Source organism: Anopheles marshallii, chromosome 2 (genome assembly GCF_943734725.1).
Source record: "Anopheles marshallii chromosome 2, idAnoMarsDA_429_01, whole genome shotgun sequence".
Classification (NCBI taxonomy): domain Eukaryota; kingdom Metazoa; phylum Arthropoda; class Insecta; order Diptera; family Culicidae; genus Anopheles; species Anopheles marshallii.
The window spans coordinates 28667967-28812145 of NC_071326.1; the positions used below are offsets into that span (position 1 = coordinate 28667967).

The 144179-nt window shown below is 44.5% G+C and overlaps 2 protein-coding genes across 2 annotated transcripts; one reads left to right on the top strand and one right to left on the bottom strand.

The window, feature by feature from the left end:
• Positions 1–33282: 33282 nt before the first annotated feature.
• Positions 33283–35707, bottom strand: LOC128719698 (mucin-5AC-like). Its single transcript, XM_053813326.1, has 3 exons — positions 35663–35707; positions 35333–35582; positions 33283–35270 (listed from the first exon to the last, which is right to left on the bottom strand). Exons 1-3 carry the CDS (start codon positions 35705–35707, stop codon positions 33283–33285), a joined length of 2283 nt encoding a protein of 760 aa, XP_053669301.1.
• A 10046-nt stretch (positions 35708–45753) lies between these two features.
• Positions 45754–101926, top strand: LOC128719092 (hemicentin-1-like). The gene is made up of 10 exons (XM_053812713.1): positions 45754–46072; positions 70528–70644; positions 77728–77928; positions 90686–90826; positions 90950–91081; positions 97704–97801; positions 98386–98763; positions 99638–99846; positions 101277–101335; positions 101796–101926. Exons 1-10 carry the CDS (start codon positions 45754–45756, stop codon positions 101924–101926), a joined length of 1785 nt encoding a protein of 594 aa, XP_053668688.1.
• The last annotated feature ends 42253 nt before the right edge of the window (positions 101927–144179 follow it).

Sequence of the window (144179 nt, forward strand, 5' to 3'; positions counted from 1 at the left end):
TGGTGAAAAAAGATGGCGAGTTTCTTAAAAAAAACCGCCTTTTTCACCGGAGAAAAATCAAGAAGGAAATCAAGCGCGGACCGACGACGTAACTAACGACGAACTATCGTCGCACTCTATCGGAGGACATTATAACGTGGCGCACACGGGGAAGAAATGGTGGAGTGCTAAAAAATATACATCCTATCGTTTCATCGAGAAGCTAGAGATTTTATCACCGTTCGCCCCTTTTTGCTAGCAATCCTCGCATCCACACAAGCGGGCTTTCTTCCAGGCGCCTTGCTTCTTGGAAATCTCATCGCTTTGGCAAAGAAACAGCTCGATGGAAAGTTCATTTTCGTAGCGATACAACGATCGGTGCCTTTGCCGACTGTACATTACAGTTTTCTGTACCTTGGGCATCTGTAACTCTCTTAACGCTTTTGCCTCCATTGCCCCACACACCGCTATCCCGGAAGCAGCATCAGCGCGTAGCTAGCAAAACTGCTGCAAGCGATTACGAGTAATTATCTTCCTGTTGTGAAAGGATTTCATTTTATGTTTGCATCCTACGGCAAAAGCATGAAGTGGAGTAGTACAAGCTAAAAAAAAAAATTAGCACGAACACGAATGTACTTTCAATCGACGTAAGTAAAACAACAACAAAAAAGGAATAGTGCATTTAACTGCGCTTCGGTAGCCATCGTGAGGTGGGGATTTGGTGCTCAACCAGCTGCTCAAACGAAGCATCTAATGGATCACACGCTTAGGGACGAAATCAATCATGCACGAGTGGATAAAATAGAGATTTACAGATGAGTGGAACAGAGAGGTAAACGAATCGTTCAATTAGAAGTAGCAATAAAACCGCCCCGTGTTGTGAGATCGCAATGTGCGACGGAATGCCTTAAACCATTAGATATTAGAATCCGTCGATGAAGATCAAACCATGCTATGATTGGAAGAATTCCGAGGTTCGCAGTTCAAATTATTCGGAATATATTTTATATTAAGCAAACATTTGAGTGAGCACTTTTATCAACATTTGTTTTGGCTGCTTGAAGTCTGCAACATTAAAGCTTAACAAAATATACTAACTCGCTGATTATTCCAATGCAGGATTATCTGTGCTAATGGGAACTTCTATTTCTAGAGGAGCTGTGACTATTAAAAGTACATCTCATGATGGAAAATTACGAAGACTTCAATAGTGATTGATTCAATATGTTCAAGGTCTAACAAAAGCACCGTTTTCGTTTGCGACAATCAATCGAATCGACAAAGTGAATGAGTTCCGTGCGCTTTTAACTGCTTTTTAGTTACCAAAATTTATAAATATTCAACAGATCTACTTACTATCCGCGTTTTCCGCTTATTCGGCAATAATTGAGTCTGGATAAGCACGAAGAAACGGCGTTTTCAAGATGCTTTTGGCAACTGCTTCAAGCAACGAATTGCATACTTTCAGGTGTTAAAGAGCGATATAAGCTCAGAATATTGAGAAGGGGCATTTTTGGGCATTTGAAACTCTATTTGGAGTAAAAGGCGTTTAAACTTTGAATGTGGACACCATGCGATTGTCGGTCTGAAATTGTTTTTGAAAGCTTGAACTTGCAAGAAAGAAAAAAATGCTGAAAAAAACAAAAAAATGCTGCAGAATTTTTTGTTATCGAGTATTTTCGATACACATTTTCGACTGTATATATTAAGAATTATTTCAAACTCGTACCATTCTAGCAGGAATTTAAAAAGTATGATAAACTCCCACAAACCCTATCTATTTATGTTCTTTTTAACATGATCTTTAATCTGCTTTTGCTCCGTTCTTCATGATACTTCTTTGAAGGATTATCCAACAACTAGGAACACTGTTGCTACCATGCTTCCAATTTTGTGCCGTTCCTCATCGTGGCGTGTTCAAAACCTTTTCCTTTGGCCACTCTGGACATGTTTGAATTTGTCCACCCGATGGATTTTCCTACTTGGAAGTCGGTTTTTTGCAAATGTTTTGTTAAGTAAGCTGCCTGCAAACGCGAACCGATTCGATCGGATGCAGATGCACCTAACTCAATCTCAACCAGACCCACGGCCTTCGGGTTGTCTTTACTACCATCCTTTTCATCACATTCGACAGATTCCGATCCGGTTCGGGGTGGTATGAACTGACGGTGGTCTCAGGTGTATTTCGGGACTTTTTGCGCACATCCGAACGAGCCACATCCATCGTGAGCATTTAGCCGTGCAACGGATGCTCATCCCATTGTTTCCATGAATTGAACCGATTTTCCAGGTCATTCGATTGGCATGTGAGAGCCGCTACTGGCCACGAAACCACGGTCCAGGATTAACATCAGATTATTTCCCTAGGTTTGCTTTATCGGTTCTATTTGTCTGGTTGATGTGTGTGTGTGTTTTTTTTGTAGCCGTTACCCGTTGCTGCATATCGCTTGTCTTGCACGATTCGTACGTACACCGGAAGGAGCATGTCAAAACTGCGAATGAATTGACGTAGAATCGTAAGGTATCGTGCTGTAGTTGCGAAACGGTGGAACATTCGTCTGAATCCGATTAGATGGTTAGGAAAAAAAGGAAATTTCTGCGTTACACTCATCATGATTGTACGTTGCCAATAACGGACTGGAGTGTTGCATCGTTTCCAGTAAGCTTGTCTTGTAAAACGCTTGTGATTGGGACTTATCTGACCGGAAACTGTTAGGCTGATATAGAGAGTCCATGGCAATCGGTTCATTGCAAGATATTACGTACGAAATAAACTGCAAAATTACCTCCTTATTAATAAAGAATTTGACTTTGTAACTTCAGCATTAAGTTCAAACTTACGGGCGTGGGCCACTAGGCTGCCACAATACACACGCCCAACCACTGAATAATGGGTACAGCTTAGCGTAACAATTCTTTCTGTGCGGGTTGCTGATACGATGGGAACAATTATGATTGAATTTTCGCTATGAAAAGACTCGCGACAACCGGCAGGATCGGGCGACGGACGGGACGGAAGTGCCTCCGAAAGCCCTTCGAGGTTCGGAGAATGGAAACTTCACAATTTAACTACAACCGAACGCGGCACATTGTGAAGCGTTGACAAAGCGCTCGATTTGATTGAGAAAATGCAACTGGAAAAATGGGACCAGCACCGTCTTCCAGCGACACGTGCCGTTTCCGTCGGTTTCGCCGGTTCACCCGGTTAGGAAGGAACCGGTTTGCCGAGCGCACCATGCCAGCTTTTCTTTCATAAGTTTCCGCAGCAAACGTGCTTCATCAGTTCCGAAAGGTGATGTTCAACAGCGAGGGACAAAGTTGTACATTTTAGCATAATACCTGTATTGTACTGTGCGCGGGCTGAAACTTTGCTTCAACAAACCCTCGGCGTCGTGGGTACAGCGATCGAATCGGGCGGAACCTCCCGAACCTCGACAGTCACAATGACGACGGTGAAAAAGTTTCAGCCGCATCGATGACCAACATGGCGAAACTGCCACGGTTTTGGGAAGGGGTTAAAATGTTAACTCCGCCAGTGCACGGCAAACATTTGCCATGCCGAGCTTTTCTTACGGGTGCTGGAGTGTCTTGCTGCGAGTTGGCCGTTGTTTTGGAGGTTTGGGCTTTGTCATTGCTTCGCTTCGCCTTTCATCGGAATCAAAGAGAAGCGAAAAGTTCGATTCCAATAGCTTTGCGGTGGGTAAAAGCGATAGGATGACTCGGCGCAAATGGCGTCCAACGGTGAACTGCAACAAGCGCTCTGCGTGGAAGCACCCACCAGCCTGCCTGTTCACTGAAATCCGTTTGTTTCTGGTGTGAAGTTTCCCGAACACAATTACACCGCATCAGCAACTTCCTGGCCACACTCCTTGACGCAGGTAGCACTTTTTTCCCTTCCAAAGGTTCAAAGAACATGTTTGAGTTTCGTTCTTGATGGAATCAATTGCAGGAGTAGAGTTTAAAGCACACCGCTTCAAATCAATCGCCGAGAGGCATCGTTTACACACCCCTTTTCAAGGAGTTGAAAAAAACTAGCACAAAAGAATCCGATGGGTGTCTTTCTAGCCCTTCGGCACTCGGCACGGTAAGGACGCGTATTTATGGTCTCCTAATTCGGCAGTGATTTTATAGCTGATTTATTCATGACTCTCACCCGTTCGGTGCTGCGCCTTACGCCCGCTACACCGATTTTCAACACAGCGCAGACGTAAGAGTGCACTTTTGTCCGCGGCGAAAGCGAGGCGAAACTCCATCACTTTTTGGCATCATAAAATATACACCATAAAGTGTCTCGGTAAAATAAATCTCCATTTGATGATTGGAGGGAATTTATGTGAATTTGGTTGGTTTGCGATTTGCAGCAATTTGTTCAGCGAATGGATGTAAAATTTTCAATCGTTCTGACAGTTTGTTTTCTGCCATTTTTTTTTTCTTCTCCTGTTCCGTCGTGGTAGATACTTTTATTTAATGCCGCTTCAGCACGCATTTGCTGTTCACATTTCGTGCCCGGTGAAGAACTTGACCTCAACCGAGCATAATTTTTAATCACAAAGACAAACAAACGATTCGATTAGCATAGACCCGTCCCGATGGCGCTGGATGAACGAAATGGCGAAACACAAATCAATAAACACGAATATCAATCAAAACGGAAGGATCGTCGGTTTCGGTTGGAGTCAAACATTTTGTGGTGACAAATTGTCGAAATGAATTCAAAACGAGGCGAACATAAAGTTCCATTACAAGTCCCCAAAAAACAGAAAAAAAACATCAGCAGTGAAATGGAAGCTTCTTTGGCAAAGGGCAACAACAAAAGTCAATCGTTTTTAAACACGCAATTAGATTGTGAAAATTTGAAAGCATTTATTTCAAGAATCAAATTGCAATAATTTAGCCTCTTTGCGCATTTGACCGTTAAAGTATTCGTGGAAAATTGACGTTCAAAACGTTACACTTGCCCTTTGAGTAGTTGCTCTTTTACGAATAATTGTACCAATTTGTGTGTTAGGCTTTTGAACAAAGCTTCATCCATTTTGATCTAACGCAAAAATGAACTTTATATCGTGCAATAACATTGGGAAAAGATACAAAAGGATGGATGCCGAACATTTGAGGACATAGTTTCCGCGTAATTGATCGATGAGAAATATTCTCCTGCACAAAAAAATTGCTGCAGCACCGTGATTCTTCCCTTCCAACCATTCAACTTTTTTTCATGCGAAACATGTTAAACGAACCGGCTTTGTTAAGTTAATTTCTCAATGGATGTTTGGCGTAATAATACTTCAAATACTACGAATTCCAACAATGTTGTGCATGTATACTAGTGGATCATGGATAGTTAATTTAATTAGTTTCTGGTTTTTTGTAGATGCCAAAAGAGTTTCTTTTTTGTGTCGGTGTTTATGTGTTATTACAAATATTTAGTGTAAATCAAATGTGTAGTTCAGCAATTGATTTACTTTTTTTAACAATTTTTTTTCAGTCTCGCTAAAGATTCTAAAATATTTTGTCGATCGTCTACATAGATTGCGACAGCGATTTCTGCAGAATAACAACACGTGAAGTGGTTTATGAAACATTGTTGAAAATGTTTACCGGGAATATTATAACATCTTCAACGCCAACATGCTCAACGAGATATAAACCGTTAACATGTTTTAGAAAAAAAAAACTATTATTGTTTTGCATTCTATCGAAGCTGAGGATGTCAAGAATTTCAATAACTCAAGTCAAAGAATTTAGTCAAAGAATGAACTCAAGTTCATCAACTTGCTTCCATGGATGTTTTGACGGTTTTAGTAGTCAATAGTGTTAGCAGTGTTCAACCTTTTTTAGATTTGTTTTGGGTCAATTTGGGTCAGTATAATAAATACTATGAAGATGTTCTTCAATTTTTTTTCTCAAGTGTCAAATTTTTTCCGTACTCAAAACTCCGTACTTACTCCCGGTTTTTCTTCCATTATATCAGGTTCAGGTATGAAATAAGTACTTTTAAAGATCTTATGTTCATGTGGAACAAGTTTTGTGACTTTTCATGCACATTGTATGGAAAAGAAAACCTTCCGTAGAAGATTTTTTTTCTAACAACGTGTGAAACACTGGAAAGGAATAAATTCGTTATAAGTGGGTTGATAAAATTTTCAAAGGAAATGTGCCTCAGAGTGCATATGTCCTCCTAAAGTGGTTAAGGGACAAGCACACTTTCTTCAGCTCATACGAGCTCAAGTTACAAGCACTAAATACTAATGCTTCTTGCATTTCACATTGCCTATTTATAGGCGTAAACACAGTACTAAAGTATCGTGAAAACATCACCGCAGCAATATTTACAGTTAAAAAAGAAAACTGATGTCAGATACAACGAACTGTAACGATTGATTCGATCCACTGATATTGTTTTTACGTGACGAGATTTTCATCTTTCCAAATTTGTCATTCGCTTCCTGCAACACCCAAACCACGCAAACCCCCAGTGACATTCGTGCGTCGTACCGGTTGGGCAGTAACAGGCACAGCCACTTACCTGTAACGACTATTGCTCCACGAATGTCACCGCATCATCGCATCGCTTCAAACCGGTACGAAACGGAAAGTTCGGTTGCCAACAACCGCGCCCGACCCGGTTAAGCGTGAAACAAGCCGATACGGTGTACGGCACCCCATTTTGGGGCACACGTCACCGGAGGCAGCCGGGGTGCGGTAGCAAAATATTGAAAATTCATGTACTAAACAACTTTACCGCACGGTTTATTGTCGTCACTTTCGAATGCAATAAAGAGCGATGGTACACCGGGCCGTGATCGGGCTGGTGGCGTGGTGGTGTGTTAGCATAATAATAACAATGATAATAAAATAACACCAACGTGCCCCATTCGGACGAATGCGAGCATACCGGTCGTTGATGGGGATGGGGGGGGAAAAAACAAAAAGGGAAGACAGGAGGAGCAGAAAATAATAGTAATAATACTAAAAAGTATGTACACTCACGTACGCTCTTGTGCGGTAAACGATTGCCACGCAAGGGCGCAAGAACATTCTCGAGGATGGTTTCAATTTTTATAGGTTATGTTTAAGCTCCATTTCCTTTGCGCTTGAGTTGTTTTTTTTTTCTTTCTTTCTTTTGAGTGGTTTTTCGGTACGACGCGTTTACTTATTTGGTAGTTGTTGTTGTTGTCGTTCCTCACACGATCAACTTCTTCTTCTCTCAGTTGTTTTTTTGCTCTACATTCCCAGTGAGTGATAAAATTGCACCGTGGGAGTTTTTCTTCACGGCTTAGCTGTTTTGTTCTGGTTTTAAGCACTTGTGTCTTTTGCTACTTCACCTTTTTCCGGATCGATACCTGTGCCGGCGGAGCCTGAGCCGGTTCCTTTAGTGCGAGAGCAAAACAGCCCAACGATAAAGCTCGCCAAAAAATCCATCCCACTCGAGGGGAGCGAGAGCCGCTTTTTTACGGTAGGTGAAACATTAATGGCTCATTTGCAATGACTTTATCATTATGGCGGGAAGTCGATTTAAACTTCGAGCGCACCGGGTAAAAAAGTTATTTGTTTACGCCTGTCCCGTTTCGGGTTTCGCCGACTAGCGACAAAATTGGCAAACATTGTTTAGATGCCTTTGTGCTATCCATAAGCGCGCGAGCACGGACATAAAAAAAGTTTGGTGTCGAAACTTCATTACCGTACGGCGGCTAAGCTGGATATGGAGCGTTGGGCAAAAGGTGTTGTGCGCTGTGTTTCAAATTTAAATTCACGATTTACTTGTTGCGTCATAAGTTAATCATCTCGGCACTGGCGGGTCGCATGACTTGTTGGCGAGACCGCCGTGGAAGCGTCAAATTCTTCTATTCGTCAGTCGTGGAATCGGAATCTGCGGAAAACCACTGCATCGCCATATCGAATCAAACGCTTGCTTGAGCGTAAGAACAAATTCATTAAACTTTCGTCCGCTTGTTTCTTCCACCACTAAACTCATGCCCATGGTAGGTTAAAGAAGGACCGTGTCGCACTCAAGACAAAGCAAGCGCCTAAAGCCCCAACAGCACTCAAATGCCTCATTGCATTGCGTCAGCGGAGACGCATCTCGCAGCTGGGAAGGAAAAAATAGGTAGGTGAGCGTATAATGTGTTTATTGCATCATAAAAATAAATTGGTAATTGCTGGGAAAATGGTCGAGAGGAAAAAATTGTATGAGATATGGTAGGGTGGCTAACGCGCATTGTCTTTCTGGTGGTGGTACACGGGCACGGATTCGGTTTTTCGCTCAACTCTCAGTTATTGTGGCTGCGAATTGCTGCTTCGCCTAACGAGCGATGAAAGGAAATATTTTCCACAATGCGGTGCGTAGGCGTTGTTTTGTTACCGCTCTGATTTCCTAGCTTGTCGCTTCAGCAAATCGATGGAAACAAAATTTTCCCTTCCCCCCAAAATCCGTCCGGGCCACCATTCCAGCCTTGTGTCCTTTCCTACCAACCATCCGAATTCTCAATCATTTCCGCGCACGCACTCTCGAAGAGTTATGCTTGGTAAAACATTTTATTGTTTTACTACCATACACCATCTACTAACTCTTGGAATCTTCGCTCCGTTTTTTTATGGATTAAGCGAAACATACCGAAATGCAAGGTGGTTAGGGAGGGAATTGGTGGAATCAAGGGGCAGTAAAAAATGAAATCGAAAGTTGCTTATGATTCATGTTGGACCCGTACCAAAACTGTACGCAAAAGAAAATGAACGATTTCAAGCAAACGGCCGGCCGGCCGGGGTGGTGTTGGGAAGGACAAGGAAAGAGGAAGAACACAACGTAACAACAACAACAAACGCGCAAAGACGCTAAGATCCGAATGTTTCGCATGTTTGGCTTTGTTTTGCGGGGCGTGATTTATCCCGCTTAGCCTTAACTTCCTTTCTCCGTCTTCCGTTTTTTTTTTCGCTTTTCTTTGCTTTCGGTAACATTTTTGAGGTGAAATCAAAGCTGAATCATTGACGCTTCCGAAAGCCAGTTTTAGCCATTTTATTTGTGTGTGCTTTTTTTTTTGTTTGCTCCGTTTGGTGCCCTAGCGGGTGGATCAAGCGGAGTTAGAAGCCGCCTAGCTATTAAACGATTTCGGATAGAAGCAAGAATTTATTGCCCCGGGTACTGGGTTTAGGATTCCGAAAGATATCCTTTGCTGGCCCCGGCTACGAATGGGTTTATTTCTTTGTTGCCTGCCTCGCGGGTGGACTGGGAAAGGAATTTAGAGAAGTTTTTCCCAAACCCCCTAAAAATTGCGCTGCACGGATGGAAACGCGAGTGGCGCGCGAGAGGATGGAATTGGTGCTTTCTTCGGGGCCAAGCCCTGGCAAATGGCTGGAGTCCCTTTTCCCTTCCATTCCCGGGTTGATAATGGTAACGCGTTTATTGTTGGTGAGCAAATCGGAGTGATAAACTCGCGCGCTTGTGTTTCGTTTTATCCGATTCCGAAGGGATAAGTTTTGATCTCACTTTGAAGGTTTAACGGGCAGGCATAACTGAAGTATGAATTGTTTGGATGGAACGTACAAAGCGGCAGATGATTTCATACACTTGCAACACAGCCGACAGCAGAGTGGGTTAATGGTGTTGTTTATTCAATTACTAACTAAACCAGGTGAACAATGTTGACATGGTTCATTTAACGTGCCTGTTCTCGCCACATTTGCTGATGACTTGTGTTGTGGCTTTTGCTTTACTAGAAACACCTCCCCAAACAAACACATTTCACTGTCGATAGGCTGCTAAATCGCTCAAAAATGTGTCTACATGTGAAATGGACTGTGGGAAATATTATTATTTACCCAACAACACAACCATCGGTGGTGTTTGATTTTGTCTGTAACTCGGCTCCATCCCGCGTATCAAACGTGTACTGCACCGAGTGTCGAAAATGTTCCAACGTTTGCAAAATGGAAACGAATCAAAAGTTCGTTTTTTTTTATCTAGAGAAACAGCGTGAGAGCGTGAAAAAATACAACGAATACGAATAAATAAACCCATTGCTTCGAATAACCCACATCCCATCGTGTGTCCCACTGCTGGCGCATCGTATCGTGTGCTACAGTCAACATTCTGTATACATTCCACTTCTTTTGGTTGGTGCTTTTATTTAACCAGCACACACCGCAGCTTACGATCATCACGGGTGTTATGCGCCAATACGCAGGCCGATTTATGCCAACGGGAAACACGGCGTGGTTGAGAAAATTTCGCGAACAATACGATTTGCGTAACCGGTTTTTGCGGTAGCCGCTAATACCACGGGGTGCGTTGCGTTGTCGGACAAAGCCAACTCATTTTCAAAACACACTCATTGATGTCGGGCATTGGTTTTTCAGGCCAGCGTATTATTCTATTAAACATCGCGAAATCTAGATAGCTTGTTGCTCGAGCAGCTGGACGGATGCCGGGTCGGTATGTGATCGATTGTGTGTGATGCAATGGTAAGCTTTCGACACGAAAGCGTATTGTTGTATTGGTCAAAATTATCCTTTTACAACACGCACCATACATCGACTGGTGCTTTTTCGAAAACAAAATAAGTTACTCTACAAACCACCATGCGTCTCCATTCAGTGTATCATTCACCGACCAGCAACAGCGATGCATTGCCAGGTCCAAGCCTTCTCGACGATCAAACAAAGCTTTATCGACATGCAAAATGCCAAATAAAAAACAAATGCCATCCAATCAGTACGCCCCCAAACCCGAAGACATACACGCTCCGAAATACACGATAATGATCAATGTGATCGGCGTCAACTCACCACACATCGGGTGTTAAGTACTGCCGACAAGAGAGCGATGCAAAGTGACGAGGGGAGCTGAACGCTTACACCAGGGCACGGATTTAAAGCTTATTTATTGAATTATAAAATATATGATGCACGCGGCGTTTGCCTGCAACGCCACGATGCAGGCAATCTACGCCATTCCACCCGGGCGCGTGTTTGTTTAAGGGTGTTTTATTACCGTTCGCGCTGACGATGAAACGGTGGGCTGGATTGGGGGAAAGAAGATTTGTTTGCTTTATCAGATTGCAAGCTGTGATTGAAATTATTTACTCGTGTTCGAACGACATAAAAAAGAGCTTATCGTTTAAAGCACCGGCCCAGGAGGGTGTATCGAGAATGGAAAAATGATATTTTTTTTGTTAAGGAAGAATTTTTCTCGACATTGCACGATAATGCGATGCATGTATGTTATCATAGAGCCTTTCTTTGGTGTCGTTAAGAATGCGTGAGGTGGTTGGTTTTGGGGCGTGGTAATTTCATTAATTAACTAATGGTAATTTTAAACCATAAATTTAAAAGGTTGAAATAATTTGGTCACCATTATTTTAATTCTATTAATTTCAATACTCATTAAATTAAAATATTAAGATTCTTTGGACTAGTATGCCTGGAATAAGGTAACTCTAGGCTAATTGCATGTTAAATTAATATTCCAATATTGTTTAGCGAAAGGTCTTATTTCTTCGATATAAAATAATAAAATAAAAAAATAATCAAAGAATAAATTCACCAGTTACCAATTTACAATTTAAAAAAAAAAACAAGTTTCGTTCCCTTTCTATACAGTGCGTACGACATTATGAAACAGTGCTTTTGCCTATGATTATAAAGAGAAAACAAACTCCCGAATTAATGCAATCTTGATTACATCTATGATTATATAACGTTGAATCATAATTATGATTTAATTCAAAAATTAAATACGTGTTTTAATGCACAGTATGTCATGTAAAATTAAGTAATATTACTATGAAATTATCATTATAAAAAAAAACTAAAATTTGATAAATTTGGCTAAGGTTAAACACGGAAAATACACTCCTGAAGATATGCAATATGTACTAAACTGTTAGCTTTATAACGTTGTATTTCATTAATAGATTTAGTAAATAAATTCCAAAGTTGTGTTGTACCTAATATAAATTCCTAATATATTCCTAATATATAATATCAAATTCCTAATAATTGCACATTAATTTGATAAACACGAAGATTTTTCGAAACTGTTCAACCCTTACCACGAAACGTTCACTTTCTCCTTTTCGAAAAGGCGCATGAACTCAGCAATGAACCACACGGCGAAATGTTTTCCTCGCGGTAAACCAAAACAAATGAACGAAAGAAAACGCTTCACGGCAAAACGAAAATGCGCAAAATCGGTCTAAATCGAAAGATTGCCGGTCGTGGAGTATAGATTGTCTCTCGCGAGTAGCTTCAAAATAAAACTCCCTCATTCTAAAGCGTTTCCCGCTCATCCGGTTTGGTCGTGAAAAACGCTTTTGCCTTCGTCTCACGCATTGGTTTCGCACCGCACACCAGGAGTGTTGGGTCGCGCTTCGGCTGCCGTTCGGCTCGTGGGTTCGGGGGGAAAAAATCCATCACACCGCAACCCGACGGTCACGAGCAACGAGTTGTTTTTCCCTTACGGCCAGCTGTCAGTTGACGTCGAAACATTCGCCGATACGGTCCCGTCCGGTTGGTTCTGTTCGAAAAGCGTACATTTTCTTGACAGCTGGTACCGTTCCGTCTGTTGGACACGGGCCAGTTCTACGGCGTATCCAAACACCCACCAACCAGTACAACCACCTGGCAGCCGATAAGCCGTTTTTCTCGCAAACGAACAGTGTGTGCGGGGGTAGCAAGTAAAAGTAAGCATAGTAAAAGTGAACACGACATGTAATGAAACATCCGTTCCGTTCGCTGTAATCGTAGAAAGGAGTTTATCTAGCAACCCCAAAGCAAGGTGATGTTGGCTGTGGGCGTACTGATTCGTACAGGAATAATAAGGATTAAGTGATTAAGCCAAGTGTGGCTCGTGTGGTTTCGGTGCACGGCGGAGTGATTGGTCCCACATCGGGAAAAACACAACTTTCGTGCGAATGTCTTTTCGGTAGCGCGCAATGTAGTGCGGATCACATACAGTCAGGCGCGCCCATCGTATTACGCTAAAGAACCTGAGATAGTCTTTCCCGCTAAGGCGAGCGGCATAACGGTGGAAAATTAAGGTCTTTTGAGGGAAAATGGTGAAAATACTTCGTTTACCGTTTGTTCGCATCTGATGTGCGGTTTGTCGTACGAGCGTGTATGTGTGTGTTTGCATCGTTCCCGCAACTCGCGAGTGCTTTCACGCGGCAGTTCATAATTCATCGTAACGCTTCCGAACGCAGCTGGCCGGGAAAAGCCGTGAGGAAAAACGTGGCAGTGAAAAGCGCGTTACGTCCATGCCACAGACCCCGTTTCGGCAGACACACTAAATCTGTCTGTGTGTTTTGCTGTGCTGTGTATGTGTGTTGATTTATGGTACGAACGTGTACTGTGGTCGATGTTAATGCGGGGGTAGGGAGCGGGTGGGTGTTGACGAATGGCGTGGGAACACCGTGTGGTGGAAGGTGAGTGAATAAGTGCAAACCATTTTCCTACGCACGTGTAAAATCTGTCAACACCCGCGTCGTGCGTGTCTGGTTTTCACCCGTGCCGTTCACTTGTCCCGCCTGATCGTGTACAGCAATATTCAAATAAATCAGTTCAGCGTCTTGTCTTAAGCTCTTCGCACAGCTTTCTACCGTGCGGGTAAACGATACGCGCGCGGTGGAGGTTGTACAGGATATTGTGATAAATTTCAACAACCGAGAGCATGAAGTGTATAAAACATGCATCGACCCGCAACAGAAAAAACCTTCTTCCACACCTACACACACAGCCCAAACACCGAAGGAAATGTGTTCTCGCCGTGCTACAATAACAGCCGCGCAGTGTCGCTGTAAACGAAGCGAACGGCATGGAAATCCGTTCTCGGTTAAGTGAAAGCAAATAACTGCAGAAAAAACCATTAGGCACTGTTTAAAAATGGCACACGGCGGTGCCGGAGTTCCTTGGTGGCCCGCATAGTCCACATGTAATGATTATAATAACCTCTGCCATAAGCGGTATCATTTCGGGACGGAATGTTTGAAGTGAAAAGTGGAGCTAAATTAAAAGAAAACAGCCAGCCTTAGATCCAGCGGGTCCGGCGTCTTGGGCCCGGAAGCGCCGTGCAATTCCAGCTCCAACCGGTTTTGCTTCATTTCCGTGTCCTGGGCGTAATAAAATAAGGGAAAAAATCACCCAAAAGATGGAAAACTGTAGCCGGTGGAGTGTAAAATTTGATTGCGACCGTGCCAGTTTTTGGAGCAACAACGGTTGTTGTTGTCGCTGTTAAGCTCTTCGAAGTACAATGAAACACGCACACACCTACACACTCCCACACACATATATCCACATTACACAGCCTAGCCCTGGAAGAGGGAGAGATTTTGCCAGCGCACCAATTGTTGCACGCCTGTGTTTGTGGCCAACGATGAAGCGACCGAGATCGTTAGCGTAAAGAAAATGCTACCGTTTAGTGCGTGTAGGGGTTGCGCCTACGCGCAATATTGTGACTGAATCTTGGCCCCGACAAAGAAACCGATAGCGCCGCACCGTTCAACACCCCCTCTCGAATACCACAACCACCCGCACACTTTTAATCAGGGAAAGGTGGAACCGACCTAAGGAGAGCGAACCCTTGTTTTTGCGGGGGATGGGTTAGAAAAAAAAAAAAAACCGTTCGTTAGTGAAGAGTTTGCCTGCCCGGGTGTTTGTGTTTCGGTTCGGTCCGTTGGGTTTTGTTTTAGTTCGGAGTTTTCTTTTGCCACCCTACTCCCTTCCCTTTGGTTTCTTCCCATGCCGATGGCGGCCCCGTAGTGTACTTATAAATTGTGCGTAACAGCCGTTTACTATGGCGTTCAGTACACAAGGAAAAGACGACGTGGAAAAGCTTTCAACGATCCACCCCGTCCCCCGATGTGGGAAATGATTGGAGGTGATTGTTTTCCTTCTTATCGCATCGCTGGAGATCGGTTTCGAGCCAGGGGGGCCAGAAAAAAGAACCCCGTCGACCAAAAGTCATCGTCTGTTCGGTTGATCCAACGTTCCTGCGCCATCGCGGAAAAAACGTCCAACAAGCGTCCGATGTGAAAGGTTAGTAACCAGGGAATGAGTTTTCCGTTTCCGTCGAACAGTTAAGAGTGATTTTGCCAGCCCACAATGGTCAAATATTTATGGAAAGATTTGCCGGTTATCGGGGGCGCAGGAAACGGAAATGATTTGCTTTTATATTGGAAACTTTTCGGTACATTTTGGGACAATTTTTGTGGAGTGTTTTGTTTTTGCAGTCGGATAGAGTTTATTTTACTGTCCAGTGTGGATGCGATAAAGTGGAATAAAAATACATTTTCCATGAAGTTCTAGCGGCGGTGGTTTTAAAATAGATTTGTTCGGTGCTGTTTTGACGCGTTAGATAAATATGTTTATAACCTCACCTGTTGACACGTTGGTTAGAGCACTGCCGGAATTTCGTTCTATTTTGGTACCTAACGCTTTTTTTCCGTGGCAATGCAGTTTCTTCACGTACGGTAAATGTAACTTCATTAGCAATTCGAACAGACAGATTGTAAGTCTCGTCCCCACTTCAACCACCTTTGATGACAGCTTTTTCCCCCACGTTGCCATGGTGATGCACGCGAAATGTTTCCATCTTTGCCACCATCGTAACGATCGGGCGTAGCGCAACGCGAAAAGTCAATTCGTTACAGGCATGTTCAATTCCGCACTAATCGCTCAATTTCACTTGCAAAGCTCCCGGGACAGCCCGAAATGGCAAACAAACAGCGAAGCACGCGTAAAAACTTTTACCATCGCGAGCACAGTTTCTGTAGCATCAAAGCGAAGCTGAAGAAAAGTTTAAACAGATTGCCTTTGCCACCCGCAGAATGGACGGTGGATGGATGGTGCGGGTTTTGGCAAGCGTAAAGTTCACCTGGAGAGAAGAAAAAGAAAGGACGGAATCGAAAAACTAAAAGCAAATCTCTCGCACACACACACACACACACACACAACTGGGGGCTCGTAAACATAGGGGCCGATTTGTTGAAAATCAAAAAGCCATCCTCACGGCCAAAGAGAGTGGGCCGTTTAAGACGATGATTGCCAACAACTTGTTGTTTGTTGCCTTACCCGATGGATTTGAACCAGCGTAGGCATCAAGTTTGGCCGTAAAATCAACAGAAAAGCCAACAGTGTTGTTTTCATTCACGATTGGATGGTTCGGAAATGCGTTCCCTTAACAGTGGCCGTAGATTTTCCTGCGTTCTGCTATTTTTTTTTTTATTATTATATGCGTGTCCTTCCACCCAAAGCCCGACATTGATTGTGATGATGGTTGGAATGTTGATTTGGTCTGTGTTTTTAAGCCCTTAAATATTCCCTTCATTTCGTTTGAAAATGTTTCTTAATGCTTTAGCTGTACAGGAATTTCTTATTGGGCGTAACATTGGTAGGAGATAAATTGCTGATGCTTTCTAAACGTCTTCCACGCTGCTGCGTTCGTGCGCTGGTGTTTAGTCAGCATTGGTAGCCTTTGCCTAACGAGAGAAAAAAAGATGCTGTTTTGCATAAAAAAGCACGCGTAGCGCTTCTCGAAACGAATTGAGCCATGGTTTTACACAACATTCTTAACGCATTCTCGCCCAACAGTGATGCAAAACTCACGCTATGGCATTTGCTTTCAAAGGTGAACAATAATTAAAGAAGACTTTAACCTCGACACGCTCCATTACCGCCAGTAGAGGATATGCTTCGACACCGATATCTATCAAGGCGATAGAACCAACCAAGACTCAGCGTGTTGCTGTAACAGCAGCGGGCCACGGTTTACCATCACTTGCCATTCATATCGTGTTATCTTGCGTAAACGTGAGGAAATGTGTTTTTCTTACAGTCCGTGCCAACCGTGGCACAACACTCAAGATCTTCCCAGTTACCCTGTCGGCACGTAATGCTCGCACTCGAGCGATGTGCGCGATGCCGTGGATACTAATTGAAAATTGACATTTAAAATCATCAGCCTTGGTGAATCAACAAATTCTAGCCAACACGCGGCAAGCATCCTGTTGAAGGCAAAAGTTTACCGACTGTGTAGCACCGGGTGATCGGGAGCACAGCGGCAAACGGAAGTGCCTGCGGGAAGAACGGGAGCCAGCCGTTCGGGAACACTGCCGCGACATGTTACGAATATATACTATCTACATTTGCCTGCACCAGGAATTGGGTTACGCTAGGAGGAAAAGTTGTTGCACGGTTGTTTCTGCTTCATCGTACATTTTGCTGAATGCCTTACGGCTTGAGGCAGGCTCTTGGCGAGTCACTACTTCGGCGAGGAAGCGAGTTCGAAGAAGCAACTATGAACCATCTTGAAGGGCACTAAGACGGGCGGCTGGTTTTTCCTGCCTTCCGGTTGGTGGTTTTTGCGCAACACAACTACGGAACGATGCCGTGTGAGGGTTGAACCATGAGTTCGCGCAACAAAAGCTTACTTGCGGTCGTTCTGATACTAGCTCCAATCAAGTATGAAGACGACGGAACAGCAACACTGTTGGATGAAGAATGGTAATGGTGTAATTTCGGTACAGATTCTAGTGGGAGTTGCGAATCTCAATCAAGGGCCAAGCAGGCAGCTGGGTGGAAAAACGCGCTGGGAGAAGATTTTTGGCAACATGACAACATTCCTCGCCTGTCAACGAGCCTGGCAAACCTGTCTGCGATATGAATATTATCTTGGTGTGGGAGTATGCGGGACGTACTGTTCATATTCTTGTACATGAGCACCCATCCAGAGGAATGTTACTAGTTTGCTACTTTGCTTGTCCTTTGTTTTCGGGGAAGTAATTGGAGATCTGGTTTGGCAGTTGGCTGTGTTCGAGCTTGGACGCGTGCAGCTCCCAGAAGCTGAAGACGTAATGCAGAAGTTTGGAGAGCCTGAAAATGAATTTCAGGTAAATATAGCTCTATTAAGTGTACACTTTTAGTCATTCTTGTAATTTTTGGAAAAGGTTGGAATTGGCTTTTTTACTTTCATCTTACTTTACATCTGGTAGTAATCAAAACAACACTGTTCATACTTTCATACATACTTTACTCGGGCGTCTGGTGTTCCAACCTTACAACAGTCAGCAGATGTTAAATCAGCTTTCTTTGGCAACGCCTAAAGCTATGCAATGGGCTGCTACTTCCATTTGTAAAATGGACAAGCATATGTTAGGCCTCCTGGACGATTTGTTTTGTATATTTGTATATTTAACGGTTCGTCATGCAAGTGATCAAATTTCTCTCAACTCCTAGAAAAATCAACAATTCATTTAGAGACAAATGAACTACTTCCATCAACAGTTGCGTCGGCCTCTGTACCATCAGGATTTTAAATATTTGACAAATGGCATCGCCTGTGTGTAAAATACAGCGCTGAATTTAAATGCCAAATTATACCCAAAGCTGCCATATTATACTGGAAGAATTACAGAAAAATAAGGGGTTGTGTTTTGTTCCATGAATTAGTATCGGATTTCCATAATGCAAGGTTAACGTTACATATGTATTTTATTTAGTCACACATTATAAAACCACACTTTTTTAACCAAAACCACAATTCTCGTTAATGTACAACGCAACAGTATTATCTGTTTAGAAAATGCGCAAAAAATGCAGTTTGCATACATTCAGGCGAATCAAAATTCTTTCGAACTAACTACCGTTTGCAAATGGAATCAAAAATAGCAAAATATTTTCATCATTTGAACGCTAGTTTTTTTCAAACCTATACATAATATTAAACATATTTTAATCATGTTTGAACACTAGCATTTCAAACATCCAGCTCTAAATTGTTCCGTACGAAATACTTCAACAAATGGTACTTCATAATTACGGAACTTTCATGCGCTTCATATCGGGCCCCAAGCAAATGCATTCTCTCCGGCACATAATGAGGGAAAGCGTACCCTGATGGGGAAAGAAAAAACAAACAGAAATATTTCACATTTAATCCTGTGCAAATGAAATCTCAATCACGCACACAACGAGCACCTAGCTAGTTCCACCAGCTGGTTCCGGATAAATAGCGACGTCCGGTACACTTAAATTCGCTTGTTCGAAATCCTCAACGCACCTTCAGCTGCGGTATCCCGCTTCCTAGTGGTGATATCCCTTTTTTTGTTGTTGTTGCCTCAGCGTGTATTTCATATCCTCGTCATACTGGTGCATTGCATATTTTCACACAAAACGCATTTGCCAGCGATTTCCCTTGGACCAGATTAAACACGAACCGGCATTACGATTCGGTGCTGTTTGTTCGCGAGATAATACCACGTGTGTACACGCCGCACGGATGGACGCTTGTAGATTGCGTTTCGTCGGTCAGCTCAGCAATGTCGGATGTAACCGAGCTTAACCAAACGCGCACGGGGAGAGTTATGCTCTCTGGTCCATCCTTCCCGTCCACTAGCTAGGCTTCTGCATCAACAGGCCATCATCAGGTGCTGCATGGAACCGAACCAACAACAACAAAAAACGTGGTTCATCCCACCGACCAGGCAACGCGCCGTGGCAACCCCACTCGCACGGGGAGAAATGTCATCGTATATCAAACATAAATATCACCCTTACCGGTGGTCCCCCTTTCCTGTGCGGTATGACGGGTGTGCGCTGTGAGGGGAAAAACATTCACGCTTGCCGCTTGAAGCATAAACGGTTCGCGTTTTTCTCCCTTTTCTCTAACGAACCGTAGCGCCCGTAGGAGGGCTTCCAACCCGCCCGGTGGTCGGTGGGATCCTTGTTTCTTTTTTCGCTCTTCCTCTCTCTTCATTTTCCTTCCAACTTCCAACATGCTCTCGGATGTGTTCAGATTGGACGAATGTTGTGATCGATAGCGTCCCGTCATCAGGGTGGTTTTTGCAACCTTCACCCACCAGATCAAGCACTGGTCAGGAGCAAAAAGAAGGGAAGTCACTACGAACACAAAGCCAAACAGAGGAAACATAAAACATCACACCCAGTGTGCGTTACGTTTCGGGGGTTGGACCGGACCTGACGAACCGGGGACAACCATGTGTCGACGAAGTTGCTATTTTCCCATCAACCATCAACAATCGGGCATCTTCCGTCGTCCGTCATTCGTGTTCCCACACACAGGCGTCGCACTGGTGTGTGTTTTCAATGTTTTTTCCCCAGTGGCAAATTTCGAGCTCGCGAAAATTGCGCTACCAGGGTAGTCAATTTTGCTACCCACATCGCTTTTCATTTTCTTTCACCCACCCTGTTTCTTTGCCACACTGATGGCCACCTTCCAGCGGTCCGCATACCCAAATAGCTGCCGGTGGTGTTTGATGTAATCAATCAATTTTAATTTTATATATAAATTTACAGCACCATACCTCATTAATCATTCGATGCCGCGCCGTACCCGTGATGCCGGTTAGGGACAAAGCGGAACAACACCGACCGAAGTGAAAAAGTGGAAAAACAACCGCGTAACGCGTGTTGTAGCGCGATGTTCGATATGTTCGGCGGCAATACATCGATTAGCGTGAAACTTTTTGTCAATTTTTTTTTACATTTTCAAGCAAACAATTTTTAACAATCTCCCTTTTTGTACCCAACGAGGTGCAAAAAAAAAATGGGAACGATATGAGCGGTAAAAGTTCATCACGGAAGCTTTTTGATTTGGATTTTGGGTGGGGTTTTTTTTTTTTGTTTGGAAAATGCCAATTTTTCCCTCATCCATTTTGTCGTGGCAGGGGTGGAAAAGTATATTCAATTAACACGCCCGGAAAGCACCCATTGTTGGGGGTGGCTGTGGCTGGTGGCTCATCAACATTGTTTCGCGCTAACGGGAGGGGAATCCCAAATTTACCCGGCCGGTTGTCGATTGGAAGTTGATTGGAAAGTACACCTGTAGCAACGCGAAGCGAATCAACAAGAGTGTTGTTTTTCCCGTGTTGTGGAACGCAATACACGTTGATTGATCGATTTCGATTTGATTCTATGCTTCTTTCCTTTTCGGATGCTTTTTTTTCCCTGGACCTAACAGCACATACCACCTGCGGTCGGTTTGGAAAGTTTTTCTTGGTCCATTCCGATTGGCCGAGCCGAAGTTAAAAAGATACACATCTTACAATGCCGGGTGAGCGGGAAGCCAAGCGCTTACTGTGAAGCGTTTCCCCAGAAGGACCCGGTCCAGCCGGACGCCCACAAGCTAATCGGCTGCTGGACGTTTCCTAAAGTTCGCTTTAAATTGCTCCCCAGATGGTCAGCAATCGGTCCGGGACGAGGTTGATCCAGTGCGGTTGATTGATCGCTTCTCACCGGAACCGGTACGTCTGGTGTGGGTCTGCAGATAAGGAATCGTTTCCAGCAACTTTGCTCCAGCATGCTTTCACACCAAGCGCAAGAGCAGTGAACTAGTTTCTTCTGTTCCACCCCCTGGCATGGTTGTGTGCTACTGCGAAAAGAAAATTCAAATTAATTTCTTCGTCCGTCTCACGGACTGAAGCGTGGGTAGCGTTATGGAGTGGAGCGTTACGAAACGAAAAGTTCACAAGACAAGCATGCAAACAACCGACTCGTTGACCAAGATTGCAAACAGCTTCAGAAGGAAGCGGTGGGACAAAAGTTTTTGCTGCGTCCAGTCCTGCGTGCTGGACTTTATTGAATCGTAACGAAATGAATTTCCCACCATATTGCTCCGTCGGGTTTGAGGCTGGTTGGTCGAAAGGATGCTCCGTTTTTTTGTCCCATATTTTACGCTCTCTCTCTTGCTCTTTCTCTTTCTCCCTCTTTCTCTCACATACACACACACAATCTCCTCGGTGAAACGAGCACGACAATTTCGGAGACCAACACCCGAACTAATAAGCAAGAATTTTAGTGAATGCTTAAGTTGGACCAGTTGTGCAACAAATTAGGAAAGTTTTAACCGATACCGGGACAAGAGCTGCCCGAAAAGGGGGATGGAAAAGTCTGGGCTCACGGCAAAATTCCGTGCCAAACGACAAACATAGAGCCGTTTTTTTCCTCTCAGCTTTCTGTGGTGAAATTGGAATTTCTACGCTGCATACATATTTCGCCGTTCGGTGCGAACCGGTATTGAACGTAAAGTGGTCAAGCATAGTTAGGAGGAAAGTTTCACCATGAATCGATCGATGCTGCGTACAAATGGCTCAAGAACGGTGAGCATAATTAGGTAGGGAGCTACGAACGGACGGCATTGTTTGGGTGAAAATGAAATTGTTTTTAGCGAAAGAATATATCAAATTTTGGTCCAAAAACAATTGGGGGATCGTGAAAGAAGAAATAACCAGCCATTTTGAACATTTTTAAGTAATCGGACGTACTATTTTCTGCCAAAAGGTTTTTTCATCTATCTGTCAAACTGAGTTCTGTTCCGGGCGTTGTACGGATAAAAGTCAATGCGGAAATTTGAATCCCAGCCCAGATTTTACAGCGACATTTGTGAGATTTATCATGAAGGTCTTTTTAAATTAGACAGCTCGAGATAATAATAGTGAATCAATCGTGTAGATATCGAGCAATGAATCAATAATGGATTACATCGAGCTGAAGGATATTGTTGGGTTCTACGAGGTATTTTTGATTCTTTCTGGCTTTCTTTAACTTCATCTACACCTAGCTGGAATGTAGGTCTTGCTCAAAGGGAAACTCTGTAGGGATCCGGACACTGGGGGTGTTATTTAAACTACTGCTTAAGTAATGTAATATAAACTACTTTTGGAACAAACAATTCTGAAAACTTGGCTTATCCAGGATCAAACCAGCAAGAAAAACGCCTTTGATTGGACATTGCTTGAGTTGTTATGTAGACGTACATTTAAGCTTCCATTCTCAGGCTTATTTGACAGTTTTCATCAAATGCATCACAGCATGGAGGTAATTAACATTTTCCCAGAACACGATTCGATCGGCTGCGTGAAAGTGCTTGCAGTCGGGTTTAAAAATTTAAGAGCTTTTTCCCGAACTTTTCCTTGATCTGTCTCATTTGCTTGCCGTAAGATCAACCTTTTACCAGCCCCATAATGTGGTTCCTTTTGGGGGGGCATGAAGGAAGCGAATGAATTCCCAACCACCCGCCCAGAAAAACCTGCAGAATGATAATTTATTTGCCTCGGGACGGCTTCTACATTATTAAAGCATCGTTACGAAAAAGCCAGCCGTCGGCTATCGTGCCATCGTGTGTTGATTTAGGAACCGGAGAGGAAATGAATCGTTCACGACGGTCCAAGGCAAAATGCCTAAATATATATATATATAAGTATGTATGTATCTCCCAAGCTTATAATATGGAGCGCAAGGTTTTTTTTATAAACATTTTTTGAGGGCTTATTCGCAGAGTGATTCATCTTATTTTTTCCAACTCGCAGAATTTTAGTGAGTGATTCAGTTTTTGTTCCTTCTTTTTTCGCTTGGTTTACGCTTCGTACAGGGAATTGTGTCGGTGGCAGCAAGCAGAAGGAAAAATAATAACGAACGAGATAAACGACAAAGCTCTCTGTTTCGCTTGGGTTATTAATTAATCTGAAGCAAAAGATGCAGCAGGCTGTAATGCTTTTCGGTCAGCGTGTATGTGTGTGTGTGTGCGTGCTGGGAAAGCATAAGCGGATCCAACAATGCGCTCGGTGGTTACATCACAGCAGGGCTTATGCTAGCACCGGGTGCACCCGAAACGGTGAACCCCCCAGCGCCGTGGACGGTGAAAGCCATTAGCCTGTAAGCCCTGTTTGCCAGCAAGCGGATGCAGTTGGGAAAGCTTAAGTCGGAAACATTTCCAACCAGAAGCCGGCCGGGTTTATGCGGTTCGGTGAGTTTCATGCTCATGCGGGGTTTTGTTTTTTTGTTTTTTTTTGGGTAATGTTCCATCAACGCCCCGGATTGTGGTGGAAATTCTTTTTTAGATTCTTGTTGAGAAAATTCCAGTGCGAGAAGCATTGTTTGCTCAAAAGCTGAGAACGAGAAGACCGAGAGGATAAAGAGCGTGGAGAGAAAATGTGAGCTTAATTCGTTGAGAAAGCCTTCACGCCTCCGCAACATGATGCCGATGATGATGATGATGATGATGATGATGATGATGGTGATGATGCAGATGGTTGCCGATACCGTTCCACTCCGTGTGACATCCGTTATCATCAAGATATCTTCGAACACGATGCCGCACACAGTAAATCAATCAAGCTCGGCTAATGAACGAACGATGAAGTGACAGACGCGTCGGGCTCGTCTGCTTTATGAAATATTAATTACCATCTCCATCGCTACCAGCCGGCTCCATTAGCCCCCGGGTGCGCATGATAGATGGACGCGTTTGCGATCGTGGCGCGTGGTCCGATAATGACTTCGCTTATCAAGGTGCGTTTCGGCGGTGCCAGACAATGGAAGGGCACACTTTTACATCGACCGTGCACAAAACCCTTCAGGCCGTTTCGTTCGAACCGGTTCGTAGGCATTAACGCGGCTTTATTGTTTGCCAATGCAGCATTCGGTCGAGTGTTCGCATGAAACGGCTCGGTTCGGTGCCGCTTTTAGGAGGCGATGCGTTTCGGTTGGATTACCGAAAACATCACCGTTCGAAATTATGTTTCCTAGGAACAGGCAGCAACAGGTTGGCCTCTGTACGTGCATGTCCTGCGGTGCTCTGGAAGCGCACCTTTTAGCAGAACAAAGCCGATAAGTATAGATTCCATTTATCCGAGCCCTTGTTTTAGTTTATCCTCGCTGCATTTGGAGAGAATCAAACACGCATCACGATTCGAAATGGGTTCTCTAGCTCTTAAGCAATCAGACAACAAGTGTTGAGTTCCCATTAGAAACGAAGTGTAGAGCTGGAAAATTTGACTCACTGAAAGCGGATCTGATTATCACGCTATTACGGGCGTTACGTTTAGCTTAATCTTTAAGCACCTTTCCACGCTGCTGGTTATTTTGGAGGCGATTTTTACTCCGATCCCGATACGCCTTCTGTGCAGAAATCGGATTTCTTTTCGGCTCGAATCGATCAGATTTGATGCTTTTTCCACCCCCTGCTTCTTTTTTGCCAAGAGCGTCAAAAGCGGATCTAACTCACCGCACACCGGGAAAGCTTATTTCTTTGTGCCCGGCCTGCCACTTAGTCGTAAAATGCCCACGCCGAAATCTAATTTCCTTCCATCGCGCTAGAACGTGCGCCGTCTTGCTGGTAGTGGAATCGAGAGTTATATAGGTGTGTCCATGTTGGTATGTGGTGCCGAATCGTACTCGCACGGCAACGTAACGGCCAACCGTAACCGGACGAAAATATTGCCACAAATGGGGATCGCGTTCGAGATGCGAACGGAAGGGTAAAATTCAATCAATAAAACCTCACCCCTGTTCGGGGGAAATTCTAGTGCGAAAATACCCGGCAATGCAGACCGGCTTTATAGTGGCCCATATAAAGTAATTCCATTTTATTTTATAGCAACACAGGCTACAGGCGGCCCATCGTTTCGACCATCGTCAGCTGACACTGGGGTTGAGGTGTCGGGTTTTTTGGGGCGATGAGGCAATGGACCGGAAGTCAGGAATATCTTTCCGTTCGGAAGGAAACGAATTCATAAAGTGAAAATGTGAATAAAATAAAGGACCCTTTTCTTTTGCCCTTGCTGGCAAGAAACCACCCCACAACAAAAATGGCAGCAGCAGAATAAAAACCACCCTCGCAAGCGAATGGTAAAGCCATCCCGTAATGCGTACAACATGCCGCTTGGCGAATGGAAGCAAAGCCGGCCGTATCGAACGGCATCTTGGGATGCTATTCCGGCGTGAAAATGAAGTTGAACCCCCGTAAAAAATGCTGATCCAGCGTGAATGTCTGCCCCAGACGAAGGCTATCGATGACTGCGACAACAACTGTCAACGACGAGGACGACGACGAGGACGGCGACTGCACAAGCCTTGCACCGGGCGAACGGTGGAATGGGCCAGAAAGCCTAGCCATCCTTCACCCGAAGTCTCGCTCCCTGCGGCATGTTCACCCCTCCAGACGGCATGTTGAATGTCGAAGTGCGAAAATCTAGACAGCAAATTTATGTTAATGCTCTCCTCGCCGTTAGTGTGTGCGCATGTGGGTTTGGACCGTGTGGACGAAACGAAGTGGATTACTCGTTCCATCCGCAGCAACCCGTTTAGTAACCGATACCGTTGTTTTATCTCGAGATTGCATCGTATTTCCGGGAAGTTTTTCCGCGCCACGATCGTTCGGTTTTACACCACGCGGCGATGGTTTTGCGTGCATCCATTTGGCTGATACGCACACCAGAAAAACAACAACAAAAACACCGAAAGTTTCGAGTCGCAGTTCATTTTATATCGTACTAACTCACCGACCCACTTCCCATCCCTTTTACCGCACACACACACCTTCCCGTGTTGACCTCAAAATCGGTGGACAGATTCATGTTGGCCAGCAGTGGGGAATAAAAGCCCGGGATTCCTCCCGAAATGTTCTCATCTCTTCCTCGCCACCCTCTCTCCCCCCCTCGGTCCATTCCGCCGGTCAGATGGAAAATCGTACGAAAATATTTACGAGCGTGTATATTGGCAACATAAACATATTTGCCGGTCTGCTTGTTTGCCGGTTAGGGCAGTGCGCTCAATGGTTGCTTTTAGCGGTGCCCGGTGGGTTCAGGGGTGTCACGCACACTCGCTCCACATTTCCACACCCATGTGGCCATTCGTTCACGTATGACCATTTCTCATCGTTTGCTGCAGCGGTCTTTCCGTGCGACCGGAATGGTAGAGGAAACGGTAACGAACCAGCACGTTCATTCCCGCTGTAATCCACCGTGGTAGCGTTACCCGTACAGTGAACCTTTCGGGTACCCTGCAGGAGGCCCAGCATGGCTACTACCGTGAAGGGAAATACAGTAAGGAACCTTTGCCCGGTACACGCAGTTTCCGCCCTGGCAACACTGTACCGCACTGTGCTTTCCCAAACGACCGATTGCTTCTTGCGAGCGGTCGAAGTGAAATTTACTCCGGCTCCGGAGAGGATATGCGGCCAAGGGTGTTACCAAATGCGAGGTCAAATTCCTGCAAGGACATGTCCAGCACCCAACAAAAAATATTCCAGTTTTGGGAACAGTCTTCAAAGCTGGTAGTAATTGCGTTCCCTCGGCTTTAATTTATGATGATTCCGGGATCGCTCGGTATAATTTGATTGATGGAAGCAATTTCGTTCCGATAAAATGATACGAGCGTGTCCTGTCCGTTTACTCCCACGGCTCGGGAAGAGAAAAAAGGAAAAACGGAATCGGTTCCTCGGCACGATACCGAACCGTTTAGCCCTGTTCCGGTCGACCTAGAACGGCCGCATCCGGTCGCCGCATGTCAAAACGTTTCGTTTAGCCTAATGACTGAAATTGAATAAGGTTGATGTTTTGCTGGTTAAGAGCGGTTTGAGCAGTTCCCTTCCGACTGATCTTTCACAAGCGTACGGATTCGTTCGGAATGTTTTGGAAATGGTTAACGGATGACCGGACAATATTGTGAACACGGACGCCAACCACATACAAAGTCGTTGGTTATAGAGGTGACATCTTTTATATGCTCGCTTGATAAATAGAAAGCTAACGTCATTTTTGGTGTGTTGGACGAAGTTTATTAAATTACTATAAAATAGAATGATAAATTGATTTATGGAATGAACAAGTACCAGATCTACAAACGCGAAATCGTTGTTTTTTTCTTAAATTTCAAACGCATTAATAACATGCCGATTAAATTGTTCTGACTAGGTCACAAAATAATAATTTGAAGTCACAATTTGTATTCATGGGCCATCGATGCAAATAAGCGTGGGTAAGCGGGGTGGAGGAGCAACTCTCGATTGAACGACTCCACTGATTCTTGGGGGTATTGGGCAGTTTGGCACAGCAAGTTGTTGCTGATAGTGTACACCGTCAAACGTTTCCGCTAGATTTTAACAGTCAGCACCGAATTATACCAAGTCGATAGCAGAAATTTTATGTTTTCAAGCTGGTGGCCGAACAGGATCTGCATTTCTAACATCAAAATCACCACTTCTGAATTTTCGAAAGCATTACCAGTAACGTGTGTTTAAAGTAAAGGCATGTCTGCCGTAAGCTTCCACAAGCATTCGAATTGCCTCAGCAAGGTTTTTCTAAAAAATAAAAACATAAAAAGCAGACAATCTAATGGGCAGATTTTGGCACGAAACCCGCCATGATGGAGTCCACGAAATATATTCTTGTTGTTCAAAACTTGACACATCATTAACGGACATTTATCGGTAGTTGACAAAAAACATAAGAAAAAATTTACAACACAAGTGCAATACGTATAACACTAATGTCATTTATCACCGTGCCAGTTTGGTTTCTGCAGACCTCATAAAGTATGCAATCTGCCTAACTTTAGTGGATTATAATCAAAAAACGGGTTTAATGCTTGCATACATTCAGGCGCGTGTAGATGCATAATTAAGCTATTGCTCATGGACAGTGATTTTCCTACCAACTCGCTGTATAAAAGGATTGTACAATCCAGCGAACACTAAAAGCATCATTTTGCTATTTAGCGGAATAAATTTCCACGCGCCAAAATATGAATAATTGAAAGCAGAACGCTCGGTTTTTGTACTATAAAATCTCGTTCGGATTCCTAGAAGCACACCATGTTGCAAAAACACAAATACACGCAAATGGGTTAGAATCACCATCGCCGCCGCACCATCGCACGATCATCGCCGGTCCGATGTTACAAGCAGCAACTTCCAGCAAGCCGGCGAAGGCAACTTTAGTTACCAGGAAGCATTAAGAACGCCAAATAAACGACACACCTTTGGCATCAAAACTTTTCACCGAAGTGGAGCCCCCGGTTCCAAAGCTCATCAAACTTCGGAGTCCATTCGGATGGGAAGTGTGCTGTATCTCATAAGCGCCGGTTCGGTCGAAACGTGGCAAATGTGACAAATTTTGCGGTTTCACCTCCCTCTTGCATAACAATCCTAAAAACAACCCGAAACCCCCATCCGCCCGATGTCCTGTCCGGGAAAACTCGTTCAGCTAGTAAGCCGTTTCCCAATCGGGCATGTGTGCGTGTGTGTGTGTGTGTGTGTGTGTGTGTGTGTGTGTGTGTGTGTGTGTGTGTGTGAGCGCCGAAAGGGGGAGGAAATAAAATTATATTTTCATACTCCCTGCCCATGCATTATTCAGCGTTCGGAAAAGCGGGTCACTTGGGCGGTCGGACCAGAGGGTAGTACCGGAAACTGAGTGGGCGTACGGAACAGGGCGGTCCTTCAACATAATCCAATTTCAGTTACACATCGCTGAATTTGAGAGGCACTCACAAAACAAACAATGAAGCACACAATGCCACACAATGCCGGTTTCCCACCCCACAGGGTACTTCACGACTCCTGGGGACGGTCCCGTGACATCCTTCCCACTTGTGGCGAGCGCCCTTGTTTGGGTGTATCAGTTTTGCTTGATTCTTTTATTTCTTTCCTTAAAAAGAATAAAAAAAACGACACCCCACAGGAAGATAGGTTTTCCGTTTATGTATCCGTTTCCGCTGCCGTACGATTCTGGTCGACTGGGCCGATGGATGATTGGCGTATCCCAGAAACGCGCCCAAGGAACACGAATGCGTTCCTAATCAAGCTTGCCGTCGCTAAGGTGGTGCCGGATGGTTGTGTCCTGCTTCCTGGAAAACACAGCCCCCAGGCAAGTTCAACGCACACCCTGCAAATATGATCTAGCGAGCGCGCGTGTGTGTGTGTGGAAAATCTAAAAGAGGATGTGAACAAAACAACTGGTAGAAAAGAAAAGCATTCAAGAAAATAAATACCCGCTCGCTGCGGTTCAAGCCGTGACCGCATTCGGAAGCGTCTTCAATCGTCGTTCGTGGGTTGCGCATTGTTGACTTCACCCGCGCCCGGGCGTGTGCGTGTGTGCTAAGCAAATCCGTCTATTTGTTGTTCCACTTTGCGCGATGGGCTGTCACTTCTTCTGTGCTCGTTTGGTGGCATATCCCCCAGCCACACCAGCCCAGCGCATGCTGTCGGCGGGGAGGTTTGTTTGCTTTGGCGAACAGCGAACAGCTTTTCCTGCGTCCTGCGGCCATCGATTCGTGCTTCGATGTTGGTGCGCCCGGCGACTTCCCACTGCCGATCCGGGAACGCTGAGCTGGCTTTTGCGATGATAAAATGGTATTGCTGACGCAAGCAATACGTATCCGTGCGTATCGATCGTAAAGCGCAAGGATCCATGTTTATTGTGAGAAAAGCATTCAAATATGATAAAATGTTCCGTGCAAAGGTCAAGCTGTTCTTGGCCGGTTGGAAAAAAGCAACTCGCTAGACGTCAGACATTAGAGACGTCATCGTATGAATTTTCAATGGAATAATGATACTCGCCGATGTGCCGCCAGTAGGAAGAGCCATATACTTAATTATTTTTCGGCACAGAGAAAACCCCGTTCAGAAAACAACCACAAGCACCGTGTTACGGGGCTTAAACGGTTCGCCTTGTAACATGAAGATTAGAGAGTGAATATTTCATCTCCTACGGTAGGGATTTCGGTTCGTTTTACCGTCGACTTTCAATTTGATTTTATGCTTTACCCTTGCCCGAATCTTGCCTGCTCTCGCTCTGTTAGCACAAGAAACCGCCGGAACGGACTCGTGTTCGGGCAAATCATATTTCTCCGTTATGGGATATGAAAACATAGAACGACGGTGCTGGTTGCTCCGGCGTAACTAGCATCATCCGGGGATTTCCTGCGGACTTTCGTTGAAAGAAAACATACCCTGCGGGGTCCGTTCTTCACTTCACATGCAAAGCGAGGTGCGTCCATTTCTAGGATGAAGGAACACAGAAAGAATTTTTCCTTGCCACCGTGCTAGCACTGCACAGTGCGGAAATGATGAGGTTTAGGACACTTTAAAAAAAAAATCTAAGTATAGCTGGAAATTTGTAAGTTGTTTATTTCGCTATTGAATTCAAAGATAATACTGTTTTTTATTATTTTCAACAAATATTTTGTTGAATTGCAGAATATTTGAACGTAAAAGGCCACCAAATTGCATACATTCAGGCTTCTTTTTAATAAACCCCCAAATGTATACAAATTGCATACACACTTTCTAAAATAGCTCTCATATGAGGGTTACATTTTGGCCTTGGATTTTGTTTGATTATTTTTCAAAATTATTTTCCAAATTTTTCAGTGTATTTATGAAACAGGACTTTTATTTAATTTACAAACGAATCAGACCATCCTTCTTCCAATCGTTTTAACCCACAGTGCGATACGATTACACCTCCATACGGGTGCTAGCATTCGTGCATGTGTGTGATTGTATCCCCGAGATGAATCGTAATTGAATTTTACCGTCGCTAAAGTTTGAATGATTTATTTAACATTTGTATTTCGCTTTGTTCCCTCGCTGGGTCGCCACAATCGTTGTCCCTTCGTTGATCCTTTTAAGCTCGGCCCCGGATGCATGAAGCCACCAACCACCATCCAAACACACGGCACGGATCGGTTTTTTGGTGGGTGTTTGTGTGTATGTGGCACGTGTAGCTCAACGCGATTTCTTTCTTTCAATCCTTCCTCTAAAGTTCATCAGAATTCCTACTCCTGTCCCGGGGGGGAGTAGATACGATTCGAAGCAAAAGTTCTTCCCATTCTTCCCTACCCAAAATGTGGGATTATAAATCCACAAGCCGTAACAACCCGGTTGCAGGAGAGGGTTGAAAGATGGTCTATTTTGGGGGAGCAGAAAAAAAAACAACAACCTCAATCTAGACACCCCGGAGATGGATTCGGCGGGGCGCGAATTATGATGTTTTGATTGGATTTTGTTTTTCCACCAAAGCACAGCCCGAAGCAACGGCACTGGACGGGCCCGGCAACCCTACACGAGTGCCGATGGGTGGTTGATTTGACGGCACACATACGATGCGTTGGATGGAAGGTTTTGGAATTTCCCGAAGGTGTCGGGGACAATCATCTCGCATCCCTACACTCGTTTTCGGACGGGCGCTTTGCTCGGGGGCACCATGATAACACAGTACAGTAAACAACGAGCTATCGCATACCATGCGAGCGTTGGCGAGTGTTTACCGGTCCCTAATGGGTTGATGGTTCTGTTCGTTCCGAAAAACGTTATAAAAATGAAACGCCTGCAAGGCATCGCAGTTTGATTGGGCTGCATTAGTGCAAAAGCAACGAGTAATACTTTTTTTTGTAATTTAATTATTTAAATTATTTTACTGATGTTGTACTCCCAAACACGCTGATAAGCATTTCATTTGCAAACAACAAAAAACACGACATCAGATAAGAACAACGAACCTATTATTCATCTACAAAACAAAAAAAAGTCGTATTATAAAAACAGCGATAAAACCATGTGAAAACAGAAGCACAAAATGAGTCCGAGCCAACAACATCCACACCGTCGACAAACATACACTCGGAAGGAATACAGTAAAAACAAGAAAACACCTCCCAGCTCGGCCCAATAATTGTCATCCGATAGATTGAGGTTATTGTGTTTCCATTAAAATTAATTAAAAACACGCTTCATCAAATATTTATCCATTGCCGTGGAAGCTGCCTCTGCTGTTGCTGTTGCTTCTGTTTGGCTCTGTTTGACACACGCTCGCATATTTACTCACCGGTGAACTTCTAACGGGCGTGTGGGAAAAGTGTGTAGCCTGCGTTGTTTTTTGCGCTGCACCATTCGCAACAACAACCCGTATCAACCCGGTAGTGGCACTGCGCTGCGTAACACTTCCGGGCGAGTGATTGCGATTGTGGTGTCATTTGCAAGTGCACTTTTATCACACCCCCGGGCGGGATTAGTGTGTTTGAAGTTGGTGTCACTTTTATCTAACACCTGAAACCTCGGACTCGGCATTGGTTTCACATCCGCGCTAAATCAGTCGTAAATGTGGCGTAAAATTAATGTTTGCCATTATCGCCACAATCACCTGACGAAAGGGAGTCGTGGGTGGGGTGGAAGAGTCCCACTAAGCCCTGCCTCTTGTTGTGGAGATAATCGATTAATTTAGACGTGCTACAGTTACAAATTGAGCTCCGTTGGAATGAGGAACACGATGATTGTGTTAGCAATTGCATTATTACGACACAATTGATGCATGAACAATGTTTCCCCTTGTTTGTCGCACTGGCGTCCACTGGCGTCATCCATCAAACCCAAATAAAACGACTCACACATTTAGCTGGTCGGTGTTTTCTAACTTGCCAGAAGGATAATGTATCGATAAATATTTTATTTGCTCACGAAACGATTTCTGTTACACACTGCTTCTAACTAAAGCTTGAGATTCTTTGCCCGATTCGCGTCTATTCGCACAGGGCATCCACATCGGGGACGCACGCGCTTACCAGCGGATCGAAACGCTCACCGGTGGCGCACTTGAACTTGCTCTTCTTGTACTTGTCCAGCTTCTTCAGCGTGCAGACAAAGTAACGGCTGCAGTTATTCGGATCGGCAAAGGTGCCCTCTTCCAGGCACTGGAACTTAACCTTCAGCTTCGGTTGATCTTCCACCGGGGCGACGGGTTCTGCTGGCTGGGTCGGCTCCACTACCACATCATCCGTTTGGGTCGATGCCTCATCAACGACCAGCTCTCCGTCGTCCAGTTCGTCCAACGGAAGCGAACGAGTTCCCGCTACCACAAACGCACAGCGACCACGGAACGGATTGAACACCTGCCCCATCGGGCACTGCATCTTGTACTGCAGGTAGCCACCGAACATGTTCCAAACGCACCAGAAGTACTGGGTCGCATCGGTTGGATCGGGGAACCGACCCGGTCCCATGCAGGTGAACTGTCCCGGGAAGCAAACGCTCTGGTCGGCAGTACACCGTTCGAGCGTAGGGTTATACGCGTACCCGGCCAGACAGTTCTGCTCGAGACTGTACAGACCGAATGGCAACCAGAAGCAGACGTAGTATTTGTGACAGTCGGTCGGATTTGCAAAGCGACCCGCAGCAGAACACACGAATGGGCTGGATCCTGGTGCTTGAGGGACGACTCCGGTGCCTTCGTTCGATTCAGCCGATGGCGCTTCCGTGGAGTCCTGGGAAGCGGATCCTTCGTTTGAACCCGACTCGTTAGTGTTGGGGTCAGAGGATGAGCTGTCTTCATCGCTGGGGCTTGGAGGGCTAGTCGAGGTGGTTTCGTTCTCTGTCACTGGCGCGTTTGTCTCGGAAGGTTCCGAACTGACACTGGAAGATTCGGGAGCTTCTGGTTCTACCGAAGGGTCGGAGCTCGATTCTGGAACTTCTGGAGCCAGGGTCGTATCAGCAGCTTCTGATTCTGTGACGGATTCCGAAGTCTCCGGTTGTGCGGATGGTTCAGGCACATCTGGAACAACCGACGGCTCAGATGGATCCACTTCAGAACCTTCCTGTTCGCCGGTTTCAGGCCGAGCGGTTGTTTCGGGAGCCACACTATTACCATCCACAGGCACTTCCGTTACTTCCTGTTCGGGAGCTTCTGAAGCGGCGACCGTTGACGAATCTTGCGGTACTTCACTCTCAGCGGTAACACTCTCCGTTGGTTGTTCGGATGGGAGACTATCTTCCGTCGTGACGGCTTCAGTAGCATCCGTGGACGATTGTTCTGCCTCCTCACCTGCCGAACCCACTGTCGTTGCTTCCGATTCCGTAGGGCCAGATGATTCGGAACCGTCCGTCTGTTCGGTCGTAACAACCGATTCCGTGTTTTCACCAACTTCCACCTCGGGTGCATCCGTTGCAACTGGTTCTGGTTCGGTCTCCTGCGCAACCGTCGTTTCTTCGGGCGATGAAGTCGTTGATTCTTCTGCTGCTGGTGGATTGGTTACTTCCGGCTCGGCTGGTGCCGTCGTTTCCACGGGGGATTGTTCGGCTTCCGGATTGTTTGATTGCGACGTTGTTTCGACCGCTTCCTCTTCGGGGCCCGATGTTGATGGTGCTGATTCCTCCTCCGGCTGCACTGGGACCGTCTCCGGCGCTACGGTTGTTTCCGACTGTTCCGGCAATTCGGTACCTTCTGATGGAACTGCAACTTCTTCTTCCGGAACCTCGTTAGTCGCCGCTTCAACCGTTGCTGTGGAAGATTCCTGGGCGGGCACATCTTCCACCGTTGTGACTTCCACCTCTACCGGTTCGAGCGGTTCGTCTACTTCGGGATTTGCCGGTGCGTCGTCGTCATTGGCGCCCTCTGTAGCAGGGTTGTTTGCGGGAGCATCCGTTGCTTCTGTTGCTGCGGGCAAAGTAGCATCTTCTACCTCCACCTCTGGTTCATTCGTGGCGTTTTCCCCCGTTTCTGGCTGTGCCGTAGCTGAAACAATGCGAAAATGGTTAGTATTTCCTCAAGAAAACACAATTTCCAGCTCATCCTACCATCGTCATCAACGTTAACGTGCGGCTCGGCAGTGGTCGATGGTGGCACGAACGAATCGCACTCGTAGTGACCACTGTTGCTACAGAACGTTCCCTGCGGACAGTTCTGCACCTCATCGTTAACGGTCGTCGGTTTTCCGTCACCATAATCTACACAAAGTTGAAATCGGACATCGTCCAGACACAGGTAGTCCTTGCCGTGGCAATCGGTTCCGCCGGTTTGCGGTCGTACATGCGACACCAGCAGCCCCTGTAGCAAGTAGACAGAGAGTAGCAGAAACTGTCTATAGTTCAAAGCGCTAACGCAATCGCACCATTCCGAACACTTACGAATATGAGGAACTGCAGAAAAAACACTCTGAAAACAAAATCCATACTGCACGCGGTTGTCACTGTTGCAATCCAGTTCCCAAAGACTTTACTGTAGGCTGGGTCGTTTCGTTACTGATGCTGGCCGGGTCTAGGTCGTGCTTATTTAAACGACTGTTGCAACGTCCCGGCCTGCAACCGGTGCGGCTTCTGGGAAGACACGTTTAATCCAGGGCCATATGCGCTGACTACACTAGTTGCAGATAAGGCCCGGGCGATAGTTGAGTGATTTGATACACGATAAGACGCACAGCCTGCTACCAAACGAGATAAAACGATCTAGTTGGTAACGAACGAATCAAGTTTGTTTGCTTTGGATTCTGTCTAGTTCCGCTCTAATCCCTCTGCAGGTGTCGGAAAAGAGATGACTCAATTACGGTGCTGGCTGATGGAATCTGCCAGATCTATTTGGTTTATAAGATGGTTTTATAAGAACAGAATTCTTGCTTCTTATAAAACCATCTCATTGTGTGAGAAGTTCGATGAATTTTGTTAAGTAAATCGGAATGAGCTACCATTCCGGATCGCTATCTATCCATCTCTACGACACCTTTTCATCCGAGAAGACTCATTTACAAGATTGCTTTAAAACGTTTGTCTTCTTCCGGTGATTGAGTGGCAATGGCATGAGACCAGACCCGGACAGTGGTTATCAAATCATAACAAATCCCTTCATAAGCAGTGGATGAAATCAATTGCTCCAGTAGATTTGATTACCGATGCTGAAACGATCATCTGTAGTGGGTATTACCGTATTGGCAAATTCTTAAATACACGACAGCAAAGAAATGACTCCTTGGGTTTTATCTGATTCTATTCCCTTTGCAAACATAAATAAGTGACAATCTCTCGGATCTTCCCGTTAACGGCAGCTCAGTATACCTACCCAGCTTCAGGAGCAAAAAAAAAAGGGACTCGAAATCGATTTCCTTTCAGTCCATTTCATCGGAATCGGTTCGAAATCGGTTACCGCTTACCGCTGCCAACGCCGAACACGCAGAACCCTTTTTGCCAACAAAGGCACCTTAAACATTCCTTTCGGTAACTACATCCTTCCGCCACTGGTTTCATTCTTTTGGTGGGGCGATAGTTTCACGGTAACGCTCCGGTTAAAAATAGTCCGTTTCGTTTTGGCCCGTCTCGAAACTGTAACTATCGGTTCTCCTACCCACCGAAGCCTAAACGCATTCGTGTGCGCGGCTCGCAACGCCGCATCCCGCAGAGGCACGTTTGCGAAAAGGGGTTCCGTGCCGCAAAACCAACGCGATGGAAAATATCGATGATGAGCAAGTTAAATAAACTGCCCGTGAATGGGTGAAAGGATACGGTCGAATGGAAAGCATTTTAGCTGAGTAAGCGAAAATCGCCCACATCCCTTTTTTTCTGTGCTCGGTTCCGATAGCACCGGAATGGAAGTGTTTTACCGTCTTGCGGGTTTTGAGTAATGATGCGAGAAAAGTTTCCGGGTCGCAAAAATTCGAATGCGACACTCGGAAGGTGGAGGGCTTTAAAATTAGCTGCCAGAAGATGGACTTTATTTCAAGTTGTTTGCAATTGGTGCGAAACCTTAAAGTGCTTTCGAATGCCATTTGTACGATGGAGCATTTGAAGCAAGGGTACTAAAATGGAAATAGAACTGTACGGCATGATGCAGTGAAATTGGAATGACAACAGCTCTCCCGCTTCTCGTCGTGGGTACTACATGTAAAAAATTGAAACCAAACAATGGCTTGTCATTCGATTTAATTCGAAATTTATTCTGCTCGTTCTTCTCACTCCTTTGCCGGAGTGTTTCTGTGTGACCAACAATTCGAATTCTGCATAGGAGTTTGTTAGCTCTTCTTCTCTTGCTCTTGCGTTGTGGTCTCACGATGTGGACTGATTATGTGTCGTTACAACCGAACAACGCAGCACCAGGTCCTATTTCAACCCGAATACCGTCACATGTACGTCTCGTATGTGCATGATACCTCCGATGGGTAAACGATACCTCCATCGTATGAGTTTTACCTGCGGGAAGCGAAACAAAAAATGAGCACACAAACTCCAACCATTTTATTTTTCACCGACATGTCGACACGATTCTTCGTTTGTGGACAGACTTTACCGTGATTTCCGATGTTTCAATTGCACACGGTTGTCTACGGGTTTGTGCTCATCCTCAAGTTTGCCAACTGCACACCGGTGGTGCAGTAACAGTGCAGTAAGACAGTGAACACCACCATGGATGCGTTGAGTGGTCCGACAGAAGTTTACTGTTTGAGTGCAATCAACGTTCGATCGAACTATCGCTTCCGAACGGTGTGTCTTTGGCAAAGGGTTTTGTTTGAATCTGTGCGATAGTATCATACTACATGGATATCAGTTGTTCCACGTGGTACTTTGTAAATCGAGATCCGGTTCAAAAACATGATGATTGAATTACCATTTGCCGGTGATAGCAATCGTTAGCAGCAAATCGGTACTGGTTCCGTACGGTGTATTTCTAGCATATGCGGAACATAATCGTTGACAGCTTTCTGAACTCAAGCTAAATGGATGGCTCCGTAAATTTCTTAATTACAAAAGAAAAATCATGAGTGATTGTTGTAAAATCGTTTGCAAATTGAATCGATCAAAGCGCCTAACGTTATGCAATCGATATACAACTAAACTCAGCAAGCTAACACATAATAGTTTAAACTCTCAAAGTTTCGATAATTTGAGCTTGTTGATGCTTCGAGCTATTAGCGTGAAGCTTTACACATGCTGGACTAGGATTCGGTTGCTGACCACAACCTTCCAACCATGGGTGAATCGAATTTCCAACAGGTTCTGCACTACTAACTTCAATCATCGAGTCATCATCAGTGCCGTCCTTATCGCCTTGTGCCGAACGGTTCGATAATCCACAAAACTCATTAACTTCCCCAACCAATTCCGATTATGATCGGTTTATTAATAGTCGAGTATTCAATGTCAAAACACCTTGGTTAGTCAACTAAGTTTAACTAAATTTAGTGCAATAATCAAGCGGCCTGGCAGCATCCTTCCTAGTATGTTGAATAGATTACAACAACTTGTTGTTATTAGACCTGTATTTGCATAAAAACAGGCGTTTAACTCAAGGGACTGCATGCTTTCGAAGATTATGAATTCTTCAATGCGTCGTATGAACATACTAGCGTATTAAACAGTTTCAACCTTTCATAGACTTTCTACAAACGTTATGGTACCTTTAAATTTTGACACCAAATTAAATAGACATCACTACTGCACCTCGATTCAACGCATGGACGACCGTGCAGGCTCATGATGAATGGAAATAATACCCATTTTACTTTAACTGCTCGAGCAGCCCGGAAAGGATGAACCATTTTATAACCACCCCATGTTCGGTGTGCTTTATCCGTGTCTATATTTCTCCATTTTGAACGTGGGAAGCAAAGCACTTAAAAAAATTACCCAAAAAAGCTTCGACTCCCTTGTTACAGTCCACACGGTTCCCCATGCGCTTCAGCACAATCCTAACACGCCGCACGTGCAAAATGGTGCAAAACTGTCGTCCGCGATCGGAAACACACCCATACACCGATGTGCCCGTACCGCCAAAACCGATGGAAAAGTTATGGTTGTTGCGGTTTATCGGTAAACAATAAAATTTTACGAATTTGCTGCTTGCAAAGCAGTTTACGTTACGAACCGACATGGTTTTGTGTTTGTTTTTTTCTTCTTCGGCTCTGGTTTTAACGTACAAACCGAAAGACGCTTTTCCGTTGAGCGGATAAAAGCAAACGGACCCTTTTTCTCGGGACACCAGCTGGGTTAAGATGAAAGAGATTGTTTTTTCTTCTTCTCAGCTCGTACACAGTACCGGGGACAGCAACAGACACTGGGTGGTGATATATTTTTTTTCGTTTGCATCAAGACCTAAAATGGCCTCCAAGTGGGAGTTCGGTGAACAGTGTGACTTTTATGATTCGATGAGCCTACGTATCGGTTGTTTCTTACACGCGCAGTGTTCGGGACGTGGTAATGGGTTTGGTAAGGGTTCACAGCAGATTGTAACGAGGGGTACGATATTTGCATTTAATAAGCTCTAAAAAGAAATTCTACTGTACCATTCTATACAGCCGGGGCCAATCGTGTTGGGAAACTTCCAGTCCCACATGGTCTTCTCGAGGGCAGCATTAATTTTATTGAGTAATTTTTCAATTAATTTACACAAAACCTGTCTTCGACAGATTTTGTCTTCGTATGTATGTGTCTATGGTTAACTGTTGGGTTACCAAAACTCAACACAGCCGAATGCCAAATGGAGCAAATAATCAACATTTGTTCTCTTCGAAACTCACTGGTCCCCCGATGTTGAGAGGTTCCCTTTTAGCAGGAAAGTGTATTCTTCCAATTTTCCAAACGGTCAGCATCGCAAAACGGTTTGTGTGTGTGTGTGTGGCAAATGGCAACCACAGTGTTACGTGAGGATGCGCGCTTGAGGAAGGATTTTGCAAACGCTGCCACCGAAAACCACATACTCGCATCATACTTTTATTTTTCGCTCCACTTCACACGGTAATGTAATTAGTTCTCGGGGGAAATCAAGCTAATGCCGGGAGGTTGGATCGGCATCCTTTGCCCCTGTCGGGTGAAAAATGGTAGCGATGGTTTATATCGTCGCTTACTCCAGACCGGGAAACTCCGGGGTTTAGTCTGGGACGATCGTCGACGGGGGGACAATAATGCATGGAAAATGGAATACGCGATTGTTATTTTTTTGTTATCTCATAATTGTTTGCAATGTGAGAATAAGGACAAAAAAACAGTAGTCCTCTAACTGAATGTTTTATGAATGGCCCCAAGCCAAAGCAAAGCCCAACAGCGCAGTATTTAAGCGCGCTCCTGTGCCGGTGAATTCCTTGTTTATGAAGCGACATAAAAATACATCCAATTAGATCGATTATTAAACATTGTTTCGCGGCTCGTAAAAAACATATTGCTAATTACGGTAGAATCTGCACGGAACTACTAATGTTTATGCTTTATCACCCAGGGCTCATGTTTTCCAGTTTGTTTTGCAGCATACAAACACAGGGATTGCTTTTTTGTTTCTTCTACCTTCATCAACCTCCTCCCGTGAAGTATATTAGTGCCGCTAAAGTATACTTTAAAACAAAATGATTATTACGCAAACACTAGCGATAACATGCAAACAAAAAACAAGAAAAGAAACAATGCTCCACCGTCACCGTTTTCCTGTTCCTCCAAAGCCATACTCAGCGTGAAAACACTCGTACCTAGAAGCTTGATGATGCAAAACGAGCTGAGCGTGAAAGAGGGAGGAAAAAAAAGCGTACGGGTGAAAAGCGAACCTTAAAAACATCCATTCGAACAAAAGCGCTTTTCCGCTTTAACAAATTCAATTAATTATAAGCCGCTCTCCCACGCTTCCGTGGCCATATTTGTGACGGCACACTGCCCTGCTGCCGGTGCAGTTCCGTTTGGTGCGGGTGGCCCCTGTTCATCCCCAGAATGGTTGAAAGAACCGAAACATTAGAACGACCGTACCGAGATGGATCCACTGTGGCCAGGGTTGAAGCTTTCTTTTAGTTCTCTTTTGAGTTTGAAGTCCTCTTTGGGTTGCTTTGCTTTTTTGTATTGTTTTGGACCATCTTTCAAGAGTACGCACACAAACACATACGAGCGAAAGCCGGGTATGATCGAGGTTTTACGGGGAACGATTCTTGACCTACTAATTTTTGTTTGCAATTATCTTTCCACCGTGCCAACAACCATAAAGCGAAAGCCCTTCGATTTGTTTCCCCCAGTTGGGGACCGATCGAAAGCGTTTTTCGAAGAGATTGTTTTGTGTCGTTTTTGTTTCGTTTTCTATTAAGCGAAATGAAAAATGACGTCCTTTCGACTTATTTTTTACTTTCAATCGATTAGATGGGAGAAAAGCAACAAAAAAAAACACACTAAATTAAGGATGCGCTTCGTCATGAAGTTTTGCTATTCTTTTGGTAATGGAAAATCCATTTCACATTTTTTATTATGTGACGGTCGAGTAAATGAAATAAATATCAATCAAAGGCACGGGTCGCTCTTTTTCCCTTCATATATGTCTTGATACTATGGTAACATCCCATATGTTACTGTCTTTTATGGTCGTAGATTTCCAGTTTAAAAAATGTAACCGTGCATCGAAAGGATGAGCACGAATGAATGGCTCCCATGCGGATACAATTAAGCTGACCTTTATTGCTCTCTATCTCTCTCCTTCTACGGTCAGATTCGTCCGGCCGAAATGACCTTCCTTTTCGGCTGATAAGCACCCGGCCGGCAAGGGAAAAATCCCGCATACGCCGCCTTCCAGAGCGTCAACACCGAAACCGGGGCGGTGATCGTTTCTTTTTATTGACACAAATTAATCCCCATCGTAAGATAACGACCTTCTTCCAGTACATAAATCACGAGCTTGCTCGTCTTGCAAGCATGTGTTGGGTTGCGCAGTGGAATGACCCTTCTGACCACTGTCCACTGCACTTCACGTTGCGCGCTTGTACACTGAGGTCAAAACCGAATAAATCTGCCAAGGAAACCCTTGCTTCGGCCACCAGGCATGGATCATAAAACCGACCAACCAGCGGAGGCCTAACTTCCAAGAGTGTTTCACAATTTTAGAATGCATTGTTTTTCGCCTTATCAAAACATTCGAGTTGAGCTGTCGAAATGGGAAAGGAATTCACACGGCCACGTCTTCCCGGTTTCATTCCTACCGGGTTGTGTTCCAAGGATTGTGCGGATGTATCACTTCCGCAAAAAACACACAATGTCACACAGCTTCCGTTGCTACGGATGTGTTTGTTGAGCGTGTTTTGTCTGCGAAATACAACGACGAACACAAACACACACCGTTGTGGAGGTGTTTTTGTTTTCCCGAGCACATTAGACGGTTGGTTTCTTTGCTCATGAACTACGTGTTCCGTTCCGTGCTACGTTAATGAGCCTTCCTACGATTGTTGATGATGCCGCTCCGCTATGCAAAACATCGTATCGGAGGTGTGCTGTGCCCGGACCGGAAGCGACAACAAAATATTTATCATCACAACAAGTGCAGCCCTAGCAACGTCTTAAAGCGGTAACATAGTTCAACACTTAGCGTTTCCGTACGGCTGGATGAGGCGGTGGGAAACTCTATTGCCAGGTCTAAGACCCAACTTTGCTCAAGCATCAGTGACTGGCTTAAGGCAAAGCGCTCTACAACAACAAGCTGTAGCGGCGACGTCAATGAGCGACGGATGCTCAGTGTGGAGTGGTGCATTGTTACTAAGAAGGGGTTTTATGGAGCTACCGTTGCAACCGAATCCTCCATTAACGCTTTGTTCGGATGGGACGAGATATGCCCCTGATGTCGACGTTCGCAACGATAAAGTTCCGTGCCGGTGTGTTGTGCTTGCATTCTTGAAAGGTGTTCTGTTGATGCAGCTTTGAAACACCAGACTGTCGAAAAACAGCACGGAAGCTGTGTTAATGATTTTTTTTTATTTATAACCCTGCAGGAAGCTGTTCAATAAAGAATCGATACTATCGCACTCAGCCGATCGATCTGTGGAACAATAGGAAAGCCTTTGCGGCGCTCGTTATCGTAAAAGATAAAGGAGCTGTACCGAACGCATCAGTGAGTGGTTTCCATCTGCTGCATCGCTTAAATTTAAAGCACATTGCGTACTTTTAGGCGTTTCTTTCAGAAAAGTGATTTCTTCACAAAAACGCCTTTCGGTATGCAATCCATACGACAAAAACACATTATTGAACCGTTTTGCGCAGCAAAACAGCGTTGCGTTCAGGACCGTCCAGCACATTAAATATTTCAAAGCATCCAAAAGTGATTTGATCTCAAATTATGGTTAATAACTACAACATGGGTCAGATCATCTGCCCGCTGCAACAACGCTGCTCGATTTTTCTTCTTCGAGTTGACAAATTTAATCACTGACCCTTGTCACCGTCACGTACCTTCGTAATCGCTTTTCTGGTGGTTTCTCTTTCAGTGATTTTGCTCCCATTGTTACCCCGTTCGCAAAACCTTCGCACAACACATTCTCATACGAAATTTTACAAAACAAATAAAGAAAAAACACCGTAAACCAATAGGAAAAAAACCGAAAAAGATCCGATCCTTCGCAAACCGTCACGAGCAAGGATAGAAATTGAATTTCAATTTTCATCGCTCGCCATTCTTGCGCCGGTGGTGCATCGCAACGCTGTCTGCACTGAAGTTTGATGGTGAAAAATAGACCCATTGGAATCGGTCGAGGCACGGGGCTGACGGTAAAGATTCGGTGGAAGATTTTCCTTTCCCTAGTACGAGAGAAGAATGTATTATGCGCTCCCTCTCTTTTTTTAACTTTTATTCTACCTTTTTTGGAAGGTTGTTTTGTTCTGCCTTCGGCTTCATTCTTTCTGATCTTTTTTTCCATTCCGACGTTTTCCTCACACGTTGAAAATCATTTTACTAACGCTGTTTTTTTTCTTTCCTTCCTTCATTCCAGACCATTTACGCTCTTACGGCAAGTTGATACGACGGCCCGATCTGCAACACTACGGCTAACAACGGATTTCATTCAACGTGAAAAAATACCAAACGTGAATCCCGTGGCAACGCTGACAGGGATTCGAAGCCACCTCAAACCCTCTCTCAATTCCCCTCACTTCCCTTTTGGTGGCCCCACTCATACACACATGCATACAACTAGGGAAGCCTCCTTTGCAACGGGTAACGGGCACAAAACCGAACCGAGAAAAACCAATTATGATGTGAGAAAAATCTGGACCGGGAGTTTGTTCGGTTTTTGCACCATCTTCCGTTTGTTTTCTGTGGCCTGCGGGAAAATCGCGCACGAATCAAAATTTGAGTTAAAACTTATCGTTTTTTTTTTCTCTCCTCCCATTGTCCTCCTATCCTTGCAGCAACAAGGAAAATGAGGAGGAACGGGCTCGTCAAAAACCTAGAGACCACATTTTTGTGATCGCCAACAGAGAGCGAACCTTTATTTTGCGGTTTGGTGGGAGGATTGGGCGTTTTTCTTCGTGTGTCCTTCTCATGAGCGGATGTTTTTTTGCACTAAACTGATTCCGGCACGATCGCTGCACGTTTGTGGTGGAAATTTTATGTGCAAAGAATTGTAACGAGTGGAGCAATTAGATTTGCCAGCGCGTGAATAACATCATAAACCTTTCGGGGGACTGCGGGAACCCAACGCAGCAATAGAAAAATGCCAACGCCTTCGAATGACCGTCGCACGAAAACATTAATTCTTGGTCGTTAAACTGGTCCCCCCTTTTTTGCTACATCTACAGGCTGGTTGGCGTATTTGCGCATCGCTTTCTCCTTTTGTTTTAATTTTTTGTTGCATGTGATTGCCGGGGTGCGTGCGTAGTTTGTTTAAGGATAAACAAACCCGACCCTGCCTGTGATTGTGTATAATGTGCTTTACTTACCATGAATTGGGCTGTTTTTTACCCCGTCGATTTATGTTTGCGCTCCATTCACACTCCATTCGGATTATCAACGTCTATTTCTGCAGGTGATGGATTTCCATTTCGACACGAGCGTTTCTGTGGGCTTCGGGAGCAGACGTGTGCGATAGTGCGACGTGGAGTTTCGTAAATTTCTAGGCCATTTTGAAGCGTTGCCCAAAGTGGTTGAAGTGTTTTTTGTGGCGGTGCTGTAGTGCGGTGCGCGTGCAAAGTTTGGGCCGCAAACATTAGTGTCCTTCGCGTTCGATGTCCCCACGAACGCGTCAACCGTGGTGGTGGGACGGTGCCGCCTGCTAAGCAAGGTTTTACGACCATTTTGGTCCGTGCCCCCGAACGGAGAGTCACAACAAATGCTTACATTTACATTAGTGGCTAGGGAAGGTGCCACTAAATCAGTGGGTAAAAATAACAAATCACGGCCCCATTAAAGTGACGTGACGGTGAGTTCGCGGTGTTGCGTGTGCCGGGTTAAACAAAACTGCGTAGCATAAATAATCGATTCCCATCGAACGCGTACGGTGGCTCGTGGCAGTATGGAAATGTACAACCGCCGGCGGCTGGGAGCCGTTTCCGGCGCCACCGTCGTGTATGAATCCGATGATGCAGGACCGACGGCTCAAGACGTTGCGGCAGTGGACGGGTGGTGTGAAGCGGCGAGCAGAATCAACGGTGGCGAGAACGAGCACGAGCAGGGCACCCACAGTATTACGCCTTCCGCGCCAGCACCGGCCTGCACGGACAGTGCTGCGAGTCGGTGGAAAATTCGCGGAAGGATCTACCATCGGTCCCACCTGCACCTGTTGCTAGTCGCTGCCGTGCTGCTGACACACATGCTTGTAAATATTAGAATAGGTAAGTGGTATCTTTTTGCGCATGATGTATGATTAAATGATTTACAATATGGTTAATTTGAAAAGGGACTCTTAATGGAAGATGGACAGAGTGAACCGGTTTTTTCAATGTGATAGAAATTCGATTATCCTAGTAATAGGTTGAAGATCAAACCATTGCTCATGTGTTAACTTCTAATTTCGATTATTATCTCAGTTCCGTTCTCGTAAATAATGATGGTTCGCATCGTATTACCAACGCCTAAATGTATGCAATTTATATCTCATGGAGCATATCCTATCATGTCATAGTTACATATCCTATCAAGCATAACAATATTTTTCCCACATTAAACTATAAATCGATTTTTAATAATCTAAGCATTAATGGTTTTCATTTAAACAACTGGACTTCATTGACTTGTTGGATTAATAGCCCCCGAAAGCAAAAAAAAGCGCTAAAGCTATTTTACTAAGAAACACAAAACGATATCTCGATTGCATACTTTCAGGTGTAACTGTCACACTACTTTCCATTACCATTAACATAAACTCCAATTTTATCATGCTTTGGGGCTCTTGCTCCAAAAACATACTGATGCATAAAACATCACCTTTCATTAATTTCATCAACACCACATCACAACGATTCACCAGTTCCACAATCCATATCGCCGTTCCGACAAGGCACCGGCAATTATTTACCCGTAAAAAGTCGTCGCACTCGTCATTGCGGCACATCAAAATTAACCTGCTTTGACACATGCCAAACGTCGACCACAAACGGTTTGCCATAAATTTTGACTCACAATTCCATCCCTCACCACTGAGCCAGTTCCTTCCCGGCGTTCCGTTCTCCCGTCGCGCTAATTCGTGCATCAAAACTGTCATCACATACCGCTTAACCGGGCCCGGGAGCGGTAGTGTCTCATCACCGATGTCAGCCCGACGTACACGAGGGAGTCCTTTGAAATCACATTCATAACCCTTTCAGTGGAAACCATTCAACCTTCTTCCCTCCTGCTGGTTTCATTTTGCCCCGACGCGCCACATTTCATTCGGCTGCCAAGTGATTTCTCGTTCTGACACCTTGATGGACGTGAATTTGTCCCGAATATTTTATGACAGTGTCGTTAGTGATATCAACGTGGCGCTATCTCGCTATCCCACACGATGACTAATATTCAATCCACACGGCTCATTCCGCGGTGCACTGCGCTGTCGACGTGATTGCGCACAAAACCATACGAACCGTACCGGGCGATGGCACTGGTCTACCGTTGGTGTAGAAAAGGGTTCAGTTGCGTTTCTTTTGCGTGCTATCCGTTTCTCCAACTGATGGGACAAGAAACCAGCTGGCAACAGATGCTTTCTTACGGCTTCGGCGCAAAGTCGACTGGATTTGCCAGACATCACCATCCATCATGCTGCCAATCCAGGTGGTGGCCTACAGCGTTTGTGTGTAGCCGGCGCTCACCCAGACGCTCACAATGGAACCCGAGGAAAATGGGCTCATTCAATTAGGAGATTGATGAATATGATCACAGGAGAAATATAATGAGTTTTTAATTTAACACCATTCCCGCTCGGTTTCACTGCCGTACGGTGGGTGAATCGTCTCGGTAACGATGGTAAAGCAAGCGTGAAAGTCAATCTAGTTTGGAAAGTGCAGTCAAAGACACGTTTGATCGTCACTTTGCATATACTACTTTAACAAACTTTCTCTCGTATCGGTACGGTGCGTCTCGTGGCGAATAAAATCTCGTCGCTTTTTAGCACCACACGGTGTGAACCATGCTTTGCTGCAGCCAGCGTGAAGAGTTTTTTATTTATTCATTCTCATCTTAACCTTTGAAGTTTGCTTCAAGCTCTTATTTGCATGAACCAGCAATTCATTTTGATGCCCTTTGCACGCTAGCAAAACTTACCAAGTATAATCTCCGTTTGCTGTCAGCGCAGGGAGTGGAATTAATGCTGAACACTTGAGTTATTAGTTTAAGCATGTCTGATACTGCTTAACATGCTCTATGTGCAAATTTAGTTAATTTTTAAAGCATATTACTTCCTGTAACCACATGGTTGAAACCACAAAAGTATGAACAAAAACTTGTGTAAAAGAAGCATTTTGTGATTAACGGTCTTTGAGAGAGAATTATTTTCATTGAAAGTAATCAAGACTGGATTTGGAAAATGATTTGCCAATACAAGCAAATTTTGGAAAAAAAACGCCTAAATATAGGCAATACTCAAAACAATTGCTTCTGTTAACCACCAATCCAACGCTTTCCAGTGTTTTAATCAAACAATTTAAGCCCAATGTGAGGGTGTGTTGAGTTTAAGTGAACAAGCATTTGAATAATGTTGTTCCTTCCTTAGATATATTATTATTATTATTAGCTAACATTATTATTTTGATACGGAAGTTACCGATTTTAACTAACTTGAGCATTGATCAATAACAAAAAAACACCTTCATAGTGCTTCCGTGTTCAAAGTGCGTGATTTACGACCGGTATTTACTGAACGCCCCAATCCGCCATTACAATATTGATGGGTGCAGAAACCCATCCGACACGATTATCGTCCATCACCCATTCACGGCTTGTGGGACGACACTGATGTCATCTATCCCGTCCGAACAACAGAAGAAATAGGAAACGGAAAATCTGTTCGCGTCCACGCTTCCGCCTCACGTGTCGGTGCTGTTTCGCTGATTGATGCTGACGGTTTGTAAGCGTACGGAATCCGAACCTGAACCGGCGGTCCCGGTGGTGGATTAGTGCACGTTTTGGTCTGATGGGCTTTTAAATGATTCCACCGTGTGAGTGCCGCGTCCATCGATGCATTCGCTTAGTCGATCCGGGAATGGTGGGATTTCGCAAACCCAAAACCTCCCGTAACCCACCGACGCATCATCCGAACCGGGGAGTGAAAGCAAAAAGCCCCCGGACAAACAGGAGCATGAACAAATTCCGGGAAATGAATGGTATGCTACCGTTACTTAATTGCATATGAATATTTTATGCCATGCTGGGTGGCAGAATGGGTGAAGCTGCGGCCACCGTAATTACCGGTGCCCGTTAGTCCCCGTGGGTTGCAGGGCACACGTGCACACGGTCCGGAAATTTGTTGTGCCGAAACCTTCCGGTCGGGATACGAGAGTAGTATATCGGTCTAGCGCAGGATTTAACAGGACCGTGAACCGTGGTGGCCATCCAAAGACGCTTCCTGTCTGTGCTCCAAGAATAGCACACCTCAACATAGGGAATAAACAACATTTCCTTCAACAACGATTTAAAATGGCAGTGTGGTTGTATAAAAAAAAGAACCAAACGTCTTATCGATTGTCGCACCATCCGTAAGGCACACTGACATAATGGCAAATTAGAGCCCGGCTCGCTGTCACACAGGATTAAGGGCAATCCAATAATCAAGACAAGCATATTGCACGTGCCTTCGCATACCTTCAATCAACGCGTTGAACCGTGAAACCTTCATCCACTTACCCTCCGCACACAAACATGGCAACACAGACACAACCACACACACTAGTAACTAGTTCCTACTGCCATGATAATGCATTTTGCAGCATCCAGGCAGCTCACCCGGTCATTGTGCGGTCAGTGTGCCTGCAGCGTTTGCGATAAGCGAATGCGATAAGAGATGCAAATTTTGCCAAAACCTCGCCCTGCAGTAGACGGCAAATTTACACCTGATCGAGAACACGGTCAACACTGAACCGGGCATGAGTGGAGGGTAATTGCAATTTCACCTGCGCATAATCAGCATCTCACAAGACGGCGAACGTCGCTAGTGTGTTGATCGTGGATATTGATCCGGAGTGCGTGTGCATGTGTGTACATGTGGGCGATGATGGCACATCCCGTACGTGCCTTTAATACATTTAATTACATCCGTCATGGGTGTGATCGGCAAGAAACTGCTCGATGGCACGGGTAAAATGTGATTTCGTCGCAAAATTTATGCTACTGACGGTACGATAATTTAATTGCTACGAGCCATATTTAACGACACAAATATCGCTTCCCATCCATCGTATCCGCCCATGGACGGTAACCGGATGTGGGCGAATCTTAATGCTTTGCTGTAATTTACGCCTTAAAATGCCATTCCGCTAAAACATTCCTTTGACTGCCAGGAGCAGAGAAAACATTTTGGAAAACGTTTGTATCGTCAATTTATGTGACGCTAACCGCTTATCATTCCGACCGAACGCAGTGCCGATGGTGCTTAAAACATTTTTAAACATATTTTTTTACGCTACACCCTTCCTGCCACACGTGAGCTCCACCCCGGCACGGTGGTATGTTTCGCAGGCAGCGAAGTGTAAAGGTGTGCCAGTTTTTGGAGAAAGCTTTTGCAGGCGTGCCGAACTCCTGGCACCGAGCCCCCGCTTTCACGCTCGCAGTGCCATATGCTTTATGTTCGGTGACACCCTTCACACGAATCATTTTTCGCGTACGTGCTCAGCCCTAGGAAGGGGAGGGATGATGTTTTAATGCTACGGGAGCACCGTCCCATTTCCCATCTCATTAAAAATGAAGCAGTAAAAACCTGCCCCAAAAGCGAATCACGTACCGCCGGTTATGTTTCATTGGCGAAAGTTTATTAGGAAATAAAACGTGAAAACCCTCCCTTTCGTTCTTTGAGAGAGTGTTTGTGTGTGTGTGTGTGTGGTGAATTGGCAAGGTGAGCAGCATAAGGTGGCCACATGGGAATTTCGGGTACGGACAAGTGGATGGGTGGATCTGCTTGTATCGCGGCAAACAGGCACGAACGAACGATTGCTCTCCTTCATACACAGACAAACCCGGAAACTCTGTCCGGAGGATCTCCCTTTTTTTGGTGAAAACGAATGATGATTGGGACGACATTTTGGTTCGTATTCCACGCTTTAGGGTAAAGATGCCCTTTTTCGGCAAATTCCACTTTCGGGTGTGAATGATCTAAAGCACGCAGCTTTACTCCGGACGGTGGTCGAGGTCTGGATGGCCGTGGCTAAAATAAATTAATGTAGCATGGCTATTTTCTTCTCGGGGAGGGTTTTTCGTTTTTTCCTGTTTTCCGTCGCAGAAACCTGCCCCGAGCAATGACGGATGATTTCCTTGCGAACGTTTGTTAGGCACGTGCGAGCCACGAGCTGATCGTTCCGCCGGGCATGGGCGGGTTATGGGGCATGAATGTTTGCTGCTCCTTCTCAGCAGAAATGTCATTTTCATGGCGACTGGAACAAATTGAACGGCCGGGTTTTGGTTGTTTTTTCCCCCCCTTCCTGCCTTCACCCGTGCGCCAAAAAGGAGGCAAAAATCTTTCCCCAAAACATCGTTTGTACGAACGATAATTACATAAGTAGCAAGGTGGCCCTTAACATGCTAAACGCACCCGCCCCGTTACATGCGCAACCGTCATCCTAGTCAAACAAATTCGTGAGCAAATTGAAGCCCACGCCACTTGGGAGCCGTCGCGGCGAAACGGTTACACCGGTCGGTGTTTGTTTTTCACAGTATTTTCTGCCTTCCTTTCTGGTTCCCGGTTTTTTTTTTCTCGTGTAATGCTACGAATTTTCAACAAAAATGGTGACAAAATGTTAGACTATTACAGTTTAACCACCACGCTGCTGCAACATTAACGGCTCGGCGTGGCTGCTCAGGATTACGAAGAATCGCTAGTGGGACTTGGACATCCACGGCCACTGTTACGATGGGCATGTTGCAATCATGCCAACGATAGTGGTAATGATCGCGATGATGATGATGAAAATGGGAAACTTTTGTCACACGAAGGCTCACGTGACCTACACCGCCATATCCATGGTCCAGTAATCCTGACCGATAGCTAACTCCTTTCAGCCGCTTTTTTCAACTTCACACATACGCCCAACTGCCAGCCTCTGGAACGATGAAGTTAATAAATGAATCATTACAAGCGTGTCCTTTTCATGTCTTGATAGCCTTTCACGACGTTTTCGGCCGGTTGGGAAAATTGTACACCACCCGATTCTCATCTTTTTTCGCTTTATGCCCTGGTTTCTATCCAAACTCCCAGGACGTTGGAGTTTGGGTTTTTTTTTTTCCGGGGCCGAGTATCATAACCGCTGGTAGGCCATTGTGTCATCCGATACGATTATCGTCGTAATGATGATGTTTACACGGTTTGATACGGCTCAAAGTTGGGCGTGTACGATTAGCGGACCTTGTCCGGTCGGTCAAGAAAATGCTGCTAGCTTGCCCTCTCCCCCAAAGTACGGGCTGCAAAAGCATTGCGCGTGCTCGCTTGTGTGTGTGTGTTGCCGGACACACCGCACACAATGTTAAGTGAGATGAAAAATGATCCACCATTTAGCGGTAATCTTTGGTGTGGGATTACACTTGGCGGTTTTTCGGTGGGACGCCATCTTGGGGACAATAATTCAATTTATTGTACCGTGCCGGATGTGGCTTGTGCTACCGGAAATGTTAACCCTCAGCCTCAGCCGCCACAGACCAGCGGTCCACCTAGTGCTATCCTGCGATGTCTGATGTCTTCGTTGCGATGATATAGTGCGATTCCCTGGCCATTATGGTCGCATTATGGGATATACTGGTTAAGAGGTGAGCAAATGTTGGTTGTAGGCAAGAATTGTTTTCGGAATCCTTAAGATCCGACGGTAGGAAACAAAATTAATGTTTGTTAAGATTCATTTGATAGAATACGAGTGCCCTAGACCCGTAGTGTGTGTTTGGACACATAAAGGAACGTTAAATGATATGAAACGTTATGTAATTTACAAGTTTTCCATTAGCAGTCACAACATATAAGATAACCCACAGATAGTTTTAAAATATCGCTGCACAACATTGAAAGCACTTATAATCATAACAAGCGAACGATAAACTCCACCACGAAACGAAACGTGTACGATAAACAGTTTTGTGGTAAATTTATTCAAAAAAGGAAAACTTCAACAGCCCCCAACGTGACTCGCTTTTGACATTTGGTTATCTAATCTTGTTGCCAAAGTATACGACCGTTTTGTGTTGCTTCGTCACAAGTTTATCGCCAACACCCTTGATGTCATCTAAGAAAATGGGCCGTGGAAAAGTGTGACGAAGAACACGGGCGGTAAAACTTTAGATTAAAAGATAGTGTTGGTGGAAAAGTTTTGCATCGAAACCGATTTTGCCTTCTGGGAAGTGCTGTTTTTCGTTTGTGGTTTCTGAGCATTCTCTAGCTCCCATCGCATTACCTGAGATCAGCATAATCAGCAGCTCTTATGCTCGCTATCGAAAATGTCGCTTCAAATAATTTGGACACTAGGATGGAAAATGGAAACGTCACTTAGGGAAAATACAGGAAGTGAACTCACCACAGTAAAACCCCACGATCTCCACAAGATGGCTCTATTTTCGGACGATTTCTTGTCAGCAACGAAGAGATGGCAACGCTATTCGATCAATTACAACATCCTTGCCGAAAACAACTGTCAATCCTGTTTTCCCGTGAGAAAAGAACGCCAACCGACGGCTGGCTTACGGGAATAGTAGCAGTTCCTGGAACGCTTGATAAGGTTACAGATGTTCGAGGGATAAACTGACAGATTTCACAGGTTTTGTTTTTGCTGCGCCGCTTGTTCCAAACCGATGACCAACTGAACGTCAGCTGGAGGAAGGAAGCAAATTCGAGACGAAGACATCACAATCATTAGCAGATCGAGGGTGAGAAGATAGTCGGCAAAAGCATGGAATGCCGGGGGTAACGAGCAATTAATCCCCTTAACTCCATTGCTACAGTGGCACTGGATGAATGAGCAGTTGGTTCATGACTGACAATTGACGTGAGCATTCGCAGCAGTACTGAAGCAGTCACACCAATAAAAACGGACTGGGAACTATTTCGAACATCAGCTCAGTCCATAAAGCTGGCATTATATAACGCCTGCAATGAGAATGCATCCAGTTCCAAGAAACTACACTCCTCACACCGCTCTAAAGTGTTGAAGAACACATACACTCGATAAGAATTTAAGTCGAGCAACGCCAAGTGCTTTACCAGCGTAAAGTAACGCCTTGGGTAGTGGTGTTCAGAGCCGGTCTGCTGTATTTTTTCGCTCGTGAAACACGAATAAAGGAAAACGTCCTCCAGCAACACGATTCGACCCGTTCGCATGATGTCCGGTTCGATGATTTCCCGTCCCGGAGAAAGAATTCTTCTTTCCTTCCAATTTTGCTTTCTTTGCTCCCTGAGGGGAAACACAACTGAAGGACCCCGAATCTACTGGACATTGAAATAGCTAGGCGATTCCTTCTTCGTTTCGTTGACAGCACACGGCTTTGTTGTCGGTCACTGGGAATGGTGTGCGTGTGAGTGTGTACGTTGTGCACGGGAATCGTTTCCGTCAGCCCATGAAACACATTTTCGGGCACGGCGCCTTTCACCAAGAACCGGACTGGATGACCACCACCAAACGCGACTGGGATTTGGAGTATTTTCCTTATAAATATATTTTTTCTTTCTTGCACATCTCTTGTGCCTTCATCTTATCTGCTAAATGCGAACGGAATTTAATTTAAAATGCTTCTCTCTCTCCCTCTCTCTTTCGTTTTCCATCGTTCACACTTCGCACATGGCCATCATCACAGCGGTTCGTCATCAAACTGGGCCGTCGAACGGTTTTTTCTTCCCCCACGCTCTGGTCGTCCATTTATGATCTTAATTAAGTGATAAAGCATTCTTTTTTTCATTCACTTCTGCTTCGGGGCCCTTTTATTGCAGTTCCCTGCACACGGGTTGCGACCGGGTCGAGGTTCCCGGACACATTCACCGGCATCAGAATGGCGACAGACGACGGTTGCGTTCGTCCTATCTTTCGATCATCCATTTTCCAAACCAAGGCACCGGTCTGCTTTCTTTTTCCGACGCTTTCTCCATTTCCGCCGAACGTTTGGATGTCGTTTTTTTAAATATTGTTGCTAGCCATCCAAGCTGTCCGGTCGGCCTCGGGAACATCAATCTTCGGAGCATTCTACTCTTGTGCGACTTTCACAATTTATCACGATCACGATGTACTGTGCTATTTCGAACGGGGTAGAAATTTACTCCCCCACGTTCCTCACGAATTCGATCAGCGGTGACCCGGTGGAACAGTACGTCCATACTTTGAAATAGTTTTCAGCACCTTTTCCGAACCCCCCCACCATCAGCCCAGCCGTCAAAGTTCTTCATTGTTGTACTGCTCGGAAGCGAATTGGTCTTTCGACTGCCAACGGGAATTGTTGGGATTATTCGATGCGATGGAATTTTTCACTCTCCGTACACTGGAATGCCCCGTGTAGTGACGAATGATAGAAAGGGATGAGGTTTTTTTTCTTCCTGTATTCGACGTGTTTTGCGGTTAGATTGCAGGTTTCGTCCTTTTCGGTGCTGTTCGTCAATTATTATCAGTCTTTTATAAACCGGCTTAAAACGGGCAAACATGGCAGCGGGTTGGCGGGTAGGGCCTGCCTCGAGCGTACTTTATACCGACGAAGAATGGAAGCCCATTTCGATTGATCCATGATACTGTATGAAGAATTTGAATGAGATGCAAATTGGCCTCCGCAAATTCCTTTGATACGGGGTTTCAGGATGTGATCCCCAGCTTCGCCCTTATGAGGGTGTTTGGGTTGAGTAACACATACGAGCGTTGGCCTTTGATGCAACCGAGCAGAAATCATCAACGTGTGCACTCTCCACCTAAGCTTGCGTTTCACGGGATCGTGCATTTGCATAAAATATCGAATTTAGTATGTAAATATGTTTTTGTTTGTCCGGAAGCAGTTGTAATTCAATTTTAGCTCCCCTTAAGATGCTCCGGTACTCTAGAGGGTTGCCTCGAACCGAACGTTCGACAATGTTTCCAAAGCTTCAAGAGTGTGTATGTAAGTATATCTATGAGGAGAACGAACTAAATCCTCCAACGGTTTTACGGAAGAAACGGCACGAGGGAGGGTGAGATGCAGATTTTACATGTTTTTGGCATATTTTCTGGTTCGGTTGCCTAAAAGGTATTATGTGCGAAAGGACCAGCAGAGGAAGGCAAGAAGTGGCGGGAAAAGTCATCAGCATGATGCATTTGCTGAGCACCATCCCGAAACCGTGGAATAAACTGCAGCAACATTCTTGACATATCTACCATCGGTCTCCTGCTCGTGCTGCTAACTTTGTAATACAACTTCGTTAACGTCCTCCCGGTTCGGAACATCCCAAAAAAGTTCCGAGGAGTAAAATTTATGAGCCAGTATGGATAGGTGCAAGGCTGTTTGGAAAATGAAAAATTACACACAAACGTAAAATACATACGGCAATGGTTGCATAATCGCCACAGCACCACTGCCAAGTGCGTCTCCACATTCGCCTTAACGTACCTCCGGCGTACACGGACCAGCATCTTGCGCGGCTTAATAAATGAGAACAAATTCGTTTATCAATTATGAGATCACTTGAAACTTATGCGACCAGCACGGATTCTTGGCCCCTTACCCATTAACTGGAAACTTCATGCGCACATCGGACGCACACACCCCGAAAGCTCGCCCGATCCCGATGGCCCCCCATAGCATTGTGGCTGCCAAAACAATTGCGCAAAGTTTCGGCAAAGATTGCACCATTAAACATGACAATAAAATTGCACCCCATAGGCACCCGTTCGGGCCGTGCACGTGAAGAGGCATGGTATGCCGGGAGGCCGCCAGTGAGCGCTATTTAGCATCGATTGTTTCGTGTAGTGCGCGTGTCTCGAGGCGTAAAAACATTAGCAATTTCTGGTCTACGGTCTGCGCTCTTTGCCCTTTTTGGTGAAGAAGCCAGCGCCGTTGAAAAGTTTTCCTACAGACCAGCAAGCACAGACTGGAAAATGTGCGCACAAAATGTAAAATAATAGTCTTTGGCAGGGCAAACAGCACAATCGTTATGAATGCGGGAACGTGACCTGCACCTGCGAATGTAAATTTGACATTTGGCAGAGTGGTATTGAAATATATTCGGTTATTTGTTGTAAGTGTGTGTATTTCGAGGCCGAAGATAATTGTTGCGTCAACGATGTAAATGAATGAATTGAAGTTCATAATTTTATGTTGAAGGAACAATTCTTTCAAATTAATCCCACACCTTTGGAGTTTAATTGAAAGCGCCTAAATTTATGTCAATCAAAAGAAATTAAAAAAGTGTTCAATCGATTTTTAACCAGATCTTCTTCTAGACGTAGCGACCTGCTAAAACAAGCTTGAACATACTAGGTGAAATACAAGTACACCCCGAGTGTTATTATTATTCTATTTAAATGCCTTCTATTCCATTCACCTAGGGGTAAAACACAATAAAATATTCAACAACTGCATACATTTAGGCGTTTTTCATCCAAAAACAAAGTACCGTCAAAGCAAAACCTTTCGTCTAAAGATTTGGGAAGTCCAAACCAAAGCGTGCGTGCTTAGAGAAGAGAAACAGGTCAATCGATGCTTAAATGGTGCAATGCCGCGTCCAAAACTGCTTAAACACATTCAACCGAACGTGATCAAACTAATTGATCAGGAGCTAAAGATATCCTCCGCAGAAAATCATACCGGGTATAATGATGACTATTATGAACGATAGGCGCACGCTGCCGCATCGGTCTTTCTCCTTCCTTGTATCGATGCTGTAGATAAATAACTACCAATAATTAGCATCGGTCACAGTATGTAAAAGAAAGCATTAGGAGTGGGAAAGCGGATAAATAAATAACAACCATAAAAGCGTCTTCGGGAAAAGTTTTCCCGCGTTCGATCTGATCGCTGATGGGAAAAGACCTGAAGTAATCGAGTCTTTCAGCGCGTTACACGTTCAGCTGAAAGCTACGAGGCTCCCCCACACCATAGCCATCGACTTCCACATGTAGCCACCCCCTGCAACACTTAAGTAGTACCGGATAGGCATCCGAACAAACTTTACTCCGATTGCTTGTGGCTTTGGCTGACGTTTATGCCGGAACGAACTTACCGAACCTTCCGATGGCAGTTTCGGGGTTTTTCGTTCGATTGTAACCAACAACAAATGTTCGGAATTGTATCAGATGTAGTTGCCATTTTGTTGGGATTTTTTTTTTCGTGCTTCCCGCCCAACTAGCCATCACTACTAGCGGACCACGGTTCATCCACTTTGCTGCCGTTTTTCTTTATTGGAAAAGTTTTAACAAGGCATCAAGCGATACAAGAGATTGTGAAGATTGCTTCACCTCACCGGTGGGCCCTGGCCTGTCGGACCACGCAGGACGACGAGTGAAAGTATTTATGAAGTAAACTTAACCTATCATGTAGCAGCAAGGCAGCGAGATGCGGGACCGCTTGACAAAGCGAGCTGAGAGGATCGTAAAAAGCTGCCAGATTGTAGTCAGCGTCTAACGAAATGAAATAAGAATCTGCTTTCGCACCGAAGCACTTGCCCTATCGCAATACGAATGATGCAATTGCTCAATGTGCATTCACGCTTGCAACTTTTCTCTTATTGCCCAGTAGACATTATGAAACAAGAAGTAAATCAATTAAATTATTTGCTGGAATTTCTTCAATATGAAACATTTCTCCTTCGCGGTCAGTTGGGAAATGGTTTTTGCTTGTGCTCTAACCAGCAGCACGTTTGGAGGTAAAGGATAAAATGAAAAGTGATAAACTTTCGAAACGATTCTCCAGAACCACTTCACCGGGGTCATAATAAATTGAACATTATGATTTTAGGTGAGCGAACGCTAGAGTGACCATTTACTACCTGCAGCATAAAACCGTACAAAAAGGGAACATTGCATCCAACCGAACCCGGATAAGCGATGCAGAAGGTAGAGTGAAAGATTGTTCTCAGGCCATGTTGAAACCGACAACGGTTCCGTGGGTTGCTGCGATCGGCGTACTGCTTGACGACTGCCGTAGATTGAATTGAAAAATCAAAGATGCGAAAATGATTGCGGCAAATCCTAGCTGCCTACGAACCATTCTTGCTAGCGCGAAACGAACGCCATGGCGGCGAGTTGATCGAAATGGATGTTTTTATATGCTGATGATCAGGATCTCAGCCGGTTGTCGTGCTCGGTGGACCCGCACGGATGGATGATTTTTATCCTACCTTTTTCCCTGCTTACTTCACCCTGAGCCACACTGCAACACGGTGGGAGCTTTCCGTTACTATGGCTAGAGTGTACGCGTGTGTCTGTGTGAGTGCGATTTGTTCCAGCGCGGTCCAACAAGGTCTTCCCATTTCAAGTGCCAAACGGTAAAAGTAGCTTATTCTTCTTGAGATAAAGCGCCTGGGCATGGCAGAGTAAATGGAAAGAAAGATAGGGGTTTGGAATTGCGGGTGGGGTTTGCCTGTCAATACAAGAAAACAGAATCCTCCCCAGTCACCAGCAGCGGTCCGCAGGATAGTGTGCTGTGTGGCCTTATCTTCACCAGCACTCGTGCTGCATTACGATGTGTGTATGTGTGTCTCGGCGTGGGTTCCCTATTTGCCAGCACGCAGCTTCCAGCACCAAATTGAATTGTCGTAGATTGTGTGCGGTGTTTGGTTGGTAATAGAATTTTCCTCCAGCTGTCCGCTTTTCCCGAGTTCGGAAGAGCGTTTGTATGTGTGTTTCTTTTTTGTCCCGTTTTTGCCGTCACAGCTGAAAGCAATCGTAGATTTGTGCTTCGTTTTAACTTTGTCGCATCGTTCCCATTCCTACTGAAAGGAAACCCTGGTTTATTTTTTGTCCAGTGTATTTGGAAGTAAATGGAAGTTGTGCTGCTGTGGATACAGAAACGCTACACATTCACAACACTGATGAGCTAACGATTGTCAGTTGGTGACAGAAGCTTGGCTCACAGTTTTGCCATAACCGATTTAAACATTAACCACTCCTACCATTCCCATTTCACAATGCCCCCCCCCTCACCCCCCTCCTCTTTTACAATGGTCGAAACCTACACACTCACACTCACATGCCGGAAATGCACTCAATCGGTAGCCCATTCAAAAAAGGCAAGGTGCATAACCCATCGACCAACCCCGGCCGACCGACCAGGCGAACAAGTGCAAATGAAAACAATATTAATTACTATAATTATCACAACGTGTGGTCGGACCGGGGCAAGCCGTGCATCATAAATTGATTAAATGCCATGAATATGCATGATTTATCGCTGACGTTAAATCCGAAACCCAGCGAATCGTGCCACAGGGTGCACGCATATCCGATGCATTTTTGCTTTAATTTATTTTATTTTTATTTTCCCTCCTGCTGCACTCCTGCTTTTGGGCCTATTTCTGCTTTACTTCCTGTGCTGTATTTTTGCTGAACAACTTCGCTGTTCCTTCCGTACTTTCAAACGTTTTCTGGAACTGTTGCCAGCGTGCCGTTCTCCAGCAGAAGCCTCACTTCAAATACGCATGGAAAATTAAATTTTCCGCATTTATATCCTTTCGTTTTGGTTTCTTTTTATGTTCTGGTTTCATCCCAAAATGCTGACCCCGTGTGAATATTAATATTTCATTGCGTTTAAATTCCTTCACACAGTGGATGGCAGGGTGTGAAACCGAAGTGCATCGAAGAGGGTGTGAACGATGAAGCCCGTGATGCAATCACTAAACCACGAAGAATTTAATACTTATACATTCATTGCTGCAATTCAGAACGTTGGAGGTTATCTTGAAAAGCTCACTTTTGTCGAGGGTTTGGCTGTTTAAATGGTGGCTGTTTGTCAGAAGAATTAAATATAAGATCACGTTTTCTTTTCGCATTATCTGTCGCGCTATAGATATGTGATGGCAATTTATATCAATTTGCTTCTAGAGCTTCATATAAAATAAATAGAACAAGTGAGTAGTTTCAATTGAATTAGTTATCGCATAAGTTAATCTTCACCAATAAGTGACTCATTCCTGAAATTTTTCTTTGTTTGTTTTCCATCCTTAAACTCGAAACATGTGCTACAAAACGATCCAAATTGTTGTACCATTGCTCCCATTCCGTACGAATTTCTGTGGCTGTTTCATTTCCATGATTTGTTTTAATTAGAACAAAACAATCACGATTTATCTAACGCGAAGAATAGCATGGTATGTGATTAAAATTAGCCCACGCGTTGAATTTTTCCACTCTGCTAGCACACTCTTATGGCGTACCAAATGTGTGCGCAAAAATGAAGCCATTCACATCGAGCCAACCGAACGGTAATGGTACAATGTGTGAAATAAATGATGAATAATAAATAGGGATTTGAAATTCATAGCTTCATTTTCATGCTTGCGGCGTGTGAGGTGGTGATAATTATGCCACAGACAATGCCGGTCAGTAAAGCTTACAAGCCCCAAAAACTGGTGCAATCACAAAAGAGCTAACGTTTTATCAGAGAACATTTACATAATGAATGAAAACATCGGCCATAATGTGATTGTGGCGAAGGAAAATGGATTATGTCATGTGTTTCGTTTTTTGTTTCCATATTAGAAATATTACTAACGAAATCAAATCAAATATTCAAAGTGTAAACACACTACATTAGTAAATTTTATATAATTATACTTGATGAGAAACTTACTTGAAAACGGATAACATACAAACCATCAGCTGAATGTTACAACCATTGATCAAAAGGATTTATAACGGCCGTAAGGCATTTTTATATCATTCCTACCATTTCTCTGATGCTGAGAAACAAATCTAATCCCGTTCCTGTCCTCTCGAACCGTGTCCTTCACTAGTCAAACAATACTTCTTACGCCACAAACCAAAGAAGTTTCTCCTTCTGTTGTGGAAGAACCTTTGATTTGACTCACCTCATGAAACGCTGATGTGAAAACCTGCGTCAGAATCAAACTCAAAATGCTCTCGAACACCGCATGCCTGCAGTTCGAGGACCAATTCCAATTTAGTGAAGCGTTATGTTGCTGCCATGTTTACCGACCCGACTACGATTCTGAGTTGTGCAGGGTGAAACGCCGTACCATTGCGGTACCATTGCGGGTGGATTCCGACTCGATCCTGCTCGATTCAAATTACCGTAAACGGGGAGCCATCGCAGGAGGGTGCAAGAAATAGTGCTAGCGGTATCGGGTCCGAATCCGGAAAAGCGAAAGAGCAAACTAACTTATTGCAGAATTGATTGTTACAACACTTCAAGTACCAGCGTTCTTTAAAGCAAACTCTTGGCGCTATACTTCTGGTCGGAAGAAGGAATCATCCAATGTCCGGGGATGTACACATCGAACAAAATCTTCCGGAACAATCTACTTCGGTTCGAACCGGCTCGAACGGTACTGGGAGAAAATGGGAAATGAGATAAGAGATAGGAAAACTCATTTCCAATCGAGCTTATTCTTGTAGTGGATTTGTTCTTCCCTTTCTTCTATTTGTACGACTTTTATCGATTTGTTTTGGTTCAATACCTCACGCCTCGTGACACATTTCTGCTTACAAACTACGTATAACTCAAATATTCGCTAATCCTATCTCATTCTTAGCCATTAAAACTATCTTCCCGGTGGGGATTTTCAACCAATTTGTAAATCCTCCTTTAGACAATCTTTAAAGAATAGAAACCACCGACATCATAAGCCATTAAAGCGCTCATTTTAACTCCACCAACGCTTTTTGATGGCGCTCGACGTGCCCTCCCCGTTTCTCGCGCTTTGCATCGCGCTGGTCAGGACTTAGGGGAGGGCTTACGATGATGGGCCGTTATTGTTTTACTTTTCGCCGGAGTCCACGTTTGCCACACGCCTTGTCGCGGAGGTTGAGATTGGTGCTTTGACTTCATTTCCATCGGCAATCCGCCTAATCCGGGCTTTGCGCAGTTCATGACTGTTACCATTTCCACACGGAATAGACAACTTTCGGAAATGGCTCTATTTCCCACACTATCCATCTTGCTGGGAGATATTTGCAAAACCTCGAAAATAAATAAAGCCAATGAAAACAGCAAGAAGCATAAGGCAATTAAAGGGTGCTTTTGCTTGTGCGCCTTAGCCCAAATGAGCTTTTTATGTAAATTTTGCGTTCGATTGTAAGCTATAAGCTACGAGTGCCGAGTGAAGAAAGAATCTGCAGCGTCTAAGTTTGTAATAGTTTGTTATATTATCGTAATTTGCCTTGAATTTAATACAATTAAACCATCAACTCTATAAAAAAACGATTACTCTGTAATCCCAGACTTATCGCCATCCTAACCACATTGCGCCATTCTATTATCAAAACTTCACAGATCGCTACGTCAAACTATGCAAATGGAAATAGTCTTCCAAGAATTCTAGCCCCACACAAACTGACACAGCACAGCATTTAAATATTCATTCGCTTCTACACAAATCAACGACTCTGGGAGGATTAAGCAGCTTGGGCAGCTTCCGTCATCGTAGCGGTAAAGCACGCCCGCTACCAGAAACCAGTAACGGGGGCCCACAATTTTGGCTGTCGCTTTCCATCTGGCCGGAAGAGATTTCCACTTCCCTTCGCGTTGGGAGGAAGATTTAAAATATAATGAAGTTAGGCAATTCATACCGCGTGTAGAGCAATGAGGCAGCGTCCCAAAGCGGTAGCAAAGCGCGGCCGAAGCGAACCTATCATTATGGTCACCAGCTTCTTCGCGCGCTCTTACACACTCGCTCACCAACAAACCAAACTCAGTTGATGAGGAACAGGACACACAGCAAACCCACCACACCTGCCAGTGAATGGACAGGAATGAGAGTTTGGGGTATAGCAGAAGGTAAGCAGGCAGAAAAATATGCTTCAACCGCGCATAGAGGTGGGAATTGACTACCTACTAGTGCACGTTGGGAATTTTTTGACATTATAGTCCAAAAATCAACTAGTTGTCATTCAGCAATTAAGCAAACCGATTGAATAAAAAATAAAATCTGGTATTTAAGTTAAGTTAAGTTAAGCCGAGCGTAAGATTTTTTACGAAATTAAAACTCTCTTCGATTTTACTATAATTTTTGTTTTCAACTTCACAATTCAATAAATTGAGTTTCTTAAGTACTAGGCGCCTCCACAAGACATCATTTTTGTTCTATCATGTTTAAACACGTCCGTTTGAAAATAATTAAATCCCAATGCCATTGTATTTTTAACAGTGAGGTTGATAAGTATCGCAAGTATTGATAACTCTGTTACAAATCATTAAGAATGAAGTATTTTTGGAACTCTTACCCGTTACCTTTATGGGTATGATGTAGAGTAGTGTAGTCTCTTGTGCAGTGCAAAATATTGTAGCATCATTTGTTTAAACACGTGATCAAAACAAAGTGCATCAAACCCAAAATCCTAGTTTATTGTAATTCATTTCAATATCAAATACACAATTCATAAAATAAGATTGATAAGTACTGGGCGTCTCCATCGGTGATAATAATGATATGGTGATGATAATTTTGTATGTGTTGGTAACGCTTTTTAAAATTTCCTAAAGTCATTTATAATATGTTAATTTGAGGACGATTTTCTCTGGCCATGCCTGCCATTTCTGACTTACTAGACCTAAATTTACTACGTAGTCCGATAGTCAGTTCTTGCTACGGGGGATTGGTCCGGAGGTGATTTTGCACCGGTCTTGTCATGTAAAGACCGGCACCACTACTAATACACTACCGGCCGCCCCAAGATAGTTTGAGAATAAATAAATTTATGTAGAAAATTAAAAATTTGTTGTAGAAATCGGTACAGAACTTGAAGAACTACAACTTAATATTAGACACAATTAAAAGCACAATCTGTTTATCCCACACTAATGCTAGCGATAATTGATGAAATGGAGCAATTTTTGAAAAAATACTATTTATTCCCTAATTTGTTTAAAAACTGCCCACTGTGCGGCCGGATGAGCAACAAGAAGAAGCAAAGAAAAAGAAACTCCCCATTATACATCCTCACCATCGTTTCGTTCCGTGGAGAGCGAGTTGGGCCGGCCTGTGTTCCTGCTCCGGTGACGGGTAACTTTTTTTTCGGGTGCTTCTTCTTATTATTATAACGTAGAATTTATGAGATAATTAAACTTTGTGAACGATAACCACATTTTGTGGCATCCGCCACACCGCACCGGGTCTCGAATGTGCGAAACGCGGAAAAAACTCCCGGTAAGACCCTGTCTTCCTGCTTTGGTGTGGATGATTCGCAAGGAGGCAAATCGCGAACGAACCATATTGAAAGAAGTTGCATGACAGGAGATGGAGGGGGAAGGAGGAGGGTCAGAAGCAACGTAACAGGCGCGTTCGGCTCGTTTACGGGCTGATTTATCGTTGACACGACCCGTCACGCCAGACAGTACCGTACACGGCGAGGTACATGAACCTGACAGTTCTTTATTTCCCAGCAAGACAAGAACCCACATCCCCACACTCGCACACTAATTTGGTTAGGCAAAAAGTGGAAAAAAGTTTTGATGCAGTATGGGTGTGTGTGTGTGTCTTTATCACAAGCAAAAAATGCTAAACCGCTCCCATTTTAACGACGCTTTGACATTTGGGCGGTAAAATGCATTAACCAAGAGTTTGTTGTCACATCCCAGTCGGGGGAGGTGATTTCGGGTACCCGTCGTTCCGTGACTTATTAACGACCTTCCATCGAATTAGTCGTTCACGCGGTGCACGGAAACACTGATCGCTTCTTTCCACGTAGCCGCACTTTAATCCAACCGATTGCGAACCGAGTGGATCGGCAAAACGGCAAAGCTGATAATCGCCAACATAAACCGTCGTATTAATGCAATTAAAATCCACTCTCCACCCTGCGAATTGCTGCTCGGTGCACGGTTTCGGATGTGCCATGCCCACCGTGGCCACCCGTGTCTTCTTTGCGCAGGCTTTTATCTTAATTGCACGCCTAGAAGCCTTGGTTTCTCGGCGCGTGTGTGTGGGCTTGGGTGTGTTTTAAGCGGTTAATAAAATTTTCATAATTCCCGACTTGATTCAATTCTCTGCCCGGGGACGGCTTCCTTCCGGCCGACTGATTCGGACGTGTGGCAACAAGGATACGCCCATACGCCCGGCATTATACGGTCTGCTAACTTCGCAAATCCAATCTCCCGGTGCGATTATTTGCCCGCCCAAAAAGGGGTACATCGAGCATGTCGCACATTGGCCACCGGCAAATGACAACGAGAATGCCGACGATCATGCTGCTGCGGCTGATGATGATGAAGCTGATGGGCTTTTGAGTTCTATCTGCCGTCGGTGCCAGTCAGGGAAACGTCACTGAGCGAGGAAGCTAGCGTTTACAGAATAAAAAAGCATCATCGAGAATGTCAAACGAACCATTCACGACTGAAGTAATGTGCATCGTTTGATGTTGGTTGGTAGCCGTAGCATATGGATTTCTATCCCCAGCCAGGAAAAAAGCAGCTGGCTGAAAAAGAAATAACAGGATCCCATCTCACCCACCCACCGGGACAGAAAATGCCTCATTATGAATCGTTATGCTAGCTTTCGGTTCGTTAAAAGCTTAATTCTCCATTCCGACCGTGCCCGCCTGCTGCCATCCGCTTGATAGCGTTGCGCTATTGCGAAAGCCTTAATTTTCATTTGGATTAGGGCACAGTCCGCTGGATGCTAGACAAGCTGAGAGTGTGTACGACAATTTGGCTGATTAAAATCGAATGGTCCCGTTAACACGGGCAACAAATGGGATCATGAAAATGGGGAAGCTGAAATTCAATAGAAATGCTTTTAAAATGTTCACACTCACACCCCACAGCACAGGCGATGAGTGCACACATCGGGCCCGGTTTTTTCCTGTGTAATTATAAAACTATTTCCCCTTCCCGGGGTGACATCTTTCTTCGCGGAATGTTGCTCCTGCACCGTATGGACACTGTTCCTAATCCCCTAAAGTATCCGTTTATACCGGTGGCGCACTCAAGCAACGAACATTGAGCGGGTGTATGATTTTCCCATTTTAAATCGCTTTCAATTGACAACAGATGGTGAAAGCGATAGCGCTCTAGGGGTACGCCGCGCACGGGTGTACGTTTTGTTAAAGCTCGTTTCGCTACACAGCGTCATCGGCCAAACCGCTTCGTACATTCTTTCTTAACACTTTCCTCCCCTGCCGATTACGGTTATGTGGCAGCGGGTACGGTATGTGTGTTGTGTTTATTTGCACAACAGTTTTGCATAATTTCTACCACCATTTTGGGACACACGAAACACGGCTGTTACGGGCGCGTGTTTTTCCATCTCGGTTAAACGATTTCAATTAAGGGCGAAATGATTATTGCCTACGAAACGGGTACAGGAGATTGTTGCTGTGCTGTTGTCGATTCCCATACCATTGAATGTTTTCTGTTTTATCATTTAAACAGGGCATGTTCTAGCATTTTCATACTACCGAGGAAGGAAAACAATAGAGGAAGCATTTTTTTTTAAATGCACAAACTCTACAACGCTGTTACCATGTTGGAACACCCTCTCAAGCAACAAAAAAACACATCCAAGGTGTAAGTTTAGCTGAACAGATTAAATGAGCTCACGTTCGCGATAGTGGTGTCTCTTCCGGAGTGCGAAAAAGCATGATGAAAGTGAAAACGATTTCACATTTTTCGTGGCTCATTTGGTCCGTGGTTTTCCCGTTTCTGACTCACACACACACACACACACCCCAACTTGGGTGAGAAAAACATCATCACGGAGTGGAAGGTGACCATCGTTCCCTTAGGGATGCTGGAATTTATGACTCTCATTTCATATGCTACCGGCGTGCGACGTGATGGTGTTCCGTTTATGTCTGATAATGGTGAAGCGTCCTCGGCAGGAAGCAGGAAAGGATGGCTCCTTTAGCCACGTGGTAAAGGAAATTTGGGGGAAGGGAGAGATTCTTTTCGATCAGTGCTCGGCTGATGAACAAAAGTGACTACGGCAAGCAGAAGGAAAATCGCTTCACACGTTCGCAATGGCGGGCGGAGGTGGGCAAATAAACCAAAACCCCGGTGGTTGAAATAGAACGAACGGAAAAGGGTTATTGGAATGGATCATGCATCATGCAGTCCTGTGGGAGATAGTTATTTGATGGAATTTTTGAGCTATTTTTTCCTTTTTCTTAAGAGATTATTGCTGTTGAAGAGGAATGGGATTTCGTGCCAAGTTTTTCATTCAATACGATTAAAGCTTAACATAACAAAATTTTGACCTCAAAGTATATAAATCATAAGTGCAAAGTCGATTGTTTTTTATTATAACACTAAAATTACTAAACCTTCTCAGTTTAAAATATTAATAAATTCTGATCAAATGATAAAATACATATATAAAAAAGAGCACATAAATAGATCGATGGATAATTTAGTTAAAGAAGGAAAATTGATGAATAAATATATAATAACTAAACAATGATAAGAAAACAAATAGATGAACAAAGACATAAAAAATTACTATAAAATTCATTTCTGTTTCAAAAATATTATTTAACAATCTTATCTCTCCAACGGCTTTTTATCATAAGCATTATTCAAATGTTTAAACAAGAACCCAAAAATACAACAATAAAACATCAGTTTGTGATTGAGCAATACTCTCTCATGCGAGACAAAAGTTAAAGAATGGCATAATTTCCCGCTCCCAGAGTGCGTTTTAACACTGCGCGAATGAACAAAACCATTTAACCTACAGGTTAACTGAATACCTGGTGCTGAAAGCGGTTGGCAGCGCCAAAGATGCAAGCCACTGTAAAGTAATTTGTGCGTTTAGTACGCTGGCTCTTCCTGCCTGAAGGCGACCGGGCGTACAGCCACCGTCTGAAGTCGACGTTTATCAAAAGTGGTCCAGAAATTGTTTCGAAAGCCGTGCAAAACCGTCCGAAAACCCGCAGCAATGCTGAAACCGGAGCAAACGAGACTAGCGAGTTACTTCACATGCATACTACGTCGCACGGTTCAAAGCGACGGAAAACCTGATCCGTCGCGTGCAACCCGATATTTCCACGCCCAACCGGCTGGAAAACTCCACCTGTCACGGATGGTAAACACAATTATAATCCACTCTGGCCCGTCAAGGCCACATGTATTTCGGGCGAGCTAGATTTGGTCGTTTAGAAGTGCTTCCTGCCGGGAAGATCCTGCAGGATCGCTCGCACCGTGTGGATATCGCACGACGGCAGATGTGGTTTCAAGCTGAGCGAATGGGGGCAGTACTTTTACAAAATCAACCAACTTAAGCGAATTATAAATAGATTCATCTTATCCCATTGTTTTTGGGTGTACGTTTCAGCGTAAAACGAATATTCCTTTCGGATGATGGTGCGTGATTTGAAACCCTCCCGTCATACAACAGAAACAAGAGTGTCGGATAATAACGTCAATGTTCTCAAATATATAAAAATCCATTTTCTTTCGCCTATTTTAAAAGCATGAATAGTGGGGAAAAATAACCTTCTATTAGCAGCAATCCTATCAAACACGAAACTTTAAACTTTCCGAAACAAACCACAGAACACGACGCAAAACAGAGCGAAAAAACAAGAAGGAACCATATCAATTTTCTTTCCTTCATACAAGCCAGCAAACTAAATCTTGGCACTCGTCTCATTGCACAAATCTTCCCTTTAGCCAAGGCTAAGCCACCGTAGCACAAAGCTGAGCCGGCCAATTAATATGAGAGGCAAAACTTATCCCTAGCGCTCTCTCTCTGTGTGTGCGCTCGGATGAATAATTTTCACCAAGTGCCATTTATTATTCACCGACCCAAGCTTTCTGCCGGTCATTCTGGCCTGGTGGAGGTTTCGGGATGTTGCATCCGATTTTCCTTCTCCCCTGCACGGAGGGTCTGTTTTAGGCCAGAAGAAAATGAAAAGTTTTTCGCCATCCCTCCGTGTGCTACGCTCACTTAAGCCATCACCAGTGTACCAGGGGTGGTGGTGTTACCTTCGTTAGGGCTGTTCTTTCATAAGTTGGAAAACTATCTAGCAGGGTAGCTGGATACAAAAAATGTTGGAAAGTAAAAATAGAAACGTTGAAGAACGATCATTCAGATGGCCTGAATCTGGTGGGATGGTTTGGTCCAACCAGAGCCCAAAAAAGAAGCAAAAAATGCTCCCTCGTATAAAAACCCGACTAACATTTCAAGCTCAATTGCAAGCTATTCAGGGGCTCTTGTATCACCAATTAAAAATGTACTATACATTATTCAGTTGGGCAGAATAAAAACTTTCTTTCCCTTTGGCCGTGCATTAAGCTGATCGGAATATATGTGCCGGTCTGGAAGTTGGTGTCAGATGTGATGGGTCTCGGTGAGACAGTTGAAGGGAACGTTAACTTCAAAATGCACTTCTTTGAATTAAAAATTTAATAAAAATCACTTCCAAAAGTTGAGTTTCCATTCAGCAATATGTCGGTTCCATATACGCCGGAAGACATATCACTTGACTTCACCCCGCTCAGTACTGCTCTAGTAAATCACCCCCTTCTAATGGTTTTCTTTTTGTGCTATTACATTCCATGTCTTTCGCAGGAGAAGCAGCTAGTCAAATACTCAACAAAGCGGAACCACTATTCATCTCCAGATCGGAAGCATTCAAGTTCGCTGTCGGCGATACGATTACACTACCCTGCGAAGTAGCCTCTCCAGGTAAGCGTCGAATGGATTCCCTTTTCTCAAACACACTCAAACACACACGCACGCACATACAAACAGCCATCCATATCTTCTCAAAGCACACAATCTTCTCGGGACGCCTTCGTCCCGAGAACCCTTTATATCCACTCGTCAGACGCCGCATCCCGACAACAGCAAACAAATGGCTGCAAGGAAGGCATTCATTTCTCAGATTATTTTTTATACCGCACCGGTCCGGTATCCCCCCGGGGGAGCCATAACAATGTGGAAATTATCCACAGGAGTCCTGCTGGTGGTTCTTGGCGCGTTCCCGCACTAGCCCGGTGCATGCTGGTCGGCGAGTGACCGAAACAAGCGATCAACCCAGAACGGCTTATTGGAGGCGTTCAACTGGGGGTTTGGGACCGCCTACCTATCGCCCGTAACCGCCTAATTTGTACCCAAACTCCTTCGGCACGCTGTGCAGCGGCCGGCACGTGGAGTTTTATTTCAACCATTCCGTGGTCAAGCAAGCGTACGGACATGGGCCTTCGGGGGGTTGAGCCAAATAAAACACAAATTGATTTATCCTCGTTCTTTTTTCTCTCTCTCTCATACACACACAACCAAACACGCTCGTTTGGAACCGGGTGCGCATATGGGCACCGTGGTTTGTGGACGAACATCCCTAGGGGAATGAGCAAACAGAATCCTTTTTTTTACCTTTTGCATTACAGGCTACGCCTAGCAAAAGGTGCACCAAATCCGGACACAAAAAGAAAATCGTAATCTCAAAACATGATCAAACTAAAAAATTACTACAATGCCGAGATGGGACAGGATCCGTACCAGGGTTTTATTATATTATGAAGCATATTTTTCTTTCGTTCCTTTGCACCCCATTGTAAAAGGGATTTTGGAGTGAAAAAATGGCCCAAACTTTATTTGTGCGGAAAGAAACAAAGTGCTGCTTAGCAGGAGGTATGCTTTGATCCTATTCTTTCAGGTTGGAATGTTTCCGATTTTTAAAGTAGAATTTAATCTATATTTCGTTATTGGTTCATTCGGGCTTTTAATAAACTATTTTTGATTTAAAAAAAATACGACTTTAACCACCTCAGCTTTGGACGGGTACGATTCTTTGAACGAACACATTTCAGCGGAAGGCACTTTACGTTTCTAACGAACATTCATCCCGTGCTGCCTTTAAAACGCAAACTGTAAACGCTGCCAAATATTCGTACCAATCGCACATAAATTATAAACCCTGGCTGTCAATAAAACAAACAATCGCCGAGCAATAAATCAATCGATTTTGGCATTGTCGTCCCTGGCCCGGACCGGGTGCATTGTTTGAAGCATTAAAACTTTAAGCAAAAGCGTACACTTCCCGAAAGAAATATGCCATTGAACTGTTTATGGTTGCAGTTAAATGGAAAATAAATTACAACCCTGGTCCACCGCACACAGCTCGCCACGTTGAACCCTCGCCCCGCCCATTCTGAGGATGTCTTACCCATTTGACTCAAGACATGGCACACCGTGAGAATTTTGCGTCGGAAAAACCTCAGCATTTGACAAATCCGCACCACAACCGGGACCGATCAATATTTAATGTCATCGTTATGGATGGCAAATTTACAACGGCGGTGGAATTCAAAACCACGGCACAAACCTTCCCACCACCTTCGAACCAATGCTGCTCCCACCGGACGCTCATGCAGCCCGTTTGTTTGTTCCCTCGGTTTGGAACGGATTGGCGTGTGGCCACACGAGAAAAGTGGTCGAGGGTGAAATTTGTCATATTTTTGAATTCATAGCTGTCGTTGGCTTCAACACAGCGCGAAGGGAGTTTGCTGCAACATTGATGAGGTGGAGCAACTTGTTTTTCCGTTTGCTGGGTACGGGCAGAAAATTCCGTCCCTTTCCTGCCACACCCCGCCCAACCAAAACTCTCGCCGGCACGGTGGAAAATGGATCGGTAAAATTATTCATTGACCAGGAGCAACCAAAGCGACGTGCCAACAGAAATCGATCGGTTTTCCATTTTGCGGTGTCTGAAGGCAATAAATTTCCCTGGGTCGCGCTAATATGCAACAATACACACCATGCCCATGGTCTGGCCATTGACCATGCTTGACCGTTGTGCCAAAGCAAGCCAAACAGAAGGCAAAGAACACGCAAAAATCGAACTGGGGTGCTAGAGAGGGGGGTTTTCCATAAAAAAAAACCTAACCACCACCGATGCATGTAACGACAAACAGGGAGCGGAAGTGAAAATTTGTTTGCGGTCAGGCATAACAAAATAGCGACCGGTACAAACGCTGACCTCGGTGGGACACGGCGAAACATGGCTCTAAAACATTCCCCCGATCAATAAGTGAGGTTGTGGAGTTTTTACGCGAACCAATATGTTGCCATGCCAGCAAACATATTGATTCTTGCCGGAGATGGAAAATATCGCAACCTTATCGGTTTACCACAAACGGTGACAGTTTGGGATATGAAAAATAAAGTTGTCTCATTCGTGTATGTACGTGACAACGTTCCTGTCATCATTAACATAGCTATCTCGTTTCAAATAACAATATGCAACTGTTGAGAATGTTTTACATTGTGTGGAAATTGCAATGCTACATTGTAACCCAGGCTAACCTGGCTAAGGCACGAACGCATCTATTATTATCGTTTGCGTCGAGACTCGTACCAGCCATATAATAATATTAATTTGCACTGGTTATTTGGCTTGATAGCGGAGAACCGTTCGCAGCATATTAGTCGAGAATAAATCAGTGCTACAGGTGATATACGACATCGGATCTCTTTCCCAGTCCCGAACTAACTTCAGGCTCACACACTCACTAGGATGCCTCTGCATGCCTATCCAGAAACTACGCCACTCATAGTACCTAGGAAGAGAACATGCTCCACTACCGTCACACATATATATATCATCGAATGCCAAAGGTCAGCCGGACAGTTCTAGACTGTGCCCATCGTGCCCAGAGTACCCAGTAATCAGCGGCCATTCATCAAATCCTTGTATCGGCAAACAAGGCCAGCTCGACACAGGAAAGATACACATCCGATTGCATACCCAGCGGCAAACCATCGTACAACGCTCTGTCCAAACTCACCTAGTCGCCCGACCCTGTCCACATGATTTAGCGATACCCTGAACATGCCGGTGTGCTTGATCCTGACCTATTGCTAACGACATTAATCGATTTGCTTTGACAGTTGGATAGTACAGCGCAAAGCACACCGAGAGTGCAATAGCTTCCGAGGTCGATTGACGGTCAGACAGTGGGGTGTCCAGACAACGACTTCGGACACGGACACACTGTGGCCGAGTTTATTTTGATTGCAAATTCAATCAATATCCTTCGAGCGAAACCACCGGTCAGATGGACACTTTAGATGGTGGGAGATTGGTAAAGGTGCAACACCGAACACTAATGCACACCGAACGGTGTCAAAGGCAAAGTACGATCCCGTTTTACAGTGCTTCTTCGGCTACGTTATGGGTGATAATGAGAGGTGTTGGTGTCCAAATTGAACCCCTTAGAAGAGCAATCGGTTGAAATAATATAACACACATAAACAATCAGCAGAAAGGCGTAATCTACAACGGGAAAACAATTGTAACACATTGTTTAACATTAGACGAAATAAGAACCTTTAGTTTTCGATTGGAAAAAAAACAACCTATTTCAAAAACAGAGCATCATCTCCCTCGTCTGGTAACTCATCGTATGACAAGGATCGATCGCACTGTCACATCAAGCTGTCAGGTTGCTTATTGGTTCAAAGACCCACAACCCAATCGTTCCCTTGTTCATTCCAATTTAATAATCCTTTTTTAATAATCCCACGCTCTTTGTTTCTCCTGGAGACGTGCCACTATCCTTGGAAGATTCCATGTTTTCCCATGTTCCAACACGACCACTGTCCTGATGTTCTGTTCATAACTCAAAAGGACACTGTCCGAACCACCGTTTTGCGCGGAACGGACTGTGCACTCGTTTGGTAGACGAATCGGAATGACCTTTTTATCGATTCTGGCCTGCCGTTTGCGAGACCGAGATCCATTGGTTCGACCGGCCGGACCGGCTGGACCGGACCCGTTCGTGGTACAATTATTTATGACAATCAATCAACGACAGGCACAGAAACCGCACCGTCAATAACGCCGATGACGCCGATGAGCTACTTGCGGACGAGCCGGGGGTGGAATTGTTGGTACACGTCGCTTTGAAATTTTATCGATTCTGGCAACACGGCAACCCGATGGTACACGGCGACTTACAGCGAGCAGTGGCCCAATGTGGTCGTTACGTACGTATGAAATCGGGTACCATTCCCATGCACTCAGTAGCCCAGGAGACTCAATTTGAATTGTGTCAAAAACAGATCCCTTATTGGATGTTGTACTCCGCCAGGGTTGCATCACCTTCAACCGACCCCGTATGACATGGCGATGTTGTACTCTTGAAAACGAGCACTGTCCTACATCTCTCGGCACGAGTAGCACCGGTACCGTGATACCGTACCGTAGCGCAGAACATCACAATTTCTTCACATTCAGGTGCTTTCCCAGGGTTTCTACCGTTCGCAGCTCAAACGCATGTCTTCTCAATCAGATTGCGTTGTACAGCGCTATCGAGGGACCGCTTACCACTGACACGTCAGTTTGAGCCCAGATCAACAACATCATGGCCGGTTCCCAAGCGTGCCGAGGAAACGAAAAATGGAAGCTACAAAACACGAATGACCTCGCATTACTCGGCTGGATACTTTCTTACGCGCACACACGGCAGAGCCATCGCAGCACGGTAAGCGAATGTAGGGCTCTAGCCGGAAAATGATAGCCAACCCATTTGGGGACGAAGTCAGCCGGTCGGTTCAAAGCGACACCACTGATGCTGACAAGTTTGGTGAATTGTGAAAGAACCGCAAAAATGACGGACGTGTACAGCGAGATATAAAGGCACTCTGTCTTTCCGTTCTCATAAAGACATGGATGAAAACAGCACGGCGTTCATCCGAGCGTGCATTTGTTTCCAAACCGGCAACTCACTCCCAATTTCGTTTGATGCATGATGTGTGTACCGCGTTCTGTGGCAGATGGTGAGTGCGTACAGATCGATTACTTTCAGCACAACATGTCGACATGTGACGTGTATGAACGGTAGGCAACAAAGGGCTGAACAACAATAATGACTCACCAATGTATGGACAAAAGGGAAGCTTCGCTTTCTGTTATGCGATGTTCGAAGTAAAATGCAGCTAACTTAAAGCTTAAAGAGTTTCGAGTTAGAGAGTTTCGTGTAAGTTTCAATTTTATAATTGAGTGTTGACTACAAACTGTCAAAAAGCAAATTTGACACTACTGTCAATTGCAGTTGACATTGCTGAAATGACTAACGATATACTCGGGTTTAGTAAACAACGCCAACTGACATTAAAGGTGACTCAGTCTGTTCATTTTCCGCACTATTTCCATTAAGCATAACAAAGACACGCTTTAATTACTCGTTAAAGCTTAGTCTTTTCACCGACAGCCGGTCAACCCGTTGAAAATTCATCCATCTTCCACCAGTTAGCGGACCGGTTAGTTCCAACTCATCTAACCGGTTCGATATCGCTTAGCCCAGCTGATAGGCATTTAGTACCCGTTTTCGTTACGCACCCGAAAGCATTTTCCCACTATCAGCTCTTTTGCTTTGCTTTTTATCCACCTCCACAGCGCTACTGTCATAAACCCGACCGTACCCCTTCGATGGAGTACCGAGAAAAAGGTCGTAAAACGGGAGCAATAAAATAAAATTTGTCTCAACTGAATAAACATTTAGATTATCGCGCGAATTGCTGGCCGAGTTAGCGGGTGATTGGTATGGCGCAGCGTGATTTGCCGATGGGATAGGCCTCGCGGCCATGAACACCATCCACAGCTGGCCACCACGGCTGTTACTATTGACAGTTAACAGTGACCGAAGCGGTGCGGGCCACGTTAGCATCGGTGAGTGAGAATGACACCGTAAGAGGGGAGAGAGGGGGGGTGCGGACTCGACTAAATTACCTATTCAAAAACATCGTCAGCTGGTAGAACACTCTCCGCTACGACAATAATGGTCATCATCGAACGCCCCAACGCCACCGTTTCGCTGCCTCTGTGTCGTTTAACAGCTTTCTGCATCGGTGTCCTAGATTCGCGGGAGCAATAACATTTCATCGACCATCGGCCAGTAGTGGTCCGTTGTTTTGGGGGTTCAACGCTATTTTACCCCGCAGTTGCTTCAGGACATCCATTTAACGACCGGGTGGACGCGCAGAGTGGTGAAGAAGCAGTGGATGCCCTGCACCAAGACGTAGACACTTGGGTTTTTGGGATCAATTTTGCATGTAATTTTATAGCGAAAGACTTCATTAATTTTAATTAGGTTCGTTTTTCGCGTCAAGGGATTTACGGCTTTCGCGGGAACCCGGTAGTGAGCTAACTTTCTTTTTTCGCCATTGCGCAATGACACCCTAATGGGCAGGGTAGAACCACTGTTCGAATGTTTAGTGTAACACCACGGCACGTCAATGTCCTTGAAACAGTTCGGTCCGCTTCTAATATCTATGCTTCCTCTCGTTAATGTTTGATCACTTTCGACTCTGAGGCGGAAATCTGAGCTGTGCGTGAGCTGCTGTTAGCGTTGTTTGGTCGTTGTCGTAGGCAGCAAACAATCATCAAACAGTGAAGGGATAATCACAACACCCAGGAACAGTAATCTACCCAAGGGTTCCTTTCACCCTGTGTATCGCTGTGAAAGGTTCGGGTGCGTGCTATCAGTTTTATTGCTAACAAGAACTCATAAAAACTTACACTTTATTGCCACCCTTCGATAAGGCGACAAGGTGGAATGGGGCAGAGTGATAGCGTTTGTGCGTAGGCCACCCTCGTCCACGTTGCGCGGAGCGGAAGATTTTCGGTTTGTTTGCGTTTGAAAACGTCTAATGTACCATCGTTCACCAAAACTAGAACACGTCCCGAAACGTTTCGACATAAACGAACCACACTAATCAAACTGCTGTACTGATTTCCTTTTTTTATTCTTATCAATTTTATAGGTACGTACGTGCTGGCCTGGAAGCGAGGCATCGCGATCCTGACCGCTGGTTCGGTCAAAGTCACACCGGATCCGCGCGTCCGGCTCGTGAACGGCTACTCGCTACAGATACGCGAAGCAGTACCGCAGGACGCTGGAGACTACATCTGCCAGATCGCCATGATGGATCCGCGCGAAATTACACATCACGTGGAAATTCTTGGTAAGTAGCTATGCGATATGCACCGAAGATGACGGTGGATTTGCAGTTCGCTGTAACACTTTGACCCCAAAGATGAAATGATTTTCCCCGAAACGAGCAAATGAAGCGATCAACAATACATCAATTAACTCCAGTGAACAGAAATGAAGCGAATGATGTGGTCTATTGCTTCCCTGAAAATTTGAAGAGCATCGACATAACACTATCGTGTTACATTTTGCTGGTATACGCGCCTAATGGTATGCAATTCTCAGTACATTTACAGCAATTAGGTGCAAACAATTCAGAATAAATTACTGCAATTTCAGTAACCTTTTCAAGGTGTAGTATTTAATATAAATATTTCTACTCTACGAAATGAAAATCACCCTTTTTTGTATTCCAATTATGATCGATCAGTATTTGAAAGATCAATTTTAGGAATGCCTTTATCCAACATGCCCGATCGTTTACCAAGGACATGACACATTGGTTTAGCATGTTTCTTTTTCTATATTTCTTAACAATATCAATCGTTTTACCGCGTTGACAGAATGTTTCCTCCTTCCCGAACGTGCCTTGAGCGATACGGTATTTTGCTTCCCGTCGACGATTATCAGCCAACTACAACAGCTTTTGCTGCTCGTTGCGCGTGCCGCTGCCCCAGTCACCAATCGAACCAGACGGAAAACTTCCCGTCTTTTGTGAGTTGTTTGAACAAATCGCCGATAAGCTCTTCCGATCATCTCACAAGACATCATCTTGCTACCACCTCCCGTACTCCCAACCAGTGTTGCCCATTATCGTGTGCTTTCTTCGTGTCAGCAACACTTGTACGCCTGAGAACGCCGGCAAAACTTTGCCCAAACAACCCAACATGGCGCAGGCCGTGATGAATCATCGATCGTTTTCGTACCCGATGGCAAAAATGTTCCCATTTTCCAATCCGTGATGCCCCCCACTCGTTCTGCTCCGTTGTTACTGTTTCATTTTCAAACCTCCCCTCGGCTCATTCCCGGAGTGGTCCGATGTGGTGGAAATCTTTTTGCGAAAGGAAACTCGCTGTCTCGCATGCTGATTTATGGCGGGTTTTTCCTGTTCACCGGGCATCGCAGATTTTCTCCTCGTGTGCGCATCCTTATCTAGCGCTGGGATAGTGTGGTACGGGCAGTAGCGCCAAAGCGTATTCGGGTTGGCTTTTCTTGTCCCATCGCTGCCTTGTCCTGCGCGGGCTGCAACAGCATCACGGAACCAATGTATAGCTTTGTGGAGTGAAAAGGCAGCAAAATTTTCAACAAAGAGAAAAATCGAGTGTAACAGAGAATGAAAACAAAAAAAAAAAACACACACACACACACTGTCAGGATCAGAAAAATCCGGAGACAACCTTTCAACTTTCACCGCACGTACCGTAACAATCGTAGGTTATTAAATCTTTTTGAGTGATTTCATTTGGCAAAGTGAACGCTTAGAAGGTGTCACGTGGTAGAATAACTCGGGCCGGTCCCTCAGGGCGTTTAACCGGGGAAAGCGTACGAGGAATGGCGCAGGGATGTTACAATGAAAAAACTTTTACCCCCAACTTGGAACACGACAGGGGGTTGCCCGGAGCGGAACCATCCTGTGTCAGGATTTATTGGCCGAGGTTCCGTTTCGTTCGATACGGTGCGATGCGAATAAAGGGAAACTTACAATCTCCTGCAAACAGTTGGTGGAATCGAAACCGTTAAAATATCGTCGATAAACTTCATAACGGGCGAAAGAGCCCGTTTGTGAGCCCCTGCAAACGAGTAAACAAACCCTACCGAAAAGGATTCATTGTAAAATACTTTAACAACTTTTAAAAAAATATTTGGCAATGTTGCTAATTATTAATTTTTACGAGTGACGAACTTCTTCCAAAATTTATGATTGATTACGATATTGATTATGGTATAGATGCAATATATTTATAATTTACCCTATGTAATAGTGATTATCTATCGAAAATAGGTTATTTTTTAATATATTTGCTGGCATTTTTTATCATATTTGTTTAGAGTTGTACCAATTTATATCAAACCTTAATGTTATACTGTACTTACAAGAGATTGATTGTTTATTTTAATGTCTCAGTTTCAATATTCTTCCTATTCTCTATGAATTGTAAAAAACTAAAAATCATATTGCATGGTGATTGTTTTAAACCCAAACTTTTATTTTTATTCGCAATACTCATATTTTACCCCATTGGAAATTTTCCATTGAAGTCAATAGAAGAAATTCCCATGAAACGACCAGTATAGAAGCAATGTCGAGAATTCGAAGGCTTAATTGGAATCATTTCCAATGGATTCTACCTTTATTGATGGCATAGTAACGAACGGTATGCAAAATGGCCGCATTCATTCAGTCCATCATAAACCGGAAACTTTTCCCCGATGGTCGATACATGCAGCTTAAGCTTTCCAGCGCCATTCAGATGTGGATCGTTATTTTGTGCACAATTAACAACCATTTCAGCGTAGTGATTACCGGCATCGCTTGGCAACGAGTTTTAACGTACTAGATCACGAATTTTTGTAGGTGAAGCTTGTTTTATCTTAACCTTCTATTGAAATAGATAACTTTGCTTGTTGAAGAAGATATATTACGTATGTTAAGCAACATGCAATTGATTCACGCAGTAAAGGAATGTTGCGTTCGTTCCATAAAACTCTTCAGTTAGCGATAGACCGGAAAACCCCTAGCAACGTGCACCGGATCATTTCACCTGATTAGGCATGCCGTAACGAAGTCAAAGCTCGTTTCATACAGATCGCTAAAGAGTTAAATCAAAGCATTGCTGTTAAGCTGGCTGGCATGCAGTCGTATGCGGGCATCATCATTATTTGAGTGCAGTAAAGCTAGCGAGTCTACGATGATATAACTCTGTCCGCGCTATGACAGGTATTGATTTGCATCCGATCAGACTCGGTTGAAATATTCCCTTTTGAGCTCGCCATTGACATGAAATGGAGCTTCTGTTAATGAGCGATCAGTTCAAAACGTTCATCGCTTGTTTGTGGGAAAACTTTCCACCTATGACTGAACCTATGACTGGTGGCTTTACTGTTCAATCGAATGAAGGCGAACCGTTCAGCCCCATTTAACTTTAATTAACCTAATAGCGGGGTCGAATTAGAGAGTTTCTATGCTTTCTAAGGTTGCTTCAAGATAAAATATTGCTTCAACATGTCGTAATAATAGTTGCACTGCTTATTCTCGATATTACGTGCCGTAACAATGTAACCTACCAAACCCACCGACTGGTCACAACAAAATTGACCCCATTATTTCTTATTCGTGTGGCAAATCTCTCCTTCGATCACCCACAATACGGTTTCACTTATTGCCAAATCGAAACAAATTGTAAATACCAACCCCACGATCAACAGTTCGTGTAGGAAATGGAAAAAGCACGGAAAGAACGGAACGAATTTTTCCTTCCCTGAACTCCACCAAAAATGCGAGCGATGATTTTTCCCACCCTTCGACAGTTTGTTGTCACATCGTTTTTTCCCTTTTTTATTTTACTTTATTTTATTTTCGTTTTTCCTCTTTCACCACTCGCCGTCACACGTCATCCCTTGCAGGGGTGAAAAAAAACACTCACTTCCTTTCCTGACACATTCTGACCGCAGTTGCACCCCACCCGGTTGGGTGCCATTTTCCCGCAATGCGCTACCATTTCGCTTCGCTTCATACGTGGCAAGTGCTGCCCTGTTTGTGGCCCAGAGGAAACGGAAGTCAGCAGGAAAATGAACTTCCACATGAGAGTAGATTTCCGTCCTACCCTGTAGTGAGGTTGGGCAACACGGCATGGGAACTCACGTACTCGGTGCGGGAGAAAAAGTTTCACTACGGAAAGGATAGATGGGGAAGGTTTTAAGTACTTTCGGAAAAAGAGGACCAATACTCATACTGGTGGCTTATATCATCTGCAGAAGTTCGCCCCTATCGGCACTACAGACCACGTGGTTTTTTATTTCTCTCTCTCTCTCTCTCTCTTTCTCGTTGTGAAGTTCAATTGGTTTCCACTGTCTTACAGGAGCGAAAGAGAAACAAACCCACCCACGTCAGTCGTGTTCGGGGCGCCGTGGGAAATTCTTTTACGGGGCAGCTTCCAAACACCGGAGTCAACCGGAATGACTTATGCCATTGCGCCGGGAGCATGAGTTTGGGAATGGTGGGCTAGTGACACGTTGGCTGAAACCGGAAAACGAGAGACATTCAGCGCTTTCAGCTGCCGAGCGTGCCCCGTAAAGCATGGCAAACGCGGGCACGGCTGCCGCCTAAGGTCCACCCGGCTGGATGAGGGCGGTAACCCGCACGCCGGCAACAAAACACGGCCAAGCTTTATGCGTTTTGCACAACTTCAGCTGAAAGTCCCTTGGCTTCGGCTTTTTTTTTACACCAACGTGACAACATTTCCTTTGGGAGTTACCGAACGCGCTTTGCCGAGCTTTGAAAGTGTGTCCTTACTATTGCTTCGTCCTGCTTTTTTCTGGTTCCTCACGCACGCTCACATACTTACAGACGTGGCGGAAGCCACACACTTGGAGCATGGTTGGGTTGATGCCGGAAATAATAAACTTTTCAGGACACAAGTGCCACACAATGCGACTGTGTTTGCGTGTGAATGTGTGTGTGTGTACTGTGCTGTGCGATAACGATTCCGAACTTTGAGTCGACCGTGAAATGCGTCACCTAGCAGCACCCTATCGCACCGACGATCGCTCGAGGATAGTTGCAAATGGATAAAAGTGGAATTTATTTCCGCCCAGAACAATCCGACTACGTGACGTGTCGCATGCGTCGCTTCTGGGAAGGAACAGTAAATGCGAAACCTCCCACTCGCTTTCTCGTGTGTATTTCGCCGAAACAGTTCATTGCGAGGCACATAATTGTGCCATCAGGGACGTCACTGCCATCAACATCGGTACAACCTCGGTGAGGTTAAGCAAAATCTGATAAAAGTAATTAGTAGAAAATTCTTTGGGCGGTTTACTGTCATGTCCGAGATTATGCTTAAATGACAGTAAGTTGTGGGAGCCGGTAGCATTATACAGTACTTTTCAAAGCAGCAAAGAATAATCGCAACATTGCTATTTTTTATATGCAATGCAGAATAAAACGGGAAAGTTCAAAGGAGAAGGACAAAAACATACAATTCTTTTCTTTCAACGGTACGGCATTGTGTTAAGCAATACAAAAAAATATAAATAAAAATCATAAAACTATGAAGTTTGGCAATATTTAATTATTATTTAATCAGTAAACATGATATCCAAAAACTGATAAAAAAGAGATCCAGATTGAGTTTCTAAACACCTTGGTTCTCCCATTTAATTTAAAGACCTTAGTTTACAAGGATTTAGCCATAATTATTAATCATCTTAAATAAGTGTTTGATAATAATTACTAACTTTCTTGTTATTCTCTATTTAGCAACCTCCTTAGCATTGTGTAAGCTTTTAAAACTCTCTATTTTTGCATCAATTATCGTTGCCTTCAAGAATGAAATCATGGAAAAGCGTGAGATTATAACTAATTGTTTAGTTTAGAACTGGACTTTTCAAGTATAATTATTCGCCATATTGGCTACTTTAAGCCTAGTTACGCAACAACTCACATATAAAGTCTTTAGCATGTCTATACAAGCCACTGTTTTTGTTGTTTTTAACTTCGTTAATTAGAATTATGGTAAATATCTTATCGTTTATATTTCACTATCCAAACATCCAAAAGTCTCAAGAGCTAAGTTAAACATTGTATTGCGCTGTTTTAAGATCCTCCATGGCCTAGTTTTTGTGAACTGAAAGTCTCCAGAAATTTTGGGAAATGAATGTCTTCTGTACAATAAGCGATCTAATTTTTTTTTTTAACTTCAACAAAGACGACCTGCCCGTATTGTTAGTTGTATTGAAATATTTTATAGTAAAAAAAGGAACGGCCAATGGTCACTATCCATTCTTCGGTAAAATATTGCATACGAAATTTGCTTGTATCATGATATTTTATCAAACAGAAGTTTCCCAACAATTCAGTTTTTTACCATTTTATCTAAACTAGCAAACAAGGATTCCTTAATCCGATAAACTCTCCAAAGCAATAAAAAGTCCCAAACCATGGCTTACATTTAAAACAACATTTAAATGCATTTGCATTTTATTCCAATGAAACAGCAAAAAAAAACTAGCAGTAGTAGAACAATAAACTGCTACGACATCTAATCCACACCGAATCGATTTTCATCGAAGCGTTGATAGACAAAAAAAAACCTGTCACACAATCACATTGCTAAATTCGTGTCAAATCAACTCATCTCTGACAGCACATGCCGAATCGTAGGGGGAAACCTCCCTCCCTCCCCCCTACCCCCTTTCGATCTGCGCCGAAAATTCCCACGGCACACCCGGTATTCGGGGGGCCTCGGCAAACGAACATTGCATCTCCGATCGTGGTGGCCCCCGCTTGTCACGCTCGATTGCATCACGTGACAGTTGCATCGTTTTTCCCGCCTTGCCGTCCGGAAGCGTTTTGAAGCGAATGGAAAATCAACCCTACCCCGGTGAACCCTTCACCGATGCTTGCGAACGTTCCGATCCTTTCCGTTATTCATATTTTCATTCCACTTCACGCTTCGCCTACGATCATGCAAAACAAATGTTCTCGGAACAGTCGGAAACAAACGAGGATCGATTGTTTTTTGTTTGCTTTTCGCTTTCCATACCCCCGTCGAAACGGACAGGTGGATAAGGTTGGCTTTGCATGCAGTCCTGCAGCTCTGCTGCTGCTCTCAATGGCAGGAGCGCAAATAATGGTCATTCGCAAGGCCGGAATGGGAATGTGAAAAAAAAACCCCGCAAGTTCATGACAACGAACGATGCACGGAAACACTGTTGGAACAATGGGAAAAATTTAGACTCATTGCGCGCATCCCGCCCCAACGGACCAAAGTGGTACATTCCACCGTGTCTCAGGCCGGAAGCTTTGCAACATCCCTGGCCACCCTTTCCACGCGGAGAAGGGGAGTGGAAACGATGCGCAAAAGAGCAGTGCAATTGTCACTGTCCGCTACAACTCGTTTCGCATTTGTCAGCGAACGCAACTGGGCGGGCTGATCGGCGTCGAGACATCTGGATGAGCTCCCGCTGTACAAGCGCGGCGACAAAAAAAAGAATGAATTAAAAGTTCAAATCCTTTCCACCAGTTTCGCTACTGGCGTCCTGCCACCGGGATTATGCATCCGGATTGCGCCCATCCAACCGGGAAGTTTTGGATACCCCGAAAACATGAAACGTGCCGCCAGCCCGAAAGTCGATGGCTCGAACTCGTATCATTTCTTTCGTGCCACGAAAACGGGGTGCAAAACCTCCCGTACAACAATAGGAACAGGACCAGGCAAAACAAGAAAGCAGACAATCAGCAGCAGGAAAAAAAGATTGTTCGACGAATGTTCCCCTATGGTAGTTCACATGTGACACATCGTTCGTTCCAGTGTTCGCGCTCCGTTGCTTACTTTGCGTTTGCAAAATGGAGTCTCTAAAAAACAGGGGGTGGTGGGAGTTGCATAAAAATATGCATGCTGGTCTTATGCTGTGCACATAAAGCTTTCCAGCTCAGTTTTTTTTTTTTCATTTTCGTAGCATTTCCTTTGCGCCACGCTGAACAGACAGTGGCTGGAAGAGCATATAAAAATTTACATTTTGATAAACTAATTGGGGCTATAACTGTTCGCTTCATGGGAATGCAAATGTTTGCTTAAAACTGGTACCGTGTGCTGTACCGAGTCGCTGCATCCAAACTGCACGTTCAGCAGCTGCGTTTCGAGCGTCCTCCCGGTGGAAAAGTTGAAAAGAATTAGTAATCCCGAAGTGAAACCGATGGCAAACATTTGCCCTCCATTCACCCACACGCCACGGGCCACGGTGGATCAGTATCCCTAACGATAATGGAGATTAAATTTGCTCACATTCATTGTCGATTGTGATCGGATGAAGAACCCGCACGAAACATATGCTTGTGATGTGCTTTTATTGCGATCAAGTGATGGAAGACACGGAACAGCAAAACAAAACAGTAAAACTCATGACCACATTTTTCGGGCAGGGGGGGAGACGCAAACAAGTACGTGGGGCGAATCAATTTCATCGTAAATTGTGTACCACAAAACCGGTTGTTTGCAATAGAGAGTTGTAAAAGATTAATGTGAGGTCATATTTTTCCACCTTGTTCGAACCAGTACATGAGTACATCGGTTGTTGCAAAACAATCTCGCCTACGAGCTCGTTGTTTCTACCACTTGTTGGGTTACACCGGGCACACCAATCGATCCATTACAACCCCTGGCAGGAAGCTGGCTGGATCGAGTTTTATTGACCCACATTAGGGACACCCAATCAGCCAATAAAGCCTCACCATCACACACCGGTTCCGTTTATGGATGCCATTCTAATCAATAATAAACAAGGCATACCTTTCCCCGGGAACCTGTGTAGCCTGTGCTACCGGGAAGGACTCTTAATTTTCCAATAAAATACTTCCCGCCTCACACACCCAACACCCCAACGGCACGATGCGGAGTCATACGGCAAACGCGAAAGAAATTGTGCAGAGTAATGAAACGAATCGAAGCATATAAGAAAAGTTCCACCCCAACTGGTGGTTTGCTTGATTTCAGTTTCCGGTGCAGAAAGAAATCTCAACCTACCAGGTAGCGGCCATATGAAAAGAAAAACCTGTCCCGAGAGCGAGAAGGTTTTTGCTGGCAATGTTTATGTTCTGCATGCCCTCTTTTACGTTTTGCTCTCCGTTGCCGTTCAATCTTCAAACCGAGCTGGGCGAACGAGCGCCATAGCAAATCGGAACGCGCGCGCAGGACTCACATAAATACACCCTACCTGTCGGACAGCCGTTGGAGCAAGCAAAGAAATCATGAAGCCCCCGAGGCCGAACGAGATTTATGTGACTGCAAAACTAATCCCAAACTCCTCTCGCCAATAAATCACCATACGGAGAGCTAATAAATAAAACATTTCCAAACCGAAACGAACCCCTGCCTGCGCTGTATATGCTGGATCATGCCGGACGCTAACGATTCCGGTAGTTCTGGGGTAGGGACAGGGAGTTTTCCCGAAGACGATCCCCGCAGTGAAACTTCTAAGGATTCCGTCAATTCCAAACAATGGTAAAGTTCGAATTTTTTGGCAAAATTTTATTGCTGCAACTCGTTTGGAACATTCACACCTTACAACCGGTGTCCGCTGGCGACCATGAAAATGGCGAACCCTTGATTATCTCGTTATCAGTGCAGGTTTGCAAAAGCTCTCCGGGTTCGTTTTTTTATGCTCTGCATATCTTAATACCGCCGCGCGGCCAACGCAGGGGAGATGCCATAAAATCGCAAAGCATATACCGTAGTTAAAACCCCAAAGCGGTAACGCTTTAATACGTACGAACGTGCCGTACCAATCCATACCCGATTCGGATCATTATTATCGGATCGGCAGTGGCATGAAATATTTGTTGCATTGCAGTCAAAACTCCCTTCACGGGTACGGGCTGGCTAATGGAAGAGTAAGGGACCAAGGGAGAAACCTGACCGAAGGGAAGCCGTATAAATTATCTTCAACCGTGTAGTTGCTGGCCACCCTTCTGTACAAAGCACAACCCGCCGAGATTACCGACGCGCTATGCGCTACGTATGTGTGCGGCTAACAGGGGCAACAAAGTCATGTAATGGAAATAAATTTCCCGCTTTCCCAATACCACCACCGGCCATTAGTACCGAACCTTTGTCGCTGCATTACAGGGTTGGAAGTCAATGAAAAATCAACAAAATATGTTTTGCGGCTGCTGGGAGGATAAATGGCGCATGCATGTGCCCTTTAGGGCGAAGCGTCAGATTAATAAGTTCGAGTACATTTGAATCCGGTAAGCGATGGCACTGAATCCAATTAGCATACCTTAAAGATGGATTTAAACTCCATCGCAGTTAACTTAATTGCGTAAATTTTGAAAGTTTATTGCTTAAATATCAGAAGCTAATGACGGATAAGTAAGTCTAAATAGTAGCTAAACCCTTTGAGCTGTGTTGGAATTTTGGTCAGCCTTGAGATGATGGTAACAATCACAAAAATCAACAAACAAGGAAAAGATGGATGGAAAGCACCTAAGAATGATAAATTTTGCTTTGTGTTTCATACCAAAAGTTAAGTGAATCATAAAGTAAGTCAGCAAACAAAAACTAATCAACATATCTGGAAATTCCAGCTCAAGAGGGGTTGAGTTTAAAAATAAACCATGGAGAAAGTAATTCTAGTTTTACCTCTGGTGCCTTTAAGAATTACACACAATAATCTTAACTGCGCATTAACCAGAATTCCCAAAGATTTCAAAGAAATACAATTCAAATGCTCACAGAGCTTTTTTCCATTTGAGAATAATTATTCCAATGCATGCCATTGTGACCGACATAGTTCATAAGAATAAAATAATCTAATACAACCTATAAGGTAATCAGCATTGAGGTAAAAACTTCAAGGAAACAGAAAACGTTCAGTAGTCTAGGGGTTTTTCTTAAAACTTAAAAATTATTATTATAATTCTGACTTCGTAGAACTTCTTAAAACATAAGGATGACACATAACAAATCCGCTAACCCTTTGTATTTTAAATTAAGCTGAATAATCCAATCATTTCAAAGAACTCAGAAAGAAAATTCCCATAAATTTCAGAACTTAAAGAGAATTGGTTTAGTACTGGCTTTCATTGAAAAAGCTCCACACACTTCGCCGTTTCGGAACTTAAGGATAGATATTGTACGAGATAATAAGACACGTTTCAGTAGAAATTGATTTACATATCATTTTGTTAAAAACATTCGAAACATGTAAGCGGAAATGTGTCTAGGTTCGTGAATAATGTAACGATAACTGCACCGCGAACCACACACGCCTTCGTTTTCGAGTCAGGAACAACAATTTCACAACGTCCATGACATTTGAGGCGTTTGTTCGGAGCTGTAATGAAACAGCAGTGCCATGCTTTTCTGTGGTTTCCACTGGCCCAACGACGAAAACCCTCATAACAGTTATTTAAAGAAAGGCCTCAAATCCTTTCCCTCGTACCTGTGCCCATCTGTCACGCAAACCACACCACTGTTTAACACCTTTTAGCACCATCAGTCCCGCATTTTGGCACGGTTTCGTCATTTAATTTACCAATAAAATCCTCCAAACCAACAACCCGAGGACTGGGTTGTGTGCGACCGGTGTGACGTTAAAATCATCAAACAGTGGAACCAGCGCCAAAGAGCGCCACAACATCCAGGCACCACCGACACACATCGCCTTTACGTACAACTTTCAAGACATAAAGCAACGGGCTACATAAGCACCATCATCATCGTCGTGTCTTCGTGCTGCGATGCTGGCTACAAGACAAATAAAAACGGTGATCGTATTTATTCTTCACCATCATCGTTACACTACGGGTCTGAAGAATTCATACTCACACACGCCTAAAACCCCAATGCGAAATGTTGCTCGTGGATCGTTACATTTTATTTTAAACTGCTCCAACCGGTAAACGTTCACTTGGAAATACTGAAAACAAATTATTTGCCTCCAACGACTTTTCTCGCCGATCTTCTACGATCGTTCAACTGTAGGGTGCAAAGCCCTTTTCGAAATCATTGGTCGGTGAAAACATTACAAGAATAGCACGAATGAATTACAAAACAAAGGTTATTAATAGAACAAATTGCACCGACCGAAGTGGACTCCGAAACAAACGGAAATGGTTGCCGAAAACTGTTTGGAAAATAGTTCAAGCGAAGGAATAAATAGGAATCCACCTCTGTTCCTTCTCACCCGCTTGCAGTCACTCTCTCTCTCTCTTAACGGCAAGAAGCAGGAAAGGAACATTCAAAGAATAAAGAAAAAAACCACACTACCAGCTTACAAAATTCCGTGCCCCCAACCGGGCCAATTCGTGTCGGTTCACTTCTCGCTAGCAAAACATACCAAACGCGACCGTTCGACAAAGCCTTTGAAAGCTTTCGATGGCCCACCCTCCCAAGTGTTAGTGTGTTGTTTTCCAGCATCAGGGTCCCGTCCCCCAATAACCGAATATCATCTCCCTCCCCCTTCTGCACTAAACCCAAGCACTCTTTAATTTGAAATTAATTACTTGAAAACTCAAGCCGTGCGGCATGGCACCAGGAAATGGAAAGTCGACCGGCCGATGGAAGGAAATTACGCGCTTTTTGACTTTCGTTCCCACCGAATACCGGTTTTCCCATTTCCGCCACCGGGACCCCATTCCCGGGTTCACTTTTGCCGAATGATGTAAATGTTTTCCTCCGGCGGGCCGTATTTCACGCGGGGCAGACACGATCGATGGCTGCGGGTACCTTCAACAGGAAGGAAGCAAATTTATTCAACTCTTAATTTAATTACACTTTAATTGATTTCCACTTTCGGGGGTTTCATGGTGGAAAAGCGGTGGGCCCTGTGGGTGAACATTTCGCGCATTTGGGACCGGCCTTTTGCTTAACGTTTTCATCGGGAAGGATTGCGATTTCGATAAAAGATGAAACCTGCCACAAAACTTTCACCTTGACCGTGGACGGAAGGAAAAGGTGTTGATGCGTGTTGAGCGATTTTAGGAAAATCAAACCGTTTTAAACAACATCTATCTGGTTCGTTCCTGCTGTATCACGTTGTGTTTCTCTCTTTTCTTACCATTTCAGTTCCACCAAAAATCACTCACGTCACATCCGGCGGTCATCTGCAGGTCCGGAAGGGTTCGCCGGTACGGCTCGAATGCTCCGCCACCGGTAACCCGATGCCCAACATTACGTGGACCCGGAAAAACAATCTGTTGCCAAACGGTAAGAGCATTCACCCTGTTGATGTTTTTCTTTCACCCGCAATCACGTCACTCGGACAATCTTCAATCGTAAATGTTTCGTTTTCTGTTTTGGGTACTGCAAAACAAACCTGACCGACCGCAGGCGAGGAACAGTTCACCAATCCCGTGTACGTCATCGAAAACATGGACCGGCATAAGGGCGGAACGTACATCTGCACAGCCAACAACGGTGTCGGACAGGTGGCTACCAGTCAAATCATTCTGCATGTCCTTTGTAAGTATTTTGAAATTTGATTAAGTTTTTAGTAGCCAAACAAGGATTGTATTGTTACATCAACTTTTACTAAAATATTGCTATATTTACTATGAATAACAGAAAGGTATTGTAGTACCGTAGACCGTTGTCGCCAAATTTTATCTCGAAGTTATCGAAAATCACATGTAGTCGTATAAAATTTCATGTATTGTTAGAAATCTCTGCATGAAATTTTTAATCAATCTGATCCGTCTAATGGCTAACATTATACGATGGCTAAGATTATACGCTCGATTGACAAGATTACATGCTTGTTAATATTAAAAGAGTGGCTATTTTTCATATAGTCCTACACACTATGTTCGTTACGTTGTCCTCAAAGGATATTTACTTGTGAAGTCATTTTATCCTGTATTTTTCACTTCAAGTCTACTAATCTGAGTCTTCACCTCGTTTATGGATAGTGACTGCATCTTCTTTTCCATTATCCTTCAACAACAAGTTATGGTCAAAACAATCCAACAAAAAAAAAAATCACCAAAATGTCTCAACTCACACCAGTAACTAGAATAACTCATCAAATATTCAGAACTACTCACCCGATAGGTACGCAGTACCGCGAAGCAATCTCATCGTGGTTTTGCAGACGTCAGCCGCGCGTTGGACAGCATTTCGGACATGTATTGGTTTAGTACGGGGTGTTGTTTTTTTCTGATAGTACGAATCATGCTACACAGAATGTTGCAGGCTAGAGTTTGTGGTAACTTTTAATACCTTCGTCACCTCGGTACAGCCCGTTCAACGAGAACGTTGACTCATCACTGGACGTTCCGATCGGACCTGACCCGAGCAAGGTCCCGGTGGGTTACCGTTTTTGTCACATCGGTTGCACGAGCGCTTGTACCAAAGTTTTGCTTTCATCACTTTGTACAGAGAAGCTAGTTTGATAACTTGTATGAAAAGGGAAAAGTGTACCGGGTCAACATCGTGAATAGCAATAATTGGAAAACGTGGAGTGTACGAACGGTGTACACTGGAGTGGTTCTAAAAATACGCAACTAAAATATATTTCGAGCGAAATTTCCTTTTCCTTTTTGCCTTTAGCTGAAACATCATTATATCGAACTTCACTATTGAAATGTACCAAATATCCTATGCTAAATTGAAAACAGGTTCTGGAAAAGGATTTTTTTCATTAGAATAAAACTCAATCAGACTCTGTTAGAGGGATTTCAGTTCCTGGAAAGAGTATGCTAGGATATCACATGAGCCTCAAACACAGCCCAAACATCACCTTCAGTCGAACACAATAGCGCAGCTTACTATGCACTTTTCGCTAGCAAAAACACTACATGCTCATTAAAATCATACCTTCCATGGTCGTCAGCGAACGGGTTTCACTTACTTATCCGTAAAGACTCCCTCCCCCGAACATCGTACCGATAGCGTGCGATCGTTGCGTGCGAAAAAATGTCAGAATTTTAATGTCCTGCTAGCTCTGTTTTTTCCGCCATGCATCGGTCAAAGTACTGCGTAGGGTTAGTAGGGTGGCAGACCGTCAGTCTAACGGACCCAGCTACAACACGAGACACTATCGGTATCGCGAGAAAGGGGTTTTTAAGATACTGGCCGGCTACAAATCAGCCCTTGTTAAAGGGGCAACAAAAACCCCGTGCCTAACAAGACCCGAAACGCCCGGTGCTCATAAGCATCATTGACTGCAGGTATGAAGTTCCGTATTAATCTGCATATGCAAATGCTACCGACTTGCCCACCAATTTTCATCCTATCCATTCTCGCTCAACCGCCTCGTTTGGTTGGAAAAGTTCCGTCCCGAGCGGGAAGTCCTTCGTCCTGGAACAAAACCGTGCATTTATCACATAATCAGGCTCACCAAACACAGCGTACCCGCGTTGATAAAACCCTTTCATTATTTTTGCTCCCCAGTGACACGCCGGTCCTGGTCTGGTGCCTCCCCAGCGTCCAACGTTCCGGCCCGTTGCCCCGATTCGGGAAGGTGCGGAAAAGCATTCGTGATAAATGAGATTCCATTCCCAAGGGTGCTGCTCGAAATCCAAGCACCCGGAATGGGCTCTGGTCACACGAAGTCGAAGCCTCCGTGACTCTCGCACTGGAGCTAGTAGCGAAGGGCGAAATGTTCCTACCCCATTGCACATCGGCACACTACTCACATCCGCAAACCCTTTTTTCCGTGGACGTGACGCAAAGTAGGAAAAAAGGGTAAACAAAAAGAAGGAAAAACTTTACACGCACACGTAAACAAAGCCATGCGGAAGGCCATGAAAATGACCATCGAAAGAACGGAGTGGACAAACTAGAAATGGACGATAGAGGGCGTAAAGTCAGCAGGGGAAAAAAAGTCACAAACGTGCCAAATGGTGTGGCATCGAAGATAAATAAGGTGAAAATAAATTGGAATTTCAACTGACCTCCGGTAGAATGGGGATGGCGTTAAGGGGAACTTCCCCGCGCCCTGGAATGCTTAGAGTGAAGACCCGGGCGAATGAACTTGGAAGCCACATGATGACAGATTACGGAGGCACGTACCGATCCACACCGGACCCGGACGATAATCATCCGACATTTTGACCCTTGTCGGTTTTCGTTCATGTGGGGTTCATTTTGAACCTACGCTTAAAGCTCTCTCATAAGCGCTTCACATGGATTGTCGGAAAAATCGCACATTGCATACGGTGGGTTGCACCCGTTCCTTCCCACCCAGGAGGGGTGCATTTTTAGCGCACCCTTATTTTACGCCCTGCCAGACACGTCTAATGAATGGCCTCGGTACGGTTTGGCAACCCGGTCCAGGACCTACGTGTGTGCCCGGCACATCTGCAAAACTGCAAACATTCAGCGCGAATCACGCTCGGTCAGCAAAGGGGTTTCTTTTTACGGAAGGGCGAGTGCTGTGTCCGCTTTCGTGAGATGCGATTTTCATGATGAAACAACAAATAATTGTAATTTTTATGGCCTTTCCGTGCTGGTGAGTCGTTTATTTTGACTTCCCCGACCACTCGGTACCTCGGTATGGGGGCTGTGTTTGCGTTTTTCCTACATTTTTTTTTTGCGCCGACTCTGGCATTCCTTTCGCCGATTCTGCCGTGTGGTTGGGCAAACTTTGCCCTAGCGTTCCTGCCTACGAAGCTATTTTTGTGTGAAATCGAGCTTGTGAAAATAGGCTTCACTTCCGTACCGGGCGTCCCACTACACGGCGCTCTACCGTTTGACTGCGTCAAGGTGAAAAGACAGCAATTTCACAGTTCCCTTGGGATCGGAGCTCCACAGCCGCGCGCGTTTCAAGAAAACGAAACCAACAGCATTGGAAGTATTTGTCGAAACCTGCCTCGTGCCGCATGCTTCCGCGGTGTACTTTCTCGCCCTATCAAACGCAATCATCCCGTACTCCCCCAGGGAACCCAGGTGTAGATTTGAATTATAGCACAAGCGTAAAATTAAGCGCTGAAATCCGAGTGACAGCTGCTACCTTTTTTTTTCTTTACGCCACCCGTCCTTATGGTTGCAGTTTCCCTCATCAGTCTGCGCCAAAAAATAAGCAAGAACCAAAAATAGCGGGTTTACTTTCTTTGGAACGAGGGGAGCTGGGAGCTTCCGAAAGGAGATTCATTCTGAAGGGTGCGGTGAAACGACACCCGAAACGAGCCCTTATCACGAACCATCGACGTCATTGTCCCACCTCATGAGTGTGTGTGTGCGTGCGTGAGTAAGCGTTTTATTTTATTCACATTTTATTATTTCACTCCATGATTGCGAACGATGAACGGCCGAACACAACCAGCGTAATGTGATGATGGGTTCACAGCGATTAGCAATTAAGATAAGAATCAGGTTTTCCTTCTCGCTTCGAACGAGTGAAAATTGGGAGGGAAGGAAAACTTTCGACAGTTACCGTTCACAACCGGTCCAGTTGTAGGCATACTGTGCCAGACATCCCAAAAATTAGACTTACTCAGAAGAGTCGCAGTTATATTGAATGTTAGAGTGCTCGCACGAGCTGATGTCACACGTGAGTTTTTTTTCGTTTTCAACCAGCCACTTTCATTTGCATACATTTCATTTGATGAATAAACATTAGGTCGGTGTGAGAAAACGAGACTGTAATGACCAGCAGGACAACGTGCATCACGTGCCTGTGGAAATCAGTGCTTCATTGTGCAGCAAAACATGGGCTGGAAAAGCAATCCGTGTTAGACGACCGCAAATGATGTGTTGTGCAATGAAATTATGTTGCATTGTGAGTAGAGTTGTGAAAAAGCATCAGTACCGTGAACCTCTTGCAATTCTTTAAAAAGATCGAACGAACTGCACTAAAAAGCCAAATTTTGCTATATAAAAGTGAGGAAGAACTGAACTAAATCGTTCAAAGGATGAGTCAATTTTAGCCATATAAAAATGAGAATGAACTTAACTAGTTCGCTCATAGATAAAATGAGCGTTATACGACGCTAAAGCATAAAGTCACTTTTGGAAAATTTGTGAGTTTTCGCATAATGCGCATTCGGAAAGGTTTAATAATAAGAAAGTTAACAACAAGAAGCCTTTCCGTCACAGCAGGCGTTGATAATCTGTAGTGTGAAGTGTTGGACAAAACCAAATTTACTATTGTGCAAAATAGAACAAGTTCGTTCCAGTTCTTCAAAAAGAACCGTAATGTGCATCTCTAACTATGTGTAACAATCGTCGCTTAAATTACTCATCGTTTTGCTTGTGCAAACATTATCGATCATCGACAGTAACTATTTTAAAATCCTTTTGTTTGCTGTTCACCAACAATATAGCGGTGTGAATGGGATCATTAAACCATACCCACTTGAAAGTGTAACAAAAGGCATGTTTGATAATGTTGTGCGTTGGTACGCGCCAATATTCCCTTTTGCTACTATTTAATTTTTTTTCTATTCCTCGCCCCGGACAAATCACTTCCTATTCAAATAAAATTAACATTTATTCAACGCTGTTTCAAGCGTCCACCGCGACTACTTCCAACGAAATAAACTAAATTTATGGTACCGGTATTCACCTCTGCCAAAAAACAAAACGACCAAATCTCATTCACGCTTGGCATTGATCCAGCATGGCTTCAACATCCGGGCCATTTGAAACGCGAACCCTTTTCTTTCGCATTTAATGCCTCGGGGGTCCCCCTCATCCACCCAACGGGGACGCTTTATTTCGCCGTACCACGCACTTCCCGTTAGCTTAACGCACCCTCTAATTATAATACTCTTTTTTCGGGGTCTCTTTCTTTTTCCCCAAACAAACAAAACAAGATTTACAGCCGATTTCGCGGCTTTGCGTTTTCTTCTGCCTTAATACTACGACCATCATATACAGCGTGGTTTCTTCGCGATATTTCAATTTCAAAGGGGTATGAAAATAGGAATTCAACCATGGTAGGTGGAAAATAGGCGCAGAAAGCCGAAAGAACAAGTCTATTACCTCCCGCTTTTTATGGGGCAGCATAAAATTATGCTATTTCCTATTCGTATTACCCAACGAAAGTGAAGCGAACCCATCGCTCATGCAGCTCGTGTACACAGGTCGAAGCGGGAAGCGAAACTACCCTCAAGCACGATGCAAAACAAACCTACCACTTTTTTCCCCCGGTTTGTGGCCGGGGCTTACTCGGGACGGTCGGGTGAATTTACCATCCGCACGTATATATGTCGAACATGTGAACATACGCCAGGAGCGAAACTTATTGACCACGCGCATTGTGAACAACCTGTCAACGGTTGGCCCGTTTCCGATGGGAGACGCAGGTGGAAACTTTTACGAGCATTAGCCACCGTCTGTTAATAGGCAACTAACACTCGTCCCGCCCCGAACCCTGCGTTTGCTGCGGTTTTCTCCCTTCCGCCCGCTGACCTGCTCGTCCGAGAGTTTAGTTTCGGCCAATTAGCCACGAGATGGCTCGTATTTCCCGACCAAGCACAGATAGGGGAAAGCCCAGCCGTACGCGTCGCTTTAGCTTTAGGGTGGTTGGGCAGTTGGACGGGGAGGTGTTAGCGTCATTTGACATTTGACTTCCTGATGATGCCACTTCCCGGTGTAGCCGCACGAAACTTCCGGAAACTTCTGGCCACGAGGACCGGGTTCGTTTGAATTCAAGTACGCAAATGGCCACAAGCCACCGAACTGAAGTGCAGTACATTCGAAGTTTAGAATTAATTTAATTATACACCAGTGGCAAAGGTTGATTGTTTCCCTGCCCTTTCCTTCCCTCCCACAGCACCATCCTCCCAACCACGGAATGAGTGGAAGTTTCTTATCGCACTGAATCGCCTCCTTCCACACGGGCCATTTGCATTTTCGTGCATTAAATTCAATTTTCTTACTCAACTGTTTGCGGTTGTGGCGTGCGGTCCCCGTTTCCCGCTGCAAACAGTACAAAACATCAAAAACAAAACACACCATAAAGCTGACAGGCTTAATGCTTCATAAAGTGAATAACACAAAAATGGTTGTCGCCTGCGGGGTTGCGCACATGGTTGTTTCGGGAGTTGCACCCATTTGGTTAACTACTCACAGTTCGTACTTCCCATGCCAATGGTTTGTTTCATATCGTTCTGCTCTGTTTTGGTTTCTATTTTTTCAGATCCACCTGAGATAAGCGTCGAGAATCCGATCGTGTACTCCGGCGAGGGCCAGGAAGCGATGCTCGTGTGTATCGTGCACGGTGAATCACAGCCGGAAGTAAGTAGTTTTCCGTGCAGTTCATTGCGTCGCTAAGTGCTTCGGGTTTCGCTTTGCTTTTCTTTTCCTGTGTTTTTTTGCTTTTCTGTGTTCCACCGTAAAAAGTTATAGTGCTTGTTTTCCGTTAACTAGCTTACACGGTTTTAAGTACTAACTATTATCGGTAGGATTTATTATTTCCCTTCATTTATGCTTCCGTAAACGGAAGGCTTTTATGCCTGTTTACCTTACGGGTGGAGTATGCATGCAATCGGATTGATATGTTCATGTTTTAGTATTAGATGAGGTATTTCTATTTTTTTCTAATTTTTGAAGAATTGTTTTTTTTTTAATTTAACAAAACCCTTCGTTCAGTTTCACCACGCACACCCTTTAATGTTGATCTATGCTATATGATTGCGCTTCATAACGCCTAGCTAAACAAATGGTTTTACTATTTTTACTTTTTTCATTCTTCTTCTTCCACTGCCTTCCTTTGCTATCTCTCTCCTTTTTTTTCTCTCTTTCTCTTTCTCTTTTCTTTCTTCTCTCCTTCTTCCTTCATCCATCTGCAACTTACGCACGTGCTTTCTACCACGCTGAAGGTACTGTGGCACAAGGATACGATGCAGATCGACCAAACCGAACGGCACGTGATCGAGAACCGCGGTGCCCGCCACACGCTCATCATCCGGAAGGTGCACCCGCAGGACTTCGGTAACTACTCCTGCATCGCGGACAACCAGCTGGGCAAGACGCGCAAAACGGTGACGCTGACGGGTAAACCGAAGACGGCCGTGTTCCGTTCCGTGCCGAACAGCCAATGGAAGGACAAGTACAACATCTCCTGGATCGTCGATTCGCATTCACCGATCGAAGAGTTTAAGCTGTACTACCGGCAGGTGGACGGGGATACGCTGCAAACGCACGACGGCATCTTTCTCGACAGTCGGAAAATGCACCACAGCTACGCGGGTGATAATGTACGTACGAGAGGAATATTTACAGCACCAGCAGGGGTTTTGTTGACGTGTTGCACCAGTCACTGATAGACGAATAACGATCTCAATAGAATTGCCTACCTTCAGTCATTTCTAAGTAGTTCTGCTGTCATATTCAATAATATTGTCATCATAAACGTCAGTTCAATTTGCCATCCAATCGTTATCGGATTGGAGTTCTTTACTTCTACCGGTTCCCCCGAATCCCTGCAAACCCGTCCCACCCATTTCGTGCAAATGGTTCAGGTCAAATTTGTTTCACGCTTTTATTGAAGATGTCATATTTTGTAGGCCGACACGGAACGGCCAGCCGCCCCCGTGCCGCACGTCCCATACCCAAGCCTCGCCAGGCAACAAAGACATGGAAGTGGAGGAATTAATTCAATCCCATCTGGTTCATTCGTTTTCTCGTTCTCGGTGCTGCCATTGTGTGTGTCACATTCATCATTCGGGGATCTTCCCTATTGGACTGGGGAACTGTAAATGCTGCGCGCTGCTGGAACTGCTGTGAACGTGCACGACCATCATTCTCGTTTACGGTACGGAATGGAAATTTGCTGCACGCGCCAACTACCCCACCAACCGTGGAAAAATGTACGGCAATACGGGAAAAAAACCACATACACACACCATGACAACCTTCACCTTGCCATCAAATCCCGCAATTTGTACACGGAATACCAATCCCAAAACGATGTCGTTTCTGCACGTTGCGGTCGTTGTGTGCGCCTGTGGAAAACGGAACAAATGCCACCTACAATTCTACCACCATCGCTGGCAATAACAACAAACGGGTGTACAATGAAAAAAAAAAACCCCCGCTGTCCTCAAATAATGCCAACTAACGCTCCAGCAGATGCTAGACTACAACCGGAAAATCAACTCGTACGATAGCTACTCGTACAACAATGGCTACCACAATCTGCACCACAAGTGGTCCAAGACGGACTGGCGGGATATTGTGCTGCCGGCCTTTCCCTACTCCCACCACTACACCCAGGGCATGAGCTACCTGATACGGGGTCTCGAACCGGACCAGCAGTACGAGGCACGGGTTCAATCCAGGTAATTATTGATGAGTGATCATCCAGATTTCTAGCCGCCCAGTTCCTTCGGGACACTGCATCCTTTCGGAGCTTCGGATCTTCTAACCCTGCTCACGTGCTCGGGTTCTATGAGCAGGCCAATCCGGCCGGCCATGCACTTTATGGTAAGAATCCGGTCACCGGGATGCTACACAGCCTTTTTCCCCTCCCTACCGCCGTGCCCCGTACCCAACAAGGGAGCATGATTGGGTGCTTTGGCTTTTATTATCCGATTCGTGTGCAAGCATGATACACTGCGGGTGGAACCATTCGATGTGGGACGAAAATTAATGGTTTCTGCTTTCAGACAACCCCAAATCGAGTGGCTTTCTCCGGGAGCGATTCTTCCATTGCACTGAGCATGTTTAAAACTTTGGGTTTTCGTCGTGCAGAAAAAAAAATGAACATACACATTGACAATTGAAGACTGCTTCATCGGAGTCACTGTTGGATTAGGTCGGGGGCACTCAGATCCAGTGGATCACTAGCCGTATAAAGACGCTAGAGGGAACTCGAAATTCATCAGAAAATCCAATCTTGTCATACGGAAAAACAGTCAGCTTGTGGGGAAACAATTCACCGTCTTGCCCTGACCCAGAAAGTAGTAGTCATATCGTTCTTCTGCGTAGGTTCGTATTAACTTCTTAAGCTTTGGAGGCATCATTTTGTGTCCGAACATGTGATCGAATGATACATCGCACGCACACATAAAGATGCTAATCTTCTTACGCCCGAAGCAGAACCCCGGCCACCATGCGACAGATTGTATGTGCTTCATGTGAATAAAATTGATTGCTTCTAATCGATTTTTAATAATGGCGTCACTCCAGTGGGAGTTTGATCGATGGGGACGGCGGTAGCATAGCATCTGTGCGTTCGTTCCCCGGGCAGATCTCAGTACAAAAAACAGGCACGATGTGTGTAGTGGATGCAGATGCGCATCGTTCTCTGCATTCGCTTCCAGTTAGAATCTTTTGCCCCGGTCTTACCCTTAAGACGGCTTGTCTGTTTTTAACCTCGCCGCAGGGCTAAGGGAATCGTACAAAGCCCAACACGGTACCGGCTAAGCGGATCAAGCTCCAGCGACACTGTGGGCGTTCGACTGACATATTCTTAGATTGAAATTCAAATTAAATTTATTTTAATCAACTCATCCCGGCTCATGGTTTGTCTGTGTTTTTGCTCCATTTCTTCTGGTTTCGTTCCCTCCTCCGTATTTCGCACCGTTGCGCTCTGATGCTGGCTGCATGAAACGATTTTCTACCGTGATTAAAATCATTATCCTTGGATGCTGCATCCGTCTGCGATGGACATCCTGGCGCAACCTCGACCACGGTGCATGTTCCCGGCGGGTACGGTGCTGTTCGTGCCTTCGAAACATCCCCGGTCGTCGATGCCAACATTCGATAGGAACCGGTACGGTTGGAGTGACTTTTCCGAGAGCTTTCTGTTCACCACGTCAAACACAGGTAAGTGGATTGAGTAATTTGTTGCTTCGTACTACGGTACATCTTAATGGGGTTTCGTTGTGCCAGAAAAGCACTTGAACATTTTTGGGAGGATGAAAAAGTACATTTACCATCAAGACCCCCAACGGCAATGGGAAGGGTGTTCAAGTGTTTACTGTATGCTTCGGTGAGTTTGATTACGATCAGTGTACCGTACATTGAGTGTTTGTTGATCTGCTTGCATTCGAGCTGTTTATTCGGTTTTTAAATATTTCATTAAACGCAGCGCTTCACTTAAGTTGAAGTCGACCGGCTCGAATTTTCCAGCAAATTCAACAATCATTTTCAAATTCAGCTGAAGCGGCACGATTATTTCACGCACCGAAAGTACTGTGCCTCATGATTAATTAGTCTTAATTTGTTAAAATGTACTGCCATGGCTAACTCCTCATCAATATCCATTTTTCCTTCCGTTCCGCAGATACGGAGATACGTGATCTGAGCGTCACACACTACAGCTCGTCCAGGGCGTCGGTCATATTTGCCAGTGAGATGCGTTGCCTGCTAGGAGCCCTGTTTCTGGTCGCCATTTGCCGTTTGGTAAGCTTTTGAAGTTGACCCTTCCGCTAATGGACGTAAGAATAGGAAAGACTTCGCAGTAACGTTCTGTTGAACCGGTGGTGATTTGTGGCCACAAACCAGCTAAGTTAGCAAACAAACACATTCTCGATCAGTTTTATCGTGCATCCCCATTCGTTAATAATTTGATCGCGCAAGAAGCGCATTACTCATTTTGTACTCATAACATTAAAGAAGCGCTTATTATTTTTTATGAAGCAACGGCTCCCCCCACGAAATAATAAACCTTCTAGCCAAGCAAAAGCGACAGTACGCAGAAAGCGTTGCGACTGAAAACGATGCAAAAAGGTAAATGTGATTAAAAAAACGCGATACCAATTCAAACCATAGCGCAACAAAAAAAAACTACAACAACAACAAACCAGCTGAACACAACTTGAAATTGATTAAGCTGGAAGGACTATATATTTTTTGATGAAATTTAATTTACTCTGATAAAATAAACAACCACTCAAATTAAACCTCTGGCTACTGGAACCGAAGATGGCAATTTCAGCAATTACGCTCGCGACGATGATGATGGCAACGATGCTGATGATCAGGGTGACGATCGCAGTCACGACCTCGCAACCGCGTCGTGTCTCTGCCGTTGTGCACGCGAGGTGGTCATAATTTATTACGCTTGCCCCGCCACAGGGGAACCGACGGAAACCACGGTCGTACCGGGCCCGGCCGGGTAGGTGAACTGAACAATGGACAGAAAAGAAGCGCGAACGGATGCGTTTCACATCGAATGAAAAATTCAACCGAAAGCACTCCAAAAAATAACAAACCTCGAGTGATGTGCACCCCGAGACAGCAAGCGGGAACAATGTGCTCGGGTGAGGTGGTAAATAAGGTGGTAACGTACAATCTGCCGTTGCCGCCATGGAGGAAAGTATGGAGCAAAAATTAAATTAATTTAATTGAAATCACACTCCATTGTGTGCGGTGTCCAGGGGCGAATGAGCATACTGTGTTGTTTTTATTTCGACGGGAATATTTCCACCGAGGAGCCCTTTTTAATTTTTCTTTTGGAACGTGCTGTCAATTGGGATCCTGGTTTGAAATGAGGCAATATGAATGAAACCAAGCTACAATAAAAGACAATTGATCAACGCTCATCAACTGTTTAGAGCGGTTGAAAATCATTGAACAACTGGTCTGTGGCATTTGCGATCGTTCCGTGCGTTGTTGGAAACATTTTGTCCAATGCTCACTATTAACTACTCCCACCCTCCTGAAACACACCTTGATTGGCTGCTACAGTTTGTCAATGTTGCCTACATTCCGGCGTTCAATTACAGGACGCATTCCATTGTTGTTAGTGTGTGACTAAATTCCTAAACATTCCCTTCAAACCATACTGTGTTCCACATCCGCCCATTACAATAATATCTCATTATGCATTTAAAATGCTTTCCAAAACTAGCTTCCGACACTCGTTTGTGGATGAAAATCATTATGAACTTATGAATATGGAACGGGTCATACCTGTGTCCCTTGCCGTTCCCTGCTAGCTAACCACATCTATGGAGATGAATTCACTCCAGCCCCCTTTCGACCTACTACTCGCGACTGAATCATATTTAGTGGCGGGCAATTAAAGGTATGTAAAATGCAATTATTCCACAACAAACCCGCATTGACAGTGGGGTGTCACCGCAGCCGAAACAGCCCCGAACCCAAAAACCTCTATACATTCCTTTTTGAATATCCCACACCCCTCCAGCGTCGATAAAACCTTCAAACACTGCACCACACGCTGCCTGGAATGGGAGAAGTGCGGGACAGGATTCGTAATTAAATTTTCAAACGAACCTCAACTAATACTCCTTTGTTGCAAAGCAAACAGAACGTTTGCTCCCCCTGCGAATGGGGACGCTAAAGGATTCCAGCTGTGCATTGCAATTCCAGCGTGCTGGCGCCTGGACATTACTTTTATCGTGCTGCATGGACATAACGATCCAAACGCCAACCTATTCAAAACGCCAAGGACCAAGATGGTGTAATTGGGAAATGGAACTTTATGGCGGTGCGGCACTTGCGGCTCGTAAAAACAAATCGGTGGAAAAATTGTATCAACTCGAGTATTTTTGTTTTCACTGTTTCTCTTTGGAGGTCATAGAAAAATATAGCTGTGGTGGTGTGTGTGTGTATCTGTGTGTGTGTTATGAACCATGCTGCTAGCATAAGGCGTGAAGCTGAAACACAGATCGATTTCAATAAATGCCATCCCATAGACAGTTTGACAGACCTGAGCAATCATTCACCCGTAAGGTGTTGATATCATCGTATGGCTGTCAGAAGCGTCACAATCGCATCAGAAATACCCGGTATTCAATTAAAGTCGGAACTGCCTTTGAGACGGGTTCCGGTCCAATTTTCCAATCCGGGGCGTAAGGAACGAACTGTGACAGCTTACTCTACACTGGTCAGCAGCTGTTCGGCCTTAAGGTCCCTAATGAATTCCCAGAAGCTCACACTTTCATCCGGAAGACAAACAAAGCGAGAGCCACACACCCAGCTCAGTGGTACTGAAACTTTTCTAACCTTTCTTTTGCGGCCCATCTTACAAATGCAGCTTTCTTACCGCTGCCCCACCATCGTGAGCAAAAGTTGGCCGAAAGTTTTAGTTCCCCGCCACATTTGATGAGGTGAAGCCGGTGATCGGTTGATAGCGACCCGATGTACGGCCTGTTACCAAAACCTTCGGTTTCGGAAACCATTCCTGCAGCAGAAAACCCCCTTGGGATCGAGCATTACGTTCGGCATACAGCGCCACAACCGCCCAAGCAACAGGCCTGACCGTGCTGCAGCTTAACCGAAACACGACAGCCGAAAGGGATTGACTTCCGTGCCTGTTCCGTTGCGGTTTTCTTCATGCTGTGAGTTTATCTTCGGCCGCTGCAAACCCCCCGGACGGGAGTGCCACATTGATTAGAGAGCGAGGAAGCTGGTACCCCCAGTCGGGGTTTTTGGCCGAAAAGTTTCACCCAATATTCAACCCGTCGCAACAGACAAGCAACAGCTCCCTTGAGTGGCCTTCAGCTGGTGCTCTATTTACGACGGAGGCGAATTCCTGAAAAAGAATATACGAAGCAGCAAAAAAAAAACAATGAGTTGTCAGAAGTACGGAAGCAAACTTCATCCACTTCTAATCCACCCCTCGTGTTTTCATTTCTGCTCGACCACAAAACACAATGCCTAAGCAACTCGCCAATACCCTCAAGTTCGGTTTGTGCTTGGCGTTTCTTTGGGTCGAAAAACCACCCAAACGAAGAAAAGCGTCCCGTTGGGTTTCTATCTTGGTAGAAATTCCTGGCATTCCATGTGTATCTGGCTATGGAGCTGTATCTTCGCATACCGTGATAAGTGCGGAAAATCATCATCGCCTGCATCATCAGCATCATCATGCACATCGTCGTCGCATCCGCTGCTGTAGATGGTAAACACAGCTTTCATCTCGAAAACTCGGTAAAGCAAATGTGGAGCAAACTGCATTGACACACGAAAAAACAAAACAAAAAAAACGGCCCTGCATCTTCACAACCACAACCCGTAAAAAGCCAATTCCCAATCCCTCGATCGCAAAGCTGCATCGAAAAATGGCTAATGCTTCTTTACGAAAAGTTGCACGGAAGCAGTTTTGTGTGGTGCATCACATCCGGCCGTGGTAGTTGGCCCATTTACGAAGCAAACCCCGAGGAAATTGTTTCGTAAAGTATTTGTTTCGTTTGCATACCGCATACGGTGGTGTACGAAGGACGTGATGGTCCAAGGAAATATGGTATCCGGTTTTGGTGTATTTTTTTTTCGTTTCGCGTACGACTGAGTTTATCTTGCTTTTGCTGGTGGTTTTTGAAGTGTTTGAGTAAGCGCACCGACCGACCGGCCGTAACACTTGTTGTAAATATATGCATGTGAATGTGCTACCAGGATATGTCCCATAGTTTCGGCTGGAGTGCGCCAGCCATGAAGAAACTTTAGCAATGAAAACAATGCCCAATGTGGGGAAGATACTCAACCCGGAAAGTATTGCGAAAGTCCAAACAAGCTGTTTAGGAAACTTAAGCGGAGCAAAGTTACGAATGGCGTAAACCACCGTGGTGAAAGTGTGGACGGTGATGATTATTGTTTTGCGAAGACAGCGCGAGCAGCATGAGAACTAGTTTAAAGAAAATTAGGAAAAATAAATTTGTTGTAAGCAGCCCCCAATTGGTCCCTACCCGAATTGGCATCCTCACCCCCAAACCCCATTCTGTACAATTTTTGCTAGCGCCTTAGATGTGTATCCGTCTGTGTTGATCATATGCTTGACCGTTGCTCCCGCGCCCAGATGGAGCCCAGATGTAATGTTACTCTATTTGTGCAGATTGTTTATTTACTCGTGGAAGAGAATGTTTCCTTCTTGATTTCCGTAGAGCAAACATAGAGATTATATAGGTTAAAACCGATAGAACTCATTAGGATCCAAATGTGAGGATCGGATCGTTGCATCGTGTATCCTGCCTCTCCTTCGATGTCCTGTCCAATACGCTGACCGTGATGAGTCATAGAATTACGACAGCAACAAGAGAAACAAAAAAACCATTCACTCTCTGCTCAATCCTGATCTGCGACAAAAAGTAAATCCACCCTGCTGCTTCGTGTGGACAAGGTACGAAGCATATTATGTAAATGTTTAGAATAATGCAAAACAACGCGAGACGAGAAGCAGCAGCACGCACACACACACACCCACACACACATACAGAACTAGCACGCTCTCGAACTATACCGTCAAACCGGCTGCTGCTACCGTTTCCCCTGTAGGATAAGCCATCAAACGACCGGTAGAAGGGAACGCATTTCTTAAATCAGATACTCCTGAGTGTATTTAGTGTGTGTAAAGAACGGCGGTGAAATGTTAGCTTAACCATTGTGTCACTCATCATCATCCACCATCATCCAACATAACAACGAGATTTATAAAGAAAACAAGACTCAATCATCCGGCGCTAGAATAGATGATGTGCGGTAAAACACAACAAAAAAAATCGATGGATAGCACACCACTCGACCACCTTTCTCCTTGAAAACCGAACACTGCGGCGAAACAGGAGAGGTACCATTTCATTTCCCATCAGGGATGAAATCATACTATGTATGGCATGGTGGAGTTAAGGACACCTGAGCAGAAAGCCGATGTAGCGATAGCGAGGCACGTAAAAAAAGGAACAAAACTAGCAAAGAAAGAGAGAGAGAGAGAGCAGAAAAAACCTATGAAAAAATGATACAAAACTCTTTATATGATGACTTATACTTTTTATGATAACTATTTAAATAAAGCGATAGCAAAGATGATACCGCAGGTGAAAAAACAAACATACACAACCCACATACAGACACTCTCACACATCCATAGCGGAAGGATACAACAAGCGTAACGTAAATGGAGAAAGCAACACATGTAGCAAAACTGTACAAGAGGATAAACTGGTGAACTTCTAGATGCACTTTTTGTATATATCTACACACTCACCCATACGCAGGCCAGATATCCTAGCAGAATAGAGAAAAAGAGAGCGCGAGCTGATCAACAGCTAATGCCACCACGGGATATCGGCAAGAGGTGGCAAAAACCCGAGATTAGACGTACACCGCTCGTGTAAAACGAAGCGGAGATATTCTGCGTATATTTGCAAGCTTATCGAATGTGTCGTATAGTTTATTCCAAGCAAACAAGACAAAACGTTATACTGATTAATGCTGATCCAATCCTAACCCCAGCATAAGGAACGTTATGGTGACAAGATGGATGTCTTTTGTCTTTTGGGTAAGATGGGGGTGGAAAAAAATATATTTTCACCGTGCAGCATGGTAATCGCAAAACGACATACAAAGCAAAACCACCATCACAAACAGGAAGAAACAATCTGTTTCCGATCGAACCCCCGATCGTTCATTCAAGATATTCGCACACAACTAATGCACAGGTGTAGAGATTAAGTCAAAAAAAGAAAACAAAAACAATCCAGAACAACAAAACATAACAACAGCCACTGCAAGACAAGCTCAAGGTAATAGGATACATTGCTGGAGGCATATTGTATATGTAAAATCGAAAACGCCACACAACCACAGAAAACCTTTACTCTCGGTACTTTCTCTTTGGATGACACACTGTCAAACTTCAACGCAAATCATACCCGCAATGCCAAACCAACGAGAAAGAAAACAAGCGCAGTGCATCAATGAAGTAAAACCGAATCGAAAAAGAAAATGGAAAACTTATATCTCTACATGACAAAAACAATGTGAAAAGGGAAATTACTATGGTAAACGAGACCCGAACAAATGGATTTATGAAACATTTGTCACATGTGGAATCGAAAATAGAACAGAACAAATACAACCCTTACTGTGACAGATGTAACAGTGAAGAAAAGAAAACAAACACAACTACACTTTGTCCAGCAGATGAAATAAAGTAAATTCAATAAAAAGTAATAAAAATGATTCGTTGTTTAGATTGTTTCTTGTTCTCATGGAGAAATTCCCTTCCCTTTTCTTGCTGATTTTGAATTGATTTAGATTTGTTCATTTACACCTGAAAGTATGCAATTTGATTTATTTTTAGTGCCTTCGACAAAATAAAAATTTATTAGTTTTTTAAATTGACGAATACATACCAATTTTTTCAGCTGAGTTTATTTCTTTCGATTATGTTTTCTTCTTCTTACTATTGAAGTGAGAAACGTGCAGCCTAATATTGTTCTTCAATAATGTTTTATTCATTTCACCGAACGTAAACTTTATTTTAATGTTCTTTCCTTCCACCCTCCCTTAACCATTCGCACAATACCCAATCACTCGTCTAAGCTATTTGAGAAACTCTTTTGCATGCAGCATATCGGATGAAAATATCTCCACAATTAATTATGCACGAAAACAAACGCAGAGACCTGGCGAACCCTCCTCCCCTGCTGGAGGTCGATGACGGTAAAAGCATAAAAGCTCTCGCTTCGTCGGTGCCCAGCAGATTGTGCGTCGATCAATTAGCAAAAAGACCAAAACTGCCAAAACTAATCAAACGCACGCCTCACGCACCACTTCATTTCAATCGGGCTCAAACTAACGGCACCCATCATCACGCTCCCGGCAATCCATTACTCATACGTCAGCCGCGTGTGCGTCAAAAAGTGGCCAAATTAGCAATTCAATTCGGCTAGTTTTGGCAGGCACGAAACTTTCCAAACGGAAAATGTGGCACCATGGAACATTACCCAAAGTAAAAAAAAAAGGATCTTCAAATTCAACTTCCGTTCCGTGTGTGGGACAGTAAGGTAACTTTTCCTATAGAAAAAGGGATTCCCCCATTAGACGTCAGCACGGTGTAATATGTACGGTGCGTGCGGTTGCGCCATTTGGCACTTGAAGAACGCACCACGGAGACCGTCAGCAGACCCCCGTCCCAAACGGTGGGGTTTTTGGTTGGGAAAATTAAAACGAATGAAACCATTAAATTTCGTACGCTCCCCAATTCGGTGTAATGCGGATCGTTGTGCGATGTGCCGATGGATTTACCCCATGTGTTGCGCAACCCTGCAATGTGCGTCTGTTTGGCTGCGGTTTTTCAAATAACATCCACCTTACTGACGAATGAATTCCAGCACGTGAGATTTAGTACCCCGTTCGGGAGAAGGAAATTAATTCCACCAAAAAGCTGAACGATATCACTCACAACCGCTCAGTGCTAATGCGGTGCGTATTCATGGCACTAAGCTTACTGCTAAGTTTGTTCATCATTAGTTCACCCTACTTAACATCCACTGCCTGGCCAGGGGTTAATCGTCATTTAAGCACAGCAGACCTTACCGGCTTTTTGCATTTGGCACAAAAATTAGTAGTGTTCGCTTTACTTTCTTGTACCGCTTTTCTGCCAGTGAGCCCGGTTTCGAGTTTCTTCCAGTGACAGCACTAAGCAACGACAATTTATGAACGTTTGACTTTTTTTCCCCTACTTTTGCTCGAAAGGACATGTCTTTTCACCTTCGCTTTACTTTCGTGCACTTTACCCTACTGCTTTCTCCATGTCTGCATGAAATGTGATCCATGGCATACTCGATGGTCGACGGTATTTTTTGCCATGGTGATAACGACCAGGCAAGAAGAAAAGCTTCTACAACCACCATCACCTTCTGGCCGGTTGAAGGTGCATAGAGAAAAACACCCAGAATAAAAAAAAAGCAGAACAAAACGAACCATGTACGTTCAGTTTGCTCTTCAACCTACACAATCTCATCTCGTTCGCATTTTTTCGCACCTCCCCGTTCCATCCACCCTGCATGGCCACAATGTCCCGGAACGACCCAGCACCTGGGCAAGCATACGCGTCGCATCGTAAAGACTGTCACATTTCAGCAAATTATTTAAGAGATTACCGTTCTTTATAATGCTGCGGCTGGGCGCTTTATCGTCGCGCGTTGGTGGTTTTTGCGCTCTTCTGCACACCACCGTGGTCGGATATTTTTCGTTTTACCGCTGCGCGTATGTACATCGCACTGTGTGCGGGACATGTTTTGTGCCTTTACCCAAGGACTTACACATTATTATGGATTATGCTCCGACGGTACATACACCCCGGATAGGCCCAGGGTACGATCCGAAGGTGTATTTTTGGGGTTATTGTTTTTTCTCGGTTCGGTTTATTCGGATTGAAATTTTTATAAACCACTGTCGCAGAAAAAAAGTGGGACGCACTGTACTGGTAATCTACGGCTGATAAATGAGAGCCTACCAGTTTCATTCGTTTTCATAAACGTCATGGAGGGTGAAATTGATAATATGAAATACGCAAGTTTCGGAGAGCTTAAGAACCTGCAAAGATTGCTGTGGCTAACAGATCTACGTAAGATTAATTCTTCAAGTTTAAAACATTTGGATGAAATTCGAATTCGAACATCATACTCTTGCGCGTATTAAATAACATTTTTATCATTAGCAATAGTTAATTACACTTTTTGTTGTTGCAAAAACGAGGTTTGAAGTTAAATATGCTAATTATTAAACATTTTTAAATGAATGAATAAATAAAGTGATTTAAACAGCTGCCTTGCCTTTACCGCGTATCAAGAAATTCATCACTTTGTATCAATGCCCAAGTAGTGCAAAGCAAATGCAACAATTCTCAACACAACGCCGTGTGTTATGCAATTTTCTTTTCGAACAAAGTTTTTTAAACATTTTATTTCAATGCGCATGTGGCATACGGAGGCCATACTGAGGCATACTGGCCCCGTTCGGAGTTTCCGTAAGGTCTCCGCGATGCGTTCTTCAACTGCCAAATGCGATAGTTAATTGCGAAAACGAAGAACACGGTCGACAATTTTTGGGATTTCTTAGTTGAACCAAATATCTTCATCATTGGTATTCTCTCAGAAGCTAAAAGTATATGAGGCTATTTACTCTAAAGGAATAGATCCTTCAAGATCTGTAATGCAAGGCAGCTGCCCACACTTCTTGCACTACACTTAATTGCTGTGCAACCCTTTCCTCTTTGAGCCACGTACATTACAGCATTATCCCATAACTTTCGCCTCACGGAAACTACATTCATTTACCTGCTGCTGTCCCAACGTATCACCTACAGGCGTAATGAAACCCAACCTAGATAATCTCTCCACCACAAATTCAAATTGATCTCACCGGACCGTACTTCCGGCAGGTATCGGGCAAACCCAGTCCTAGAGTGTGACTTCCGGTCCAAACGTACATCATGTTTTGCCACCGCCGACCGGATAGGCTCATCCGGAGCGTACGGACGCACCAGTTTCAAGGAGAAAATGAAAAATTAAGCACTAATAAAAAAAACCAGCTCACCTCAACGACAGCGCACAGTCCGGCACGTAAAATGGCGTAAGATCTGGTCCGTCGGTGCGCGTACTTGAGCGCGTTTCATCTCGAGAATTTATGATCCCTTCCGTGCCCTGCGGGTTCGACGCAATGCCCGGGCAAAGACGCACGCTAAGAAGCCTACGAGTGTCCAGGGACTCTTACCGCTTACCATCCACACCGGTGCCACCGTTTCCAACCGACCGTGCGCAAAGTACGGAGGCATAAAATAAAGCCCCAGACCGTACAGAAGTGTAGCGCTCCCCATTTCCGATGGCACTACCAAACGGCGAGCGGATCAAGGTAAGCGCCCGGGACTAGCGGCAACGACCGTGGAGAAACCACTTAGGGCCACATCTTACACTGGCTCTTAGTGCCTCCGCTAAAGAACCGAGGAACAGTATGGAATCTTCCACAGGCACGCAACGCCAACAACAAGCCCACCGGAAGCAGAACCGTGACGACCGTGCACCATGGTACACCAGCAGGAAGGTTGAGGAAAAAACCGCCCCAAACCTCGGCCCGGGTGGTTAGGGTGGTGCGAGCGAAAGTACCCACCCGAAAGCACGTAAGCTTGATGGGAAAGCGGATCATAAATGAAAATAGCACGTTGCTGACGCATTGGCTCCCGGTCCGGAATTTATGTCCACCGAGTTAATTGTGTTCTTGTGATTGAGAGGACACCAAAGTGACATTCTTCTGCTTCCTGCAAAACAGCCAAACACATACATACACACATACGGACACGGGGCAAACGACCATACATATGCACATGCACACCACCGTGGGGGAGAAGACCAGCATACCGGGCGAGCTGCAAATGGCATTGCTTCACTGCTTGGCTTGTGGTTGGAGAGGGTCAGTAGCGAAGAACACGACCTCACTGTTGCGGCCCAGTTGATGGCGTATCCCATCCGTTCCGTATGGTTGACGGACGGTTTTGATGTGCATGTTTCATCCATCGGTGACCGACAGTATGACGATACCGAGCGCATTTGGCCGCTTCCTTCAAATTCTCCCTCCCGCCATGATGCTCACATACGCAAGAACAATGAACGCAGCAGAGTCCGGATTTGTTGGCATCCAATTTTGGCTCGGCGAACTTTGATGAAGCTGCCCTTATGCCGCACCAGTGGTCTCAAGTGACAGATTTGAGGTTAGGTTTGCGTGCATGAACAATCGGAAGCTTCATGGCACGGTTCGCACGATCGACAGATGCAGGATGGATGAACGTTTGCTGCGTTCTTTAGGAGCATTTTGAGAAGAAATCACTTTTACACACTACTATCGATTCTTTTGAATAAATCGTTTTGAAATATTTTAGAAACAGACATTTTGGAGATCGGTAAACTGTACTAAGTAATGTTCGCTAATAGTACCCTGCTATGACAGCCCAACGTTATTGATATTTACCAAATATTTAAATTACACCAATTCTACCAATAGCAGAAATAGATAAATGATTCTAGCAATACTGCCACCTTACAGGACATAGTAATGATTCATGGTAAGAAAGTCACAATAATTTCTCTCCTTCAGAATAGAATTATTCGTAAATTATGAGCGGATAGAAATGATAACAACTATCATTGCCATGCACACTCAACCCATTGATTGCAACTGCATTTTCACAGTAGTGTATCAGTGCAGTGTATAGAAGCTGGAACGGAATTCCCTAGCTTCTGGGAATAATTTAACATTTCACAATATTTTTCAACGGAAGGTGAAAGCGCTATATGTAAACAAGTGTGACCTGTCAGCTACACGAATGTCAGTTGAATAACCCGAGCAAGGTTCTAAAAAACTCCGAACCTAAACGCCGAATCATTTTCTCCGTATCTAATCTACACGGAATTAAAAAAGAAAATTTAGTAAAAGGGAACTCCTCAACTCATTGTTGTGTTGTTTGCTCCAGGAGCTTTCTGGCGTTCGAAGGAAGAAATAAGGGGAAAACTTACGAAAATCAGAGTCACCGGACTTAAATGTCGGCGTGAGTTTAGTTTGTTTTGAAATGGTTGTAGAGAATGCTTAATACAAAAAAATACAGAAAAGACATGGTTTGCCTATCCTTATGTTCCATTTTTTTAAGCATTTCAACCCTTGAACGTAAGATTTTTGGAAAAAAAATTATAAAATGTTATGGGATTAATCTCCGATCTGCAACTCAAAAGGTATCGGTTTGCTTCGCTTACAAACGGGAGCGATTGCCGCCATGAATGACAGTTCAATTTGTCAAAATCGCAGTAAGCCGAATTATCTTAAATGTGCACAAACTGCGAGGAAAATGAACAACAAAAAGTGCACAATAGAACCTGGAGCGAATGAGTTGCACGATCAGTGCCATTATTATTTTTCACATTAATTCACACAAACAAAATAAAGTGTTTACTAATAATACAACTAATAAACCAATATCTGAAACATCTCAACAATATCTAAAACCAGAGCTAATCGTCTGTTCCGCTAATCTCCTGGAAACAACCCATCGCCATTATTCAACGTGCTAATGCACACCTTCTTGACTGCTACAAAAATAGTCACTTTCAAGCTTTTGTGACCGAGAGCGCAAAAAACCCATCCCCAATTGCTCGGATTCTGCAAGCACTGCGCAGAGAACAAAGAACCCGGTGCCGTTGTTTAACAGGCCATGCCCACAAAACCATAAGCTAGCATTCACCGTTTGCACAATCCGACATCCATCGTCCGCTCGTCTTAAGTGACCAAGAAAACCACCGAGATGCAAATCATTCCGCTGTACGCCTCCGTACCGTTTCGGAACGACTCGGGCGCAGGCAAGCGATGTTCCGTACCGTACCGTGCCCGGAATTTCTTAAGAAACCGGGGGAACCACACCGTTGGCTACTGCTCAGCAGGGAGAAATTGAATATCTTATAACATTAGCATATGCTTATGTGGAGGCGTGCGTCTGCTTGGCACTCGAATACGTCCCAGTTGCATGTTTACGGTTGGGATGCGAAGATCTCACACTAACCCAAAACTCGATCGTTTTATGTGTTTGCAGGGGAGAAAGAAGGGCAGAACGAACACCCACACACGATTACACTGCCGGTGCAAAAACTTTATCCGAACGCACTTTTCGTTGCTCCTTAGCTTTGTTGTTGAACGTACCGGATTGATGGTTCAGAATGCTCAAGATGCACTTCTACTGCTGCTGCTACCTTGCACGTAAGCTTCAGCGGCAAATATCTGCTTATCATTCGGCTCACTCACAGCCCCCACCCATACACGTGTTTGGTAAACTTTGTGGCGTGCAGGTGTGTAAGCATATTTGCTCATCGCATGCGATCCTTTCCACGGCCCCTTTTTCGACCCCCTTCCCGGGCACCGGACCGGGGCTCAATGAAGGATGAAGATATGGTCATAAAATTTAACATAATTTGAAGCGTTTTACCTACTTGCTCCCCCGAACAACCTTTTGAACCTTGCCTTGAGGTCCTTGCCACACCGAGTCACAGCAACCAGCCTGCCACACACATTCCCACACGCAACCCACTTGCCTCCTGGTCGGGCAATGCTCATAAATAGTACCGTTCCCGATGGTGCCATTGTTTCTGGCAGCGCAGAACTTCGAAGGACGAACATCACATCCAGCATACTTTTCGGTTCACTGTTATCGGCGAAAAACTTCAATCCACTGCTCTGTGGGGTATCGTTTATTTCCTCGCTATTTTTTTGTTGCTTTTTCTGCAAAGCTCACGTATAGCGCACCACCTTATGCATTGTACATTATCGAAGTTTGTAAACGGAAAAAGCACACCGGTGAAGAAAGCAGCTTGGGTGTGTGTGTGTGTGAAGAGACGATCATGCCTAGTATCGTGCCGTTCCGCTCGGTTTACCACCAACCACCAACCATCAACGCGTTCGGTTTGATGATGTTATGAAATGTTTCACGCTTTCGCGCCACAGGGAACAGCCCCGGCGTTGATGAAATGTTGAATATTTCTACGAAAACAACATTACCTTATGCGTCAGCCCATCCACCTGCCCGGGGATGCTACCCTGACCGCCAAAAAACCCCGGATCAAGAAAGACAACTTCAATATTTCGACAGGTTTCCCGACGGATGCTTATTCTTTCGGTGCTTCGAAAATGTGCTAAGAGCATGTGCTCCTATCGGAGTGTTGTTTCTTGTTCGCGCGCTACTCTATCGATGCGTACCGGAGTTACCGCGGAGATGGATGTTGTCTTTGACGGCATATCAATTTCCAAAACGCAGCAGGCGATGGCTGTGTGCTGTGACGAAAGCTCCAAGATGAAGCACTTTTGATGTGGTTGGTTCGTGATGTTACCTTTTTTTGTCGTACAACGGCACAACTGCATTCCATCTGCAGTGCAGGCTGGGTGTTGGGTGCAACGCCACAAATGGAACTACTCTATCAGCTATGAAACTATGAAATGGGTAAGTAAAACATGTTACAGTGTTCGCAGATATAAAGCATTGGTGTTATGGTGCTCTTTCCCATGTTTACGGTTCGTTCGACAGCGTTGTTCGCTGCTAGGACGAAATGTTAGGAGAAAAGTCATCTATTTCGCTAAAAGGATTTACACCATTGTCTGATCGCACATTTACCGTATAAGAACGGGTCTCGGAGCAATGACAGCGAATAGAATATTTTTCACTTTGTTTGTTGCACTGTATCAAGCAGAGGGATTCTTGGAATATCATCCAATATTATCTATTATGATATTATTAAATATTATGTTCAAAATAACTCGCATCACAACTTTTACCAGATGATTGCTACTTGATGTAATAAATGAAACTAATTTCGAAGCGAAAACAAGGAACAAAACATACCAATCTTATTGAAACGCCTGATGGTATGCAATCTACAATGTTTTATACCCATCGGCTTAAATAGCTTTCCGGTATGCAATTTCTAATGGTTAGCGAGATATTTTTCCCAAAATGTAAAAACTATTGTAGTATAATTTGAATCTAGAAGAATTTTCACACGTCCTTGCATTAGAATACTTAAAAAAATTCATTAAAAAAAAATTAAAATTGTTTGTTCAACGCATTATCCGGGATTTTCAAACTGAACGGACGAAGGTCTTGACTGAAGGAGGTCTTGAAGGTCTTGAGGTCGGTTAAGCGAAGGTCTTGACCGCTTGGTATACCAGTATTATTTTTAAGCTTCCATGTCGTCCTACGGCTTATCATTGTGGGCTCATTCATTCGTATGCTATGGTGTGATCAACTGGGATATCATTCTGACGTCACACTGATAGAAATAGAAGCACGATTCGAAACTTGCAGGAATTAGACACCTCTGGCAATGCTACCCCGGCACATCTCCGTACGGTGGACGGTGGAATTCAAATATGTAATGGCACGCTCTCATATTCATATGCACTCATGTATAGATATTGCCGATGTTCAAATATAAATAGATTATTACTCCCGTCGCACTCATCACCTTTGCCGGGAACCCCCATACCAACCCCATTCGCCCGAAAACCTTGGTCCGTAGCGTCGAAACATGTTTGAACAGCAGACTGAACTTTAACGATGCTCTAGACGCTTTGCCTTCGGACACAAAGCGCTGGAGGATCTATTCCGTAACCATCCTCCCTAACGAGACACCAGCATCAACGCAGCGAAGCAACCGAAGAAGAATGCAAACGGAGTGTGAGTGTGTGCAGTCATGTGGACATTTTTCCTGAGGAAACGATCTCCCCCGTTACGCTCTCGCATGGTAAGGAATTCACCTTCCGCCCACCGGGGCCCACTAAGGAAACGTTGAACCGGTTGCGTGGAAATGATGATACGATGAAATGGTGCAGAAATTGCATCGGATGCCTTTCATCCGGCGAGCAGAAGGGGAAGCGAGAGAGAAAAGGAGAGGATCACAGATAGGAAAGGAAAAAGAAATTCCGAAAGCTGTTTTCTAACCACCCCCAAAAGGAAACCATTTCCAGTGCAGTGCGAGCGTGTTGGGATGAACTTGTTGAAGATAATACTTCGATACACAAGCAACGCAAACCGGGGCCTCGGACGATAGTGTTGCCGAATGGGATGAAAGGGTTTTTAAAATATTCATACAAATCTCCGAGAATCATAGTTTGTGCAGGCACTGTCCGAAGAGCATGCAACGTACATGGCCACTCGACCTTACGTAAAGGTTGTATGGTTCGTTTTTCTTGGTCTCTCAATCTATGTGTAACGGAGTGCACTAGACTGGATTCGTCAAGCGTTATGTTACGGTCTTGTCTTGTAATACAAATCGGATATAGTGCAAATGTAGCTCCTGCTTTGCCAGGACGAACACTGATAAGCTGGTGTGAGATTTCTTTCGCTGTATGGACAATCTCGCACGAAAACTGCAGTCCATCAACCGCTTCCCAGGAAAAGTGGTAACAATTTACATCGAGTGCCGCTGCTAGTGAGTTCGGTTGAGGCGCCCATTTTCGTGATAAATCTAGAATGCTTTATTCAACCGACGGTACCGACCGACGCGTACTCGCTAGCTAATAATGCTGGCAACATAATACGGCTGAAATTAACTTGCACGCTACATTTCCCAGCACGAATGGTCGCTGTGCACGAAACGTCGACGAGTCAACCCTACTCCATCTTTCGTTAATCATCCAACAGAATCCACCCTAATCCGTTCTATTTGAGCTAAAAGTCCATCAACCAAAACCGCGTCTACAACCCACCCGAATGCCATCGCCGCGTGGTGCAGCTGCATCTGCATGAGCGCACGCTCGCTTGTCATATACACAAGTTTTAATAAATTCACCCAATCTTCCACCTTCCCTGCCCGGTGCGTCCACCCCCACGCATGACCATGACGATGATGGACCTGCCCGCCACTTCGCACCCGCAAGCTATCACAAAGTTCAAACGAAAACGGCAAGCTTGGGCGCCAAGGCGGCTTCGCATGGCGGATGGCTACGCGAAGTTTGCAGTTGACGTTCCAGATGTGTGGTGCTTCCGATCCGAACGCGGTGACACTAACAAGAAAATGGCTCAGATCGCTCCGAGGGCTTTGGGAGCGGGGATACCCTACCCGGTCTGAGAGCGACAGCAAGGCGAAAGACCCCACCGTCACCGACACTGGAGATCAGGCGAAAGAAGACATGACATGCCGGCAGGACGATGTACGTACGTATGTGTTGGGGTGAGGTTCGGTGTTTACGTGAGTGGTGTGCGCGATGGTACGCGATGAATAATGTTAGGAAATTATGATTAACTGCATACTGTGCGCGCATTTTCCGCTCACTGTCCGCTTTGCATCAAAATCCTCTTTTATACATCAAATTTCCTTCCTGCCTTGCAGCGCACTGGCAGATCCTTCCCGCCAGTGTTTGGACAAGCCAGTGAGCGATATTTGTTTGCGCTTCCGAACGTTGTAAAGTCGCCTCGGTTACTGGCCATAGAAAGCATTATGCTGTGCCCGAGAATGGTGTGTGTGCGTGTGTTTATTTTTTCAACTCTTTCCGCTTCCTTTGTGGGTTTTCCACGCTTCTGCCCAAAAACCACTCTCCGTCCAACAATGCAATGCACTCACGTGGCTTCACCATCCTGCAAAAGGGCATATCGTTCACATCCGTAGTAGCTCCTGTTCGCCATCGGTGCGCACAACTATGCACCTCTGTGCCTGCCTCCACACCACACCAGGACAACAACGAACAGTGTGGCACACGGAATGTCCTTTGTAATGATGAATAAATTATAGCGAATTACAAACGGCGCGTAACTGTACGGGTTCTGGTTGGCAGCGGTGTGTTGGCCCAACGGAAACTCTGGTGGTAATGAATGAGCGACGGGAAAAAAAGACATGTATCCCACCACCACATTGGCCCCCCTCCAGTGCGGGTGTCGCTAGGGTCAGTGAAATGACCGTGGGTGACATTTTCCGGTTCCGTTTAGACATCCTGGTGACCTGTTGGAAGGGAACGGTTGGACGTCATTTACGTATACCAGTGCCAGGACCTGATGATACTGCCCATTTGGGGGTCGACCGGTGGTCGTAAGAAACAGGGTGAGTGTTACTTTGAAAACGCACCCGTCCAGATAAATGACGAATGTTCGAGCGCAATACCGTGTACTGTTTGCCCGCGGTATGAAATATGTTCCGAGACGATGAAAGGGAAAACGGTGCAATCAGCGAAAATTTCCCAAGGCTTTAAGAAAAGGGAAGGTGTCAACGAGGCTTAGCAGCAAGATTGATAAGTTGTTGTGCAATACCTGTATGAAATCATAAATCCTACAAAACCGGGTGGGGTATCATAAAGCCGTATGTATTCTAGCGAATAGTTGCCGAAATTCTCCCTAAATGTATGCAACCTGCGCTACATATTCTTCCTACAAAACATGTTCCCAACATTGTACCCCAATAAACCTTGCATCAATCGAATCCAACATACTTATCAAGCAAGCGCTTGACAATTTTGCCATTACAACGCTTCCCACACAACAGGCCACCCACCACAAGCCACGCCAAGCAAACCTACCCATGTTGTTGAGGTCGGTCGTTTGTCTCCCGGGGGGCAGGGTTTGTGTGCTTGCGTGTATCGGAGCATCAGCTCCCCCAATCACCCATCAAACCGTGCCGTTCTTGTGCACGGTTTGCGGTCGTCTGCTGTCGCCTTTTTGATAAGAATGATTAAATAACGGTAATGATAATGCTAATATTGCATGCCTCCGTCACATTTGCTTACAGTTTGCTGCCGCCCCATCGCAACCATCCCGGGCCGGTACTGAAGTCATCCCTTTCCGGCCTCACGGCCTTCGAGGGCGTGTAATGGTGGATCCCGTTTATGTGTGGCGTATGTTTGCTCGACTCGACATATTAACGCTAATGGGACGATTCGTGTTTCAGTCAATACTATCAAAGTAATGGTGCAACGGTACGTTTATACATGGTTTGCTCCTATCGATAGCGAAGGTGTGAAAAGAGAGCAAGCAGTAGATAATTGTTTGTTTAATTTGATAAGCTGCATTACTCAATATTATTGCTATGGATGGGACTCACATGAAAACATGAGAATGTTTGAAATAAGCTCTAAATTGACCGGAACATTCAGAACAGGATGAGACACAGCCCAGCCTATGGCTACACTCTGTGAGTACTCAAACTGAAAGACTATAAGCTGCAGGTGCTACCGACATTAATCTGCTACAAATCATCGGTGGACAACGCTTCCAATAAAACAGCCACGTCCAATACCACTTAACGAACCGATAGTGCAATTTATTTTGCTGTTACCCTACACCCTGCACCGATCATCCTGCTCGGGATTTTCTCGCCGACCGGTAGCGATGTGAAGATGTTTCAGCTCACAGTAGCGGACGATTTTGCAGGCTCAAATTGAATTTTATTTTAATTAAAATCTCAGACAACAGCCAATTAAAATTCAATTATTTCTGAAAGATAGGATTTTGTGAATACCTTTCATTGCCCGTACACGCTCCTAAGATCCCGATGCTCGAAAGGAGTGTCGTGTGCAGCAGCTGCACCGTCGAAGCATGCAATGGAAGTCGACCAGCACCGGTGTGGCACCGCTTGCTTTGATAGTAGCACTCTGCCTTCGCTCAGTGGGCGACCATCTCGGGCACATTTCCGTCCACATTTGCTGCATGTCATTCGGCTGCAATGAGCCCCGGATTCGGGCATCTTGGTCTTCTTTTCTAGCTCACCGACGTTCTATTCCTTGCATTCCCTTTTTTGCCCTTCTCGGGGTTCCGGACAAAAAAGAAACATCAGCTCGTTCAGATTATTGCCACTGCTTTCGAGTGTCACAAAGCTTTCAAATCGCTGCCGGGTTCCGAGCCCTACGCCAAGATCCGGTACTGATTTCTTGTCCCTCCGCCCCTGCCGGGGCCGACTACCTCCATCGAGCCTACCGTTGATAGCTTACAATTTGGGGTCTCACTAACCATCCCAGTACCGGGGAGTTCCATACGATCCTTACCCGACCTTTACGGAGCTCTTAAAATGAATTTATTTTATGAATTTAAATTAAATTTATTTTAGGTTTCCATTTTGTCCCATCCCAGCTCCCAAAGAAAGGGACTGGCATCGACTGGGGAAAAACTATGAAATGGAGCAGCGGAAAAAATGAGCATGAAACATCCCATCTCCAACACATGAGAATGAACGGCGGTCGTCTTTTATTGAAACTTGCCGCAAGTCGCTCGTTTCAAGCGGTACCACGACCACGCCACATTCTAGACCAAGCGAGGAGGGAAATGAATTCTCATCATCACCCAAGTGGAATAGGCTCTCTGTTCCTTCAAATAAGAATCGGGCAAGAAAAAAAAACTTGTTAAACATTCACAATCTCTCTGCGGGCAACCACCTTGTACCACAGTAGTTGTTGTCCGGAGTCGAGAAAACTCTAGTGAGCTTTCAGTTTTCATCAATTCACGAAAGAGAAAAGCTTGTCACTGCTTTCAATTGGTGGAGCAGAAACAATCTGCAAACAATCACCGATTTTTTTTTCTCGAGAACACAACGGAGTAATTGTTTTCAATCATTACTGTGAAGCGTAGAAGTTGGTTTGAAATTAGATTTTTTTTACCGGCAAATTTAATTCATCGGATTAGAGATTGAACTAATTGCACGTGATTGCACATACAAGCTTTTTAGCATGAATTCGATAGATGTATGAACGATTATATGATTAATCTTATAATAAGATCCATTCTTCATTCCTATACAAGATGTCATAAAGGATGGAAGAAAGGATTCAATCCACCTGAATCATGGAAGACGCTCTTTGGCAGATATGGTTGTACAAATGTTTAAAAACTCTTCAGACCTTATCTCCAAGACATGCAACGTGTAGGGCGCAGTTGAAACAGACACGGTTGACACTTTCAGTAATACAAAAGCCCAGTTGATGGATAAAATTAACACCGTTTTAAAGACCGTTTCCAAGGAAACTGAAGCGACAACTTTTTCGAGGCAGGATCGATTAGCACCGGTTGGTTATTTTGAGTGTATCTTGTTGGTAGTATCGTGATGTACTCTATTTTTTATAATCATTAAATTGAATACTCCCAAAAAAGATTTGCTGATTCCTTACAAAAGTGACAACTTTATCCCGAACACATCGAAATATAAAGACAACTGAAGAATTAATGCTTCTAACGGTTCAATGGTGTAATGATTAATATCTAATAAAGGATTAGCGAACAATGGATCGATCGAGGATTATCGATGTTTATTAAACATCAAAATCATGCATCAAACATCGAACACCATTTTTGTTTTAAGCCGAGTACCATTCTCGTTTTAAATAAAGGATTTAACACTATTAAGCTAACTAACCATCAACAACTGTCTGTTATAGGCGTGCAAGTACGAGACATGTTACTGTTAATAACGATAAACATAATTATATTTCGCTTCGCAACATAAATACATTACTACCTACTGACACTTTTGTACCATTTTTTTTGCACTTTGCTTAAAGTTAATTATTAGTTTTACCTATTTTTGGCTTCATTTATGAGCGTCTCTTGCTAATCACGAGCTGCAACAAGTTTCCCGCCCCACAGTTCAGTGGAAAATTGCACACGTGTGCTTTGTCGTTCTGCTACCAACAATCCCAACGTCTCTTCTGTCAATTTAAACATGTGCAACATATTCCGCTCGTACCATTAGCCATTCTCAGACAGCTTCAGAAAGTTTCGATGCGCGCCCAGCATGCCGGTTGCCGGATCCGTTTTGCAGCAGGTGCTTACCGTGCTGGCGCCTAGGACAAACGGGTGTACCGTTTCCACGGCATAACACTTTTGCCCGGAGTGTGTGTTGATTGGATAACTCAATTTAGCGTAGAGGTAAAATTTTGCCTCGTCTTAAAATGTTCAATTTACCGTGTGCCGTGTACCGGTGACGGCCTCGGATGCATTTCGCATCCTTTCGTTTTCATACACACACACAGCCACGAGATGTTACCCGCGATGCTGGTATGTGGAGCAAGTTTCTGCCTCGCCGGGGAGAGCAGACTAGCGAGTCAAGCTCGTGTGTTTTTCGTTGCTTGTTTTAACGTTTCAGCGGCGAAAACGTAAAGTATTCCATTCCGTTCGTCTCACCGTTATGCCACCCGGTTCTCCACAAGAGCGCGGTATCGGGAAAAACCGCCAAAAACCTATGCCCACGCTAGTGACGTGGGAGATGAAATCCATAATTTATGCTTTCATTACCCCCATAACTAATGCAAATCCCGTGTAACGATGAGAACGAAAGCGCGGGAGTATCTTTAACTGTATTTTCTCCATATTTTAGCACGTAATAAGTTTGCCGTTTCATGGGGTTTCGGCGATTTTCGACCATCAGCAAACCCACGGAAGTGTACGGAAGCTTTCAACGATATATCGGATGCTGTGGGTGTGTGTGAGTGTGTGTGTGTTTTTTTTTTTTCTGGCTCAGAATAGTTACCATACAAAGCTCATGCTGCGTGTGTTTGAGTACTGGAAGCGCGAATAGAGAGCGCTTAGCATAAAGACAGTATCCGAATTCGAAAATCCGACACGGGATCGCACCTTTCTCGGGCATCTTTCTGGCAGACCAACCACCGGATACACCGGTTTATCGGGCCAATGGTGGTGAATGGTTTCCGCCAACACACCCACCATGCGTGTTCGAATGTACGCCGTTGTGTGTGTTTGGGGATGCCCGTTTTCAAATAATCTCGCGGTTTTCATGCATGCATTACAGCTCGGATAGCGTACAGCGCTGACACCGAGCGGAGGGAAGGGCATTAGTTCGGTACCTGCTTCAGACTAACCTTTCCATCGTACGTGATTGACGAACTTTTTTTGTTTTTGTTCCACTGTTCGCTTCGCCTGCTTCGACTGCTTGCACTGCATATCGTTCCACCAGGGCCTTGCAAAATTCATCCAAATGAACAAGTTCAGTAACTGATAGTAGCTAACTTTCTTTTCTAAACCTGGGGGGCTTTTCACGTGCTTGCTCGGCGTACCGAAGTGGCATCTCGTGCCGCATCCATCATTGGCACTTTTCATCGCAAAGAAGCAAAACTTTCCCCATGGAACCCGATTGTGCCCCGTTGCACTTGCGGCTTCAGGTTCACGGCATGAAGCTTTCAATGGAGGCGCCTGGTTGCTTGTGCCTGTGGGGTTTGATTGTTGTAAAAATGTTTTTTTTTTGTTACATCTTTAAAACAAAAACTCTTCGACAACATAATTAAGCATGTAACACTCTGCTCTTTAAGCTAACGCCACTGCTCATTGCTACTGGGTGGATAAGTTTAATGTTTTTAATTTGCACTAACTAACCGGAGAAGTACAGCCCGAGCGACTAACTTTCACCGGACACGAGCTCGAGATACGACTGCTTCGCTTAATTTGGCTAAACTGATAACAGATTCTTACCAAACACCACTTCAGCTCAAACAGATTGACTGCATCCGCTCGACTGAGCACGGTACCAGCAGTGCAATTCAATTTCGAAAGCAGATAAAACAATTTCACCATTTAAGTTCAACTTTTCATCATCGGATCCGGACGGTTCGGTCGTGCACGTCGTGCCGGTAGAATCGGTACAGTCTTCAACCGAGCGAGTAATGTTTGCTGCTCGGATCTCACTCCCCGGTGGGGGTTGCAATACGGGTGCAAAAGGGCACAATAATTCGAACAAATATTCTGCCCCGTAATGAACCCACCTAAATTGCATTACTCTGCAAAAAACCCCCCGCGCTGGAACAGCGACAGTGCCAGCTTAGCAGCAGTAATGCCAACCGAACAAGCAGAGCAGAAATTTACTGCCGTTTTCTCCGCTCTGCTGGCACTCGTCATGCAGCTGGCAAAGCATTCAGCATATCAAAGATGAGAAGTTTTTACCAAATTAATTCCATTAGCCAAAGTGATGCAACCCAGGATGCCGATCAACGTACCCGTGGTGTTGGCCATGTGACTACAACTGAGCAGAGCAATACACCACACGTGACACACTTGTTAGTGCGTGTGTCAGCAGCAGCAAAATCACTTCGCATCGGATGGCTGCTCCCATTGTTTCCCATTTGCTCGATGCAGATTGTGGAATTTCTCCATGTTGATTCCTGCTTCATCCATGTGTGCCGGTTTGTTTGTGAGTGAGCCAGATTTGGAGAATACCGCCCTTAACGAGAAGATGTTTCAGCTTGCCTTAGCGACATGCATCCAGAATCTGTCATCGGTAAAAAGCATCACACACAATCAGAACAAATGAGACTCATCCGAGTGCCAGTAGAATACCCTTTTTTGGTAACGCAACAGAGTGTTGTTAAGATTTTGCCAAACACTGTGCAAACAGCCATGGCAACAAAAATTCAAACCGGTTTGATGAAGTGTTGTTGGAGAAGGTACGAGCTGTAGCTCGATTGTTCCACTGCTAGTCCATCGTTGTGACCTGGTATGACATCCAACGAGGGTTTAATTAGAGATAAAGTGCGAAACTGTTGATTTATATCCGCTTGTTGTGGTTTGTGTTGCAATAAAGAAACCATTTTTCTTCATCAAGCTTTTGTTATTGAACGCACGCTAAAGTCAACGACCTCGAAAGTTTCGGAATCTTCCACTTCACCGTCTTCATCATCATCGTCGTCGTCATCGTCCTGGCTATCTCGTATCATTCCCTTCGCGAACTTTTATGCCGAGCTATACAAAATCAGCCCTAGCGCTGACCCTTATCGCTAAACCGTCTTTCGAAACAATCTGCTCCCTTTCCTTTTGCTGGGGGTGAAAAATTCTCCACGAAACAAATATTAATTTTTCGCATTTTCCGCGGTCCGCATCAAACAACAACAAAACACAGGGGGAGAACATTTTACAAATCTTTAAACTTTCGTTGCAATGTTCTTCTTTTTTTTTGTGTGATTCAAATCGTTAAAACAAAACTTTCTCTTTCATTTTTCTATTTTTCACTGCATAAACCCAAGCTTCAAATCCAACCGAAATCGCTCATAACTGGGCTGAGATCGGAAACGACCTTTTGACAGGGGAAAGTTCCCAGACAGTGCCGTTTCCGCCGAGGTCGCACAAGGCAAAACCGTGCGTTTCTATCTTCTCCCAACCCGCACCACAGCAAACAATGGTGCGTGAACCACGCGGCAAAGAACACAAAAACAAAGCAACACAAAGCAAGTTTTAAATCGCTCGGGAAATCGCAAACATGAGCCTGCCAAATGGTAGGATTATGGCTAAACTCTCCACACCATGCCTTTGGCAGATTCAAGATAGGCTGCATCACAGCTGACATCGTGGAGCTTTCCTATCCTTTTTTTTCGGCTGTCGGCGAAAGCCGAAGCATGGTTCGCAGTCTCTTGATTTCTTTTCCGCCTGCCAAAGATCCAGTGCACGATGATTAATGTAGCTGCCGCGGTAGACATCGAAGTCGTTCGCAAGGTACACGATGAGCGGTAGATTCACATCTTGTTTTATGTGAGTTCTCGGCACAGCAAAGACTTTTGTTATGCATGAACCGTGGGAAAAATAACTCGGTTAATTTGCAGTTCATAGCGAAATGTAATAAATCATTAGGGGAAACAACGCAACAAAATACGTTTCTCTATTCTAAGTCTTCTTTTCACTCATCAATGATGGTAATGATAACATTTGAAATTAAACAAAAATAAGAATTCGCTTTGGTTAGATAGTGAGTAATCATTGAATTTTTGGTATTACTTTTAACACTAAAAGTACTATTTTAAAAATCTTATAATATGTCGTGCTTTCTTACAAATAATGTAATTGGGGCATCAGTCTTAGCAGACGTGTAGTCTGGGTGATCAAACAGCATTAAAAGCTTGTGGCCTCTATTATTACAATTAGTTAATTTGCTCGCCTCAATGAGGTTAACAAAAACTGATTTAAACTAAGGAAACGATTGGGTGGGGCAATCACTAAGACGGGAAGGGGAAATGGGAGACAAGGACGTTGATATCGAACAGCTTATACGAGTCGTTAAAGGATGAAAGTGCTTTTAGAAATTGGTCATTCCTCTCGTGGCTTGTACGGGAATAAAAAAGAAGGTCTATTTCGCAAGCGTCGGGAGCGAACATATAAAGAAATCGAGGAAAGAAGGACCGAAGTATCGAGATCATGGGAGAGGAGACAATTCATCTGCATTCTTCGTTAAACCACACCTTTATCCTGGTACCCCAACAATGTTATAAACCGCTGCAATAAGAGATACACTTGGAAACAAAAACAAAATTTGGCTACGCCTTTCCCAATTAATCCAAGGCTTTCGTCGAAAAATCAACCCAATTGAATGCTCTATTGGCAGTGAAGTTATTGGATGTTTTTTACACTTGATAAGGTATCCTCCCCTAGCGAAGAGAGCTGACGGGGAAAAAAAATCGTTTCTAAATTATTATGCATTGCGGACACCCTATCAAGCGGAATGCGGGAGCCGTTTTTTTGTTTCCTAAATGGACTCGCTGATCCCTGCTGCTACTGGTGACATTTGTTCGTTACTTCCTATCCGGACGATCCGCCGCACCCAAGAGCCCCGCCCTAGCACCAAATCCACCACAAACCTTCTGCGTTGATCAGTAGCGGCAGCACGAAAGTATGCCGGGATTAACGTTAATTTGTATCAGATTTTTGTTTCCCTGCTCCTGCGTTCGCCACCGTTTCTTGGCAATCGTTCTGAGGATTTCTCTTCATACGAAATTAGTCCGGCTCACCCCAGCGCAAAAGGAAGCTGTGTTTCATCGGTTGTTTCGTCGAGGAGATTGCTTATTATGTCAGCATTTTAGCTCTGCAAGAACTCCTCCTCTTGAAACAGCTTGAATATTGGTTTGTAACACACACACACACAATCATACAAACACGAGATGGAAATGAAAAGAATACGCGCCAGTCAATGTGAGCTTTCAAATGAACGACGGCGAAACGGTCGTATCAGCTTCGTATCGTACGGGGCTGTGTCAAGTATCCCTTCCTAAGCCCATCGACGGGGGTTAGTAATCCTCTCGGAACGATACACGGCAACCGGTTTCCTTCAATGCCCTCCCCTGTTGCTGAACGATGGTGGCCAAATGATAAGCTCGAGCTCGTGCCGCGTTTGCTGAAGTTGCGGTAAACAAAATCCTACCACCACGAAAAATACGGACACGCACACTCGAGAAAACCCATACCAAGTATGTGGCATTTGCGGATTTTTTCGATGGTGCAAAGGAATTAGTAAGGAGTGTGCAGCAGGAAAAAACAAACACACACAGCAACAACAGCAGCGGCATACAACCGGAATAACTTTTCATCCACCGTTACGCATTACTTACTTTTTACGCCACGGAGCATTCCGTGAGTGATTAAGGAATTTTCACTCCGAATTTCACCAACGCTTAAGCACGCCTTCCATTCGGTGTTACTGCCCCGGTTCGGGTGGGTAAAAAAGGGGTTGTTTCTTTCGCTTCGGGAAGGCTATTTTATTATGAATTTTGTTCACCTTTCGGAGCAAACCCGGCGTCCGTGTTCTGGTGCGTTGCCCGGTTAGCTCATCTTCATCATCAGCAGGCACATCCTCCAGCGGGACGAATAATCACCGAGAGTATTCGATTTGAAGAATCACGTCGTTTCTGGTTCAAGCGAATGGGTGTTGGGTAAAAGGGGTTTTGCATTTCGCTGATCCTTGTTCTGGTCTGCCCGATGGATCGTCCATTTGCGGAGAGGACAAACCATTCGGTGGAAAGCTTTTGAAAAAGATCCGGTTAAGAAATACCATCGTTGAATATTTTTTCCCCTGTCTCCGGGTGGATTTTTCGTTTCCGCCACGGGCCGAAGCAAAAATCCCGTGCTTGGACCCAATCCAAACGAGGGCTAGGGCTAAAGGTATACCAGCACAGCAACACTACAATAACGTAAACAAAAAATGCTTCAGAATTGGCTAGCAAAAGAAAGGAAATATGTGAATTTTGAATAAGGTATAAGTGTTACCTGGGGATTTATCTTTACCCTCTTGAGGCTGGAGGACAAATATTTCCATTTTTTCTACAACCTACAGATAAAAGAATCCCAAAAGGGGTAACAGTTACCCGCTACAAGAGAGCTCCACAGTTCCTTTCACCCTTAGGCATGGTTTTTCCTTCACATTTCTTTCTTTTACTCTTTCCCAAGCGTTACAGGGTTTGCTTTGCCGGACGCAAATTGTAGCTTCGTTTTCGTGGTAGCGCTGGTGCCATCTCGATCCGTCCTACAAACGGGTAAAAGGACAAGTGGATGAGCTGGAGAGAAATATGAAAGGTAACGAACCGACGCAAATCGATTGAGTTTCCAAGCTATCCAAGACATTTTTGCAAGATATTGCATGACCAATTGGGTTGAGTTTTGTGACCGGGTCTCCCCGGACAGCACCCACCACTTCCGGACCTTACCGTCGGGTGGTGCTCGAGGGATTTGGGAAACGGTTGGGCAAAGTCCTGCTCGCACTGCCCAATACTTTTGATCGTACACTGAGAGAAGATCAATCGATGCTTACGTAGGTTCAATTGGTTGGGGGAGTAGGGCTAAAGAAGGCTTTGAAATTTGTTTACACAAAACTCCACACACTCAACCCCAAGGAAGGATCACCCTTTCCCTTCTACTCTCCCTTCCCCTCTCCTACCACATTCTGCAAGGGTTTTTTGCTTTTTGTCACATTTTATTTACATCTCCCCTTTCCGTTCTAATGTTCGCATCAAGTGCCATTAGTTTGGCCATAAGGACTTCGACGATTCTTTGCCTTTTTCTACGACAAACCTTGGTCCGGTGGTGGTACCGGTCAACCATTTCGGGTCGGGCGCAAACAGACCACCCAGCATGGCAAATTTGTCCACTCGATGATGATTTGTAAATATTGAACATTTTGTGTGCGTTATTATCGAATCGCCATGGTCCGACCGATGGTCGGTGACCCACGCCTCGGCATTCAATTCGTTTTAGGTGGTAATTTATCTTCAGCAACAAACACAAACCCCTTTCTTTTCGGAACGACCTTTTGCGAGAAGGTACCGTAGAAATTGATGGTGCAGTGTGAGGTGCTTTCGTCCCTCCCGTGTGGGTCCAGGTGTAAAAGGGTAAGAAAAATAGATTCAATTTATCGTTCCATAATGATTCGACACATTTTTCATATCTTTCTCCCTTTTTCCCTGTTGCGTAGAGAATGGAAATATTTGTGCGACGAATTATTACCAAAAGAGTTGCTTCTGATTTACGCACGCGACTGACGACGGTGGTGGTATTGCGCAGCAACTTTTTTGTGCGTTTATATTTCATCGTAGAGCACTTCTTAATAAGCATCCTGCTCGCACAAAATATAATTTCACGCACATTACAAAGCAATTATATCTCCATTTTGTTTGGCTCAATTGCTTGGCCCGTTTCCTTCTTCTGGTACGCTCCGGCATGACGATTGCAACATTTTCGTCTTATATTTACCACCGGAAATATTAACCAATAAAAAGTAACACAAAACGACAAAGCAAAGCAACAATTCCACAATCCATAAAAACCGGCAACAATGACACGCAACGCACAATCACGGGCGCGCAGGAACGCATGTAAAAAGTTCAAAAGTCCTTCGGGCGGTATTGGTGGCATCTTCAATCCACGAAGGGCCCTAGGAAATCATTTCCTCCTCCCCTTCCCTGTTCCCCGTCCCCACAAACAGACCCAAAATATATTCGCGGCTCTTCAATTTATCATCGCTATCACGCAATTATCGTAAATCAGCACCAATCAGCCAGCCGAAAATCCTTACCTCATACTGCACATAAATCATTCCGGAACAGCCATTCGCATCGCAAGTATGAAAAAGAAATGCGAGAAAAGCTTACAGGAGGAGGGGGGCATGAATACGCGAATACACATACCAACATCAGCGTGGAGCGAAAGAAAATATCTTCCTATTGGGTTTTGGTAAAGTCAAACCAATCGAAAACATCCCCCTAAACCGATCTTGGCGAGTTGGTAAATCCAAGGCAGTTACAAACACACAACATACACAAATCGTTGTCCCGTGGAAGATAAAGAAAAACTTACCTTTAGCTTTTCCCGAACCCGGACAAAAGAAAAGCTTCATTCGTTTTACACCTGACAAGACCAAAGGCCCCAACGAGCATCTTTTTTTCTTTGTGTATATTGGACCGGATGAGTGTTAATGCGTCCCTTTTCCGATTTTTTTTTTGTTGAAACCCTATTTTCACACCTTGTTTTCCACGCACCTTTCCAGGATAAGACCAATGTCTGTATTTTTTTTTGTTCACTTCATTTTACCCAAAGATTTTCACCTTCGTTTTGGAGCGCAATCGAACAAACAAGTGAAACGAACATTGCCTCCAGCATATACGCTCGGTAAAGATAAAGAGTCCAGGAGGTCTTTTTCTACTGCGCGCTGGTCGATTGATCGGGCAATCGGATCGAAATGCTGAACAATACAGTGTGTAAGCGACGTGAAATGAAACAAAATATACAACAACGAACAACTCGCAAGAAAAAAAAGACACACACTCAAAACTTGCACCCGAAGCGAAATAATACGACTGCAAAACTTCACGACGTGCCCGCTGAAGCTTTCGCGCCCTTTACCGAGTCCCGGGCAGCATTAACCGCACACCGTGCCCGTGTAAGAAAATGCGCGTTAAAAGAAAACTAATCGTTAGCTTGAAAAGCACGTACAAGATATTCAAATAAAATATTCCTCCTGGGTATACGAACCTGACGATAACCGAAACCATCTTTTCGCTTTATATATTTTTTTTCCACCGCTTCAGGATCAGTCCTTGAGCCGTAGCAAGAAGCTAAAACAGGGGCGCAAGAAATAAAATAAAACAGGCAAAGAATTTAAATCTCCATCCTTTCTGGCGTGGCAAATGCTTCTCTTTTTGTTGTTGTTTTTACCACGTCAATGGGGGAGTTTGAAGTGGCCATTACCACGGTACGGAGTGCGGGGAGGATGGGAAAAATGGTGGAACAAATGGTGGGAAAGAATTTCCACCAAAACCGCTTCCAGGGACGCACGAAGGTCCTTCATTTCGACTACGGCGAAAGTGATATTCGTTCCATTCCAAACCGTCCAAACCCGCGAACGGATTCGCCCCCCTTTTTCCGCGTTTAGTTCCGCGTAGTGATTGTGCGTTCTTTATCGTGCGCTGGCTGTGTTTTTGCACACGGTTGAACGTGGTGAAATGAAACCCAGCGGGCTCCAAACAATCGGCCGTGCAAGGGTGTCGGGTAAAATCCGAATATGAAATCCCTCCTGGCTGGCTGAACCACGAAACCAACCGTTCGGTCAAGATGTTTCCTTTTTTTCCGGTGTGTTTTCCTGCTGCTTTTTTTGCAGGTTCCCCCGGGAATGATGCCCCACTAAGCGATTGGGCAGGTGGACATGGCTAAACGAAGAAGAAAAAGGCATCGCTTCACCTTTCGCTAGGACACGGTCGGAAATGCCATTAAAATTAAAATGCTGTTAGCCTAATCCTGAAAACCCATCTTGACACGATCGTTGTTACGGTTAGGAAGAAGGTGGATGAGTTCTCTAGGAATTGAACTCACCCACTGATATGCATTTTTCCTATTGGAAAGTGGACGGTTTATGCCACACATATTTTAACCATCACAAATATTTTCAATTAAATAGCATTTGTTTATACTTTCAACAGGTGCGTGGAGTATTTTTCCTATTCCTTTTGCTGCAACTCTCTTTCCGAGTTAACTATTAGTAAAACATCTCTTATAATCTGAGCATCTTCTGAACCCAACCGACCCAACCGATCGAGTGCAAATTTCACCTTAATTTAAACAAAAATTAGCAAGTGTTAATTTCCCTCCAACATTCAGCCCAATTACTACTTGCACATTCCGTATTCCGTTCGCATTTCTCTGGTGACTGCGAAGACGAGAGCACGAATTTAATATGGATGAGTAAAAGATTCATCCATAAACACAGCCGTGCCACGCTTTCCCTGCCTTAACCTCAATAAATCGAAACGCAAGCACCCTGCCCTGAAGACCGCTCGGATCGGAAACGAACCAACCACGGCAAGCCACTTCATCGGAACAATTTCATCCACCATGGCAGCCATTTCGGCGGCTTACCGGCGCAACAAGACTCTTCAAAATCTCGGAACACGTTTATGAATAGGATCAAAATTTATAGCCGCTATCGTGCCGTCGCTAATGTTGACGCTGCTCGCGTGCGCTTCTCGGTACCAAAAATCGTCTTGATCGATTTCTTCGTGCTGGCGCCACCCGGCTACGCTTGGGAAAGTGCTACAAAATTCATAATTTTACTGCTTTGCCACACTAGTGGCGTTCCCGTTTCGGCTCGTCCACGGTTTTGGATTGCTGTTCCGAACCGAGTCGTCGCACTGTTTGGCGAGATTAGAGATGAAGGGTATCTTGCCCTGTTTGAAGATGGCCCATGATGGAAGGGTTTCATCGTTGAAGATGTGCTGGAAAAATTAAACATTGCACCCGCAGTATCCTCAAGCGTCACAGCCAGAAACGCTTTGCCCCCACAACATGACCCTGCCACCGTGGCTAAACCAAATGCTGCCGTTGAATCGATGAATACTTTACATAATTACAACCCAACAGCTTCAAGCACAGCTTCCCAAATCGGATCGGAATCAAGATGCTGGGTTAGGCGAGTTGAAGAGCAGTAACTTCAATGGTGGCCCTACTTCCGGCATCGCGTATAGTATTTAAGATGTAACCCGCACCACGTCACTCGCTCGTCATCTAAGCGCTTGAAGTGATTTCGTGGATCTGACGATATTGGCTGCGAAACTAATTGGCAAAATTAAATTCCTCGCCTAATTAACTTCTCAAGTGTGTGCACAGCCAAAACTGGGCGCCGCACTTTGGGCGCACAGGTCCCATGTAAAGGAAAGGACTTTTGCCACCACAAGCGTTCCCCATGGTATACACTTGAAGTGTTTCAATTAAAGATCCCAAACGATCAGCCTAAACAACGAACCAGTCAGAAGAGATACTCACCCGGGATGTGCCGTGTTGGGATGGGATGCTTTTATGCCACTTTCCAACGGTACCGTTGGTCATTCCACACAAACTCGTCTGGTTTCCTTCGGGGAAAATGGTCAATCATGCTTATTTTAAATTTCACATCTCGCTTCGCAAAACCCAATGACCGTGCCCCGGCACACGGTAGCTTTGTTTACATTTGCCAATCAAGACATTTACGTCTAAATGGTCATGGCTGAGCGCATAGAGGGAAATCAAATCAACCTAAAAAGTGGACTGGCGAAAAATCGCCTCCCCGCACAACATGGCTTCGGATGGTAACTTCTTTCATTAATTATTTTTAACGAAAACTTTTCGTTGTTGAACGAGGACAATTTTTCAATATGCACAGCAATATGCTTACGTCTATGCTGTACATTATTCTGCGTATTAAAAAGTTGCCCCCGATCAACATCATAAAGTTTCGTGCGCATTGCTGTGCTGTGCTGTAGCATTGAACCTAAATTGACAAAGTTGTTCAAACAGTTCTATACTTTAAAGCTGAATAGTAAGAATACTGATGGTTCGCAAGTTTGGTGAGTATATGAAAATAAATAAGTACCCCAACATCATTGCTAACTTTCATTGCACTTACTGATCATTTTGAAAGCGCATAGATCGAAAGTAACAAAAATGTTTGAATGATACGACCAATATTCATTATTTCTTGTTATGTAAGAATTGTTCATCCACGTCCAACCTTTGGTGTGCCCTTCATTCGTTACGCTGTTGAGTTTTGAATCAACCCTTTCTGTGGCTTAACCCATCATAAGCTAAATGGCTGTGTAACATCAAACGCTACGCACGATAACGCTTATGCGTATCGCTTCCTTTAACAGTTACCAATCGCGCCTCCTTAGCCATTCCCCGCTTGACACGACAAGCATGTTTCGTTCTACCCGACTAATCTGCTACTTAAGTATGGCCAACCGACCAGTTGATGGGAGCATCAAACCACCCAACAAATGGACGGACCGGAAGATACCACCAACAACACGCTTGTTGCGTGTTATTCCGCTCCTAATGATATCAAAGGTCGCTTCGCTGTTTCCCTTCCAGCAGCAGCACGTTTGAATGTTTATAGTATAATAAATTTTAATCGCATTTAAGTCACTTCCCCCGCTGCCCTCGCGTACTCGCGGTCGGCTGCATCGGTCCGGTTCGGTCATGCATTTGGCGAGTTTAGAAATAAAAACCTACCCCGTGTTTCCCTGTGTCCCTTTGCTTTTGCACGAACAAAAAAGACTCATCCAAGGGCAATGGAAGTGAGAAAACAAATGGTACTTCCATCAATTGAACATGTTCCACTCGATACCTTCAGCAGCAAGGCTATCTGGCAGGAAGTGCGCCCACGTACTGGAAAGTTGGCGAAGGCGAAAAACCTCACTGGGCGAACTGAACGGAGCACCTCGCACTACCCCGTACACCGTTGGGAAACCGGCACACAGCAACAACACCGTCAAGTACATTCGACATCAACTACTTGCAGCCATTAAAAGAAGCAAAAAACAACCCGAGTCCGAGAAGAGAAAATGGGGGGAAAATAACAAAACAACACAACACGGTCGAGAACCGGCATCACCAATCCATGTTACAATTTCCAGCTCGCTGACCAGGGTTCGTGTTTCTGAGGCGATTGATTTTTATCGGTTTTTCCTGTGTGTATTTCTTAAATCTTTTCCCCTCCCGGCTTTCCGCACACCTGCCGCCGTCCTCATCTTTCCCCGTGATAGGTGGTAAGGTAAAATGTTCACCCGTTCCAACGCCGTTTCTAACCATCGTTTAAGAGTTACAATTTTCCGTCCGCTTTGCACCACCTCCACTGGCCACCAGCAGCGGTCTCCTAAGGGTTCTTGATTTTCCTGGGCGTGTTTTTTTTTCTTTTTCGCCCGACCGATGAGAAGACCCCCATAATATAGATTACCGAAGGGATCTCTGAACTTTACTCCTAATTTAATTATATCGTTCGGTCACTTCGATTCCCGGGATCTCCTGACTTAGGTATTTATGTGACCTCGAGCATGCCTGACTTTTGTACATGGCTGTGGCATAAAGCGCAAGCAGTAAGAATACGAAACCGATCAAGATAACAGACTGCGTGTATGTATGTGTGTGTGTGAGTGTGCTTGCAATCCAAGGTTGGTACAGTTGAGATGGATAATGGAGCAGCCTGCTTCGCCTACTTCCGAAAGGCTTTACTGATTGGTCAGCAAAAACTGGCCTCCCTCGCTGGTGCAAAAGGACACACGAAACGTACGTAAGATGGAATCCCCTCGTCATGTTCCGGCCCCACCAGCAGCATCCACCAAAGAGAAAGATAATCGTGTAGAAATTTAATTAATTTAAGTGTACCGAAAGGTTTCGCAAAAGTGATAGCTCAATTTATTGCCAACCATTTCTGTATTGGATGGTGGTGGCGGCCCTTTTTGAGGCGTGTTGGTAGCGTATCCGGCCCTTATGCTTGCTTAATTTCCCCGTTTGCTGTACAGTAAAACCGATCGCGGATGCTCATCATACTGTAGCAGTACTTTGGCAATGTGAAATAAAAAGGACAACACCAGAACCGGCAACAGACCGCTGTAATGTGCAAGTTATGTGCCTGCTGGCCGCATTTGGAAACATCGGGCCGCGAGATTAAAAAGCAACAGCTTCTTGGGAATTTATTTACCACCGCAACCGCATATTTTACGGCCATTTTTTTCCTCCCCCGGTAGCAGCACGGTTTTTAAATTGGCGATTGGTTTCGTGATTTTATGGATACTACACTCTTGTGAGTAATCCATGTTTTTTTGTGTATGTGTGTGTTCATGATTGCCGCCACAAGCGCTACCGTGAGTTACTCGTATCGGTGTCCTATATATACGCGATTTAATTTGCTTGTCAATTAGGTGTTAATTATTTCGTTATTGAGAAATTTATTGTTGCAAAGGTGATTCACAACGGGTGATTTATTACCCATCTAAAATGGTTTTCATTAGTGTCGCTTTCATTTTTTAATTTGCAGAAAATCGTGTGAATACTTTTGTTTTAACTCACCAACAGGAACACGGATCATTGACGAAGTGAATATTTGAAGACTTATGTAATCGTTTACAAATATTTTTTTAATAGTTTTGCCTTGGTTGTTGATTGGATGAACTGAATTTTTACGACGTTCGTTGCTAATAACAGGCTGGTAAGATTTAATAGATCGTAACCACCACGGATCACGGTTGTGAAAGAGACAAAGATTGCAAAGAAACCGAAATGAAACAGCGTACATCAGAGTTTGCAACGGTTGCAGAGCTCCAAGAGAAGAATGGCGATAGATACCAACGGACATTATACACATTTACCTGGTCAATTTGATGCCGAATCCGATTTAAAAAAACAATTCTCAAACATGACAAACAAATTGTGTATCAGTTGTGGGTTTAACGATTATTATTCAATAAAATAAAGAATACGCTGTGCTTTAAAGAAATTCCCATCTCAAAATGTTGCGTTTCTTTAGTTGAGTACCTTTGCAACAGATAAAAAAGCTTGTAAAAATACCACATCGATTGACCTACTACCGCAAGCAGTTATAACATGCAGCGTTTATCTTTTCAGTCGGAAAAAACAGAAAACTTGAATTTAATTAATTTGACTTGAATTTAATTTAACAGTAAATTCTAGCGCTCTTCTACATAAACAATTCATTCTTTCACTTTGCAAACTTCTACACCCTCTACATAAGTAAACGGAATACGAATGTTTGCTAACTGCGTGGTAGCCACAGGCATAAATCCACAACAATACTGAAATATTTGTTTGCCATTTATGCACTTCATTCCACAAAACATGAAGCTGTGTAAAAAATGCAGCATGTGTTAATTTACATTCATTCCAATAATAAAACTGGAGACCAATAGGTGATAAAAATTTTATAAAATCGACCCACATTGTAGGTTGTTTAAAACAAGCCCAAGCAATTGATTCGTTCACGGTAATTAATTAAAAATTTATTGCATGTTCAACTTTTCACAATACATCATACACATTCACATACGCTGCTCCAACAGTGGAGCAAACACGATGACACATCACCAACGCTACTCAAGGGAATCACGGCAGCAAAATATGAGAATAATTTTACAACCATCGAACAATGGGAAAGTAGCAACAGCAACAAAAATCCAAAACATATTTTTAATACGTTTTAATTTATTTTCTGACACTAACACCGGTTCCTGTCAATTACCATGTCACGGTTGTCAACGGTCTTCCCTAGTGCTACCTGCCTGTCGCTACATTTTTCATCGATGAAAAGCTCTTCCCCGTGGCATGGCTTACTACAAACTTCGATTCTTTCAACGGCGCACACCTACATATTTTCCTTCCCAACCATCTGGGCGACATTGTTGTTGTTGTTGTCTATTCTACCAACAAACGGCGAGAGAACCTGCCGACCAAAACGAAAACCATCCCAAGCCACACGCTGTTGAGACGGTGGATAAATTTTGCAAACAATAGCATTACACTGTGGCTGTGAGAGAAAATATTGTCATAAAGCATATTAAATTACCGAACCGACCTCGTGCCCCGGAACACCGGTTGTTCGTTAGAGAATGGAGAAAAAAGACACTGTTTTTCTTGTTAGCCGCACCTTTACTCCACATCCGGTGGAAAGGAGAGAAAACAGCAGTCCTCCCGTTCTGGAATGTTTGCCACACTGTCCCTTACAGTGGGAAAAGTGTTTGTGTTTGGTACTGCGGTTGTAAACCCTCACGCCTTACCCCGCGGTAATCGAACCGAACCCGCAAAACGATCCAAACCGGTCGGTCGATAAAGATGGTGGCTAGGATTATTCACCACCGGTATGGAATTTGAGAAGTGGCAAAGAAAACGCCAGCCAATGGATGATGGATGAAGTGAACAGGGTAAGAATGGCTGGAAAGGGCGAGCGTTGATGAGCTAGACACGGCACAAAGCCGAGCTTTTTCGCATAATCAGAAAGGATAATGAAGATCTGCCTAAAGAAAACAACCCATTAGCCGTGGAAGACGGCGAGTGGCGGTGTGGTTGACCGGACCGAAAGGCAAAAAGCGTTAAAACTAGCAGGAAGCCGTGGTCACATTGTGATGGTCAAATACAGATGGATAGTTGCAGGAAAAGGAATGAACCGAGAGTTCCGATCGAGAAGTATGCTCTTCTATTGGGTGGTTTTTATCAAAAGAAGCTCCTACTCAAGCATAGTTTCGACACTAATAGTAACATCAACTGAAGTTTTAGCTGATACATACGAAGTATAAGGTTTAGCAACAGTTTAAATATATGCTTCCGAAATAGAAGATAGAATAGAAGACTAAATCAAATTCTAAATTCTGAACTTATCTTCGAAAAGTGTGTGACAAACGGTCTATACCAACATTTCAAGCACCAAGAACAAGTTTGTATAAAAACTTTATTCAATTTTTCGGAATCCATAGCTCAATAAAAGAAGATAAAGAACCACAATAAAAAGAGAAACTTTACAATTAACTATACAATAATACAAAAATTAAAATCAACCCTTCAAAGTTGCTCGAGTATTCTCAGCCGTAAGTGTAGCCGGTGCTTATCATCATCCTCGTCATTCGATTTCTCTCCAATGGTACGATAAAGATTATCCTGTGAACGTATGATTCAAAAGGCACACCAACAGATAGCTAAACCCACAAACGCTTGGCGAGTTCTTCCGCTTGCAAACACAGCCCAGCCCAATGAGTGTCCGCTACCAGTGGCCCAGGTTCGGAAATCAAAACATTCTCACCAATTCTCAGCCTCATCGGACTCCTGCCCAGCCACCATGCGAAAACGCCACTAAACTATAGCAGTCTGTACTGGGCGGAAGCGGAAGTCCCGGAAGGCCCCCGGGGAAAGGAACGGCATAAACCCAGCCCAGTCGGTGCCTGGTGTGGTTTGCAGATGATACGTCTGTCATGTCGACTAAATGAATTTTGACACTAATGTTTCCCTTTTGTGAAACAACGTCCGGTTCGGTTTTCGTTCACCGGATGGCCTTGAGATTGTAGTTGCTCCGGGACTTGCAAACTCACTCCGTTGGCGAACGGGGACCACCACCGGAAGGATGGAATGGAATGGATCGAAATCATCACCATTACCCCGTACGGTACACGCAAACCAATCGATCGATCGATTCATTTCTATACGAAAATAATTGTGCTGCTCCGGAATCGCCATCGTCAACGTGCCATCGCCATCAGTGAACGCGCTTAGCTGGATCAATTAGTTTAATTCCGTACCGGCCGAGACAGTTACCCCACAGGGGAGATGATAAAATTATCATCCTTGATTATTGTGGGATCTAATAATATTTATCAAAAACAAGGATTCATCTACAACAGCGCCACGAATCAACCCTCGAACGGCCCGTGTATTCTGTCGTCCGATCCGACCCAGGCCTCACTCGGAATTGTTTTCACTCACTTTAATATTCACGAGCAAACTTTACCTAGCGTCAAACACCAGCCCGGACCGGCTTTCCAGGCTTCGGCGGTTCACGGTACCACCCGGCGTTAGTGTATATGCAAAAGGACTGTGAACTACGGTACGGCGTCTCGTGCTGGTCGCGCACCCGTCACCCGCCATCCAGCCCAGCAGGTTCGGCATTCTGACCATTCCGCCCAGCCAGCAACGCGGCCCCGGAAGTGGACACCTCGGTTTTCTCGGGGAACGGGGTGCGAGAATCTCATTAAAAATTCATCACTTGTCTTATTAGCGTGTAGCCGGTGCGTTGGTTAGCGCCATTAGTTTGCCCTGCTGTCGTCAAATCAAATTTCGTTGTATTTAATTATGACCTTAGCGTGTCACTACACACCGGTCGGTTTGTGACCGTTTTTCCCTCGAAATCTCGATCCGGGATCGTGCGTCTCGACGTCCCGCTTTATCTTCTTATTGTCCTAGCGAGTGATGGGGTGAGCTCTGACAGCCACAAGGTAAAGCTGCTCGCTGACAACTTACTCTCACCCGGGCGAAACGTTCGCTGAACGTCGTCCATATCATTACGCCCACTGGAACTGAACCGGGTGGAAGACGCACCGAAACTGACCTATTTCGATACTAATGGTGTTTTTTTTTTTTTGTTCGTTTCACAGAATAACCCTTCGTGGGGATTTATCCTACCCCAGTTTCATTCCCGAACCCATCGCGTTGATTAGCGTTGGCTAACTCTATTTGCGGTGGATAAATTCATTCCTTTCGGTAATGTTTTCCCTGGAGGAGCGCGAACACACTTTCGTCCTCGAAAACAAGCAACCGATTTGGTGCGGGCGTAATTCATGTGCTTGATTATTTACGAATAATTTGGAGCGACAAGTACGGCATCCGTGTAGTTACGTATCGATTTTGCTGTACTCAAGGACTTTCATAGGAAAGCATGGCAATGCATAGCATGACCAAACATGAGAAAATATGTTATTAAATAGACTATACGTCTTTTCTGGACAGCTCATTGTTTAGATACGGTTTGAATGAGTGCTGCTATTAGTATGAAATATGCCGTTTAAATCACCTTCCCTTAAAAATTAACCATTTGTTACGTAGCCGGGTGGAGGGGAAAAGGTATCAACATTTGTTACATAGGAATATAATGGGAAGAGGGTTCTGTTTTGTGTAACGTAACTTGAACATTTTTTTTTCTTTAAGCTTTTGTAATTACTACTTTATAATGTACTCCTGAAGAAATAATTTATTTTAGCGATGTTTTAAAACAGATCCCCTTCACCTAGTGCACATCGTCTACTGTAGATAATCTGATGTGCACAAGCGATATAGCGATACAACAAGAATTATTTTTTAATAATTGCATTGCATTGTTTAAATGTAGTGAAATGCTGTGTGGTTGTCAAATATGGTATTTTTAAAATCGTCTCTGTTTTGAAGTGCGGTAAGAGCGTCAAAAACATTCATATTGTTAATGAGTAAATGACAATCCATGACATCCAGCACAGCGTCTTATATCCAGCACTTGCCAAGTACATATCTGAATTCTTAGCTCCGATCAATTAGACGTTCGCAGGGGCTACTGTTTGAGTTAAACATTACTACGTGAAAAATAAACTTCTATGATTCCACTGAATTGAACCGGAGTAAAACGTAGAGTACCAATCATGACACACGAAAACCAAACTTTTGAAAACCATTTACATTTTAAAACTCGCCTGCTACATACGTTTCAATGACTTTTAAATGAATGAATTCATCATTAAAAAAGCACATCATCATTTGAACCACATCACCATATCGAGGCCTAGCCACATTCTGTAGCGGCAATTGATTCGTGCGCACCGATGCTCCATGTTGGAGTCATAAAAATTTATTACTTATGTTTCGTAGGCAAGCTGTTTTTTGCACGTTCCGATCGCAATTCCAACCAAGCTAACAGTGTGACTCCAGACGAAGCCACTGAATATAGGCGAACGGGGTTTTTTCAATATTGACACAGGAAAACCACCCCCGGGGGAAACAAAATAGCCGAAAGGGGAACGGAGCGAAAGGGGAGAGTTCGAATGGGACGCAAAGTCAATCAAAGCATCATGTTTGAAACCACCAACTCCAAACCTCGGGAGAGTTCGAGTGAGCAAGAGAATGTGAGATACACAATGAGAAAAAGAAAGAGAGTGGAATAAAAATCACTTGCCCAAATGATGATTCCTAACCGAACCCGAACCCAATAACTACCCACTTGCAATACCGCCCCGGGGTGTCCTCCCTTCCCAAACCATCATATGCCTGAGTGAGCCCGAAGTAAAGTTCGACGTTGTGTTTTTTTTTTACGATCAAAACCGCACGTAACGCCATCTGGTGGACGTATCGTTTGGTCTGGGTAGCGTATTTAATAGTCATAAAATTTAATATTACCAAAAACCCATGGTTCGCGGGGGCGCGTATTTTTAATGACAACCGAAAACCGGACGGCACGAAACAAAACGCCACAACGCGAACCTTTACACAAACGCCCAAAACGGTACAACCGGAATGATGAGGAGGGGAGGATGGGGGTGGTGGGATGGGATAAAAAACGAAAACACGCCATTGAATATCATAAAACATTCCCTAAATTTTCCAGACACCACCGCACGGATCAGCAGGCAGTATTCGAAATTAAATACTTCTGATACAGTCCAGAACAGAAGCGCCAGTACCACGCCATAATAGCACCAAAACTCTCTGGTGGCTCAGTTGGCAACATCAATTTCAACGGTTTTGTTCGGGAAATGAAATAGTACCAAAGAATAAATTCTTATTCAAACTTTCTACCGGGTTCATGGCAACTTCCTGTTTTTTTTCGTCTTTCACACTAGAATACACAGCCTATTTCCACACTCGCACGCTCACAAAGACACAAACGCACCATCGTGG

Coding starts and splice junctions, on each gene's coding strand:
- LOC128719698 (XM_053813326.1), bottom strand. CDS start 35,707: ATGGATTTTGTTTTCAGAGTGTTTTTTCTGCAGTTCCTCATATTC. Junction 35,583..35,662: donor TTCTGCAGTTCCTCATATTC/GTAAGTGTTCGG, acceptor TACTTGCTACAG/GGGCTGCTGGTGTCGCATGT. Junction 35,271..35,332: donor CGTTAACGTTGATGACGATG/GTAGGATGAGCT, acceptor GCATTGTTTCAG/CTACGGCACAGCCAGAAACG.
- LOC128719092 (XM_053812713.1), top strand. CDS start 45,754: ATGGAAATGTACAACCGCCGGCGGCTGGGAGCCGTTTCCGGCGCCACC. Junction 90,827..90,949: donor AAACAATCTGTTGCCAAACG/GTAAGAGCATTC, acceptor GACCGACCGCAG/GCGAGGAACAGTTCACCAAT. Junction 91,082..97,703: donor AATCATTCTGCATGTCCTTT/GTAAGTATTTTG, acceptor CTATTTTTTCAG/ATCCACCTGAGATAAGCGTC.